Genomic DNA, 140,949 nt, shown 5'->3' with positions numbered 1-140,949 from the left:
GATATTGTTTCTTTCATCAGCAGCATTCTGGTCCTTATTGTACCCTTTACTTTCATCTTGTTGACCTATTTCCGAATCGGCCTGGCTATTTGGCGAATCCATTCCAACCAGGGCTGGAGCAAGGCTCTCTCTACTTGTGGTTCCCATCTAGCTGTTGTCGGCATCTTCTTTGGTTCAGCCATGGCTATGTACCTTCAACCAAAATCCAAATATACTTCTGATGGAGATAAGATGGTCTCTCTTCTCTATGGAGCTGTGACTCCCATGCTCAACCCTCTGATATATAGTCTGAGGAACAAGGATGTGAAACAGGCTCTGCAGAGACTTTTTGAGGGAAAGGGATCTAGATATTAAATTGACTTTGTCAGGTGGATTTGGTTTGCTAAACAGAAAGCAAAACTGAAATGGAGATGCAGGGTTAGAATCCTAGAATTGGAAGGGGCCATACAGGCCATCTAGTCCCACCCCCTGCTCAATGCAGGATCAGCCTAAAGCATCCAGGATTTCTGTCCAGCCGCTCCTTGAAGACCACTAGTGAAGGGGGAGCTCACCACCTTCTTAGCCAGCCAATTCTACTGCTGAACTACTCTGACTGTGAAAAAAAATCCTAATATATAGCCGGTACCATTCTATTCATAGTTTAAAGCTATTACTGAAGGTCCTCTCCTCTGGTGCCAACAGGAGCCGCTCCCTGCCCTTTTCCTAGTGACATCCTTTGAAATACTTGAAGAGAGCTGATGGGAAATCATTTTGTCCCTGTTGGTTGAACGTTGAACGTTGAACGTTGAACGTTCATGGCCCTGGTTGAAATTACATGGTTTAAACCAGGGGTAGTCAACCTGTGGTCCTCCAGATGTTCATGGACTACAATTCGCATGAGCCCCTGCCAGCAAATCTGGCAGGGGCTCATGGGAATTTTAGTCCATGAACATCTGGAGGACCACAGGTTGACTGCCCCTGGTTTAAAACACGCTTAATGGGATATGAATGACCAGGTGGCATGTTTTACTTCCATTATCATGAAAGTTTTCAACAACCTGTATTTCTGTTTTAAACCTTGATGATCCCAGAATTGAATAAACACCTGTCTTTGGAAGAATGCAGCTCCAACCATTTGGAAATAGGTGGATGCGAGACCCCTCATGAAGAATATGACCAGGACCCAAATAACTTAAACAACTACCTCCCATTGGCTAATATTCCATTCTTGGCCAAGATGTTAGAAGAGGTTTTGGAGAACACAGATGATCCAGATCCACATTGCACTCTGGTGTATCACAGAACTACAAAGAGTTCATTTATTCATATCCTACTTTTTTCTGGGGACTCAAAGTCCATCTAGTCCCAACCACTGCTCAATGCAGGATCAGCCTCAAGCATCCAGGAGAAGTCTCTGTCCAGCCGCTCCTTAGAATCATAGAATCATAGAGTTGGAAGGGGCCATACAGACCATCTAGTCCTACCCCTCCTTTTTATCCTCACAATACCCCGGTGAGATAGGCAAAGCTGAGTGTGTGTCTACCTCAACACTACCCATAGAACATCAAGGTCAGAATGGGGATTCAAACCTGTGTCTCCCAAATCTTAGTCCAACACTCTAACTAACCAGGGTAGACGGACTCCTGGGGGTCCGTGGGAGGTCCAGAGTGGTCTGCAGCATTTCCTCTTCTGTCTTAATGGATCCAGCCACAAGCTAGAGAACTGGCTGCTTGGTCAGCAAGAATTTGTACAGCTGGGACCCCTCCCCTTCCCACTCCTTCCAGGCCCATCATTGGCCATTTGAGGGGGGGATTGATACAACCATACATGGTCATATCCTGATATTTCATTTAAATTGTGTGTGTGTGTATACGCATCATACATACACATACACATACACATACACGCATACATACATACATACATACATACATACATACATACATACATACATATATATGTATATGGGGATTGGAGTAGATGACCCATGAGGTCCCTTCCAACTCTCTCTCTCTCTCTCTCTCTCTCTCTCTCTCTCTCTCTCTCTGTGTGTGTGTGTGTGTGTGCTGACATGCTGTCTGAAGCTGTGACCATGAGGCTGGGAGTTCAATCCCAGCAGCTGGCTCAAAGTTGACTCAGCCTTCCGTCCTTCCGAGGTCGGTAAAATGAGTACCCAGCTTGCTGGGTGGTAGTAAAATGGTAATGACTGGGGAAAGCACTGGCAAACCACCCTATATTGAGTCTGCCATGAAAATGCTGGAAGGCGTCACCCCAAGGGTCAGACATGACTTGGTGCTTGCACAGGGGATATCTTTACCATATGTATATATGGTAAAATTAATTAACTCCCACCCATTCAGGAAACCCATCCAGGGCCATCAAGAGTTTGTGAGAATCAGACCCAAAACAGTTTAAATTAAACTTGGATGTTTTTAATTTTTATCTATACCCCCAAAGAGTTCTACAGTCTGCCACTTACAACTGGTTGGTGATCCCTGGCCCCTAAGAAGCATGTGTGACCTCAACTGGGCCAGATCTGAGCCACAGGGGAGGGTGGTCCGAATGGATGGGTGGGTGGGTGGGTGGATGGATGGATGGATGGATGGATGGGTGGATGGGTGGATGGGTGGGTGGGTGGATGGGTGGGTGGGTGGATGGGTGGATGGGTGGGTGGGTGGGTGGGTGGATGGGTGGGTGGGTGGGTGGGTGAATGGATGGATGGATTTTCCTTATCCTTCTATTCCCCCTTTGCATCCCTCTGGAGAGAAAAGTGGCCGGAGAACTCTTCGATATGTCAGTCATGCTCTCTTGTGCGATGCAGCCTTTGTCTCTCTTGCCACCATTTTCCTATTAGGTTCCTCTCCTCCCTGGAGTTTTAGGACAGTCTGATGGGAAGCAGCCAGCCAATTCCCTGAATGACAGAGTTTCTTTCAACAGAAAGCTAAATCAGAAGCAACTAAGAGGTTTTCATTACCACAAACAGAGACAGCTTATTCTGAAATGGCCTGAAGATGAGTTCTTCTCTTTAAAATCACCCGGCTTAACTCAGTTCTGTCGAGGGACCCCCTTTTCTTCACCTTTAGGACACTCCTCTTTTCAAATGCTGTTCTGAAGTAGAAATGAAGGACAGCATCTGAGAGAAAAATCCATTCGAGTTTCTGTGCCTGCTGCCAAGTTTCAAGTGGTTGAAACCATTCTACTTCCTCCAGGTGAGTGTTTCTAATGAGGATCTCTTTTAGGGTTAGGGTTAGGGTCACTACTGCCTCATCAGCCCTTAGAATGTTAGATTAGGATCTGGGAAACCTGTTTTAAAATCGCCACTCTTCCATGAAACTCATTAGGTGAACGTCATTTTGTCCGTCTAAATAACCTCACAGGATTCTTGGGCAGAAGTAATGAAGAACAATATATGTCTCTCTGAAATCTTTGGTCGGAAGGGAGATATAAACACGTAATTGATAAACATGTAATTGATTCACAGATTCAGATCATAATCCAAAACCGACACCCTTCTAAGCCATTTGAATATCTTTCTTTCTTTCTTTCAAGGGATGCAACGCCTTTGAGTGAGGAAAAAGGAACATTTGTTTCTTTAAGGAAAATATGGTAAAGGGATATTTGGCACTTTGAAGGTGTATAAATTAACTATTTTGTGCGGAATGGGCTGGCCAGATAATTTCTTGTCAATTACTTGCATCCATCAGGAATGCAACTGGTCTATTGATTTCCATGGTGCAATTCTGCTTAGAATGCCATCCTAAACAGAGTTGCCCACATCCTCAGACAATGGAACAAGAATGATAAGAGTACAGATATAAGGAGAGAGTAAATTAGTAGCAATTTAGTAAACAGCATCACAACATCCACAAATATGTAGTAGGATAGTTCCTTGCAAGAGTAACAAATCAGTCCTTTGGTTTCATTCACATTCATTTGGTTGTCATTCACAAAAACATAGGGGGAATAAAAATGTTAAGGTTAGTGATGATGGGATTATACAACAAGTGCTATAAACCGTGACTGATCACCATTCCAAGTTCTGATGTCCGTTTAAAGCCAAAATTGTAAAGATTATCTTTTAAAGAGAACATATTCTATTTCTTTAGACATGTGCTAGCTCTATGGGCCAATCTGACAACTATCTTTCACCCATATCTGGTTGTGCTGGGGGAATCATCTCTTTTGGAGAAATTGCATAGGGGTGAAGTACAAACCCCTCTCTACCTAGAACACAGATAGCCTTCCAGCCTTGAGATAAAATCTGATGGAATCGAGGAAGATACAGAATAAAACAGTGCAAACAGAAATCATTGGCATCTGTTAAAGGGCCGCTTGTGATAGCACCTGCCCTTCCAGATGTGAACAGCTTGTCATGTTTTACACTGTGCCTTTCACACACGTGTTCTGTTACTGAGCGATCATAGAATCATAGAATCATAGAATCATAGAGTTGGAAGGGGCCATACAGGCCATCTAGTCCAACCCCCTGCTCAACGCATGATCAGCCCAAAGCATCCTAAAGCATCCAAGAAAAGTGTGTATCCAACCTTTGCTTGAAGACTGCCAATGATAGAGCATCAGACTGCAACTAAGCATGTAAGCAAGAGGGAACCCGTTTATGTATGCAAATTTTATTAGGGTCAAGGTCAAGTTTATTTTAGACCTTGACATGCAAGAATATGGTCAATATATGATACAGAGGTTAGGGTCAGGGGTATGATTACAGTTTGCAGCACAAGGAACTCAATATGCATTAATATATATATCCCTGATAATTGGAGTGGTTTCTAAGGGAACAGGCTTCCTTGGGAGGCGGTGGGTTCTCCATCTTTGGAGATTTTTAAACAGAGTCTGGATAGCCATCCGACGGAGAGGCTGATTCTGTGATGCTTTAAGAGGGTGGCAGGTGATAGTGGATGAGTGACAGGATTGTGAGTGTACTGCGAAGTGCAGGGGGTTGGACTGGATGACCCAGGAGGTCCCTTCCAACTCTATGATTCTATATTCAGGCATGCCTACAAGTAAGAGAAGATGGCATCTGAATTATAATAAATTGAAAACCTGAATGAGAAAATAAACCAAAAGACAAACAAACACTCAAGTCTTGCTTTTAACAGAATTATTCATCTTGAAATTCGGCCTGACACAAGTAGGTTTAGGAGTGTTAATCTTTTTGTTCCCCAACTACATCTTTTCTCCAATTTGCAGCCAAGATATTAAAGGGGTCTCTTCACACAACTCCTTGCCCAGGGGAGAAGATGCCAAACAGAAGATGAACAACGACACTGAGACGATGGTGACTGAGTTCATATTGCTGGGTCTTTCTGACCATCCTGTGGCTCAGGCTATCTTCTTCTGGATTATTCTGATATTCTACCTCATCAACTTGCTGGGGAACGGCCTGATGGTTCTCCTGATCATCACTGACTCTCACCTGCATACGCCCATGTACTTTTTCCTCAGCAACCTCTCCTTCCTCGACATCTGCTACACCAGCAGCAGCCTTCCCCAGGCCCTCCTGACCTGTAGCACAGAGAGAACGACCATTTCCTTTATGGGCTGCATGGCCCAAATATACATATGCCTGTACCTAGGCACGACAGAGTGTCTCCTCTTGGCTGTCATGGCCTATGACCGCTTCGTGGCCATATGCAGTCCCCTCCACTACACGGTGATCATGAGCTGGAGGGTTTGCATCCAAATGGCCCTTGGAACATGGGGCACTGGCTTCATCCTGACCCTCATCCCTGTCGTCACAGGCCCTAAACAGTTCTGTGGCTCTAATGTCGTCAACCATTTCACTTGTGAGGCCCAAACACTTGGCAAGCTGGTCTGTGGCGACACTCACTTCAGTGATATTATGTCTTTTATGAACGGTGTCCTGACCCTTATCGTACCCTTTACTTTTATCTTGGTGACGTATTTGCGAATCGGCCTGGCTGTTTGGAGGATCCGTTCTGACCAGGGCTGGAGCAAGGCTCTGTCTACCTGTAGCTCTCACCTCGCAGTGGTCGGCATCTTCTATGGTTCAGCTATATCCATATACCTTCAACCAAAATCCAAATATACCACAGACAAGGACAAAATGGTCTCTGTTTTCTACGGAGCTGTGACTCCCATGCTCAACCCTCTGATCTATAGTCTGAGGAACAAGGATGTGAAACAGGCACTGCAGAAACTCTTTGGGGGAAAGGGATCCAGATATTAAATGGACTTCATCGTCTGCCACCATCTCTCTACCAGTCTCCATTTGTTTAACACTGAACTGAATTTTTAATACTGGACATGGCTAATATACTGAGTGAGGCAATTGTCTTTTTTAGAAATCTTTTTGCATGAGTTGATCTTCCATTGGGGGGGGGAGAGAAGCAGAATATTGGTCATTGGTATTATTCTTCTTGACAACCGTGTAGTCTAGAGACTAACACGTCAGCTAAACCTTTGAGAACATGTCTTGATGTCTTGAAAATAAGCTCACAATAAACTATAATAAAACTAAGATTTTAGTTTTTGCTAAAACCCGCTATAGGTACCGCTGGCACATGAGGGGGGAACAAATACAACAGGTAAACCACTTCACATATTTAGGGACTATTTTCAGCTATAATAGTAAATGGGTAAACCATAGAGAAAAAATCATGAAAGCCGTTAAGGGACAGATAGCACTGCTAGTAAAGTTCTTCCACCAGAAGGGGGGAAAAATATCCTAGCTGCTCTAAGATTTTATAAAGCCAAAATAGTTTCACAAATTTTATATGGAGTTCCAATACGGATTGGTGCATTCAACAGCAAGTTAGAAAGCCAACAATTGTTGTTCTTTAGAAAACTGTTGAATGTACCAAATTGTGTTGCAAATGTCACGCTTGCAGGAGAGCTTGGCCAACAAACTCTTGAAATTAGAGCCTGACTAAATATATTTAGATATTGGGTCAAAATACACTTTCATGCAGCACCAAATAACGCAGAGAATGGAGGATATAGATGCACAGACACCAAGCTCAACATCTAACACCTGTTCCCCTCAACACTGGGGAATCTTCCCCGTATATTTTTCTTCCTTTGCATATTTAGGAATACTGGATGATAGTTCTCTTAAAAGGTAAAGGTATCCCCTGTGCAAGCATTGGGTCATGTCTGACCCTTGGGGTGACGTCCTCTTGCGTTTTCATGGCAGACTCAATACGGGGTGGTTTGCCAGTGCCTTCTCCAGTCATTACCGTTTACCCACCAGCAAGCTGGGTACTCATTTTACCAACCTCGGAAGGATGGAAGGCTGAGTCAACCTTGAGCCGGCTGCTGGGATTGAACTCCCAGCCTCATGGGCAGAGCTTTCAGACTGCATGTCTGCTGCCTTACCACTCTGTGCCACAAGAGGCTCTTAAAAGAGCATTTATTTTGGCACAGCTAAATATCTTTCCCTCCAGAGTTTCTAGAGGCTGCCTTTTGGACATTCCCTTTGCAGAAAGGTTGTGTCTTCATGGCTGTGGTGTATCTGACACTTTATATCACCTATTGATGGAGTGACCTAAATTTCTCCATTTGCCAAAATCACAAGTTAAATATTGGAGAAAATTGAAATCTACTAGTGTAGGCGAGAAGGACACAATACATAAAATCCTTAGTGAAAGTGATCCAGAGATTATCCGAGAAGTAGCCAAGGTATCGTTAACAATACAAAGGGTAAATTGCTCATATCTGAACTGTACTGGCTAAGAGTGGACCTCTGTGAGCCCACTGTGGACCACGAATCGCAGTATGGCCATCTTGTAACATATGTGTATTGTTGGAGGATTGTGCGTGTCGCTTGGTTGTGCTGTTTTGGCTGTACCCTTTTATCTTTTTAAAACCATTGTTATGCTAATAAAGGCATTCTGTATCTGTATCTTGAAAATGGAGGCTCAAATAAACTGTCATGAGATTTCTGAGTTCCTTTAGAGTCAGTCAGTCCCTCTTTCCTAAAACCATTGTGGGGATGAATTGAAAGGGGAACAAATTACATTGACCAGTCTGAGGAGCATGGAATCAGAGGGGTATAGTGGTTCAGAATGGCAGTTAAAGATGTAACCTGGTCAACCTTGTTAAATTATTCCTCCTCCAACATGAAATTAATCCCAACAACGGTTTTAGGAAAGAGGGACTGACTGACTCTAAAGGAACTCAGAAATCTCATGACAGGATGCTTTGGGCTGGTCCTGCCTTAAGCAGGGGGTTGGACTAGATGGTCTGTATGGCCCCTTCCAACTCTATGATTCTATGATTCTATGATTCTGCATTTATATCTGGATTCAAACTGATTACTGTAAGGGGGCGGGACCCAAGTTATTTACCTACAAATTCTCCTCCCCCACACAACGAGCCTTGTAAAGATATACAGATGCTTGTTGGGTGTGGTTAATACACCGGTGCTTTTTTCCAGCTTGCCCTTTTAAACATCTAATATGTGTCATGTGCCATGCCTGGCCCATCTCAACTTGGACATTCCTCCCATCCTGGAGTTGGACTGGCCCATCTGAGACCTTTTGAAGCAGCCCTCCCTCTTTGCTTTACACTTCAGAGAGACTCTGTAGGCTCTTCTCTCTGTTCCCCTTTGGTATGCAGGACAGTCCTGCTGTGGACCTTGCATCCAGGTGTGAGATAGGCTGAATGTCTCTTATATTGTCTCCTTGTTAGATCAACATGGTTACCGTGGGAAAGCGGGATTCCTGCCTGCATCTGGGTTGAGGGGGGTGGTGGGACTGAGGGTATAACTAGCCAGGTTTCACTTTTGTCCCAAAAGATAATGCCTATCTTTTGACACTGATTTCCTGTAGTTGCTGCTTCCCCCAAATAAAGGCTCACTTCAGTTTCCCCAATGCCTGGGACTCCTTTGTGTTCATATGGGGGGGGGGGGGGAGTGAAAATATTCCCCAAGGTCATGACAATGTGGACACTGATGTAAAAAATGGGAAGACATCAGGACAAACAAAGAAAAACAATAATTTGGGAGGAATATCAGCCAAATTCTCAGTAGTGTTAATATAAATAACAAAAGGCAGCACCCAAAATGACCCAATAATTCTTGAAGATATCTCTCTTCTGGCCATAGCTATGGGTGGTACTTTATGGGAAAAGCAACATGCTGCCCTGGAGGGACGGACCAGAACCAGTGGGGTGAAATTAATGCAAAAGAAGTTCTATCTAAACACCCGGAAGAAGTTCCTGACAGTTAGAGCAGTTTCTCAGTGGAACAGGCTTCCTCGGGAGGTGGGGGTTCTCCATATTTGGAAATTTTTTAACAGAGGCTGGATGGACATCTAACGGAGAGGCTGATTCTGTGAAGGTTCAAGGGGGTGGCAGGTTACAGTGGAGGAGCGATAGGGCTGTGAGTGTCCTGCATAGCGCAGGGGGTTGGACTAGATGACCCAGGATGTCCCTTCCAACTATGATTCTATGCAAATCTCTGCACTCTGATAAATACAAAATCCTTTGAAGCTCTATTGAGAACACCAAGAGTTGCAACATGGCTAACAAACCTGCTCCCTTTTCCTGGCCACAGCTTTTCCTTAAATCTGAGCTTCTTCAATGAGTGATGTTGGGGACTGGACTGAGGGCCTGCTTTGGTGCAGGGATGTCTTTCTGCACTGAGACGTTTCTAAGTGCCCCAGTGTGCCCAGGAGAGGTGAGGGTTGCCTTGGCTCAGATTGCCAACGCCATCTTGGGAAAAGCCTTGAGATTTGTGAGCTGTACCTGGGCAGGTGAGATTCGGAGAGGGGTGGCAGCTCAGCAGACCATAGAGTCCACCCTTCGAAATGGCCGCTTCCTCGAGGGAATGTAATCTTGGGAGTCTAAAGATCAGTTGTAATTATGTGAGGAATCCAGGACTCCTCTCCTCCTAGCAGCAACCCTAGGCCTGGCTGAGAGGAGAAAGGCAGTTTCCTCAACTCTGCCTTTCTCAACCTCAAGGGATTGCTGGTTATGCAAGTGTGAGGACAGGGAGATTCTTACATTTCAGATAACATTCTTTCCCAACCTGTTAATATCGAAGTCTATATTTGTTCCCCTGATCTCTGAGGAAGAGAGTCTTTTTGCACTGTGGGTTTTGTCTCTGCTACCATTTTCCTATTAGGTTCCTCTCCTCCCTGGAGTTTGAGGATGACCTGCTGGGATGCAGCCTGGCACTCACAATTCCCTGATCAGCAGCTTTTCTTGCAACGCAAAGCAGAATCACTGGGAAGCAACTCAGAGGCTTTCTTCGCCACAAACGGAGGTGGCTTATTCTGATATAACCTGAAGATGAGTTCTTCTCTTAAAACCTGCCAGCCAAACACAGTTCTGTGAAGGGGACTGGAATTCCTCACTCCATTTTTTTTCACCCTGAGGACAGTCTCCTTTTCAGATCCGGTTCTGCAGTGGAAATGGGACACAACCTCTGAAAAATTTTATATTCCAATTCTTCTTCCTGCTGACCAGCTTCAAGTGACTCAAATCAATATTTTTCTCCTCCAGCCCAAGTGAGCGTATATAGAAGATTTCTTGCTTACTCCTAGATTGAATCAGCCCATTGATTCATCAAGGTCAGTATTTTATACTTTGAGTGGTAAAAGATTTCTAAAGTCTTTAGTAGGGTTACATGGCCGTTCAGATGGTTTCTGAAATCACTAGTGCTATGCTTGTTTTTACTTCTCAAGGATGCCAAAAACGACAACAACAACAAGCCTTTAATAGCCTATAAAAGTACAATATAAGGAGGGAATGCAAAAGGATCCACTGCTATACAGAATAAACAAAGGCAGAAATCATGCTTTAGAGTAGGACAAAATACATTCACGATCTCTCATGGCAAGATATCAAAACTTTGCAACTGGTTCAATTATATCAGGCTTCTGGGATGTCAATAGGAACTGAATCTTACGTTCATCCAAATGCAGTTCTCTTTTACCTAGCAGCGAGTTAAGAAATTTCGCTCGGATCGAGAAATAAAATGGACAATGGAAAAAAAAACGTGTGTAATTGATTCTATACAGCATTGTCCACAGAGGCACAACCTGGCTGAATGCGGGATCTGTTGACATCTCCCATATAGCACAGCAGAAGGTAGAGCATTAGTTCTAGCTAACACGAATGTTCTACGCCAGGGGTTGTCAAACTGCGGCCCTCCAGATGTCCATGGACTACAATTCCCACGAGCCCCCTGCCAGCATTCGCATGGGAATTGTAGTTCATGGACATCTGGAGGGCCGTAGTTTGACTACCCCTGTTCTACGCTGTTGCGGGATGATTAGATGGTAGAAGTACGCAGCTAGGGGCTGAGAGCTTGGTGAGATTCCCAAGCTCAGTGGAGAGCAAGCATTTCTAGCTTTACTGCAGTTCTATGTCTAACAGTCTGCCTTTAATTGAATCAAATGCAGTCTTTTCAGATACCAGGTACAAGGAGTCTAAAGAGATTCCTATAGATTTAATTTTTCTCTCAATGTTCAGATAGCATAAGGGAAATTAGACGCCAAAAATAATATTGGTTAGAAAGAGGGACTGAAAAAATATTTCTGTGAAATATATCCTGAACTTCCCATAGACCAGGGATTCCCAACCAGGGTTCTGGGGAACGCTGGGGTTACGCAAGAGATGCCCAGGTGTTCCATGGCCTTTCCCAAAAGTTCAGATGGCTGCTGAAATCACTAGACCTCACTGGGGCCCCGTCTTCTGCTGCTCTACAGGCCTAGGTTCTTTCTTCACAATGTACGTGGGAAATGATTGATTGATTGATTGATTGATTGATTGATTGATTGATTGATTGATTGATTGATTGATTGATTGATTGATTGATTGATTGATTGATTGACTGGCTTCCATGCCCACTTCTCTGAAGGAGGATGGCACCTTGATGTCAGAAAAATATTCCAGGAGTTCCCTTATGATGAAAAGGTTGAAAAAAGCTGCCCTATTAGTGCCCAATATTAGTGCAAAACTTAATCACATGAGCTCTACCATCTTGGACTCAAGAATGTCCTCATCTCCTTTACAGGCTATAAGGTGTCAACTGTGTCCTTTGGCGCCCTAAAAACAGGACAGTCGCAATGCAAAAATAATATATGCATGTAGATCTGACCAAGAATTACCATAGCATACAAAATAATATATGCATGTAGATCTGACCAAAAATTACTATACCATACATACCAAGGAATACCATAATAATAATAACCACAACAATAACAACAGCAACAACAATAACAATAATATCTGCCGTATCCTTTCTAGATTTGTGATTATGTATCTCTGTGTTTTATGTCTGGGGTTTTAAAGGGAGTTTTATTGGGGATTTTATTCAAACTATTGTAACCCGCCACGAGCCATTTGAGAGTTTTTCAGTGGAACAGGCTTCCTCGGGAGGGGGTGGGTTCTCCATCTTCGGAGATTTTTAAACAGAGGCTGGAGAGCCATCTAACGGAGAGGCTGATTCTGTGAAGGTTCAAGGGGATAGCAGGTTACAGTGGATGAGCAATAGGGTTGTGAGTGTCTTGCAAAGTACAGGGGGTTGGACTGGATGACCAACTAAGAGAAGATGGCATCTGAATTTTAATAATTAGATGAGAAAATAAACCAAAAAACAAACACCCAAGTCTTGCTTTTAACAGAATTATTCATCTTGAAATTTGGCCTGACACAAGCTAGGTTTAGGAGTGTTAATCTTTTTGTTCCCCAACTACATGTTTTCTCCAATTCGCAGCCAAGATATTAAAGGGGTCTCTTCACACAACTCCTTGCCCAGGGGAGAAGATGCCAAACAGAAGATGAACAACGACACTGAGATGATAATGACTGAGTTCATATTGCTGGGTCTTTCTGACCATCCTGTGGCTCAGGCTATCTTCTTCTGGATTATTCTGATATTCTACCTCATCAACTTGCTGGGGAACGGCCTGATGGTTCTCCTGATCATCACTGACTCTCACCTGCATACGCCCATGTACTTTTTCCTCAGCAACCTCTCCTTCCTAGACATCTGCTACACCAGCAGCAGCCTCCCCCAGGCCCTCCTGACCTGTAGCACAGAGAGAACGACCATTTCCTTTATGGGCTGCATGGCCCAAATATACATATGCCTGTACCTAGGCACGACAGAGTGTCTCCTCTTGGCTGTCATGGCCTATGACCGCTTCGTGGCCATATGCAGTCCCCTCCACTACACGGTGATCATGAGCTGGAGGGTTTGCATCCAAATGGCCCTTGGAACATGGGGCACTGGCTTCATCCTGACCCTCATCCCTGTCGTCACAGGCCCTAAACAGTTCTGTGGCTCTAATGTCGTCAACCATTTCACTTGTGAGGCCCAAACACTTGGCAAGCTGGTCTGTGGCGACACTCACTTCAGTGATATTATGTCTTTTATGAACGGTGTCCTGACCCTTATCGTACCCTTTACTTTTATCTTGGTGACGTATTTGCGAATCGGCCTGGCTGTTTGGAGGATCCGTTCTGACCAGGGCTGGAGCAAGGCTCTGTCTACCTGTAGCTCTCACCTCGCAGTGGTCGGCATCTTCTATGGTTCAGCTATATCCATATACCTTCAACCAAAATCCAAATATACCACAGACAAGGACAAAATGGTCTCTGTTTTCTACGGAGCTGTGACTCCCATGCTCAACCCTCTGATCTATAGTCTGAGGAACAAGGATGTGAAACAGGCACTGCAGAAACTCTTTGGGGGAAAGGGATCCAGATATTAAATGGACTTCATCGTCTGCCACCATCTCTCTACCAGTCTCCATTTGTTTAACACTGAACTGAATTTTTAATACTGGACATGGCTAATATACTGAGTGAGGCAATTGTCTTTTTTAGAAATCTTTTTGCATGAGTTGATCTTCCATTGGGGGGGGGAGAGAAGCAGAATATTGGTCATTGGTATTATTCTTCTTGACAACCGTGTAGTCTAGAGACTAACACGTCAGCTAAACCTTTGAGAACATGTCTTGATGTCTTGAAAATAAGCTCACAATAAACTATAATAAAACTAAGATTTTAGTTTTTGCTAAAACCCGCTATAGGTACCGCTGGCACATGAGGGGGGAACAAATACAACAGGTAAACCACTTCACATATTTAGGGACTATTTTCAGCTATAATAGTAAATGGGTAAACCATAGAGAAAAAATCATGAAAGCCGTTAAGGGACAGATAGCACTGCTAGTAAAGTTCTTCCACCAGAAGGGGGGAAAAATATCCTAGCTGCTCTAAGATTTTATAAAGCCAAAATAGTTTCACAAATTTTATATGGAGTTCCAATACGGATTGGTGCATTCAACAGCAAGTTAGAAAGCCAACAATTGTTGTTCTTTAGAAAACTGTTGAATGTACCAAATTGTGTTGCAAATGTCACGCTTGCAGGAGAGCTTGGCCAACAAACTCTTGAAATTAGAGCCTGACTAAATATATTTAGATATTGGGTCAAAATACACTTTCATGCAGCACCAAATAACGCAGAGAATGGAGGATATAGATGCACAGACACCAAGCTCAACATCTAACACCTGTTCCCCTCAACACTGGGGAATCTTCCCCGTATATTTTTCTTCCTTTGCATATTTAGGAATACTGGATGATAGTTCTCTTAAAAGGTAAAGGTATCCCCTGTGCAAGCATTGGGTCATGTCTGACCCTTGGGGTGACGTCCTCTTGCGTTTTCATGGCAGACTCAATACGGGGTGGTTTGCCAGTGCCTTCTCCAGTCATTACCGTTTACCCACCAGCAAGCTGGGTACTCATTTTACCAACCTCGGAAGGATGGAAGGCTGAGTCAACCTTGAGCCGGCTGCTGGGATTGAACTCCCAGCCTCATGGGCAGAGCTTTCAGACTGCATGTCTGCTGCCTTACCACTCTGTGCCACAAGAGGCTCTTAAAAGAGCATTTATTTTGGCACAGCTAAATATCTTTCCCTCCAGAGTTTCTAGAGGCTGCCTTTTGGACATTCCCTTTGCAGAAAGGTTGTGTCTTCATGGCTGTGGTGTATCTGACACTTTATATCACCTATTGATGGAGTGACCTAAATTTCTCCATTTGCCAAAATCACAAGTTAAATATTGGAGAAAATTGAAATCTACTAGTGTAGGCGAGAAGGACACAATACATAAAATCCTTAGTGAAAGTGATCCAGAGATTATCCGAGAAGTAGCCAAGGTATCGTTAACAATACAAAGGGTAAATTGCTCATATCTGAACTCTGTACTGGCTAAGAGTGGACCTCTGTGAGCCCACTGTGGACCACGAATCGCAGTATGGCCATCTTGTAACATATGTGTATTGTTGGAGGATTGTGCGTGTCGCTTGGTTGTGCTGTTTTGGCTGTACCCTTTTATCTTTTTAAAACCATTGTTATGCTAATAAAGGCATTCTGTATCTGTATCTTGAAAATGGAGGCTCAAATAAACTGTCATGAGATTTCTGAGTTCCTTTAGAGTCAGTCAGTCCCTCTTTCCTAAAACCATTGTGGGGATGAATTGAAAGGGGAACAAATTACATTGACCAGTCTGAGGAGCATGGAATCAGAGGGGTATAGTGGTTCAGAATGGCAGTTAAAGATGTAACCTGGTCAACCTTGTTAAATTATTCCTCCTCCAACATGAAATTAATCCCAACAACGGTTTTAGGAAAGAGGGACTGACTGACTCTAAAGGAACTCAGAAATCTCATGACAGGATGCTTTGGGCTGGTCCTGCCTTAAGCAGGGGGTTGGACTAGATGGTCTGTATGGCCCCTTCCAACTCTATGATTCTATGATTCTATGATTCTGCATTTATATCTGGATTCAAACTGATTACTGTAAGGGGGCGGGACCCAAGTTATTTACCTACAAATTCTCCTCCCCCACACAACGAGCCTTGTAAAGATATACAGATGCTTGTTGGGTGTGGTTAATACACCGGTGCTTTTTTCCAGCTTGCCCTTTTAAACATCTAATATGTGTCATGTGCCATGCCTGGCCCATCTCAACTTGGACATTCCTCCCATCCTGGAGTTGGACTGGCCCATCTGAGACCTTTTGAAGCAGCCCTCCCTCTTTGCTTTACACTTCAGAGAGACTCTGTAGGCTCTTCTCTCTGTTCCCCTTTGGTATGCAGGACAGTCCTGCTGTGGACCTTGCATCCAGGTGTGAGATAGGCTGAATGTCTCTTATATTGTCTCCTTGTTAGATCAACATGGTTACCGTGGGAAAGCGGGATTCCTGCCTGCATCTGGGTTGAGGGGGGTGGTGGGACTGAGGGTATAACTAGCCAGGTTTCACTTTTGTCCCAAAAGATAATGCCTATCTTTTGACACTGATTTCCTGTAGTTGCTGCTTCCCCCAAATAAAGGCTCACTTCAGTTTCCCCAATGCCTGGGACTCCTTTGTGTTCATATGGGGGGGGGGAGTGAAAATATTCCCCAAGGTCATGACAATGTGGACACTGATGTAAAAAATGGGAAGACATCAGGACAAACAAAGAAAAACAATAATTTGGGAGGAATATCAGCCAAATTCTCAGTAGTGTTAATATAAATAACAAAAGGCAGCACCCAAAATGACCCAATAATTCTTGAAGATATCTCTCTTCTGGCCATAGCTATGGGTGGTACTTTATGGGAAAAACAACATGCTGCCCTGGAGGGACGGACCAGAACCAGTGGGGTGAAATTAATGCAAAAGAAGTTCTATCTAAACACCCGGAAGAAGTTCCTGACAGTTAGAGCAGTTTCTCAGTGGAACAGGCTTCCTCGGGAGGTGGGGGTTCTCCATATTTGGAAATTTTTTAACAGAGGCTGGATGGACATCTAACGGAGAGGCTGATTCTGTGAAGGTTCAAGGGGGTGGCAGGTTACAGTGGAGGAGCGATAGGGCTGTGAGTGTCCTGCATAGCGCAGGGGGTTGGACTAGATGACCCAGGATGTCCCTTCCAACTATGATTCTATGCAAATCTCTGCACTCTGATAAATACAAAATCCTTTGAAGCTCTATTGAGAACACCAAGAGTTGCAACATGGCTAACAAACCTGCTCCCTTTTCCTGGCCACAGCTTTTCCTTAAATCTGAGCTTCTTCAATGAGTGATGTTGGGGACTGGACTGAGGGCCTGCTTTGGTGCAGGGATGTCTTTCTGCACTGAGACGTTTCTAAGTGCCCCAGTGTGCCCAGGAGAGGTGAGGGTTGCCTTGGCTCAGATTGCCAACGCCATCTTGGGAAAAGCCTTGAGATTTGTGAGCTGTACCTGGGCAGGTGAGATTCGGAGAGGGGTGGCAGCTCAGCAGACCATAGAGTCCACCCTTCGAAATGGCCGCTTCCTCGAGGGAATGTAATCTTGGGAGTCTAAAGATCAGTTGTAATTATGTGAGGAATCCAGGACTCCTCTCCTCCTAGCAGCAACCCTAGGCCTGGCTGAGAGGAGAAAGGCAGTTTCCTCAACTCTGCCTTTCTCAACCTCAAGGGATTGCTGGTTATGCAAGTGTGAGGACAGGGAGATTCTTACATTTCAGATAACATTCTTTCCCAACCTGTTAATATCGAAGTCTATATTTGTTCCCCTGATCTCTGAGGAAGAGAGTCTTTTTGCACTGTGGGTTTTGTCTCTGCTACCATTTTCCTATTAGGTTCCTCTCCTCCCTGGAGTTTGAGGATGACCTGCTGGGATGCAGCCTGGCACTCACAATTCCCTGATCAGCAGCTTTTCTTGCAACGCAAAGCAGAATCACTGGGAAGCAACTCAGAGGCTTTCTTCGCCACAAACGGAGGTGGCTTATTCTGATATAACCTGAAGATGAGTTCTTCTCTTAAAACCTGCCAGCCAAACACAGTTCTGTGAAGGGGACTGGAATTCCTCACTCCATTTTTTTTCACCCTGAGGACAGTCTCCTTTTCAGATCCGGTTCTGCAGTGGAAATGGGACACAACCTCTGAAAAATTTTATATTCCAATTCTTCTTCCTGCTGACCAGCTTCAAGTGACTCAAATCAATATTTTTCTCCTCCAGCCCAAGTGAGCGTATATAGAAGATTTCTTGCTTACTCCTAGATTGAATCAGCCCATTGATTCATCAAGGTCAGTATTTTATACTTTGAGTGGTAAAAGATTTCTAAAGTCTTTAGTAGGGTTACATGGCCGTTCAGATGGTTTCTGAAATCACTAGTGCTATGCTTGTTTTTACTTCTCAAGGATGCCAAAAACGACAACAACAACAAGCCTTTAATAGCCTATAAAAGTACAATATAAGGAGGGAATGCAAAAGGATCCACTGCTATACAGAATAAACAAAGGCAGAAATCATGCTTTAGAGTAGGACAAAATACATTCACGATCTCTCATGGCAAGATATCAAAACTTTGCAACTGGTTCAATTATATCAGGCTTCTGGGATGTCAATAGGAACTGAATCTTACGTTCATCCAAATGCAGTTCTCTTTTACCTAGCAGCGAGTTAAGAAATTTCGCTCGGATCGAGAAATAAAATGGACAATGGAAAAAAAAACGTGTGTAATTGATTCTATACAGCATTGTCCACAGAGGCACAACCTGGCTGAATGCGGGATCTGTTGACATCTCCCATATAGCACAGCAGAAGGTAGAGCATTAGTTCTAGCTAACACGAATGTTCTACGCCAGGGGTTGTCAAACTGCGGCCCTCCAGATGTCCATGGACTACAATTCCCACGAGCCCCCTGCCAGCATTCGCATGGGAATTGTAGTTCATGGACATCTGGAGGGCCGTAGTTTGACTACCCCTGTTCTACGCTGTTGCGGGATGATTAGATGGTAGAAGTACGCAGCTAGGGGCTGAGAGCTTGGTGAGATTCCCAAGCTCAGTGGAGAGCAAGCATTTCTAGCTTTACTGCAGTTCTATGTCTAACAGTCTGCCTTTAATTGAATCAAATGCAGTCTTTTCAGATACCAGGTACAAGGAGTCTAAAGAGATTCCTATAGATTTAATTTTTCTCTCAATGTTCAGATAGCATAAGGGAAATTAGACGCCAAAAATAATATTGGTTAGAAAGAGGGACTGAAAAAATATTTCTGTGAAATATATCCTGAACTTCCCATAGACCAGGGATTCCCAACCAGGGTTCTGGGGAACGCTGGGGTTACGCAAGAGATGCCCAGGTGTTCCATGGCCTTTCCCAAAAGTTCAGATGGCTGCTGAAATCACTAGACCTCACTGGGGCCCCGTCTTCTGCTGCTCTACAGGCCTAGGTTCTTTCTTCACAATGTACGTGGGAAATGATTGATTGATTGATTGATTGATTGATTGATTGATTGATTGATTGATTGATTGATTGATTGACTGGCTTCCATGCCCACTTCTCTGAAGGAGGATGGCACCTTGATGTCAGAAAAATATTCCAGGAGTTCCCTTATGATGAAAAGGTTGAAAAAAGCTGCCCTATTAGTGCCCAATATTAGTGCAAAACTTAATCACATGAGCTCTACCATCTTGGACTCAAGAATGTCCTCATCTCCTTTACAGGCTATAAGGTGTCAACTGTGTCCTTTGGCGCCCTAAAAACAGGACAGTCGCAATGCAAAAATAATATATGCATGTAGATCTGACCAAGAATTACCATAGCATACAAAATAATATATGCATGTAGATCTGACCAAAAATTACTATACCATACATACCAAGGAATACCATAATAATAATAACCACAACAATAACAACAGCAACAACAATAACAATAATATCTGCCGTATCCTTTCTAGATTTGTGATTATGTATCTCTGTGTTTTATGTCTGGGGTTTTAAAGGGAGTTTTATTGGGGATTTTATTCAAACTATTGTAACCCGCCACGAGCCATTTGAGAGTTTTTCAGTGGAACAGGCTTCCTCGGGAGGGGGTGGGTTCTCCATCTTCGGAGATTTTTAAACAGAGGCTGGAGAGCCATCTAACGGAGAGGCTGATTCTGTGAAGGTTCAAGGGGATAGCAGGTTACAGTGGATGAGCAATAGGGTTGTGAGTGTCTTGCAAAGTACAGGGGGTTGGACTGGATGACCAACTAAGAGAAGATGGCATCTGAATTTTAATAATTAGATGAGAAAATAAACCAAAAAACAAACACCCAAGTCTTGCTTTTAACAGAATTATTCATCTTGAAATTTGGCCTGACACAAGCTAGGTTTAGGAGTGTTAATCTTTTTGTTCCCCAACTACATGTTTTCTCCAATTCGCAGCCAAGATATTAAAGGGGTCTCTTCACACAACTCCTTGCCCAGGGGAGAAGATGCCAAACAGAAGATGAACAACGACACTGAGATGATAATGACTGAGTTCATATTGCTGGGTCTTTCTGACCATCCTGTGGCTCAGGCTATCTTCTTCTGGATTATTCTGATATTCTACCTCATCAACTTGCTGGGGAACGGCCTGATGGTTCTCCTGATCATCACTGACTCTCACCTGCATACGCCCATGTACTTTTTCCTCAGCAACCTCTCCTTCCTAGACATCTGCTACACCAGCAGCAGCCTCCCCCAGGCCCTCCTGACCTGTAGCACAGAGAGAACGACCATTTCCTTTATGGGCTGCATGGCCCAAATATACATATGCCTGTACCTAGGCACGACAGAGTGTCTCCTCTTGGCTGTCATGGCCTATGACCGCTTCGTGGCCATATGCAGTCCCCTCCACTACACGGTGATCATGAGCTGGAGGGTTTGCATCCAAATGGCCCTTGGAACTTGGGGCACTGGCTTCATCCTGACCCTCATCCCTGTCGTCGCGCTCCCTAAACAGTTCTGTGGCTCTAATGTCATCAACCATTTCACTTGTGAGGCCCAAACACTTGGCCACCTCGTCTGTGGCGACACTCACTTCAGTGATATTATATCTTTTATGAACGGTGTCCTGACCCTTATTGTACCCTTTACTTTTATCTTGGTGACGTATTTGCGAATCGGCCTGGCTGTTTGGAGGATCCGTTCTGACCAGGGCTGGAGCAAGGCTCTGTCTACCTGTAGCTCTCACCTCGCAGTTGTCGGCATCTTCTACGGTTCAGCTATGTCCATATACCTTCGACCAAAATCCAAATATACCACAGACAAGGACAAGATGGTCTCTGTTTTCTACGGAGCTGTGACTCCCATGCTCAACCCTCTGATCTATAGCCTGAGGAACAAGGATGTGAAACAGGCACTGCAGAAACTCTTTGGGGGAAAGGGATCCAGATATTAAATGGAATTCATCATTTGTCACCATCCCTCAACCAGTCTCTATTTGTTTACCACTGAACACGGCTAATATACTAACATAGCGGGACACGGCTAATATCCTTACTGATGCAATCGTCTTTTTTAATAATCTTCCGTTTAGAAATGGAAGTTGATCTTCCATTTGGGGGAGAGAGGAGGAAAATATTTGTCATCGGTATTATTCTTTTTGACACCCGTGTAATCTGGAGACTAACACGTCAGCTAAACGTTTGAAAATGGAGGCTCAAATAAACTGTCATGAGATTTATGGATTCCTTTAGAGTCGGTCAGTCTCTCTTTCCCAAAACGGTTGTGGGGATGAATTGAAAGTGGAGCCAGTGACATTGGCCAATCTGATCTCTTAGGAGCGTGAAACCAGAGGGGTTGAGTAGTTCAGAATGGCAGTTAAGGATGTTAACCTGGTGAACCTTGTTAAATTACTCCTCCTCCAACATGACGTTCTGCCTCCGAATTGATTATTGTAAGGGGGGGGACCCAAATTACTGACTTACAAATTCTCCTCCCCCACACAATAAGCCTTGTAAAGATATACAGATGCTTGTCGGATGAGGTAAATACACCGGTGCTTTTTCCAGCTTGCCCTTTTAAACATCTAATATGTGTCATGGGCCATGCCTGGGCCATCTCAACTTGGACATTCCTCACATCCTGGAGTTTGATTGGCCCATCTGAGGCCTTTTGAAGTAGCCCTCCCTCTTTGCTTTATACTTCAGAGAGACTCTGTAGGCTTTTCTCTCTGTCCCCCTTAGGTATGCAGGATAGTCCTGCTGTGGACCTTGCACCCAGGTGTGAGATAGCCCAAATGTCTCCTTTTCTACCACTCTATTAGATCAACCTGGTTACTGTGGGAAAGTGGGCTTCCTGCCTGGATCTGGGTTGAGGGGGGTGGTGGGTCTGAGGGTATAACCAGCCAGGTTTCACTTTTGTCCCTTGTGTCCCATAATGCCTATCTTTTGGCACTGATTTTCGGTCGTTGCTACCTCCCCCAAATAAAGACTCACTTCACTGTTCCCAATGCCTGGGACACCTTTGTGTTCATCTCGGAGGTGTGGGGGGGGGCGAGGGGTTGAAACTGCTCCCTCGGGTCATGGCAATCTGGACACTGATTTTAAAAATGGGAAGACATCAGGGAATGATTTGAGAGGAATGTCATCCAAATCCTCAGTAGTGTTAATGTATATAACAAAAAGCACTAACCAAAATGACCCAATAATTCTTCAAGAGAGTGAAGACATCTGTGTTTTGGCCATAGGTTGGTCCCTTCCAACTCGATGATTCTATCAATCTATGATTCTATGATTCTAAATTCCGTCTAAATGTCTGGAAGAAGTTCATGACAGTCAGAGTGGTTTCCCTGTGGAAAAGGCTTCCTCAGAAGGTGGTGGGTTTTCCATCTTTGGAAATTTTTAAACAGAGGCTGGAGAGCCATCTGATGGAGAGGCTGATTCTGTGAAAGTTCAAGGGGGTGGCAGGTGACAGTGGATGAGCGAGACGGTTGGGAGTGTCCTGTAGGGTGCAGGGGGTTGGACTAGATGACCCAGGACGTCCCTTCCAACTCTATGATTCTATGCAAATCTCTGCATTCTGATAAATACAAAATCCTTTGAAACTCTATTGAGAACACCAAGAGATGCAACATGGCCTGCAAACCTGCTCACTTTTCCTGGCCACAGCTTTTCCTTACAGCTGAGATCCTTCAATGAGTGATATTGGGGACTGAACTGAGGGCCTACTTTGAGACAAGGATCTCTTTCTACACTGAGATTTATCTAAGTGCCCCAACGTGCCCAGGAGACGTGAGGGGTGGCTTGACTCAAGTTGCCAACGCCATCTTGGGAAAAGCCTTGAGATTTGTGAGCTGTACCTGGGCGGGTGAGGTTTGGAGAGGGACAGCAGTTCAGCAGACCATCGAGTCCACCTTTTGAAATGGCCGCTTCCTTGAGGGACTGCGATCTTGGGAGTCTAAAGATCAGTTGCATTTCCGTGAGGACCCCAGGAACCTTCTCCTAGTAGCAGCAACCCTAGGCCTGGCTGAGTGGAGAAAGGCAGTTTCTCGGCTGATTGAAAAACCTCAAAAGATTGCAGGTTGTGGAAGTGTGTGACTCTTACATTTGAAATAACATTCTTTCCTAAGCTGTGAATATCAAAGTGTTCCTTGTATCTCCGGGGAAGAGAGACTTTTTGCACTGTGGGCTTTGTCTCTCTTGCCACCGTTTTCCCATTAGGTTCCTCTCCTCCCTGGAGTTGGAGGATGACCTGCTGGGATGCAGCCAGGCACTTACAATTCCCTGAACGGCAGCTTTTCGTGCAACGCAAAGCAGGATCACTGGGAAGCAACCAAGAGGCTTTCTTCACCACAAACGGAGGTGGCTTATTCTGATATAACCTGAAGATGAATTCTTCTCTTAAAACCTGCCAGCCGAACACAGTTCTGTGAAGGGGACTGGAATTCCTCACTCCATTTTTTTTCACCCTGAGGACAGTCTCCTTTTCAGATCCGGTTCTGCAGTGGAAATGGGACACAGCCTCTGAAAAATTTTATATTCCAATTCTTCTTCCTGCTGACCAGCTTCAAGTGGCTCAAATCAATATTTTTTTCCTCCAACCCTGGTGAGTGTTTATAGAAGGGTTCTTGCTTACTCCTAACATAAGAAGGGTGAGGGACGTCTTTGTGGAATCCACATGGTTGTCCTGACTCAGGTAGCCCAATCGCTCCTGATTTCATGAAATTTCAGAAGATAAGCAGGGTCAGCCTGCTTAGTTAGACTTCAGATAGACCCACCAAGCCCTGGGACATTATGCAGAGTCAGGCAATGGGAAACAACCTTTGTTTTGAGGGTGAAACAATTTTTATGTTTGATGTAAGTCACCTGTGACTTGGTGGCACTTTGTATACCATGAAAATGATTGTCACTCCATGAATGCTGCAATTACTTGCATCTATGTTCCCGAGAGTTAAACAAAGCATCACACTGCAACGAGGCTTGTGCATCAGGGGCCCGATCCGGAACAATTCGGCTTTGGCACCCATTAAAATCAATAGTGCCATTGACTTTAATGGGAGGTCCAGCGTTCCTGCCTTTCCTGGGGCCTGGGGTGGGTGGAGGCTCCAGTTACAGCCTCCAAATCTTTAAAGATAGCTCCAGGAGGCTCTTCCTTGGCCCACCTCTGAATTTCACAATGATCGGGCCACGGGGTCAATGTCCAGGGGTTCTGAAAGAGGGTGCCCCCATCTCTCCAGTCTATCCAAGGTAGAGTCCATCCCATTGGATAGAATGGAGCGCATGTGGGCACCCTCTTTTTATACATTCTATAATATCATTCAAAAACACCCAACAGTGCATACACAATAGGGTATCAAAAGATTTGTGACACCTTTCCCTGTCCTACTATAATTTATATTGGTTTCTTTGTCCATCACAGTTGAAACTGAACTTTCTTTTTTACCTTCTGGATCATATGTTCCAGGTATTCGGGTGTGCCTTCAACTAAGAGAATAATAAAATATTAATTTATTTTGCTCTGCTCTGGTTCGGCCTCACTTGGAGTCCTGTGTTCAGTTTTGGGCACTCCAGTTGAAAAGGGATGTAGACAAACTGGAGTGTGTCCAGAGGAGGGCAACAGAGATGGTTAGGGGTTTGGAGACCAAGACGTAGGAGGAAAGGTTGGGGGAGCTTGGTCTGTTTAGCCTGGAGAGGAGACGACTGAGAGGGAATCTGATCAAGTATCTAAAAGGCTGCCATATTGAGGATGGAGCAGAGTCATTCTCTCTTGCCCCGGAGGGACGTACCAGAAGCAATGGGATGAAATTAATTCAAAAGAAATTCTGTCTAAACATCCAGAATAAGTTCTGACAGAATAAGTTCTCAGTGGAACAGGCTTCCTCGGGAGATGGTGGGTTCTCCATCTTTGGAAATTTTTAAACAGAGGCTGGATAGGCATCTGACAGAGAGGCTGATTTTGTGAAGGTTCAAAGGGGTGGCAGGTTAGAATGGATGAGCTATAGGTTTGTGATTGTCCTGCATAGTGGACTAGATGACCCAGGAGGTCCCTTCCAACTCTATGATTCTACAATTCTATGAAAAGAATAACTGAGAATAACCCGCCCCTAGATATCCCAGGGCTTGGTTCATCTCCCATCTGAATTCAAAGGCTGACGCTGCTTAGCTTTTGAATACTGATGAAATCAGGCATGAAAGCTATCCAGGTCAGCACAATCATTTTCATAAACCACTGATGAGAATTAAAACCCTGTATGATACTTTCAGCTGAGAAATTAATCAGTTACACTCTTTTACTTTAATGAAATATGAAGACCTAAATGGGAAAAGCAATCAGCAAACTCAGGTATCTGCTTTTTATAGATTGATTCTTCTGGGAACTTGGTCTGGCACAAGTGTTTTGGTTTTTCTTCAACGACCCAATTTTTTTTCCCCAGTTGGCGGCCTAAACCTTAAAGAACTCTCCTCACACAACGTCTTGTCCTGGGGAGAAGATGCACAGCAGAACATGAACAACAACAGTGAGACGATGGTGACCGAGTTCATTTTGCTTGGTTTCTCCAACCATCCTGTGGCTCAGGTCATCTTCTTCTGGATTGTTCTGGTATTCTACCTCATCAACTTGCTGGGAAATGGCCTGATGGTTCTCCTGATCATCACTGACTCTCACCTGCATACGCCCATGTACTTCTTCCTCAGCAACCTCTCCTTCCTAGACATCTGCTACACCAGCAGCAGCCTCCCCCAGGCCTTGGTTACCAGTACCACAGAGAGAACGACCATTTCCTTCATCGGCTGCATGGCCCAGGTTCACATCAGTCTGTACCTAGGCACCACAGAGTGTGTCCTCCTGGCTGTCATGGCCTATGACCGCTTTGTGGCCATATGCAGCCCCCTCCACTACACGGTGATCATGAGCTGGAACGTTTGTGTCCGAATGGCCCTTGGAACTTGGGGCACTGGCTTAATCCTGACCCTCATCCCTACCGTCACGGGCCCTAAACGGTTCTGTGGCTCCAATGTCATCAACCATTTCAGGTGTGAGGCCCAAACAGTGGGCAAGCTCATCTGTGGTGACACCCACTTAAGCAACATAGTTTCTTTTATCAACAGTGTACTCGTCCTTATTGTACCCTTTACGTTTATCTTGGTGACCTATTTCCGAATCGGCCTGGCTGTTTGGCGGATCCGTTCTGACCAGGGATGGAGGAAGGCTCTCGCAACCTGTAGCTCTCACCTAGGGGTTGTCGGCATCTTCTACGGTTCAGCCATGGCCATGTACCTGCAACCCAAGTCCAAATACACCTCCGACAGAGACAAAATATTCTCCGTTTTCTACGGAGCTGTGACTCCCATGCTCAACCCTCTGATCTATAGTCTGAGGAACAAGGATGTGAAACGGGCACTGCAAAAATTATTTAGGGGAAAGGGATCTGGAATTTAAATGCATCTTTTCCCTTCCTGCCGCTCTCTACGGTTTTCATCTGTTTAGCATTTTACTTCATTTTCCATACTGGGCACTGCTGAAATGCTGATTGACACAATTCTCACTTTTTATATTTTGTTTTTATAAGTTGGTTTCTCACTGAGGAGGGAAGCAGGATGTTTGGTGGTGCTGATATTATGCATGTTGATATCTATGTTCTCTGGAGACTGGCATGGCAGCTAAATCTTTAGACATTCAGGTTCAAACAAGCTGCTGTGATATCGCTGATTTACTTTAGCATGTGTATATTTATTGATTTACTTATTTACTTACTTATTAAGGAAAAGAAAGCAAACAGAAATAAGAAAGAAATCAGATCATTAGTCTTACATTAATAAATTATCGATCAACACATTTGAAGAAGAACAAGAACAAGAAGATTTGTTTCTTATATGCCGCTTTTCTCTACCCGAAGGAGTCTCAAAGAGACTTACATTCTCCTCCCCTTTCCTCTCTCCACAACAGACACCCTATGAGGGAGGTGAGGCTGAGAGAGCCCTGATATTACTGCTCGGTTGGAACAGCTCTATGAGTGCTGTGGCGAGTCCAAGGTCATCCAGCTGGCTTCACGTGGGGGAGCAGGGAATTAAACCCGGATCGCCAGAGATTATCTACTGTGCATAAATACAGAGAGAGGATTGGGTAATATATTAGAAAGGTTAGGGACCTTTCCCCTATTTCAAATTGTTCTCTTTTTTTAATAATAAAAAAATTAAGTGAATTACACACAATCAACAGACAATCCCCAACAAAATCAAAACAAAATCCCAACCCAACTCTGTAGCTTCATCACTCTTTTGATTCCTGTATACAATATCCATTTCATCTATTACATTTTATCCATTAATCATAGTTCAAGCCTCAAGTTACAACATTAGTTCACATACTTTATAGTCTGAAAATTTCCTTAGATAATTTGCCAAATCAATCCAAATTGTATTGAAATCTTCATCTGTTTTCTCCCCTTGAATTACTTTAATGTTATTTGTTAATTTTTCCAAAATCATAATCTGATTTATTTTCTTTCGGCAATTATCTAATGAAATATTGACTGTTTTTTTCCGGTGAGTGACAATTATCATTCTGGCTGCTCCAATCAAAATGTTTTGTGCTTATAATGAGCATTTTCATTCTGAAATAAATTGAGAACCAATTGGACTGAAGATTCTGTCTTCACTTTTATAATTTTACTTATATCTGTAAAAAATTTCTCACAGAATTTCTTAATTGCTGGACAATCTCACCACATATGAATAAAAGATCCCTCCTTTCCACACCCTGTCCAACATTTTTTATCCCCAGATTTCTTCATCTAATATACCCAAATTGGGGTATAATACCATTTTTGTATTACCTTTATAGTATGTTCTTGGACTTTCCTTGATATTGACTTGAATGGAACTTGTCTAAAGATCTTATCCCACTCCATCTCATTAATAATGATATTTAAATCTAATTCCCACATTTTTGATTGTTTGTGACACTGATTGTTCCTGATCTAATAATATCTTATATAATTTCAATATTAGTTTCCCTTCTATTTTAGCTATGTTATCAATTAATTTTTCGAACTCTGTTAGAGGCCTATTCAATTGGTGTTGGATTTCTTTCTTTTGCAGAAATAATGAGATTTGAAGTTTCAACATCCAGTCACATCCCTCTGGAAAATGACTTTCATGACTTATTATCTCGCAAACCTCTGATAATTTTGTACATATATTTTTAAGAAAAAGGCAATTACCATGGTCTCCTATAACGTCTAATCCATAATTTTTAAATGCTAAAAACTCTGGTTGGCTTACTAAGGTCTTCATGATTCTTCTGAGAACATTTGCTCTCTTCCTCTCTCACAGCTAGAAGAAGAGTTGATTTTTAGACCCTGTTTTGCACTGCCCTCAGGAGTCCCAAAGCGGTTTACAATCACCTTCCTTTTCCCACAGCAGACATTCTGTGAGGTAGGTGAGGCTGAGAGAGCTCTGAGAGAGACAGCTTTGTGAGAACATCACTATCAGGGCTGTGATGAGCCCAAAGTCACCCAGCTGGCTACATGTGGAGCAAACTTTTCTATAAAATTTGTTTTTTTCTTCAATAAATCCTGTGCTCAGATTTTTTGCATATTTAGACTCTACCAACATTTTCTTCTCCCATTTCTTCAAAAAAGTGGCATCAGACTCAGGGACTGGTAACTCTGTTGGGAAATTCTAGCAGTTTGAGGGTTGGAAGAGGGGACAGCAAGGTTTAATGCCATAACATCCATCCTGCAAAGTAACATTCTTCTCTAGAGGAGCTGATCTCTGTCACCTGAAGACCAGCTTTCATTCCAGGAGATCTCCAGTCTCCATCTGGAGGTTGGAAAGCCTATCCATGGGCAAGATCATTTCCTTTATGGGTTGCATGACCCAAATATACATCTGCCGGTATCTATGCACCACAGAGTGTCTCCTCCTGGCTATCATGGTTTATGGCCGCTTTGCAGCTTCTTTGCAGCCATATGCAGTCCCCTCCAGTATGGTGATCATGAGCTGGAGAGTTTGTGTCCAAATGGCCCTTGGAACTTGGGGCTTCATCCTGACCCTCATCCCAGTAGTCACAGTCCCTAAATAGTTCTGTGGCTCCAATGTCATCAAACATTTTACCTGTGAGGCCCAAACAGTGGCCAAGCTGGTCTGTGGCAACATCCACTTCAGTGATATTGTTTCTCTCATCAGCAGCATTCTGGTCCTTATTGTACCCTTTACTTTTATCTTAGTGATGTATTTCCGAATCGGCCTGGCTGTTTGGCAGTGCTGGAGCAAGGCTCTCTCTACCTGTAGACCGGGGCTGGAGCCTCTGTTTACCTGTAGCTCTCACCTCGCACTGGTCGGCATCTTCTACGGTTCAGCTATGTCCATATACCTTCAACCAAAATTCAGATATACCACAGACAAGATGGTCTCTGGTAGACACAGCCAAGCCATGTGTATTTCTTCTTCGCAACTCTCTGCAGATTTGAGGCCTACTGCACAGCGTTATTCTGCAGATGAAACTGGATGCTGTTGCGGAGGTTCTTTTGTCTCCTGTTTCATCTGCACAACAACCCTGTGCAGTAGGCCTCAAGTCTTTCAATTCAACAACAAACTGATTGGGAGGCCCTAAATGTTTCTTCTCCACCACAACCCTGTCCAAAGTAGCCCTTTCTGCCTGGGGAGTTGATCTTTATACTCTGCAGATGAGCTGTAATTCCAGGAGCTCTCCTGGCCCCACCTGAAGGTTGGCTACCCCTGGGTTGCAAATATTCCTGGAGGTTTGGAGGTGGGACTTCAAAATCGTACAATGCCTCAGCACCCAGCCTTCAAAGGAGCCATTTTTGATTGCAGAGCTGATCATTATAATCTAGATACTTGCAGAGTAGAGGCTTGCAAGCTGCAGTTGGGAGGGAGTGATGCAGGTATGTTCCTCCTGGGCTATATGCGATGGCCAACCCTTGTTTGTATTCTGTTTGCATTCTGGGGCGCAAACAGATGGACCAGCATCTGTCCTGTGAGTCTGGAAAGTGCAGGAAGACAGAAAAATGGAGACAGAAGGAATAGGGTAGACACCTGTGTACTGTGAACACTCCATGTATATTAGGGCAGGGGGACATTTCGGTGTCTGTGGCCTAATTCACACAAGAAGGGGAAAGACACAGAACTGGGAGGAATTGGTTGCCATGTAATCTACCCCTAAGAAGAGCCTCCAGTCTGATTTTCCCTTCACATATATGAAGACATGGCTCTGGAAAGCTCATCTGTAACCACTATGCCACAATTCCCAAAGGTCAGTCCTCTTTCATACTCAACAAACATTCCAAACCACGGGTTCTTGTCACCCGTATCTCCACACCCATGGCCTCATTTGTCACCACGTCACCACAACGTCTCAAACAACACACACATTCAATTCCATGCCCTTACAGACTGGACAACCTCTCCCCTTCCTCTTCCCACCACCAAACTCTAGCGCCTGTTGTATTCTTGGATACAACGGGCTTTGCCCCTAGTTTGAAATAACATTCTTTCCTAACCTGTTAATATTAAAGTCTATATTCATTCCCCTGATCTCCGGGGAAGAGAGTCTTTTTGCACTGTGGGTTTTGTCTCTACTGCTACCATTTTCCTATTAGGTTCCTCTCCTCCCTGGAGTTTTAGGATGACCTGCTGGGATGCAGCCAGGCGTTCACAATTCCCTGAACGGCAGAGTTTCTTTCAACAGAAAGCCAAATCATTGGGAAGCAACTAACAGGCTTTCTTCACCACAGAGGTGGCTTATTCTGATATAACCTGAAGATGAGTTCTTCTCTTAAAACCTGCCAGCCGAACACAGTTCTGTGAAGGGGACTGGAATTCCTCACTCCATTTTTTTTCACCCTGAGGACAGTCTCCTTTTCAGATCCTGTTCTGCAGTGGAAATGGAACAAGGTGATGATGTTATCCATTCAGTCGTGTCCAACCCTCGAAAATTCTATAGGAAAGTTTCCACCGCGCATCTCTGTCAATGACAGCTTCTTTTAGTTGGTTCATGGTCGTCCCTGTATCGGCTTTGATCGTGTCGAGCCAGCAGATCCTTCGGCAACCAAGTTTCCTTTTGCCACTGACCATGCCGAGCATTAATGATTTTTCTAGTTCATTTGATCCCATGCTGTGTCCAAAGTAAGTAAGCTTCAGTTGTAATATCTTGCCTTCTAATGACATAGTTGGTTTGCTCCTCTCTAAAACTGTCTTGTTGGTAATTTTGGCTGTCCATGGGATTCGCAGGATTCTCTTCCAACACCATAATTTAAAAGCATCTATTTTCCTCCTGTCTTCTTTCTTTAGGGTCCAGCTTTCTCATCCATAGGTTGTTATGGGGAAGACAATGGTGTTGACTAGCTGGCATTTTGTATTAAGGCTGATATTTTTGCTTTCGGTGCATGCTTAACATTGCTTTCCGGCCCAGTGTTATTCGCCATCTGATTTCATGGCTGCATCCAGCACTTTGAGTGATCATAGAGCCAAGAAAGATGAAATCATCAATACATTCCATGTTCTCGTTGTCAATCGTGACTTTGGTGCTACTGCCAGTCGTTGTCATGATCTTGGTCTTTGTGATATTTAGGGTTTTCTCTTTTCACTTTCTTCTTTCAGTCTCTTTATCGGGGTTTTGAGATTATGCTCTGATTCCACAAGGAGTGTTTTATCATCAGCATAGCGGAGATTATTGTTGTTACGACCACCAATGTTGACTCCGATCGTAGATTCTTCCAGAAATGGAACATAGCATCTGAAAAAAATTATATTTCAATTCTTCTGCCTGCTGACAAGGTTCAACTGGTTCGAATCATTTCTTTTCTCCTCCAACACAGGTGAGTGTTACAGTAGGGTTCTTGCTTACTCCTAACACTCCTTACAAGGAGGACGAGGGACATCTTTGTGGAATCTTTATGGAATCCACTTTAAGAAATTCAGTCCCCGTTGTCTTCTCACGATTCTGCCTTATATTGGACAATTCTGCCTTATATTGGACCATTAATTGGACAAGGTCAGTATTTGAGTGGTAAACGATCTCTAGTCTCAAGTATGGGTTTTTGACATCACGACTATCCCATCCTTCTAAAGTGGAGACACTAGGGATTGAACCTAAAACCTTGAGAGTTCGCTTGGTGTAGTGGTTAGGAGTGCAGACTTCTAATCTGGCAAGCTGCGTTTGATTCCCAACTCCTCCTCCACATGCAGCCAGCTGGGTGACGTTGGGCTCACCACAGCACTGATAAAGCTGTTCTGACCGAGCAAGAATATCAGGGCTCTCTCAGCCTCACCTCCCTCACGGAGTGTCTGTTATGGGGAGAGGAAAGGGAAGGAGATTGTAAGCCGCTTTGAGACTTTTTCGGGTAGAGAAAAGCGGCATATAAGAACCAACTCTTATTCTTCAGTAATATCATGGCTCATCAAGCCCATATTACAGGGATTTATGAACCTGACTGTCCTGACTCAGATAGCCCAATTGCTCCTGAATTCATGAAATTTCGGAAGCTAAGCAGGGGCAGCCCCGGTTAGACTTCAGATAGGAGGCCACCCATCAAGCCCTGGGACAATATGCAGAGGCAAGCGGTGGGAAACAACCTGTTTTGTGAGTGGAAAACATTGTACACTTGGGGTAAGTCACCTGTTAATTGGTGGCACTTCGTACACCATGAAAATGATTGTCACTCCATAAAGGTAAAGGTACAGGTATCCCCTGTGCAAGCACCGAGTCATGTCTGGCCCTTGGGGTGATGCCCTCCAGCGTTTTCATGGCAGACTCAAAGCAGTGTGGCCTTGCCAGTGCCTTCCCCAGTCATTACCGTGTCACTCCATACATGCTGCAATTACTTGTGTCTATGTTCTCAAGAAGAGCTTCTTGTGGCACAGAGTTATAAGGCATCAGACATGCAGTCTGAAAGCTCTGCCCATGAGGCTGGGAGTTCGATCCCAGCAGCCGGCTCAAGGTTGACTCAGCCTTCCATCCCTCCGAGGTCGGTAAAATGACTGGGGAGGGCACTGGCAAGGCCACCCCGTATTGAGTCTGCCATGACAACGCTAGAGGGCATCGCCCAAAGAGTCAGACATGACTCGGTGCTTGCACAGGGGATACCTTTACCCTTATCTTTTTATGTTCTCGAGAGTTAGACAGAGCATCAGATTGCAACTAGGCTTGTGCACCAGGGGCCCGATCCAGACCAATTCAGCTTTGGCACCCATTGATTTTAAAGGTCATCAAAGCCAAATTGGTCTGGATCGGGCCCCTGGTGCACAAGCCTAATTGCAACTGAGCATGTAAGCCATAAGGAACTGTTTAGGTTTGCAAAGTCAAGTTTGTTTTAGTGGCTGGCATGCAAGAACACAGAGAATTTCTGATACCGAGGTGAAGAAAGAAAATGTAATTTAAAATGTGCAGCACAAACAACCGAATGTACATTTATAGCATCATTCAGAAACACCCGACAGTGCATACACGATAAGGTATCAAAAGATTTGTAAAACCTTTCCCTGTCCTACTATGATTTATATTGGTTTCTTTGTCCATCACGGTTGAAACTGAACTTTCTTTCTCACCCTCTAGATCAGGGGTAGTCAAACTGCGGCCCTCCAGATGTCCATGGACTACAATTCCCAGGAGCCCCTGCCAGCATTCGCTGGCAGGGGGGCTCCTGGGAATTGTAGTCCATGGACATCTGGAGGGCCGCAGTTTGACTACCCCTGCTCTAGATCATCTATCCCAGGCATTCGGGTGTGCCTTCAACTAAGAGAATAATAAAGGAATAACTAAAAATAGCCTGCCTTTGCATGACACCCCAGGGCTTGGTTCATCTCCCATCTGAACTCTAACAAGGGCTGACGCTGCTTAGGTTCTGAATTCTGATGTAATCAAGCATTAAAGCCATCCAGGTCAGGATAATCATTTTCATAAACGACTGTACTATGGGCTTGATGATCATTCAAATCCTGTGTGAAATTTTCAGCTGAGAATTATTATTACTACTAGGGACCAAGCCCGTTGTCCTTGTAAATACAACGGACACTAGGTGTGCTTTGACAGTCCGGGGAATTCTTGTCAGTCCGGGGCCAAGGGGCCAATAGTTGGGCCCTGTTTCCTATCCAGGACTCAGCTCACCCCCCCCCCTTGGGCTTACTGTTTTATTTATACCGCCCCCCAAGCGGTTTACAAATTATTGTTATTATTATTATTGTTATTAGTATTGTTATTAGTATTATTATTATTATTACTATTAAATTTCTTACCCGCCACTCCCAAGAGGCTCTTGGCGAGTTACAAAATGTGCATAGAAGCCCCAGTAAAATTTCCCCCTTAAAACACAAGCAAAAATTACAATCAAAACATAAAATGCATAAATGATAAATTACTCAGTTACACTCTTTGACTATAATAACATTTGAAAACCTAAATGAGAAAAGCAACCAGCAAACTCAGGCTCTCTGCTTTTTATAGATTGATTCTTCTGGGGACTTGGTCTGGCACAAGTGTTTTGGTTTTTCTTCAACGACCCAATTTTTTCCCCCCCAATTGGCGGCCTAAACCTTAAAGAACTCTCCTCACACAATGTCTTGTCCTGGGGAGAAGATGCACAGCAGAACATGAACAACAACAGTGAGACGATGGTGACCGAGTTCATTTTACTTGGTCTCTCTGACCATCCTGTGGCTCAGGTCATCTTCTTCTGGATTGTTCTGGTATTCTACCTCATCAACTTGCTGGGGAACGGCCTGATGGTTCTCCTGATCATCACTGACTCTCACCTGCATACGCCCATGTACTTTTTCCTCAGCAACCTCTCCTTCCTAGACATCTGCTACACCAGCAGCAGCCTCCCCCAGGCCTTGGTTACCAGTACCACAGAGAGAACGACCATTTCCTTCATCGGCTGCATGGCCCAGGTTCACATCAGTCTGTACCTAGGCACCACGGAGTGTGTCCTCCTGGCTGTCATGGCCTATGACCGCTTTGTGGCCATATGCAGCCCCCTCCACTACACGGTGATCATGAGCTGGAACGTTTGTGTCCGAATGGCCCTTGGAACTTGGGGCACTGGCTTAATCCTGACCCTCATCCCTACCGTCACGGGCCCTAAAAGGTTCTGTGGCTCCAATGTCATCAACCATTTCACTTGTGAGGCCCAAACGCTTGGCAAGCTGATCTGTGGCAACACCCATTTAAGTAATATAGTTTCTTTTATCAACAGTGTACTGGTACTTATTGTACCCTTTACGTTTATCTTGGTGACGTATTTCCGAATCGGCTTGGCTGTTTGGCGGATCCGTTCTGACCAGGGCTGGAGGAAGGCTCTGTCTACCTGTAGCTCTCACCTCACAGTGGTCGGCATCTTCTACGGTTCAGCCATGGCCATGTACCTGCAACCCAAGTCCAAATACACCTCCGACAGAGACAAAATATTCTCCGTTTTCTACGGGGCTGTGACTCCCATGCTCAACCCTCTGATCTATAGTCTGAGGAACAAGGATGTGAAACGGGCACTGCAAAAATTATTTCGGGGAAAGGGATCCGGAATTTAAATGCATCTTTTCCCTTCCTGCCGCCCTATACGGTCTTCATTTAGCATTTTACTTCATTTTCCATACTGGGCACTGCTGAAATGCTGAGTGACACAATTCTCACTTTTTACAATTTGTTTGTATAAATTGGTTTCTCACTGAGGAGGGAAGCAGGATGTTTGGTGGTGCTGCTATTGTGCATGCTGATATCTATGTACTCTGGAGACTGGCATGTCAGCTCAATCTTTAGACATCAAATAAGCTGCTGTGATATCGCTGTTTTACTTTAGTGTGTATATTTATTGACTTATTTATTGACTTATTAAGGAAAAGAAAGCAAACAGAAGTAAGAAAGTAATCAGCTCATTAGTCTCACGTTCATACATTATTGATAACACATTTTAAGAAAAAGTCTCAGCATTCATGAGAGTCTTCTGGTGGGAAGAAGAAGAAGAAGAAGAAGAAGAAGAAGAAGAAGAAGAAGAAGAAGAAGAATTGGTTCTTATATGCTGCTCATCTTCCCTTTCCTCTCCCCACAACAGACACCCTGTGAAGGAGGTGAGGCTGAGAGAGCCCTGATATTACTGAAGAAGAAGAAAAGTTGGTTCTTATATGCCACTTTTCCCTACCCGAAGGAGGCTCAAAACGGCTTACAGTCGCCTTCCCTTTCCTCTCCCCACAACAGACACCCTGTGAGGTAGGTGAGGCTGAGAGAGCCCTGATATCACTGCTCAGTCAGAACAGCTTTATCAGTGCTGTGTTGAGCCCAAGGTCACCCTGCTGGCTGCATATGGGGGAGCGGGGAATCAAACCCAGCTCGCCAGATTAGAAGTCTGCACTCCTAACCACTACACCAAGCTGGCTCTCCTGTTCATCAGGTTGGTGAGTCTCACCATCAAAGCATATGAAGAAAGATGGTGCTTTTATCTCGAGGCAACTGGAAGTATGGCTGCAGACATCACATAGAAGAGAAATTATCTAGCGAAAATAGGCAAACTCACAGGAAAAATGCATACCAACATTCCTTTTCCGTCTAGTGGAAACTTAAACTCCAGCGTTCTCTGCAATTTCTCATGTATTTTTAACCCAGAGCAAGCTTAAATCTTTGGAAACCCAGGTTCAAATAAGCAGCTATGATACTGCTGTTAATGTCAATCACCCTTTCACAACCTAAGCTAGTTCACAGAGCTGTTGTGGGGGTAAAGGGACGGTGGAGCCAAATTATGCTGGCTACCAGGTGCACCTAGCAGCCGGAAGCCGGTCTGGCATCATTGTCAAGAACAGCCAGTTCTAAACTGGAGAACGGGATTTGATTCCCCATGCCTCCTCCACGTGAAGCCAGCTGGGTGACCGTGGGCCAGTCACAGCTCTCTCAGAGCTCTCTCAGCTCCACATACCTCACAACAGGTGCCTGTTGTGGAGAGAGGAAAGAAACACAATAGGATGCTGCTTTTGAGACTCCTCATCATGACTAACACGTCAGTTAAATCTTTGGTAACCCCGGTTCAAATTTGCTGCCTTGATAATTGCTGTTTTACCTCAGTCAGTCACCCTCTCCCTGCCTAACCTGCCCCACAGAGCTGCTGTGGGGATAATATGGCGGTGGAACATATTATGTAGGCCCCTGTGGCAAAATGTGGCTGGGAAAATATCAAAGAGACCGTTTTTTCTCTGTTTTCTGGAAGAGAGCTAGCCTGACTGCTTGCCTTCCTTCGAACACTGGTAGACCTGGCTGACAGTCAATAGATGGTCAAGTATTCTCCACTTCCTCCTAGTGCAACCTATTAGATTTAAACAACAATATCAAAAATGATTTATTTTCATTTCAAAAAGGAGAGAGTTCACATCTATGACAGTGTGATCCCACCTTGTGACACTTGCATTTATGGAAATAACTATAACCCAACTTCAACAGGTATCATATTTGGAACAATATTCAACACATCTACAAACAACCATCTTTGGAACAATATTCAACACATCTAACAGCAACCAAGAGTTAACCATTCAGGCCTGTTGTCTTTGGGCAGACCAGGGCCTCAGTCTTTCTGGCTTCTGTCCAGGCAGTCCCTTGAAGAAGCACCAACTTGCAGCTGTGCTCTCTTGGAAGATCTTCTGTTCCTCGCAGAAGTCTCTGGTATCTTTGCATTCAGATGGAAGGCATCAGGATACAAATAACAGCAGAATTCCTAAAATGTTAATAGTTTTCAAACAAAGGAGTGCTTCTAAGGGGAAAGAGCTTCTCCTTTCAGCTTCAGGTATCCAAACCTTCTGGAGAAATTGTGCCTTTTCTTCCTTATAAAAAATATCCCAACTCTCTATTTGCCTCTAGTGGACTCAGGGTAACACTAGAAGGTATCAGAGAAGTGGAAGTTTGAGATACTAGAGAGTCTATAGCAGCCTTTCTCAAATTTTTTACCATTAAGAAAGCCTGAAACATTCTTCAGGCTCTGAGAAACTCTGGAAGTGGCACCATCGTGCAGAATATGGTTGGTCAGAACACTGCTCCTGGGCCCGGCTGCTCCTGGGACTGGCAGAAGCCCCAGGGGGGCGGCCGGGCGGGTGCCCATGCGGGCGGAGGCCTTCTGCCTGCCCCAGGAGCAGACGCGTCGCAGACACAGCGAGGCTGCTCCTGGGCCCGGCAGAAGCCCCAGGATGGCGTCTGGGCGGATGTCCGGCCGAGTGGGGAACTTCTGCTGGCCCCAGGAACAGCCCCGCTGCGTCTGCAACGCAGCGAGGCTCTTCCTGGGCCCAGCAGATGCCCCGGGGTCGCAGCCAGGCAGATGGGGCCCAGGAAAAGCTGCGTTGCAGATGCGGCGGGGCTGCCCCTGCACCTGGCACAAGCCCCGAGGTGGCCAGGGAGCCGCCCAGGGGGGGGCTGTCGGGCCCACACCTCTCTGCCCCGCGGTGATCCCCTGCACCCCCCCCACTCTCCCTCATGCTCCGCCACTGCTTCTCAGCCCCAACACCCAGCCACCCACCACTCTCTTCCCCTGCGACCCCCCTTACTCCCCTCTCTCTCTGCCTCTTTCTCTCCCTCTCGCTTGCTCTGTTTCTCTCTTTCTCCTTTCCTTTCTTTCTCCCTTTCCTCCTTTATTCCTTCGTTCTCTCCATCCATCCACCCACCCCTTAATCTCCTTTCTCACACTTATGTATCCATTTCTCTTCTGCCTTCCTTTCTACCATTCTTGCTCCCATCATTTACTCTCCTTTCTCCCTACACCCCCTCTCTCATTTTCTCTCTCCCTCTCTCTCTCTTTCTCCCTTTCTCTATGCCTGCCTGCCTGCCTTCTCTCCCTCCCTCCCTCCCTGGCTTCCCCCAACCATCCCCTGCCCGCTAGCACCCGCTATATTTTCTCTACAGCGGGCTTAAATTCTAGTTTTAACATAACTGCAGGGAGGGGGGATGGAGCTGCATGGACCTGCCCCAGCCCTGTTTCCCCAGGCTGCGTTTGGTGAAAAAGAACAAACCAGTAGCCAGCCCAGAGTGCTGGTGTGGCTCTGTTCACAAAGCAACTGAAAATATTTCTGTGCTGTCACTTCCTGTGCTGTGGGAGTGGCCTGGAGATGCCTCACCCAATGGAAGTGGTGGAATGATGTCACTTCTGGTAACATGTGACTTCTGGGGGCATGGCAGGAAGTATGGCCTGATGACATCACTTCCATACTTTCTCGAAGCATGGAGAATGTTTCAGGGGTTTCTCGATGGTTCAAAAGGCTGAACTAATGGGAAAATTCCAAAAACTTCTAAAGTTGGCATACACACCCCATCACCTCCTCTGTGAGTTTGCACTACCGGATGGGCCCTGCTATGGAGAAAGATGCCAAGTGGCTACTGGAAAGATAACTAGGAGTTTGGTTTGAGCCTCTAAGGATGGGGAAGGTACGTGTCACCACCCCCAAGGAAGCCAGACCCCAGGTGGGACCTAGGGATCCCCTGGAATTGTAGCTCATCTCCAGACCGCAGAGATCCATTCGCCTGGAGGAAATGGCTGCTTTGGAGGGGGACTCCATAGCATTATACCCCACTGAGGTCCCTCCCTGCCCCACTCCTGCCTCCACCCCCAAAGTGTCCAGATATTTCCCAGCTTAGACCTGTCAACCCTACCACCATCAATAAACAAGGTTTTTATCATTACTATCTGTGGGAGACCAACCTGATTGGACACACCAGGTAGCTTCCAGGCCAAAGTTTATCAGCATTGTATTCCTTTTGTTAAAATGTGTCATTTTCAGCGTTTCTGTCACTGTACTAAAATTTCATGTTTGACTCTTATTCTCCCACAATAATTCTCCACAGAAGGCAGTGAGATACACTTCCCCTTAAATCAGTGGTTCTCAAATGGGGGGTCAGGACCCCTTTGGGGGTCGAACAACCCTTTCATAGGGGTCGTGGCAGGGCAAGCAGCTTGGCCGGGGGGGGCGCCATCCACACAACAGCCTTGTGGGGTAGATATAGCGTTCATCTGTCTGGAGCAGTGGGAAATAGCGAGATCGGCATGGTAGGACAAGAGGCAGAACTGAACTGAGAGACACTGGAAAAAAACCAATTTATGTACAATCATGAACAATGGATCTTCACACCATTGGTCAGTTTCAGTTTAATTTCTGAGAAAGTACACATGCACAGTTTTATGGTTGGGGGTCACCACACCATGAGGAACTGCATTAAAGGGTCGCGACATTAGGAAGGTTGAGGACCACTGGCTTAAATCAACCACAGATGTCCACCCTTCTGGTCAGAAACTCACTATTTTTTTCTGAAAGGAGACTTTGCTCCCTATTGCCTTCCTCAAAGCTCCCTTCACCTCCTTGTTCCTGAGACTGTAGATCATGGGATACAGCATAGGGGTGACGTTGGTGTAGATCAGAGAGACCACTTTGTCTTGCTCCAGGGAGTAGCTGGCCTTGGGCCGGATGTAGATGAAAATGGCGCAGCCGTAGTGGAGGACGGCCACCACCAGATGGGCCGCGCAGGTGGAGAAGGCCTTTCTCCTGCCTTGAGAGCATTTGATCTTCAGAACGGAGTGGGTGATAAACACATACGAAACAAGGATCAGGAGGAAGGGGACCAGAAGAGCCATCAGGCAGGCGACGAAGACCAAAATCTCATCAGTGTGGGTGTCGCTACAGGCCAGGAAGAGCACCGGTGGAATGTCACAGAAGAAGTGGTTGATCACGTGAGAACCGCAAAAAGGCAGCCGGAAAATCAATGCCGTGAGGCCCAAGGATAAGACAAAGCCGGTAGCACACACGGTCACTAGTAACTGGAGACAGAGTGCCCGGTTCATTATAGAAGTATAGCGCAAAGGATTGCAGATGGCCACATACCTGTCGTAGGCCATCACTGCCAGCAGGAAACACTCCGACGTGCCCAGGGCTATGAAGAAATACATCTGCGTGGCACAGGCGGATAAGGAGACCTTCCGGCTGCTGGCTACAAAATTCGCCAACATCTTGGGCACAATGACCAGGGTGTAGAAGATCTCGATGGTGGAGAGGTTGCGGAGGAAGAAATACATGGGGGTGTGAAGGCTGGGCTCAACCAAAGTCACGACCACAATGGACAAGTGCCCGGACAGAGTGACCAAATGCATGGCCAGAAATACCCAAAAGAGAAAGACCGCATATTCCGGTTGGTTCGAAAAGCCGAGCATGACGAAGTCCTTGGAAGCATTCCTGTGATTCCAAAGATGGGGCTCCATCGAGAAAGAGAATCCTGCAAGGATGGGAAAGATGGAGGTGATATGAGCAACCTGACTGCCAAACTCTGGCTCGGAGGCTTTTGAAAAACTCTGGTATTGGAAGGGATTTCCTTCACTATAGCAGGTTATCCCACCCCACCCCCCAAGGATATTTCGGGTAAAAGTCTTAAGAACATGAAATTTAGCAGAATGTTTGCTTGGGCCAGTAAACACAGCATGCAGCTGAGTATATGTGGTCAGAAAACAACAAACAAAGTAAAATACATGCTCTGATCATTCTGATTCACGAATAGAAGCATTTATTAGTAAACTGAAGATTACACGTTAAGAGGTAAACAGAAGATCCCTGTTCTAATCTAAATAGTTGGATGGAGAGAGCTGCTGCAGGCATCTCTGAATCCACCATGTTGCCGTCTGGAAAGATGGAGGAGAAGAGGAAAGGGGGAAGTAGGAAATGGGAAATTAACCCTAGGGACATCTCTGATGGAGCTATCAGAGTTCAGCAGGACCTGCAAAACGGAGCTCTTCCGCCAGGTTTTTGGTTGAGGTCAGGGCCAGGAACAAGAGGGCACCCTCCTCAGGTTGCTCTTGTTGTTGTTGTTGTTATTGTTATTATTATTATTATTCGATTTATTTCCTGCTACTCCCTACAGGCTCGTGGCGGGTAACAATAGTCTCAAAATCCCCCGTAAAAAAACCCATTAAAAGACTATAAAAATACCCAACACGGCGGAAAATACCACTCTCCCCTACCCAAACAAGGGCATTGGGGGATGGAGGGTAATGATGACTACTTCAAACCCCCACACAATAACATTCAGTGTATCCCACCCTGGGGGGTGGATGGCTGCAGGGATGGGGGGAGGAATTATACCACCAATTTTGTTTTATCCTCTTTTAGCTATGTTTTTTTGTTTTGTTTTGTTATGGGATGGAGTTTTATCATGTTTTATGGGGGGGCTAAATTGTGTCCCGCCACAAGAGTGGCGGGCTAAAAATGGAAGGAAGGAAGGAAGGAAGGAAGGAAGGAAGGAAGGAAGGAAGGAAGGAAGGAAGGAAGGAAGGAAGGAAGGAAGGAAGGAAGGAAGGAAGGAAGGAAGGAATTAGATCAAAAAGATGAGTCCTCAGTGTTCCTGTCTATCTCGCTAACTCTATGGTAGAGAGAGTTCCAGCTTTGAAGGTAGATGGTTTGGAGAGAGTTATATCTAACACTCCCACCCACTCCAGCCCTAAATGCCCACCCAGGGACAAGAACAACAAGTGGAGAGATCCAAGTCTTCCTTGGGAGAGGGGGAATCAATGAAAATGCTTCCCTCCTTCAATCAGCTGAGTTCGTCACTAGATCTAACCCACAAGCGAACACATTTTGCTACGCTGTTCCCTTTATAATGCTATAATCCAGCCAATTTTAGACAGATATTCAAATCTCCCATCAAAAGATAAAATTAAGAAACTTCTTTAATGACGAAAACTGACAAGCAGCTATATGAACTGCTAAATTTTGTGCAGCTGCCATTAAATTGTGTGGCATAGACATAGGGCAGAAAGTTTCCTCTTTGACTTAATCGAATAATACAAGGACTTGATATTTAGCCAGTGTTTTTTTTAAAGATGGCATGTTTTATGCCTGTGATTTTAAACACCCCTTTTGTACACAGTCAGAGTAGTTCAGCAGTGGAATAGGCTGCCTAAGGAGGTGATGAGCTCCCCCTCACTGGCAGTCTTCAAGCAAAGGTTGGATGCACACTTTTCTTGGATGCTTTAGGAAGCTTTGGGCTGATCCTGCGTTGAGCAGGGGGTGGGACTAGATGGCCGGTATGGCCCCTTCCAACTCTATGATTCTATGATCCTACTCAGATATTTTCCTTCCGTATTCATTCGATATTTTGTGTATTTAAACTTGAATGAGCCTGAATGAGCATAAAAAAAATTTGACATGACTTTGACACTGGATCCAACTCTCTTTTTGTTGGAATATACATGATGATCTATTGTGCATGAATACAGAGAGAGGATTGGGTAATAACACTGTGTGTGTCTGCACACACAGGATAATGCACTTTCAATGTGCTTTGGCAGCTGGATTTTCCTGTGCGGAACATCACTGGCAGTCTTCAAGCAAAGGTTGGATACACACTTTTCTTGGATGCTTTAGGATGCTTAGGGCTGATCCTGCGTTGAGCAGGGGGTTGGACTAGATGGCCTGTATGGCCCCTTCCAACTCTATGACTCTATGATTCTATGAAAATCTACTTCAAAAGTGCATTGAAAGTGCATTATCTATTGTGTGCAGACTAGGCCCAGGACATCTGCAATAAAAGGAAGTTCAGGCATATGAGTGCTTAAAGAGATATTCACCCAGAAAGGTTGTTTCCAGTTACCCTTGGATTAGAAAAGTCATTGGCAATACAGAGCAGATATCTACATCTTATTTCCATGGATAAACCATTGTTCTTGTCATCACATGGGAGTTTTTTCAAGATCCAGTCAATCTTGGGGAGAGGCTCAGACCTGATCTGGAAAGCTGTATCTGAAGAGGTGAGCCATGACTCACAAATGTGCCCCTGCCACAGATTTTGTTCATTTTTAGTGTCCTGTTAAATAAAGTCTTGAGGCCAACAAAGTTTTATTCGAGGTATATTAAATTTTACTAATGTGCATATGCAAATACATATGCTAGGGGACTTTGTAAAGTTTTACTTAGTTTAGAACCTCAGCACATCTTCCCCTGTCCCTGGTGAAAGGGTTTGACCCCAAAATTCCCCCCAAATTCTGCTGCTCTTTTTCATTTCGTTTTGATCAGCAACTTACCGCTGCTTGTCCCTTATATTACTTGAAGAGCCAGGCCAGACTTGTCATTTATTAATCTGACAGAAATGGTATCCTGCTTTTCTGTGGCTAACAATTGAAGATGTGCATGTTCAAATTATATTTTAAAACCATTCAAATTAACCCCCTCTTAACCGTGCAACCTCTCCAAATTCATCTGCCTTTCTTCTTCATTTGAAGCATTTCCCCCCTCATAAAAATACTTCAAGCAATGGAGCAAATTTGGGAACAGCCACTTAAGGACTGTACTTCATCTCCCTATGTTGGGGTATCAGCCCACGATCAACTGTATCGAATGCTATATAAATATCAAAAACGTAGCATTGTTTTTATAAATGATGGAACAATTTTTCCAGATCTTTAACATAAATCGCAAAGTCAAATAGTGTGTTCATGTTTTTAAGAAAGAAGACCAATACATTGCACGAGACCACGTGGCTTAGTTCTTAGACTGCTGGGCATGAGTTCCGATCCTGCTTCATCTTTGCAGCTAAGTGGATGCCAGTGGGCTAATCTGTTTCTCAGAGTGACATACCTCACGGAATTGTTGTGACAATTGCGGGGGTTACAGAGAGCCCTGTCTACTGCCCTGAGTGTCTTCGATGAACAGCAAGTGATACGGTAGAACAATAAGACCAAATTCCCAGAAACTATGGTAATTTCCTCCCTATCTGGAATGACCAGGACAAATGTTTGACCCAAGCAAAGGGACTCTTCTTATCATAGAATCATAGAATCATAGAATCATAGAGTTGGAAGGGGCCATACAGGCCATCTAGTCCAACCCCCTGCTCAACGCAGGATTAGCCCTAAGCATCCTAAAGCATTCTTAGACATATTTCTTTTCTGTAGAGTTTCACAGCTGCTAGAATGCCCTCCTAAACAGACAGAATGAAGCTTCTCTTACCTCTGAGCTCAGTCAATCTCCGTTCCTGTACAAAATTCAGATGGAAAACGACACCATGGTGAAACGAATGCCACACCGATAACATGGCAGGTGGCGAACGAATGATACCCTGAGATACAGCGGATACCCTGAGATCACCACATCTTCCCCCAGGCAAGCAAAAAGGGCTGAGCTGAACTGGGATCCTTTACCACGACTTTTCACTGACTGATAATCATACTTCACAAGCCCGACATTGTCATCGTTCTCCTTTGCCTCTCAGACGATTCTATCAGAAGTCAGCTCATAGATTTAAGCAGCAGAGTCCTCATCTGATGGGCAAATGCTTCAGGCTTCGAGAGGCACTTGAAACATCTCCCAGGCCTCGAGGGGGCAGAGTTGGTGGAAATTTCAGAAGACATCCCCGGGGCAAAAAAAAAAATTCCTCGCAAAAACTTTCCCAAACAGCAGACTCTGCTTCTGCTTGGCTGTCGGAGCTTAGATTGGCCGAGCGGATTTTATTTATATTGCTTCAACAGCTGCTGCCGCCTCAACAAACTGACATTGGTGGTAAAATGTAGACCTCTGGGAGGGCATTTCCGCACCCTTCAAATGTAGTGAAATGTTTCCTTAAGTAGTCATTATATTCTGGCCCCTCCATATGGCGTCGCCAACGTCTAGCGTCTGGGCAGTAACTGGCCGGCTACATCCTCCGTCTTAAAGCACTAGTTGGGGAATCACATAAAGTGGATTCCCCAGCCTATTTAGCTCAAGCTACAGGAGGTATCCAGAAGAGGGAAGGTATGGATTCTCAAATGCATTAAAGGCACCTGCCTTGTCCTGCCCTCACACCCGCCTCCCTCTCCCTTGTCCCTGGGGATTTCTTTTTTTTTAAGTCTAACATCCTGGAGCAACGAACAGGCGGACAAGCATGCAGGTGATGCCAAAAATAAAAGAATTTTTTTCCCAAAGTTGTAATACAAAGCATGCCTCTAAATTTCCCTCCTCCCCAAAATCAGGAACGAGATTAATTCTTTTAAGTATGAAGTCTCGTGATTCCATAAGGGGGGGGCATTCAAAAAGCTCTATGCATCTAAGGTTAGATGCATAGGTGTTTAAACGGAGAACTATGAATTTTTTTTAAAAAAATAGCAGGCATTGCAGGCCCTTTAAGGAGAACCTCTAACTCCCACAGACCAATAGTCCCATCCCCCAACAGACGACTCAATAGCCCTTTTAACTCAGTGCCTCAGGGAGGGTGTTTGGAGGAAGGACCTAGCAGCTCTTCCTTTTCCCCAACCTCAACCATATGCCTGGTGGAAGAGCGCCATCTTGCAGGCCGAGTGGAAACGTGATCGCTCTAACAGGGCCCTCAGCTCTTCCGAGAGCTCATTCCACCAGGTAGGGGCCAGAACTGAAAAGGCCCTGGCCCTGTACGAGGCAAGGAGCATTTCCCACGGGCTAGGGGTCACCAACCTGTTTAGATTTACAGAGTGAAGAGCTCTGCATGAGGCATGCCAGACAGCGCCTCAGATATGCCAGGCCCAGACCGCAAATGGACTTGGAAATGGAAAGTAAATTTGCAGAGCATCTGTTGGTGACAGCTCATGAGTCTGTGGACTTGTGGCAAGAGAAGACCCCCCCCCCCGCCTGTGGGAGCCCTCCCCACAACCTGACCCCCCCTTGGTTCCCTATTGTGAAGTGTAGACAGACCCACCAAGGAAAAGCCTGGGCAATTATTATTTGCCTCTCTGCTGCTGAGCAAGCATGGTTCATTTTTAATCAGTCAAGATACATTTCCTTCCCAAAAATGGCCAGGCCATTGTTTTGTTAGGCCATTCTACCCATAGCTAAACCACCACCACCACTACCACCACCACCGAACCCTAGGCCTCAGTTGTGCTAGTACTACGTTTCCGTGGAAACAAATTTCCTTTCCCATATTCTCTTGAGCGCTCCCTTGACTTCCTTGTTCCTGAGACTGTAAATCATGGGGTACAGCATGGGTGTGACATTGGTGTAGATTAAAGAGACCACCTTGTCCTGATCCAGGGAGTAGCTGGATTTGGGACGGATATATATGAAGATGGCACAACCGTAATGGAGCATGGCTACAGTCAAGTGAGCAGCGCACGTGGAGAAGGCCTTCTTCCTGTCCTCAGCATACCTGATCCTGAAGATGGAATTGGCAATGAACACGTAGGAAACCAAAATGAGGAGGAACGGGATGAGCAAGATCATCATGCAGACAAGGAACACGGCCACCTCGTTGACACGGGTGTCACTGCAGGCCAGGAACAGCATAGGTGGGATGTCACAGAAGAAGTGGTTGACCTCGTGTGAGCCACAGAAGGGCATCCTGAAAATCAGGGTGGTGAGCCCTAGTGAGATTGTGAAGCCACTGACACAAGCCATCACGAGGAGCTGCATGCACAAGTTCCGGCTCATGACGACAGCATAGCGCAGAGGGTTACATATGGCCACGTAGCGGTCATAGGACATCACAGCCAGGAGGAAGCACTCAGCACCCCCAAGAGCAATGAAAAAATACATCTGTGTGGCACAGTCTATCAAGGAGACTTTTCTGTTCTTGGCCAAGAAGTTGGTCAACATCTTGGGCACTATGGCCAGAGTGTAGCAGACTTCGATGGAGGACAGGTTGCGAAGGAAGAAGTACATAGGGGTTTGGAGGGCAGGGTCAATTAACGTCACAGCCACAATGGTCAAGTGGCCTGAGAGGGTGATGAGGTGCATGAGAAGGAAGAGAGCAAACAGCATGATCTGAAACTGTTCACCGGCGTTGAATCCCAGGATCAGAAAATCAGCTTCATGGCTGCTATTCTGGTTAAGCGTCTCCATTCTACTTTCCGCAATCATCCCATCTTGCTAGTGCATAAGAGGAAAGGAAAGATATAAGAGGGCAATAATGCTAATATTAATACTACTAAGAATCATAATATTAAAAGGTAAACAAGGATGATGAGGAGGCCTCACTTCAAGAAGGACATCGATAAAATTGAAAGGGTACAGAGGAGAGCGACGAGGATGATCTGGGGCCAAGGGACCAAGCCCTATGAAGATAGGTTGAGGGACTTGGGAATGTTCAGCCTGGAGAAAAGGAGGTTGAGAGGGGACATGATAGCCCTCTTTAAGTATTTGAAAGGTTGTCACTTGGAGGAGGGCAGGATGCTGTTCCCATTGGCTGCAGGGGAGAGGACACTCAGTAATGGGTTTAAACTACAAGTACAACGATATAGGCTAGATATCAGGGAAATAATTTTCATAGTCAGAGTAGTTCAGCAGTGAAATAGGCAGCCTAAGGAGGTGGTGAGCTCCCCTTCACTGGCAGTCTTCAAGCAAAGGTTGGATACACACTTTTCTTGGATGCTTTAGGATGCTTAGGGCTGATCCTGCATTGAGCAGGGGATTGGACTAGATGGCCTGTATGGCCCCTTCCAACTCTATAATTCTATGATTCTAAGTTCAAAACTAGGGCCACAATTCCACAGGAATGCAGGGAAAGTGTGTATTGTGGTATTAATGTAGAACAGCTTCCTGAGCATTATGACCCTTGTTCATATTGTTACATGATGCTAGAATTCAGGTAGCACCTGGAGATCTCCTGCACTTACAATTGACATCCAGTAGGCCAAGATCAGTTCCCCTGGAGAAAATAGGAGCCTCGGAGGGGGAATTCTTTGGTATTGTACCTTGTCAAGGTCCCATCCCTCCGCAAACCCTGCCCTCCCTAGGTTCCACCCCAAAAATCTCCAGATATTTTTCAACTGAGCTGGCAACCCTAGATAACACTGACAAAGCATGGTGGAGAAGGAGTGCACAAATCCTCCAGATCTACCATCAGTTAGATCAGCACCCATTTGAACAGCATGAAGGGGCATGGTGGACATGTCAGAAGGCAAAAAAATTGGACACAGATACATGCATTGATCCCAGGCAAGCCGGATCATGTCAGATCTTGGAAGCTAAGCAGGACTGGCCCTGGCTAGTATTTGGATGAGAAACCTCCAAATATTTGGGTGGTGTTTCCCTCAGGGTACACTAGGGGTTGTGATATGATGACAGACAGTGTCTTCCGCAAGCCAGTGATTATTTTTTTGCTTTCATTTGGCATACCCCTAGTAATGGCTATTTGTCCTCCTCCCTAGTTCTGCTTCTGTGTGTTTAGCTGTTCTTGTTGAGTGGTTTTATAATTTAAAATGTAGAGTTTTTAAAATTATTTGGATACTTTCAGGCTCGCCACTTGGGGGACCTCTATTGGGTAAGGTAAAGGTAAAGGTATCCCCTGTGCAAGCAGCGAGTCATGTCTGACCCTTGGGGTGACGCCCTCTAGCGTTTTCATGGCAGACTCAATACGGGGTGGTTTGCCAGTGCCTTCCCCAGGAATTACCGTTTACCCCCCAGCAAGCTGGGTACTCATTTTACCGACCTCGGAAGGATGGAAGGCTGAGTTGACCTTGAGCCGGCTGCTGGGATCGAACTCCCAGCCTCATGGGCAAAGCTTTCAGACAGCTGCCTTACCACTCTGCGCCACAAGAGGCTCTTGGGTAGAAAAGCAGAATAAAAGTGTTCAAAAGAAGTCAATCCATGAACAGGGTTTTTTTTTACATTTTGTAATCCACTGTGAGAGTTAGTGAGAAAGGTGAGTTAGAAATGGGCAAGTTGAGTGAATTTCGGCATTCTGAGTCTTCAACATTCAGATAGACAGCATATCCAGAATTTTGGAACAGTCTGTGTAAAACAATGGCTTATTTAATTGGTTAATATTAGAAATATATAGTCTGCCTCTCCATAGACCTACAAAGAGATGTATATTCTTTAAACAAAGCCCTAAACAGACTGCCAGAATGTTATGGCATGGAGATGGGAGAAAGGAACAGATATGGAGAAATGGCTAGGGGAAACATAATATACAATGTTAATGGGGAACATATCTCCATATAATAATAATATAATATTATATAATATTTTATAGGACAACCTTCCTGGTTGGCTCAGGGTGAGTAACAACAGGATTCATACATTTAACATTACATTGATAAACAGTTAGTAATCAGTTTTTAACAGTCTAATGGAATTAAATTATGCTAATTAAATTATACTCTAGTATACCTGTAAGTTACCCACTGGCTCAACTATATAGAGCAGGCTTTCTCAACTTTCTTATTGTCGAGGAACCCCTAAAATATTCTTCAGGCTTTGAGAAACCCCAGAAGGGGTGCAATTGTGCAGAATAAGGTTGGGAAGCAGAGCTGTGGACACGCCCTCCCGGGGCCCCTCCCCTTCCCACCCCCTCCAGGTCCCTCATTGGCCATTTTGGGAGGGGGACTGTGGGTCAACGTGACCAGATATAATCATATCACCCAATAAATGTTTAACAAATGTAAACAATATATTAAAATGTAATTAGCTCCCACCCATTCAGGAAAGCCTTCCAGGGCTGCCAAGAAACTCCAGGGTTTCATGAAACCCTGGTTGAGGGTTTCATGAAAGCCTGGTTGAGGGTTTCATGAAAGCCTGGTTGAGGGTTTCATGAAAGCCTGTTATAGAGGGAAACCAATCTTGTTGGGTTGTTGGTGGGGTGTTTTGATGGTATATTTTCTGTTCTGTAGGAAGGGAGGCCAGTGCTTCTTTGCTGTTCTTTGCTGAGCCTCCGGGGAGGGCGGTATAGACGTATGATAAATAAATAAATAAATAAAATTAATTTTCTGGCTCAACCTTAGGCCTGGCGGAACAGGGGGAGTTGTCAAGTCACAGCCCGTGGGGTTTTCCATGCAAGACATCCAGAGTTGGTCTGCCTTTTGCCTGGCCTCCTTCTGTGACACTAAGACCTGCCTACCTATAACTAAGAGAGCCAGTTTGGTGAGAGAGCCAGTTTGGTGTAGTGGTTAGGAGTGAGGACTTCTAATCTGGCATGCCGGGTTCGATTCTGCGCTCCCCAACATGCAACCAGCTGGGTGACCTTGGGCTTGCCACAGCACTGATAAAAAACTGTTCTGACCGGGCAGTAATGTCAGGGCTCTCTCAGCCTCACCCACCCCACAGGGTGTCTGTTGTGGGGAGAGGAATGGGAAGGCGACTGTAAGCCGCTTTGAGCCTCCTTCGGGTAGGGAAAAGTGGCATATAAGAACCAACTCTTCTTCTTCCTCTACAACCTTCCTTCCCATTTTCTGCTGAAAATCTGCTCCTAGCCACTACCCCCATCCCTTTGCAACGGTTACCTTCCCAAATCCTTGTCTGGAATCCTGTAAGTGGGAAAAGAGCTTGAGGACAGAACTGCAGGAGAAAAGCGGCAGATGGCAGAAAACCGCTGCTAATTCCTCCCCTGGAAAGTAGATGTTTCTCCTATAGACACAGCCTTGGAAATTCTGCTAACATGTGTTTTGTGTGTTGCACATAGTGTTAAAACTCCACGGGCCGTCACTGTTGTGACATTCCATACAAGTAAACAGAAGTGAGGGTCTCTCTGCCACCTACCTATGAAGGGGGAAAATATAGATCCTGCTGCTCTTGTGAAACTGAAAAGCATGGAAGGTACATAGTCCAGGGCTGAATCTGCACGGAGCTTTTATTCCAACCCCAGGTTGATTCAGTCTTTGCCGTCTACACTGAATGCAATTTCCATTTTGATTTGGGGCGATTGACATTTTTTCATCTACAGCAAGCAGGATTGATCTGGAGCGACCCTACCTTTCCCCCGCGATATGCTGGAGAGGATATAACCCTCGATATTTGAAAAATCAGCATGAGTAAATGTGGGGCGTAAAAAACATATTCTTCATATATAGAGTCTCCATTCAAAATGGAAGTGAATCTCTCCGTGAGCCTGGGTCATCGTTCCAGCTCTGCCAGCTGGTAGCAGGCAGCCCCTTCTACTGTTTCTTGGCAATATAAATGTCCCTGTCTCATTTCTATCCTACCTTTGCTTTTCCCTTTTCAATCTGAACTTCACAACAACCCAGTGAGGAAGGGTAGATGAGAGAGAGAGAGAGAGAGAGAGAGAGAGAGAGAGAGAGAGAGAGGATGACATAAAGTATAACTAACCCAGAAGTCACCCAGGGGCCTTCATGTCAGTGTGGGAGGCCATAAAATCAGGTCATTCTGGTCTGACGCTCTAACCCAAGCTTTCTTGACAGCCCTGGGTAGGTTTCCCGAATGGATAGGAGTTAGTTAATTTTTTTTTCCAGATTTGTTAAACGTTTAACGGATGATATGGCCACATATGGTCATGTTGACCCACTCACCCCCTCCCAAAATGGCCAGTGATGGGCCTGGAGGGGGTGGGAAGAGGAGGAGTCCCAGGTGGGCATGTCCACAGCTCTGCTTCCCAACCATATTCTGCACGATGGCGCCACTTCTGGGGTTTCTCAACAGTAAAAAAGTTGAGAATGGCTGTTCTAACAATTATACTGGTACAGGCTCTTAGACAACTTTCACAGCCTTTTGACCCTGGAAGCTAGAAACGGCTCTTGTTTTCATTGGCTTTACAACATGAATAGCAAGCCTATCCTCCCCAGAATGTTCCATTTCATTTTCACCTTCCATGTGATCAGAAATGAAGGGAAAGGATCTAAAGCATCTAAAGGATCTAAAGCATCTGAAGGATCTAAAGCAACATAAGACCTAAGATGAGAGCCAGTGTAATGTAGTGGCTAAAGGTTCCGGTGGGTAGCTGGGTTGGTCTGAAGTAACAGAATAAAATTCGAATCCTGTGGCACCTTGAAGACCCACAAAGTTTAATTCTCTGCAGGCACACGAAGGTTTCTACCCAGAATTAAACTTTGTGGGTCTTAAAGGTGACACTGGACTCAAAACTTTGTTCTAGTGGTTATAGGGTTTGATCAGGATCTTAACATGGCCTCAGTCAATAGAGCTGAGTAATATATACCTATCTCAGTTTCTCCAGTTAGAAAGAAATGTTTTCCTCTCCGCCCTGCTAGTTAAGAAGAATTGGTTTTTATACCCTGCTTTTGACTACCAGCTGGGTGTAGTGGTTAGGAGTGCAGACTTCTAATCTGGTGAGCCAGGTTTGATTCCCCGCTCCCCCACATGCAGCCAGCTGGGTGACCTTGGGCTCGCCACGGCACTGATAAAACTGTCCTGACTGAGCAGTAATGTCAGGGCTCTCTCAGCCTCACCATCCTCATAGGGTGTCTGTGGAAGAGGAAGGGGAAGGTGACTTTAAGTCGCTTTGAGACTCCTTCAGGTAGAGAAAAGCAGCATCTAAGAACCAACTCTTCTTCTTCAGTAATCTCAGGGCTCTCTCAGCCTCTCCTCCCTCACAGGGTGTCTGTTGTGGGGAGAGGAAAGGAAAGGCGATTATAAGCCGCTTTGAGACTCCTTCGGGTAGGGAAAAGCAGCATATAAGAACCAGTTCTTCTTCCTCTTCAGTAATATCAGGGCTCTCTCAGCTTCACCTCCCTCACAGGGTGTCTGTTTTGGGGAGAGGAAAGGGTAAGTCGCTCTGAGACTCCTTCAGGTAGAGAAAAGCGGCATATAGAAACCAACTCTTCTTCTTCTACCGGATAGAGTCTCAAAGCTGCTTACAGTCGCCTTCCCTTCCTCTGCAAACAACTGACATCCTGTGAGATCAGTGGACCTGCATGAGTTCTGTTACTGTGACTAGCCCCAGGTCATCCAGCTGGCTGCAAGTGGAAGAATGGGGAATCAAACCCAGTTCTCCGGGTTAGCGCCTGCTGTTCTTAACCACTATACCACATTGACTCTCAAAATGAAACATCAAAATGGAAAACGCCGTCATCTCTTACCTGCTAGGAGTCTGGTTCATTTTGCTCCGTTGGTCCTCTCAGAAAAGCTGGGTCACTTTGTTGACCAAAATGTTCTTCTCCTCCAACATAGATACGTACGGGGTAAAGATGTAAGACTCTAATAGGATGCTATCATTCTCCTTCGTGTGTTCTTGACATCCACCTGTACAAAGGTGTGCTGCAAATCCCACTATGGTGACATTAGTCCCATCAGGGAGGTATTTTAAATGGTGTTTTAGTCCACATGGGAAGAATCTCTAAGTGTATTATCAGAAGGGACATGGGAACATGCGGCAAACTGAGTCAGATTGAGAGAAAATGAACCGACACTGTAAAGGGTTAGGGGAGTGTGGTAAAAACAAAATTAAGCATAATTCTGATCTTTGCAAACCAGCGAGAAATCATAAACATAATGGCAAAATGTCAATGCGGCATATTTAGGCCGGGTTTCCCCTTCCCCCCCCTGTGGGGGGAAAAAGGCTAAACTTTTCTTTCTGGGGATTAATAGTCTCAAATCTTTTGAGAAGTCAGGTATAACAAATAAGATGGACACTGGTCCTAACTCTGATGCACTGAAAATAAAGGTGAATTCTTTAGAAATGGATATTTATGCACACATCTTGGACCCAGTGGCTGATGGGAAATTTATTTTGTTTATTTAATTTTAATTCGCTCCTCCCCAAGGGAAATCTGCTCGGGCTGTCCTTTGCACACAAACAGAATTTTCTCTCTGGACAAAAATTAATTTTCTGTCACGGAGCATGGCTCGCTTTTCTTTTCCCAACAGTGCTCAAATTCCCCACCCTGAATCTTTACGTCTTGGATTAGAATTGTCCTGAACTGAATTTCACAGGCTCAGCCAGAATTTGCATTTTCTCAGAGATGTTGACCCCCCCCCCCAATGCCTGAATGTTCCAAATCAAAAAGCTGGCGGTTCTAGACTGAGACTTAAATGGGCGCCTTTGATCATTGCTGCTAGGGTTGCCACCCTCCAGGTGACAGCTGGAGATTTCCAGCTATTATGATTGATCTCCAGGTGACCAAAATCAGTTCCTCTGGAGAAAATAGCTGCTTTCAAGGCATCATACCTTGCCGATAGTTGCCAGATCCGGGCTGAGAAATTCCTGGAGACTTTGGGGGTGGGGCCAGGAGTGGACGGGATTTGGGGCAGAGAAGGGCCTCAGTGGAGCGTAATGTTATGGAGTCCCCCCTCCCAAGCAGCCATTTTCTTTCTGGGTAATTGATCTCTGTCACCTGGAGATGATCTATATTTACAGGGGATCCCCAAGTCTTATCTGGGGACTGGCACCCCCAAACCCGCTCCACCCCAGGCTCCATCCCAAATATCTCCAGGGATTTCCAACCCTAGCTGCTGCAGGACAAGACCGAGCAGGCATATCCCTTCCCATCTCTACATTGTTCCCAAGACTATTCTGTTCCATTACACTCCATCTGCAACTAAAGTGACATAATCCACAACACTACTCCTTCATCCACCTTAAGGATTGCCAATGCCGAAATGGGAAAGTGGATGAGTGGTTGCAGGAGCAGGACTGAGGTGGTTGAAAGATGCTGAGCATCATGTTAAAAGCAAGAGAGTGGCTCTTCAACACTGAGCAGGGGTTGGTCTTAGGGGAACTATAATTCTTCTAACTGGGCTCATGCAGTTTCCTTGGCTCATTCCACACACGTTCGGCAATGCACTTTCAATGCACTCGAGAAACAGATTTTCCTGTTTCATGCAGGAAAACCCACTGCAAAAGGACACCAAAAGTACATTATCCAATGCGTGCAGGGTGAGCGCTGCTGTTTGGCATGGGACAATCTGTCCCACTTAATATTTCTGGTCAGGCCTAGGCGGAGGAGCTGGATGCATGGCTTTAGTGCCACTCAGCGCTTAACACCCACAAAGGGCAGCTGTCCCGCCCCTGAGTGCCTCCTCCTCCAACCAGCTTGCCTGTCTGTCCAGCAGCCAGCCAGTCATCTTCCGTCCCCTACCCATGATCACCTTCTCCTGCTTCCACTTCCCTCCGAGGCTCGGAGGCTGCAGATCCCTGCCACGTGAGAGCTGCCCTTGCCGGTGAGTTCCCTAACAGCTGCATGCAGCTTTTTCAGGTTCTGGGGGGAGGGAGAGGCCATCTGCAGAGCTCTTCCACCCACCCACCCCAATCTAGCACCCGTTGTATTCCTGAATGCAGCAGGCTATGTCCCTAGTCGCCTTCTAAATTGCATTGAAAGTGCATTGCCCACCATGTGCACTTAGATTTGTGTTCAGTGTTGATTGATGTTGTTAATGAAACCACAGCTATATGAAAGCAAGGACACTTCCACCCAACCCAAATTATATGTTGGCTAGATTATATGTTGCTAGGTAGGCCCTGTGGGGAATGTTGCTCAAAACATTTCGTTTCCAAGCCTTTGGACAAACACAAGAATTAAAATTGTCACAGATCATGGAAGAAAAATGCACACTATCTTCTTTGACATCAAAGGAAGAAGTTTCAAAATGCAGTTAGGTAAGTTCTCAATGAACCATCTGTGTGTCACGATCCTGGAGTGCAATCCCAAAAAGAACCTCATGATGAACACACAGGAGTTCTGACCACTGTGGAAATAGGAGTCAGTCTTTATTAGAGCAAGGCAACATGCACAGGAAAATCGGCATCAACAGATAAGCAGCATCGAAGACAAAGGACTAAGGAGAACATCCTCAGACCCTGCACCCCCCTGACCCTAAATTTAGGCGGGAAGTCCACTTTCCCACAGTAACCATGTTTGATCTGATTCAAGTGGGTAGCCATGTTGGTCTGAGGTAGCACAACAAATTCAGAGTCCACTAGCACCTTTAAGACCAGCAAAGATTTATTCAAGGTGTGAGCTTGCGAATGCAGGCACTCTTCCTTAGACTATGAAGAGTCTGAGGAAGAGGAACAGGAATTTGTCATGTTTGATCTAGAAGAGTGCCAGGGCAGAGTCTACACTTACTTTGTTTATTCCATTGTCAATCCTGTTGAATTCAGATCGCTTTGAACTCGGGTCTTCCTCTCCCCCCCCCATTAAAACAGGAAAGTCTTCTGCACGTGGTTAGGGAGGCTCAGAAGAGGGGGGGGGAGAAGGCAAATGGAGACTCTTTCTCTGTTTTCTTGAAGGGGGGAGAGGATCTAAGAAGTCAGAGGAGGGAGGAAAAAATCCTTTCTTTTCTTGAAGGGGGGGTTGTAAGAGGATCGAAGAAGGCAGGAAAAAAAATCCAAGACCAACAGAAATTGAGAGAAATTAGGGGCTTCTCCTTTAAGGCAGGCTTATCACATGGCCACCTGTGGCCAATCATGGGTTCCCTACCACGGAGGAGAGCCCAGATTCAAAACAATGCGATCTTATAATATATTCAGGATTAAAAGCACTCTAAGATATCGCACGATAAAGGTAGGGTCACTCCGGATCAATCCTTCTTGCTGCAGAAGGGAAATTTAAATCGCCCCAAATCAAAACGGAAATCGCATTCCGTGTAGGGGGCAGGAACTGAATCGACCTGGGGCTGGAATAAAAGCTCCGTGCAGTTTACACCCAGGAGACAGCTCAGCTAGTTTACACACAGGTGCTAGCTACACTAGAAGATTTCTAGGTGTACCTCAAAGGAACATAGATAAGAAAACAGAGTCTCTGTAATATTAAGTGAGGAAATCGGGGGTTGCTAGAAGAGGTTTCAGCTGGGCCAGTTCAACTCCAGTCTGGTCCAGGGCAGGAGAAACGGTGGTGTGAGCCAGACATGGAATGTAACAACACGAAGAAAAGGAGGAAAGCTCTTGAGTTACAAGGCTTCTGGATTCGGAGCAGCTGTGTCATCGTTCCCAGTTTCCAGGTTACTCTCCACAATTGTTTTGATTAGTCCTGCGCCAGGAAAATCCATGATCACCACCCCCCACTGCCTCCCTTTCCCAGCCTGCGTCCTCAGATGTTCATAACAGCGCTGGTTGATGTTTTGGGCCAGTTCCTCAGGGTTAGTGAAGAGCCCATTGCCAGAGCAAAAGGTAAGGTGCAGAGTAGCATGGCTAGTGGTGTCTGCCACATCCAGGTGCTCCCAAACCCGGTCCCACTTGGAGTCCGCGGAGAGAACGTGCCAGGAATCGCCAACGCTCAGCTCCTCGTAGGACACCCCTAGGATCTCGTTCTCCAGCTCCTCCAAGATGACGATCATCCCCCTGGCCTCGCCCAAGGTGGGAATGGTTTCTTTATCCCAAATCCGTCCTTGGCCTTCTTCGTCCTTGTAGCGTCGTAAACGGCTCCCAAAATCGGAATGGGGGAAAAGGGGGAGTTCCTCTTTGATTCTCATGAGCACCGTCTCCCGTGAGTGCTGCCGCAGGAAGCTCAAGGTAACTTTGAGGACAGTGGAAAAGTCAGCCTCCTGGTAGGTGTTGAGATGATAAATGAGGAAATGGCCATCTTCTAGTTTACAGCGGATATCCAGGAACCGGATGCCGGCCTCTAACTGGGCCTCGAGGGGCCAGCTCTGGCAGCGCAAGTTTGAGCCGCCGAAAAGGCTCATGGTGTCGTGGGTGCCAGGGATTGAAATTCTGGAAATGGTAAGGTGGTCGGGCAAGTCTGCCATCCAGTCCGGGAGGGAAGCGGCCGGCTGAGGAGAGTTATCAAAGGACTCCGTCTGATCCATGGTTGGTAGAGGCGCCTGAAAAGGACAGGAAGCAACATAAGCAGAGGAAAGGATGCTCTTGGCTGATCCTGCGTTGAGCAGGGGGTTGGACTAGATGGCCAGTGTGGCCCCTTCCAACTCTATGATTCTATACCATTGAACAAAGCACCCATACCTATTAACAAAGGATCTATAAACTTCCTGCTTCCAGAGGCTAGTATTCTAACATGCACATAAGAGAATTACAAAATGCTTTCTATTGGTAGTACATATCAGAATATCACAAAATGTTTCCTATCAGCATTACAAATATCTGTTGTTTTCAAAAGCATTTGTTTGATTCAATTATTTCATCTTCAGACCCTTCAAGGGGAAGGCCTTGGCCTCTCTACCCTCTCCTCTCCAGAGGAGCTGGTAGGCCACTGTGTGAGACAGGATACTGGACTGGATGGACCCCCGGCCTGATCCAGCAGGGCTCTTTTGTGTTCTTATTGGGGTGTAAAGGAATTCATTGCAATAGATGACCCCACTTGGTAAATGCAAGAGAGAGAACACTCGGTTCCAATTTGGATAGGAACTATTTATATCAGATGGCTAAAAGAACAATATGTACAATTGGACTTTTGGAACAAACTTCACCAAACATTTTTTTAAACCTTGAACTCCATTTCCTTGAACTCCATTTGTCACAAGAACATCAGAAGAGCCCTGCTGGATCAGACCAGTGGTCCATCTAGTCCAGCATCCTGTCCAACATAGTGGCCAACCAGTTCCTCCAGAGGGCCAACAGCAAGCCATAGAAGCTTTTCCCTGGTGTTGGATCCTGGTATTCAGGAACTTGCTGCTTCTGAATGTGGAGGTTGTCTTGGGTCCCCACAGCTAATAGCAGTTCTTAGACCTGTCCCCCTTGAATCTGCCTACTGAGGTTTTCCATTAAGCCACTGTTGCCAATCGTTTACCCCTGAGCAGTTAGGATGTTAGTGAATGTTCCTGGGCTTCTCCACAGCTCCATAAAGAGATGGCTCTTTAGTCAAGTTGTAGAGTGATACCTTTAAAAGATTATTAAGTATAAAGTTCTGCATCTGGGTCAGAAAAATGAAAAGCTTGTCTACTGGATGGGGGATACGCTTCTAGGTAACACTGCGTCTGAACGAGACCTTGGGGTACTTGTGGATTGCAAGCTAAACATGAGCAGGCAGTGTGATGCAGTGGTAAAAAAGGCAAATGCCATTTTGGGCTGAATCAACAGAGGCATCACATCAAAATCACAAGATGTCATAGTCCCATTGTATACAGCACTGGTCAGACCACACCTGGAGTACTGTGTGCAGTTCTGGAGGCCTCACTTCAAGAAGGACGTGGATAAAATTGAGAGGGTACAGAGGAGAGCATCGAGGATGATCTGGGGCCAAGGGGCCAAGCCCTATGAAGATAGGTTGAGGGACTTGGGAATGTTCAGCCTGGAGAAAAGGAGGTTGAGAGGGGACATGATAGCAGTTGTCACTTTGAGGAAGGCAGGATGCTGTTTCCGTTGGCTGCAGAGGAAAGGATGCGCAGTAATAGGTTTAAACTACAAGTACAACGATATAGGCTTTAAAAAGGTAAAGGTATTCCCTGTGCAAGCACCGGGTCATGTCTGACCCTTGGGGTGACACCCTCTAGCATTTTCATGGCAGACTCAATACGGGGTGGTTTGCCAGTGCCTTCCCCAGTCATTTCCGTTTACCCCCCAGCAAGCTGGGTACTCATTTTACCGACCTCGGAAGGATAAATAGAAAACGAGATAGGGATGCCAGCCTCCAGGCAGCACCTGGGGATCCCCTGGAATTATAGCACAGCTCCAGACTAAAGAGATTCGCTCCCCTGGAGAAAATGGCTGATTTGGAGGGTGGGCTCCATAGCCCACAGAGAATCCTCCCCACCATGAGGCCTCTCCCAACCCAGAGTTGGCAACTCTAGAGTGAGACCAGGGTTCAAATCCTGACCTGGCAATGAAATTTGCTGGATTAACATGGTCATCTCTCTGTCTGTCTCTCTCTCTCTCCCCACACACACACACACAGAGACACATAATGCTTAGGTACAACACTTATAGGGTCACTCCATTAGGGGAGAAAGGAGGAGTAGATGGCATGTTTTGTTGTTCTAGGGCAGCCTCCCTCAACTGTTTCACCATTGAGAAACCCCTGAAAGATCCTTCAGGCTTCAAGAAAGCCCAGAATTGGCACAATTATACAGAATACAAGAAAACAAAGATCATGGCATCCGGCCCTCTCAATTCCTGGCAAATAGATGGGGAAGAAATGGAGATAGTGACAGATTTTATTTTCCTGGGCTCCAAGATCACTGCAGATGGGGACTGCAGCAAAGAAATTAAAAGACGCTTGCTCCTGGGGAGGAAAGCTATGGCAAATCTAGACAGCATCCTAAAAAGCAGAGACATCACCTTGCCAACAAAAGTGCGTTTAGGCAAGGCTATGGTATTCCCAGTTGCAATGTATGGCTGCGAAAGTTGGACCATAAGGAAGGCCGAGCGTCAAAGAATTGAGGCTTTTGAACTCTGGTGCTGGAGAAGACTCTTGCGAGTCCCTTGGATTGCAAGGCGAACAAACCGGTCAGTCCTAGAGGAGATCAGCCCTGACTGCTCTTTAGAAGGCCAGATCCTGAAGATGAAACTCAAATACTTTGGCCACCTCATGAGAAGGAAGGACTCCCTGGAGAAGAGCCTAATGCTGGGAGCGATTGAGGGCAAAAGAAGAAGGGGACGACAGAGAATGAGGTGGCTGGATGGAGTCACTGAAGCAGTAGGTGCAAGCTTAAATGGACTCCGGGGAATGGTAGAGGACAGGAAGGCCTGGAGGATCATTGTCCATGGGGTCGCGATGGGTCGGACACGACTTCGCACATAACAACAACAACAAATACAGAATATGGTTGGGAACCACCCGGGGACCCTCCTTTTCCCACTCCCTCCAGGCCCGTCATTGGCCATCAAGGGGGTGGGTTGATATGACCATATATGGGTACATCACCTGATAAATGTTGAACAAATTGGAAAAGTATATCAGGTTGTGAGTGTCCTGCATAGTGCAAGGGGTTGGACTAGATGACCCAGGAGGTCCCTTCCAACTCTATGATTCTACGATTCTAAATTAATTAACTCCCACCCATTTGGGAAATCCTTCCAATGCCATCAAAAAAACACCAGGGCTTCACAAAACCCTGGTTGAGAAAGTCTGTTCTAGGGAAAAGGTAGGATAAAAATAATAGAAGCACCACCTTCTCATTCATTCATTCAGGAAAAAATTTATCAGGAAAACATTTTTCACCGTCAGAGTAGTTCAGCAGTGGAATAGGCTGCCTAAGGAGGTGGTGAGCTCCCCCTCACTGGCAGTCTTCAAGCAAAGGTTGGATACATACTTTCCTTGGATGCTTTAGGATGCTTTGGGCTAATCCTGCGTTGAGCAGGGGATTGGACTAGATGGCCTGGATGGCCCCTTCCAACTCTATCATTCATTCATTCATTCATTCATTCATTCATTCATTCATTCATTCATTCATTCATATACCGCCCTCCCCAAAGGCTCAGAGCGGTTTACATAAGAACAAAGAACAATACATAAAACAGTAGAAAGTTCATCTGTAGAAGGTTCAAGATTGCCCTTCCTATGACCCTGCATTCTGCCGGGGGTTGGATTAGATGACCCTGGAGGTGCCTTCCAACTCTAAAATTCTAACTTCATTCTAAAACACATGGCACCAGATACACGCCTCATTCCCGCAGCCCTTCACCATTTAGCCTTCTTCCCCAGTCCTACTTACCAACCTGGAAACCTCGGTGCTGGCTTGCCTTCTGCCTTGCTCCAGCCAAGCTTCACAGTTTGGATTTAATTGCCAGGGTTTGAGATATTAATTTGGGGGTTTGTTAGCATGTGGGTGTCAACTTTGCGCCACACTCAGGAATAACTGGTTCCACTGCCTGGCTACGCCGAAGGATGCGCCAGTTGTATTATATTTGCCAGATATATGTGTTTTTTATCACCTCTGAACATCAGTTCCACCTGCTCATCTTTCCTCCAGCTCTGGCCTCGGCCCCACCCAACGCACAACAACAATTTGTGCAAGGGTGCCAAATTCTGGCTTTACAGAAGCTAAATCATGGGTCCTACTTTAGGCCAATGTAATACAGGCCACAGTTAAAGCACTTTGGAAGCTCTCCCCCTACCCCCAACCACCAAGCTGCTTAAAAGAATAGAGCAGTCTTATTTGGAAGAGAAAGAACTTTGTGAATAAAGCGTGGAGAGGGGGAGGGAGGCCTGCCTTACTGTTGTTTTGCATTCATTCCAACTGGTGAGGAGGCAAGCAGGGAGGAAGTGTGCTCAAAAGGAACAGGAAGTCTCCAATGGTGCCAATCAGGACATAGGAAGAGACTATTTGAAAAATATCAGAAGAAAAAGAGTGGGTTTTTTGCTTTTTACTTACCCAGAGGACTCACAACGCAGCTTACAATCGGCTACCCTTCCTCTCCCAAAAAAACAGACGTTTTATTAATTCATTTCTTTATTTATCATATTCAGATACCACCCTCCCCAAAGGCTCAGGGTGGTTTACATAGAACATAAAAACTATACAGGAAACAATCCATACATATAAATAACCATAACATTAATACTACTAACTGATCATTGTAACAGTGGTAACAGTACAACAGTATAAACAGTATAACAGTACAAAAAAGTCAGGAGCAGGGGTGTGTATCTGATGCCATGTGTTTTGCACAGCCGTGGAAAACTATTGAGAAAGGAAAGAAACAGTTCTTGAGTGGAAGAAGTTCCCTGCGATGAAGTTAGAATTTTAGAGTTGGAAGGGACCTCCAGGGTCATCTAGTCCTGCAGACTGCACAGCAAACGGGGATTGCATTCGGGTCTGCTCTCACCATTGAGAAACCCCTGAAAGATCCTTCAGGCTTCAAGAAAGCCCAGAAATGGCACAATTATACAAAATATGGTTGGGAACCACCCAGGGACCCTCCCTTTTCCACTTCCTCCAGGCCCATCACTGGCCATCAAGGTTGACATGACCATATTGTGTATATCACACCATCTCATCTGTAGAAGGTTCAAGATTGCCCTCTCTCTAAATTTTTTTTTTAATTTTGAACCTGATCGCGTTACAGTGCAAATTTGCCCACTTTCTGGAAATGCTCCATAAAGTTAGCCTTGTCAAATATGAGGACTTTACATTCCCCACCCCTCTACCTCCCCATCTCCCCCTCCAGCATCTAAACCCACTTTACTTTCATCTTAAGGTGCAATGGGGCACTTTGTAACTTTCATGCAGTTAAACAGTTGTGTAAGAGAGGTCGGTGTGCTTTGTCATCATGCCTGTGTGGTGACTGAGCGCACATAAACACAAGTCATCCCCCTCTTTCTTGGGTGACTCAAGTGCAACAGGAATCGAAGGATGGGAGGGTGCGATTTTTAATTTTTTTTTCTTGCATTATGGCGTAAGTGTGTTATTGCTCAAACCCAAAATCCAGGGGAGGCATGACGGGAGGTGGGACTAGCCACTCTCCCAACACATGCCGCAGTATTTACTCATGGCAGTTTTTTAAATATAGAGGCTTATATCCACTCCAGTATATCACAGGGGAAAGGTATCCAGTATATCACAGGGGAAAGGAATCAATCATGTGTGTTGCAGAGGGAAAATTTAAAGCACCCAAAATCAAAACAGAAATCGAATTCAGTGTAGGCTGCAGGGATTGGGTCGATCTGGGAGTGGGTAAAAAGCCCCGTGCAGACTCCCTGGGCAGTGAAGGGAGAAAACCACAGATGCACAATGCCAGGTGCAAATTGAGAGCCTACATTTAGAATCCAATGAGGTGAAAACATGCCACCAAATCATAACTGCGGGATCAGTTCTAGAGTAACCATGCCAACTTTGATGGAGCAATGGTCTGATTCAGTATAATGCAACTTCAATTACGAAAGACAATGTAGATCTGATAAAAGTCTCCAGTTTCTTAAGAAGTGGTACATAGTAAATGGAAAGGATTTCACTGCCTGTATACTTAAGGTCTGTTTATCATATATGTACACAGAGCTGCCAACTCTGGGTTGAAAAATTCCTGAAGATTGCGGGGGTTGGGACCTGGGAAAGGCAAAGTTGGAAGAGAGGAAGGAACTTAGCAGTGTGTAATGGTTAAAAGAAACAGCCTCTAATCTGGAGAACTGGGTTTGATTCACTGCTCTTCCACATGCAGCCAGCTGGGTGATCTTGGGCTCGTCACAGTCCTATTTGAGCTGTTCTCACAGAGCAGTTCAATCAGAGCTGTCACCGCCCTGCCCACCTCACAAGGTGGGGAGAGGAAGGGAAGATGATTCTAGGCCAGGGGTATAACAACCAATTCTTCTTCTTGTTCTTGGGTTACAATGCCACAAAGTCCACCCTCCAAAGAAGCCAATTTCTCTTGGGGAAATAGCCTCTGTAATCTGAATGTTCTTTGAAAATCCTCAGTAGATCCCAATTGAAAACTTTTTTTACTACACAAGTGCCTGGAGGCCTCTAGAAAACATCCATGTCCTGATAGTAATCTTTGTGGTTTTATGCTGGAATTGCAATCAGCACATGCTCTGGGGATTCCTTTGTTTAAAGTGGCTCCTACCCACTTCCTCTTTCTTCAGGAGATAGAAAAGCTTTCCTGAAGCAAGGGGCAGTCACCATAAGTCTCTCCGCTCTCCCCACCTGCTTATTTGTGAGATGTAGTCTGCCTGCAGCCTAGGCACAAGAGGCTTGCAATGTGCTGCTTTTGTAACTACTCCTTAAGCTTTTGTATTCTGAACATTATATATATTTGTAAATCTTTCCAGTCAAGATTACTCTCTTAAACCTCTGAGTGCTTTGAGCCTGGATCTACGCCTTATCCACAAAGGTAACTAATAACTGCATACTCTCTAAATGCTCTGTTACCCTGCAGCTCTATTCCTCTGGAGGGACTTGGGCCCAAGTCCAAAAGCTCCAACATTTTATTGCAGACTAACATCTCCTAAAACATGTAAATGAAGCAGTTGCAGGCGGAGGAGGGGGAATAAATACAAGAAGCAAATCTCTGCTGAGAGAAGTTAAGGCTTCCCCTTTAAGAGAAACCTTGCAGCCTGGGAATGAGGAAGCATTTGAACTGATGCCCTGGCCAATCAGGGCTTTTCTACAGTGTTGGAGGCTTGAGGCAGCCAGTTAGTTCGGGACAAGCAGAAGGCTGCACCTTTACTCATGCCAATTTTTCAATTATTGAGGGTTATATCCACTCCAGGATATCATGAAGGTAGGGTCACTCCGGATCAATCTTGCTTGTTGCAGAGGGGAAATTTAAATCACCCAAAATCAAAATGGAATTTCTATTCAGTGTAGACAGCAGGGACTGAATCAATCTGAGATTGGAATAAAAGCTCCATGCAGATTCAGCCCTTGTTTATTTTCCCCAAGGCACAGGTTTCAAGGGGGTTCTAGGAGGATTTGGGGATGTGATTGATGCCACTGTTTTGTATGTTCTGTATTTTAATGGTTGTGTCTTTTATGTTTTTATTGTGGGGATATCCTATTGCATCCCACCACGAGCCAGCTGTCCAGGAGTGGCAAGTAAGTAATATATATATATATATATTAATGGTTAAATATTTATCAGTGATATGCCCATATACAGTCATGGCCCTGGAGGGGGTGGGAAGGGGAGGGGTCCCAGGTGGGCATGTCCACAGCTCTGCTTCCCAACCTTATTCTGCACGATTGAGCTACTTCTGGGGTTCTTGAAGCCTGAAGAATGTTTCAGGGGTTTCACAACAGTAAATAAAAGTTGAGAAAGGCTGCCCTAGTTGGAATAAATCAAATCAGAATAGATTATTGGATGGACTGATAAACATTCTGTGAAAGTTGCCACATTCCGCCCACGTGGAACAGTAGCAGTCCTACCTGCTCCCATATGACCATTTATGCACTGGGAACTTCACCGTCCCAGGTCCCATGCAGAAGCCCAAATCGGGGGTGGATGAGGTGCCCCAGGCCAAATGCTCCCCTATTTGGGTGCAGGAAGAGGTGGGGCAACCTCCCACAACTAAACAGCCTGCAGCGTGGCATGAAACCTCCAGTGCGTAAATGGTCTATATCTTATTTGCGCCTGCTAGCTTGCCCAAATGGATTGGTAAACCGGTGTGGGGAATTGGGATGACAAAGAAGGAAAAACAATACTTGATAACAGCAATTGACTTTTTACCTTTGGAGGGAGGTGAGTGAAAACTAAGAAATGGAAACAGCAGACAAATGTGTTTTTTTCGGAAGAAGGAGAGGAGGTGGCAAGATGTGATAAGGGTATCTGGGATTTTTTGGAAATCTTGAATTTTGGGGGGTCCAATAGGAAGGTATTTTTCGGGTATTTTTTTCAGTTCGGTTTATGCCGAAGGCACACCCCTAGTCCCTGTCTGACACATTTTTAATGTTCTTAAAAAACTTTTAAAAACTTTAAAAAAAAATCACATCAGGGGGGAAATTTTTAGCCAGTTCCAGGTTGGGAAATATCTGAAGATATTTGGGTGTCACCTGGAAGCAGCACATGGATGTTGCTGACATTGGGGGATGACACTTTAATTTTGGGGCAAAACTCTATGGCAGTGGTTCGCAACCTTCGTAATGCCGCAACCCTTTAATACAGTTCCTCATGTGGTGGTGACCCCCCAACCATAAAATTTGCCTGAGACCGACCAGAGGTCCCCCTCAGACATCCCTTCCGTGTCCTGAACCAGTCTGACCTCTCTAAGGGTCTTAGCTAAGTTCCTGTTCCTGTTAAATTGTTGTTTAAGATTACTGAAATTGTGTTACTTAGATTATTGTTGTGGTTGTATTTGTTTATGTTAATATATTGATTTCTTCCATGTATCCCCACATGATGTTGTATCTAAACTGCCCTGAGCCATATGGAAGGGCGGTATAGAAATACAAATAAATGAATAAATAATATTTTAAAGAGTAAAGATACTTTACTCTGCTCTGGTTCAATATGCATTGTAAAATCAGCGTTCAGTAGCACCTTTAAGACCAACAGAGATTTATTCAAGGTGTGAGGTTTCTGATTTTATTGCGCTACTTCAGACCAATAGGCTACTCATTCGAATCTATCAACATGCATTGTGAAACCGATGCATCCTGGAGATTGTGGGTTTTTTTCCTTCCAAACAGCCGGTTTCTATAACTGCAACGTGGCACGTTTCTCCCTTCCCTGCATCTTTCTAAATTAAAAAAAAAAATTTTTTTTTTAAGAGGTGGGGGGGGGGGAAATGCAACCCCACAGGAGCCGCGCGGGTGCCACGACGCCTTCCCAGCCGCGCCACCCAGCGGGCGCCTCTTGCTCGCGAGTAGCGAGGCGCAAGAGAAAGGCCGAGGTCTGCACATGCGCGCTGCCGGCGGCGGCGGCGGCGGCGGAGCTACGGCAAGGAACGTCGGTGGCCTTGTTTGTTTTGTTCGCCCGGGGCTGCAAGCGGAGCGGCCGCGCTTTTCCCGCTCCTTGCGGCTCTGCAGGGACTGCAGGAATCCGGATCCTGGAAAAAGTGCGGAGATCTTCCCTTTGCACACAAAAAAAAAAAAAAAAAAGGGCGGTGGGTGGGCGCGCCTCGTTGCTTTCTAAGGAGCGTTGGCCGCAACGGGAAGGGAGGGTGGAGACCCAGCAAGCTGGTGCAAGCAGGCTGGGTGCAGCTGATGCTTTTTCCCCGCATCTGCGCTGGGGCCGAAGTTTGCAAAAAGGAATGGGGTTGGGCAGGCAACGCGGAAGGCCGGAGGCGCTTCCAGCAAGGCTTTGCACGCGGGCTGGGTTTTGGAGCCCCGTTCACACGTGCACAAACAAAACAAAAAAAAATTCTGCTTGCCGGGGTTCTTATAGGGGAAGCGACGGGAGGAGTGCAGCGCTTCTTTAACTGGGTTTCCGCTCAGACCGACGGGGCTGCCCGCCTTAATTGATTGGGGTGAAGCTGCCAGGTGCTGAATCGGAATCAGTGTTGCCTGCTCGGCTGGCAGCAGCGGTGCAGAGTCCCCCCGGCGGGGGGGGGGGGGGAGTTCAAAGCTCACCCAACCCAGAGACGCACCCATTGAACCGCACTGGGCGCTGGAGAGCCTTTCCGGTTGGGAAACCCAGAAGGGGGGATGGGAGGGGCGAGAAGTGGAAAACTGCTTCTCATTTTTATATATGTTCTTTTGGGGATGCCAGTTCCCAAGTGAAACCTGGGGATCCCCTGGAATTGTAGCTCATCTACAGAAAACGGAGGTGAGTTCCCTAGAGGGTGGACTCCACTGCATAATACTCCCCTGAGGTCCCTCCCTGCCCCAGATCCTGCCCCCTCCCGGCTCCACCCCCAAAGTCTCCAGGTATTCCCTAACCCAGAGCTGGCAACCCCATCCAGACTACACAGATCAGTTCCCCTAAGACTCCATGACAGATTCTACTGAGGTCCCTCCTTGCCCGAAATCGCGGCCACTCCCAGCTCCACCCCCATATTCTCCAGGTATTCCCCAACCCAGTGCTTGCAAACACCATCTTAACTCCTGACTCACCTTAGCTTCTGAAGTTTGGCAATTCTCCCCTCCCCGCAAATACTTGTATGTAAACAGATTCCAGGGCAGGGATTCACCCCATTATGCAAACAGAGTGGGTGAGTTTTCGGGAAGGCTTTCTAGCCCCCAGTGGGGTTCGATAGGTGTGGCTGTTGTTGCCACTTCAAGGGTTAGGTGAACAGCTTTGAACTGAAAATGGGAACATTGCCTCCTCCCCTGCCACACACCTGGCACCGCTCTGCTTCTCCCCACCCACCCCGAGCATGGCAGGGGTCCCCGGGCCATGGGCAGGATTTCTGGCACCCGGTTGTAAAACATCTGGAGATTTGAGGATGGAGCCTGGGACCCACCTCAGTGGGGTTCAGTGCCATAGATTCTCCCCCCCTCCAAACTATACATTTTTCCCAGGGGTGTCCTGGATGGCCCAGGTAAGCCCTACCCAGTCAGATCTCGGAAACTGAGCAGGGCTGACCCTGCCTAGCATCTGCGTGGGAGATCTCCCAGGATTTGGGGGGGAATTCCTCCAAGGAGGGCTAGGAGCCAAGCTACAGAGACAGGCAATATATTTTACAAAGCCATGAAAATCGACAAATGGCTTTGTATTCATTTGAAAATACCTGGAACGATGGCTATTTATTTATATAAAATCTGTTTTGCTAAACGACTATTTTGGGAAACTGATTCATATTATGCTGTTCTTGTAGTTTTGCCACTGGAGAAAACACTTAATAACGGGTTGTGTCCTGGCGTATATTATTTTTGGAATGAAAAAAATAAAATATGCCAGCACCTCTCTTCAAAAATTAGCCGTGGGATTATCCCAAGAAATTCAGACACTGAGAAACTTCATATCAGGATCTCAGATAGTGGTTTTCTTTCCTAACTAATGTCTTCTTCCGTCCTGTGTCCCGTCCCCCCCAAGGATGGCTGTCCCCAAGCCAGAAGAATTGAAGAATCTCAGGGAATCTTTCCGGGCCAAAAAACAAACGTGTTTCATCTTGGGTGCCTCGGGTGAGACCGGGAAGGAGCTGCTGGCTGAGATCTTGAGGGAGCCAATATTCTCCACGGTGACGCTCATTGGCCGGCGAAAGCTGGATTTGGAAGAGTCGCTCCACACGCCCGTGGTAAGAGAGCTCTGCCAGCCATTAATGTTCGCGAAGAGAGTTAGACAGAGCTCAGTTTAAATATATATATTATAGGAGCTTGGGTAACCGTGCAGCTGGAGATTTTGCCAACTGTGCATTTGGTCTCTTAGCAAAACCAGTTGCACCTGGCTCAGAGGCATAATCTGCACCTGCTGATCCCCAGATCTGGGCAGGGTTTGGCTTTGTGTGTGCCGCCCACAGTGCAATCTGTGCTGTTTTGAAGCTTGATCGGTCATTGGGAGTAGACCGATAAAAGCTACTGTGCAGGCCAGTGTGACTGATTTTGTTGTGACAGTAGCAGGAGATTTCTCCTTTACTGGCTGTCTTTGGTGTTAACAAGAGCTTTTGACCGTACTGTGTTCATATTTTAGGCCTGCTTTGCAATACGGAAATGTGTGCCTCTTTTTGTCAGATCATATGCTTGAACTTGCCAACAAAAGTGCGTCTAGTCAAGGCTATGGTCTTCCCCAGTGGTCCCCAACCTGCGGGCCGCGGCCCAGCACCGGGCCGCAAAGGCCATGGCGCCGGGCCGCGGCTCCCTCTCCCCGCCCCCCCCCCCAGTAAAAAACTTCCCAGGCCGCAAGCTTGCGGCCCGGGAAGCTACTTACCGCGGGAGGGCGGGGAGAGGGAATCAGGGCCGGGCCGCGCCCGCGCGGCCCGCGGGTGCGACCCGATCCGTGGGCGCGGCCCGCGGGTGCGGCCCGATCCGTGGGTGCGGCCCGCGGGCGCGGCTGGGAGCGGCCCGAAGCATGGGCGTGGCCCGCGCGGGCGCGGTCCCTGCGGGCGCGACCCGATACCCTGCCGGTCCCCAGCCTAATAAAGGTTGGGGACCACTGGTCTTCCCACTTGCAATGTATGGCTGTGAAAGTTGGACCATGAGGAAGGCCGAGCGTCAAAGAATTGAGGCTTTTGAACTCTGGTGCTGGAGAAGACTCTTGCGAGTCCCTTGGACTGCAAGGCGAACAAACCAGTCAGTCCCAGAGGAGATCAACCCTGACTGCTCTTTAGAAGGCCAGATCCTGAAGATGAAACTCAAATACTTTGGCCACCTCATGAGAAGGAAGGACTCCCTGGAGAAGAGCCTAATGCTGGGAGCAATCGAGGGCAAAAGAAGAAGGGGACGACAGAGAATGAGGTGGCTGGATGGAGTCACTGAAGCAGTCGGTGCAGACTTAAATGGACTCCGGGGAATGGTAGAGGACAGGAAGGCCTGGAGGATCATTGTCCATGGGGTCACGATGGGTCGGACACGACTTCACAACGAACAACAACAGTGCTTGAACTTAAAATCGGTCTAAGATGAGCTACAGTTTAGCCCGACAGTATACATTGGGCTCCCCAGTGGGGACAAATAGCCGTTCCCTGGGCTCATTTTAGGTGAGGAAACGGTGCCCATCCTGCCCTGTCACCTCTTGGTTATCTAAGCTTATTAATAGTACCTTCTGTTTTGGTCCGATTTGCAGAAACAAGAAGTGGTTGACTTTGAGAAACTGGACGAGTTTTCTGCTGCCTTCCAAGGCCACGATGTCGGATTCTGCTGCCTGGGCACCACCAAAGCCAAAGCTGGAGATGTGAGGAACTTGGCCTGATCGGGAAATAGGACAGTGCATGAAGTGTAGAGGAAGCAAAGGGAGGTGGAGGGAATAGGTGGAGCCAGGAAACGAAGGGAATATGGCCATCCTAGGGGAATGGGCCAGGGTGGACAGAACTGCTTTGCTTCCCGCCAGGTATGAGTATGAAACAGGAGTGCTTTGGCCACTGGGTATGATTCTGTGGCTCTGTTTATGATGCAAGAGGCTGGGGGGGGTGTAGTTTCCCCATTATCATTGGGACTCCACAGGGCTTCCACGTAGCAAAGGTGGCCAAATTGTGGCTCTCCAGATGCCCTTGGACTGCAATTCCCATGAGCCCCTCCCAGCATGTGCTGGCAAGGGCTTGTGGGAATTGTAGTCCATGGACATCTGGCAAGGCTTCGTGGGAATTGTAGTCCATGGACACCTGGCAAGAGTATAAGAAGGACGGTCTAGAAATTAAACCAAACAGAGAGAAACAGACCTATCCACTGGCAATACAATAAATGCCCCTGCCCTATAGCTCCCCTGTGCCATTTTCTGCTTGAAGAGAATGAAATGGTTTTATTTCAAAGAGAAACAGCTTCATAAAGAAAGAGGAGAGAGGAGGAATAGACCCTAACTGTTGTTCTGCATTCATTCTGTTCATTCCGTTCTGGAGGCAAGCAGGGAGGAAGTGTGCTCAAAGGAGCAGGACGTTTCCAGTGGAGCCAATCATGACACAGGAGGACAATATTTGAAACTAAGCTAACTATGCTAAAGACACATACCCTCCAATGCCCCTTTTGAATAGTCTTCATATCCTTTCGAGAGCCAGTTTGGTGTAGTGGTTAGGAGTGCGGACTTCTAATCTGGCGAGCCAGGTTCGATTCTGCACTCCCCCACATGCAGCCAGCTGGGTGACCTTGGGCTTGCCATGGCACTGCTAAAACTGTTCTGACTGAGCAGGAATATCAGGGCTCTCTCAGCCTCACCCACCCCACAGGGTGTCTGTGGTGGGGAGAGGAAAGGGAAGGCGATTATAAGCCACTTTGAGCCTCCTTCAGGTAGGGAACAGCGGCATATAAGAACCAACTCTTCTTCTTCTTTTGAATCATGCATACTACAGAGCTTGAATATTTCAACAGTGTGAACTTCTAGCCAGGTGGATTACTGGGTTATCATGACACTTGGGGATCATAGAAGCCTAGAGTTGGAAGGGGCCTCCAGGGTCATCTAGTCCAACCCCCTGCACAATGCTACCTGCCTACCCACTCACAGCCCCCTGCCTACCCACAGGAACCCCAATTTCGTGCCCAAATGATTCCACACACAACCCCAAAATCCAGCCTGTCCTGGAAGAAATTGTCTCTTCTATTAGTGGAGAATCATCTCTTCTATCAGTGGAGCTGTGCAGACTTCAACAAATGGAGGAGAAAAGAGCTTTCCCATTCTGCTCCTCTTGCTGTAGCTGTTACTTTGCATGGGGCCCTTGATTCTGCGAACCAGCTTTACCAGGCTTGGCAAAGACAGATGCAGGAAGAGAACATTGTGGAAAACCTGTGACTGTTGGCAGTTCGCTGGGCCCAGCCACTGGTTGTCCATCTTTGGGCTGATCCTGCGTTGAACAGGGGGTTGGACTAGATGGCCTGTATGGCCCCTTCCAACTCTATGATTCTGTGATTCATGTGATATAGTTTATGATACGTGTGTCTTGAATATGTCCCAATCTACTACTGTGAGTATTTGTGAGGATTGTCTAAATGAATTAATATTAGATCCAGGGGCACCTTTAAGACCAACAAAGTTTTATTTAAGATATATAAGCGTTCGTGTGCATGGACACTTCTTTGGAAATCTGCACACAAAAGCTTCTCATCTGTTTCTGCTGGCTGCAGAGGAGAGGACACGCAGTAATGGGTTTAAACTTCAAGTACAACGATATAGGCTAGATATCAGGAAAAAAATTTCACAGTCAGAGTAGTTCAGCAGTGGAATAGGCTGCCTAAGGAGGTGGTGAGCTCCCCCTCACTGGCAGTCTCCAAGCAAAGGTTGGAGACACACTTTTCTTGGATGCTTTAGGATGCTTTGGGCTGATCCTGCGTTGAGCAGGGGGTTGGACTAGATGGCCTGTATGGCCCCTTCCAACTCTATGATTCTATGATCATAACCTGGAAAATCATGACCATTCCCCCGACGGCATGCAGGTCGTCTGATGGGCCCTTGGGAGGAGATGGCTCTTCCCCCTCCTCCGCAAGGGCTACGCAGAGGAGCTGGCACATCGTCAGGAGGCACCAGTGGGCCTTTGATTCACCTTGACTGGAAGGGCCCTTCCCTACTGAGAGCCAGTCAGAGGGACATGCTGCCAACTCCCAGCCCCCCACAGCGAGAGCTAGCAGTGCGGAAGGCCTGCCACTGGCTCCCCAGCCCATGAATAAAATTGGGTTGGTCTTCAAGTTGCCACTGGACTCAAAGCTGGTTTCACAGCTTCAGAACAACACAGCTACCCACCTGAATCAATCCAAATGAATAAATGTTACTCTCTCCACCTGTCCAGGACGGATTTGTGCGGGTCGACCACGATTATGTTCTGCACTCGGCGGAATTGGCCAAAGCTGGCGGGTGCCGCCATTTTGTCTTACAGTCAACTAAGGGTGCAGATGCCTCCAGCTCTTTTTTATACCTTCGAGTTAAGGTATGCGTGAGGGTTGAGATTCCAGGCAGGGAGGTTGCAAAGTCCAAGAGACAGGAGGAATGAGTGGTTTCCACCTTCCTCTCCATTCTGTCCTTACGTACTCGAGCTTCTTATGTACTCGAGAGCCAGTGTGGTGTGGTGCTTAAGAACGGCGGCCTCTAATCTGGAGAAAGAGCCTCTTGTGGCGCAGAGTGGTAAGGCAGCGACATGCTGTCTGAATCTGTCTGCCCATGAGGTTGGGAGTTAGATCCCAGCAGCCGGCTCAAGGTTGACTCAGCCTTCCATCCTTCCGAGGTCGGCACAATGAGTACCCAGCTTGCTGGGGGGTAAACGGTAATGACTGGGGAAGGGAATGGCAAACCACCCCGTATTGAGTCTGCCATGAAAACACTAGAGGGCGTCACCCCAAGGGCCAGATATGACTCGGTGCTTGCACAGGGGATACTTTTACCTTTTTAATCTGGACAACTGGGTTTGAATCCTCCACATGCAGCCAGCTGGGTGACCTTGAACCAGTCCCATCTTGTATCCACCATCAACCTCTTGAAGGACTTTCACCCCTGATGAATTTGTAGGCCCACTCGCTACCTGTAGCCTGTCTTTTCTTCAGTGTGGAGCCAAATGCTATTTGTATGAGGGGGGGTGTTGGAGAGCTTGTCCCTAATGTTTGGTTTGCTGTATCCCCCTCCCTTCAAACAGGGTAAAGTAGAGAACAGGATCAAAGCCGTTGGCTTCGACCGCTACTCCATATTTCGACCAGCGTAAGTATTAACAGGTGGACATGTGGAGATGGAGGGGTGATGATCTTTTATGACCCCAGCTCAAGAGTCCATTGTGGAGCATTCGTCCTTCTGGAATGTTCAGCGATTGGCCATCATGCAGGTTATCGGGATCGTTGTGCAAGAATCTATGCTGTACATGAAAGACCTTGTCATGAGGGGATCTGATAACCATCTTGAAGTTTTTAAAAGGCTGCCATGAAATTAATTCAAAAGAAATTCTGTCTAAACATCCGGAAGAAGTTCCTGACAGTCAGAGCAGTTCCTTGGTGGAACAGGCTTCCTCGGGAGGTGGTGGGTTCTCCATTTTTGGAAATTCTTAAACAGAGGCTGGAGAGCCATCTGACGGAGAGGCTGATTCTGTGAAGGTTCAAGGGGGTGGCAGGTGACAGTGGATGGGGGTGATAGGGCTGTGAGTGTCCTGCACAGTGCAGGGGGTTGGACTAGATGACCCAGTAGGTCCCTTCCAGCTCTATGATTCTATGAGTGTTATCAGTTCTAGAGCATCACAGGAAAAAGCCACGAGGCTAGTGGAGGCTAGGGATGCCAGCATCCAGGTGGGGCCTGGGGATCCCCCAGAATTACAGCTCATCTCCAGGCGACAAAAATCAGTTCCTCTGGAGAACATGGTTGCCTAGAAGGTGGACTGTACAGCATTAGGCCAGCTCAAGGTTGACTCAGCCTTCCATCCTTCCGAGGTCGTTAAAATGAGTACCCAGCTTGCCGGGGGGTAAACGGTAATGACTGGGGAAGGCACTGGCAAACCACCCCGTATTGACTCTGCCATGAAAACACTGGAGGGCGTCACCCCAAGGGTCAGACATGACCCGGTGCTTGCACAGGGGATACCTTTACCTTTTTACCGACCTTGTCCATTTCTACTCTCTGTTTCTCCGTGGGCCGTAGCCCGTTATGTAGTTTCCTGTAGTCCTCATTGTTTGGGGCAGAGCTGAGAGGTAGCCCGCGTGAACGTGGGAGGGAGCTGGTCCTTGATCCGCATCTCTTCTCTCTCGCAGAGTGCTGCTGTGTGATCGTCGGGAATCTCGTCCTGGCGAGTGGGTCGCCAGAAAAGTCCTCGGAGCCATAGCCTATGTCTGCCCCACGTTCTACTCCGTCCCCACAGTGACTGTGGCTCGGGCTATGGCGAACGATGTAGTGATGCCTGGACGTGATAACCAGAAGGTGGAAATTCTGGAGAACGCAGACATACATGCCCTGGGGAACGTTAAATAGCTGGCGGGCTCATCCCTGCCTGATATATCTTGTATAAGGCCCCCCCTATCTATCCCAATAACCCACTTTGGCCTATCTTTCCCCTTCCCCGGGGGCTACCCCTCAGATGGTGAGGCATTCCACATTTCCTTGAAACCATTCCTCTGTGTTTCCATGGTAACCTACCAAGCCACCGTATAATGGCCGCCATTTTGAATAAGATTGGGGATTTTCCTAAAGGACTAATGTTACTTTGGGCGGTATTTAGGGATCATAAAAAGTTACCATGCATGTCCTGGGCGTGGGAGATCCCCCATTTGCGTGGCTACGGTACTTTGGCTTGACCCGCTGCTGAGCTGTAGTTTAGTATGGATTTCCTGTTCCCATCATGCACTGGGTAGAATAATACACCAAAATGCCCTTTGCTTGAAGGTCAGCTATGAGCTCTCCTGCTATTCCAAGACGAAGCCTAGCTCTCCTCACAGCTAGTAAGTGTGTATTGGAGAAGTGAGTAGACACGTAGTTGGTGTTGAAGATCCTTTCCCCTGTTGGGACTTAAATACTGGAAATGGACACTCCAGAAAAAGTGGCTATTAAAATGGTGAGAAATACTGACCCTTTGTGCTTTAAAACATACTTCTCTTTGAATGATATGGAAAAACCACATTTAAAGTCACACCTCTGTGGCAGTCCCCTAAAGCCAGCATCTAAGACAGGAGTGGCCAAACTGTGGCTCTCCAGATGCCAGTGGACTTCAATTCCCAGCAGGCTGGCAGGGGCTTGTGGGGATTGTAGTCCCTGATCTAAGGCTAAACGTAGCTCGGAGAATTCCGTGGACGGAGCTGTCCGCATTTCTCCTTCACTACAATTTGAACGCCTGAATCCGATCAAGGCCTCAAGGGGAGGTACTGTGTTCTCACTCTGAAAATGGGGAGCCCCTCTTCAGCCTACTGGGGAAACAGGTGCTGATGGGTACCCAAGTGGAACAAGGAGGAGAAGTACTGGGAGTTCTGTCCACCGGCTTCTGAGCACCACACCTGGGACACTGTCCTGATAGGTGTTTTTCTAGGATGCGGAAAACGTTATCTTGAAAGCATTGGATTGAGCGTTTCATTTGTGAGCTTGTGGGAGCTCTCCCTGTCTCCCCTTATGCCAAAGTCACAGCTTTAAGACTCACAATCTGCAGCTGCAAAAAGGGACACATTGTCCCCAAAAGGGACAATGATGCCTTTTCAAAATCCCTCATTTGTATTTAGGATTTCGAGTTTCGATATGAAATTTCTACATGTTCTTAGATAACTTGGATGTAAGTTTGTTTCCTGATTGCTTGTTATACGACTGCTTACAAATAGGCTAACCAGAGAAGAACTTGTTACATTGCTGAATGTAATTATTATTTGCTTCAAAATATCCCACTAGGCATGGACGCTTTATAGAAGGCCACCTCATACCTGACCTCATCGCTACGCATGTACACTGGTGGCAGGTAGGGGGAAAGCCCGTACACAGCAGGGCTAGGATGAGAAATCAGAATCCCAGGGTGCCTACTGAGGCCCGTGCTCCAATAGGAGAGCGACCGGTCACCTGTTGTCCCTCCTTTTCCCTTCTGCTGTCACCGCTGATTGGTCTGCTCACTTTGAGGGAGGGATCATTGAGTAGAGAAAGGACAAGATGAAGGTTTTACCCTTCACCTCCCTCCGGGTCATACTGCAGACTGAAACCAGAGGGACAGAAGAGATGAGCAGGCAGCAGGGTCACATTTAGGGAACCTTGTGGCCCTGAAAATCTTGAGTCAGCACTTGACACATTGTCTTTGTGATGATCGCACAAGCAACACAATACCCTCAGGGAAGCTCCAGTGGGCTAAAGCAGGGGTAGTCAGCCTGTGGTCCTCCAGATGTTCGTGGACTACAATTCCCACGAGCCCCTGCCAGCAAATGCTGGCAGGGGCTCATGGGAATTGTAGTCCATGAACATCTGGAGGACCACAGGCTGACTACCCCTGGGGTAAAGGTTCCTGCCTGATTGTCATTTGGAGTGACACACATTCTTGAGGGAAGTTGGTGTGTGAAATTGCCTACAAATCAGGGAATCATGTGGCTACAGGGTATCCTTGGCCCACATGGGTATCCCAGCCCTGCCTTCATTTTGATAGTTGGGCAAAAGATTTTTCAAGGGAATTCTTGTCAAACGAGAAGCATTTAATGGTTCAGGGGTAAAGAGAATGGTTGAAAATGAAACCAATGCAGCTAGCCTAGTATTTTTCAAGTTTTTAAAACACGTTAAGTTTGATTACGATATATATGCGTGTATATCTGCACAGTACCAATCCCATTTCTATGAACGGTCATTTTATTTTAAAATCAAAATCCTAACTGCCTTTCGTGAGTGACCGGATTCTGAAGTTCAGGTTACAGATATTGATAACTAAAATAATCTGCATGTTGAAGATACTGATGAAGTGAAAACAGCAAATAACCGTTAAATGAACTTTACTGGTTAGCATTGGGCTCTGATTGACAGTTCTGCTAAGATTGTGAAAGAGACTTTTGAATGCCTTAATATATTGAAAGCTGCTGAAATGTCTTAAATATTGCCATTTGTGTGCACTCATCAATTAAATAAAGAGTTATTTTAAATGCTGACTTGTTTCTATGCTATTAATAATACACAGAATCCTAGAGTAGCAGGGGCCAGTCAGGCCATCTAGTCCCACCCCCTGCTCAATGCAGGATCATCCTCAAGCATTCAGGAGAAGTCTCTGTCCAGCCACTGCTTAGAATCATAGAACCATAGAGTTGGAAGGGGCCATACAGGCCATTTAGTCCCACCCCCTACTCAATGCAGGATCAGCCCTAAGCATCCAGGAGAAGTCTCTGTCCAGCCACTGCTTAGAATCAGAGAACCATAGAGTTGGAAGGGGCCAGACAGGCCATTTAGTCCCACCCCCTTCTCAATGCAGGATCAGCCTCAAGCATCCAGGAGAAGTCTCTGTCCAGCCACTGCTTAGAATCAGAGAACCATAGAGTTGGAAGGGGCCAGACAGGCCATTTAGTCCCACCCCCTGCTCAATGCAGGATCAGCTTCAAACATCCAACCTCAAGTATCTATCCAGCTGCTGCTTAGAATCATAGGATCATAGAGTTTCTTGTTTGACACACACTGCTTGTGCTGCCTGAGTAGGGAGAGACTCTGGAACAAGAACAGCATTCATTTGTGGATGGCTAATAAGGCTCTGCCATGATTTCGGAAGCTTAGCACAGCCAGCCCTGGTTCCTATTTGGGGGGGGGGGGGGAGGCGCTAAAACAAGAAGAGCTGAGTTTCTGTGCCTTGCTTTTCAGTACCCGACGGAGTCTCAAAGCAGCTTACCGTTGCCTTCCCTTCCTCCCTACAGTACACAACCTGCGAGGGAGGAGAGGCTGAGAGAGCCCTGATATTACTGAAGAAGGAGAAGAGTTGGTTCTTATATGCCGCTTTTCTCTACCTGAAGGAGTCCGGGTTTGATTCGGCACTCCCCCATCCTCACTTACCAGACAGGGTGTCTGTTATGAGGAGAGGAAAGGGAAAGCAACTGTAAGCCACTTTGAGCCTCCTTCGGGTAGAGAAAAGCGGCATATAAGAACCAAGTCGATTTTCCTGTTCCGCACAGGAAAATCCAGCTGCCAAAGCACGTTGAAAGTGCATTATCCTGTGTGTGCAGAATGGGCCTCGGTGAACTGGAATTCCCTGGCTTAGAAGATCCCAGCACATCAGAATTAGCGGTTCCTTCATTGTTCTGCTCTGATCACCTGTTCACTGAAATGGAAAACGGGTCCCCTGAATATTACTCAACAGCGAGACCTCTTATCTTCCTGCCCATCAGGTGCTTCATGGCTTCCTTCACATCCTTGTTCCTCAAGCTGTAGATCAATGGGTTAAGCATCGGGATCACCAACGTATAGAACATGGAAACCACCTTGTCCCGGTCTTGTGACCCTTTGGTCCTTGGCTGGGCGTACATAAAGATGGCGGTGCCATAGAAGAGACTCAGAGCAGTGAGGTGGGAAGTGCAGGTGGAGAGGGCTTTCCGCCGCCCTTGAGCGGCGTGACCTCTGAGGACGCTCCACAGGACCCGCGTATATGAGATGAGGATGGTTGCCGTGGTGACGACAGCAATGACGCTGGTGGAGGCGAACAAGATGGCTTCGGAGAGACGGGTGTCTGAGCAGGAGAGCTTCAGGACCGCGGGGATGTCGCAGAAGAAGTGGTTGATCCGGTTGGGGCCGCAGTAGGACAAGCGGAAAGCACCGCTCGTCTGAATGATGGAACCCAGGAGGCCACAGCTGTAAGCCCCGAGCACGAGCTGAAGGCAGTGGCCTTGGGTCATGAGCAAGGTGTAGGTCAACGGGTGGCAGATGGCCAAGAAGCGATCGTACGCCATGGCCGCCAGGAGGAAACACTCGGCGGTCACCAGGGTCGTGAAGCAGAACATCTGGGTGGCGCAAGCTGGCAGGGAAATGGTGGCCCTGCCCCGCTGAAGCTGGGCCTCCAGCGCCTTAGGCGCTATGACGGAAGAGTAGCAGAGGTCCAAAAGGGAAAGGTTGCTGAGGAAGAAATACATGGGGGTGTGGAGACGCTGTTCGGCTCGGATCAAGGCGACCATCCAGCCGTTGCCCAGCATGGTGGACACGTAGAGGAGAAGGAAGATTCCGGAAAAGACGGGGCCCAGTTCCGGCTTCTCTGTGAAGCCCAAGAGGATGAACGTTGTCACTGTGGTCGTGTTCTGGCCCTCTGCGGAGCTGAGGCTGGGCCGAAAGGTTCTGGGGGGTGAAGCCGTGACATAGTGATGAGATACAAGTTTAGGAATACACTCTAGGACAGGGGTAGTCAAACTGCGGCCCTCCAGATGTCCATGGACTACAATTCCCAGGAGCCCCTGCCAGCGAATGCTGGCAGGGGCTCCTGGGAATTGTAGTCCATGGACATTTGGAGGGCCGCAGTTTGACTACCCCTGCTCTAGGAGAGCAAATCACACGAAGCTGGTTTCTTTATTGCAATGCCGAATAAGACTCCTGTGGCGAAGGGGAAGAAAAAGAAGAAGAGCTGGGGTTTTGTACCCTGCTTTTCACTACTCGAAGGAGTCTCAGTGGGGCTTGCAATCACCTGTCCTTCCTCTCCCCACAACAGGTGCCCTGTGAGGGAGGTGAGGCTCAGAGAGTCCTGAGAGGACTGTGACTGGCTCACCCAGATGGTAGCATGTGGAGGAGTGGGGAATCGAACCCGGTTCTCCAGATTACAGGCTGCTGCTCTTAACCACTATACCAAGCAGGGTGAGGGAAGTGGGTCCTTCTTTTAAATTATTTGAATACAGCTGTCTGAACCACTAAACCCAACCAGCCTTCAATTTATTTTGTTGAATGGGGAAATGGATCAGTGCTATGTGAGTTTTACGTTTCACCACTGGATTTTAAAAGCAAGGGAAAAACAAAAACCCAAACAAAACAAAACCCCCAAACCTCTCGTATCACATCAAAAAACCGTTTCAACAGCTTTTCCATCTGCACTCTAACAGCAAGCAGTAGGAAGCTTGTAACTCACCTCGCCATGATTTGGAAGACAACTGCCACGAGATCTGACAGAAGGAGGGTAATCAAACCCGGCTCGGCAGATTGGAATTCCGCAGTCCTAACCACTGCACCAAGCTGGGTCTCTATTTCAAATGAAAGAAAAGAAACAGATTGAATCCAAGGCACGTCGAAGGTCTTGGCTGTTAAGAAGAAGAAGAAGAAGAAGAAGAAGAAGAAGAAGAAGAAGAAGAAGAAGAAGAAGAAGAAGAAGAAGAAGAAGAAGAAGAAGAAGAAGAAGAAGAAGAAGAAGAAGAAGAAGAAGAAGAAGAAGAAGAAGAAGAAGAAGAAGAAGAAGAAGAAGATATGCCGCTTTTCTCTACCCGAAGGAGGCTCAAAGCGGCTTACAGTCACCTTCCCTTTCCTCTCCCTACAACAGACACCTTGTGAGGTGGGTGAGGCTGAGAGAGCCCTGCTCAGTCAGAACAGCTTTACCAGTGCTGTGGAGAGCCCAAGCTCACCCAGCTGGCTGCATGTGGGGCATGCCAGATTAGAAGTCCGCACTCCTAACCTCTACACCAAATTTAGCACCAAAGACTCAATCTCACCCCCTTCCCGGAACTCTCCAGAAGAGCTCCATGGGTGGGTCAGTGGGTTCCAACAGGAATGGGGATAAGGCAGGGAAAGTCCACTTATAGTTCTTTGAATCTGCCAACTATCTGGGTAGATTTATCACATCATTTATAATTTTCCACTGCTCAACTTCACAATACCTATAGAATTTCTGTTTTCAGAAGTGTAAAGGCCAGCTGTTGAAATCAGCATTCTGGCTGGGCAGAATTTTTTTTCATAATGCACTTCTCTTTCGTTGACTTTTCTTATTTGGCATTCTGTCCCTCCCTTCCTTCTCGTCTATATTATATTTTAAAATCTTGAATAAAAATATTATTTAAAAGATTAAAATTGCAGAGTCACGAAAGCCATAGAGATGCATGAATATTAACATCTGTCTTGTTGTCTTAAACAGAGAAGTTGGTGTGCGTTAGTTGTGTTTATTTGCCTCCTGTTCAAAAACCCCAAACTAATTGCATTTCTTTGTTCTAATAGGAAACTCAGCTGTGAGATTCAAATGTTATCATACCTTGTTACCCATTTCTTGATTGACTGAAGGTTTGTTTTTGTTTTTTTGAACAATCGTGCTTGCGATCTGCTTTGAGTCCCAGAGAGAAAGGCAAACTATAGATCATAATGACTGATAATAGTAATTAATAATTATGTAAAGGTATCACTCTACAACTTGACTAAAGAGCCATCTCTATATGGAGCCGTGGAGAAGCCCAGGAACGTTCACTAACATCCTAACTGCTCAGGGGTAAACGATTGGCAACAGTAGCTTAATGGAAAACCTCAGTAGGCAGATTCAAGGGGGACAGGTCTAAGAACTGCTATTAGCTGTGGGGACCCAAGAGAACCTCCACATTCAGAAGCAGCACATTCCTGAATACCAGGAGCCAACACCAGGGAAAAGCTTCTGTGGCTTGCTGTTGGCCCTCTGGAGGAACTGGTTGGCCACTGTGTTGGACAGGATGCTGGACTAGATGGACCACTGGTCTGATCCAGCAGGGCTCTTCTGATGTTCTTATGACAAATGGAGTTCAAGGTTTAAAAAAATGTTTGGTGGAGTTTGTTCCAAAAGTCCAGTTGTACATACTGTTCTTTTAGCCATCTGATACAAATAGTTCCTATCCAAATTAGAACTGAGTGTTCTCTCTCTTGTATTTACAAAGTGGGGTCATCTATTGCAATGAATTCCTTTACACCCTAATAAGAACATCACAAGAGCCCTGCTGGATCAAACCAATGGTACATCTAGTTCAGCCCGTATCACCAGTGGCCAACCAGTTCTCTGGAGGGCCAACAACAGGGCCTAGAGTCCAAGGCCTTCATAAGAACACAAAAGAGCCCTGCTGGATCAGGCCAGGGGTCCATCCAGTCCAGCATCCTGTCTCACACAGTGGCCTACCAGCTCCTCTGGAGAGGAGAGGGTAGAGAGGCCAAGGTAGAGAGGGTAGAAAGGCCAAGGCCTTCCCCTTGAAGGGTCTGAAGATGAAATAATCAAATCAAACAAATGCTTTTAAAAACAACAGATATTTGTAATGCTGATAGGAAACATTTTGTGATATTATGATATGTACTACCAATAGAAAGCATTTTGTTAGAATGTTAGAATACTAGCCTCTGAAAGCAGGAAATTTATAGATGCTTTGTTAATAGGTATAGGTGCTTTGTTAAATGGTATAGAATCATAGAGTTGGAAGGGGCCACACTGGCCATCTAGTCCAACACCCTGCTCAACGCAGGATCAGCCAAGAGCATCCTAAAGCATCCAAGAAAAGTGTGGATCCAGCCTTTGCTTGAAGACTGCCAGTGAGGGGGAGCTCACCACCTCCTTAGGCAGCCTATTCCACTGCTGAACTACTCTGACTGTGAAAATTTTTTTCCTGATATCTAGTCTATATCGTTGTACTTGTAGTTTAAACCCATTATTGCGTGTCCTCTCCTCTGCAGCCAACGGAAACAGCATCCTGCCCTCCTCCAAATGACAACCTTTCAAATACTTAAAGAGGGCTATCATGCCCCCTCTCAACCTCCTTTTCTCCAGGCTGAACATTCCCAAGTCCCTCAACCTATCTTCATAGGGCTTGGTCCCTTGGCCCCAGATCATCTTCGTCGCTCTCCTCTGTACCCTTTCAATTTTATCTATGTCCTTCTTGAAGTGAAGGACATAGAAAGTACCAATAGACAACATGTTAGAATACTAGCCTCTGAAACCAGGAAGTTTATAGATGCTTTGTTAGTGGATTTTGCTTTGTTAGAATATTGTTCAGCTCGTAGCTCAGGGGGTCTCTTCTCTATCTAAGAGAGAAGGCCACAGGTAAACATAGGGTCGCTATCTCAGTGAGCCGGCTTAATGCAAACATGAGCCTCGGGTCTGGAAGTTTTCACGGATAAGCTAATGAACCGATCAGCTAACGGTTCACCAGCTCGCCAGAGATAAATAGACCTTTTACTAAAAGCAGAAGATGTCAGATTTAGAAGAAGCAGAAGACCCCCTGAATGTCAGAACAGAACGCAAATAGATTGGTGATGCTATAGGGCATACTGTTGTTATAAGAAGACGAATGATGCCAGATGATATATTAAAAGGGTATCTAAGATAAGGTCATTGCCTGTGTCCGTAGAAGATAGATGATGAAAACCCATCACTGGGAAAGTAGTAGGAGACCTGGTATAGGTTGTGGCTTATGTTTAATCCTGTTGTAATTATGTTTAAGGTAAAGGTAAAGGTCTCCCCTGTGCAAGCACCAGGTCATGTCTGACCCTTGGGGTGACGCCCTCTAGCGTTTTCATGGCGGACTCAATACGGGGTGGTTTGCCAGTGCCTTCCCCAGTCATTACCGTTTACCCCCCAGCAAGCTGGGTACTCATTTTACCGACCTCGGAAGGATGGAAGGCTGAGTCGACCTTGAGCCAGCTGCTGGGATCGAACTCCCAGCCTCATGGGCAGAGCTAACAATGGGTGGACTTTCTGTATAAATACAACTCACTGTGAATGGTCTGCACGGTATTCCCTCTGAGCCCCTTGGCAAAGAAGAAACCTGTCCACATGGCCAATAAACTCTGGTGTTTTTCTGAGACCATGCCTGCTTTCCTGATTGGGCCTGGGGAAGATAACGGGGCACAACACCCTGACATTGCCTCCTGACTCTGAGATTCAGAGGATTTGTGTGTTTGGATGTGGAGGGTTCCCTCAGTCACTGTGGGTAGAAGCCACTGACAGACCTCTCCATGAATCTATCTAATCCTCTTTAAAAGTTTATTTCCTGTAGTCATCACTAAATCCTCTGGCAATAAATTGCACATTTTAACAACTGTCAGGAAGAAGTTCCTGACAGTCAGAGCGGTTTCTATCAGTGGAACAGGCTTCCTCGGGAGGTGGTGGGTTCTCCATCTTCGGAGATTTTTAAACAGAGGCTGGAGAGCCATCTGATGGGGAGGCTGATTCTGTGAAGGTTCAAGGGGGTGGCAGGTGACGGGATGAGCGATAGGATTGTGAGTGTCCGGCATAGTGCAGGGGGTTGGACTAGATGACCCAGGAGGTCCCTTCCAACTCTATTATTCTATGGTTCTAGGACCCTGGCTTTAGTTTTCAAGCATCTGAATTTCAGTCATAACTCTTACTTTGGCTACAATGCATATTCCATTAAAAACAGCGAGCTTCCCCCTTATCAGTATTTGCACATGTGCACAAAGTAGCTTTATGAGAAATCCAAAGGCTTTCTAATGCTTTGTCTGAGAACTCAGCAATCTGAAATGACATTGCTTTGGAGTTACTATGCTGAGTTTCTACAAAACATAATGAACTTATCTCTGATGGGGAAAAGGCTGGAGGAACAGGAGGAGTGTCCAGACTACACCCTCTTGCCTCACAGCATGAAAAATAATGGAAGAGGAAGCCCTAAATTATCCATCCTTCCAGTCTCCTCTTTGTTTAGATGAGGATCAATTCTTCTTGGGCCGGCCAAAGGTATTAAGAACATAGGAAGAGCCATGTTGGACCAGATCTATAGCCCATCTAGTCCAGGATCCTGCCTCACACGGTGGACAACCAGTTCCTCTGAAGGACCAGTAAGAAGAAGAAGAAGAAGAAGAAGAAGAAGAAGAAGAAGAAGAAGAAGAAGAAGAGTTGGTTCTTATATGCCGCTTTTCCCTACCCGAAGGAGGCTCAAAGCGGCTTACAGTCGCCTTCCCATTCCTCTCCCCACAACAGACACCCTGTGAGGTGGGTGAGGCTGAGAGAGCGCTGATATCACTGCCCGGTCAGAACACTTTTATCAGTGCCGTGGCAAGCCCAAGGTCACCCAGCTGGATGCATGTGGGGGAGCGCAGAATCGAACCCGGCATGCCAGATTAGAAGTCCACACTCCTAACCACTACACCAAACTGGCTCTCAGGACACAGAAGCTGAGGACTTCATGAGAACATCAGAAGAGCCCTGCTGGATCAGGCCAGTGGTCCATCTGGTCCAGCGGTCCATCTAGGGCCAACAACACTGCATAGAGATGTTCCCCAGATGTTGTTTCCTGGCTCCGGTACTTGGACAATTAGTGTCTCTAAACATGGAAGGTTCCCTTTAGTCACCATGGCTAGTACCCACAGATAGACCCATCCTCTTTGAATCTGTTTTATCCCCTTTCACGGCTATCTATAAGAACTTTTTTAAAAAGCATCCTTCATTTTTAGGGAAAGCTAACAGATTGGGGCTGGGGAATACTTAGAGGATTCCTGAGTACATATTTAAGATAGGTTTGGTTTGCCAAAAGGGTATTTCATAGTCCCCAAGCCACCCCAGCTGACCCTACAAAATAATGCCCTGTTTATGAGACATACCTTTTCATCTCTGGGCTAGACAGACCGCATCAGAAGATGAACCATGCTGTAGGTGGCTAGGAGAATTCGCTCCAATTCCTCTCGCATGAGAATCCTGGTGGTGTCTGTGTGAGATCTGCCGAAATGCACAAACCTTCCACAATCTCTCTTGCCTAGGGGCCCAGTGAATTAAGATGTAAGTGTGTACTTTTTTTATCTCCTGAGAACCTGGGAAGGGTTACTCCTCTAACATAGCAACTCTTGACCAATCCCAAGGGACAAGTTAATGTCAATTTGAAACTCGAGCGTCTTGGAGCAAAAGGTGGTCTGGGGTTATCCACTGATTGCCTCCAGGTGCAGCCCTGGGGAAATTTTATCTAGTCCTTAGTAGTCCAAAGCAGTTTTAATCCAGCTCTGTGTAATATTCCTGAGGTTGATGCTGCATTTTTCTGTTGGATGTTATGCATCTGAATGCATGTGTTTTGTAACTGGGGGCCCTAGCTGCTATAGAGAATCAACCTTAGAGCCTAATTACTTGAGTCGGGAGAATCAATTCCAGAGAATCGATAGCCCAGAGAATGAAGTAACTTCATGAACCTCAATGGTTGGCCACTGTGTGAGTTGAGGAGAAAGAGGAGGAGGAGAAGAAGAAGAAGAAGAAGAAGAAGAAGAAGAAGAAGAAGAAGAAGAAGAAGAAGAAGAAGAAGAAGAAGAAGAAGAAGAAGAAGAAGAAGAAGAAGAGTTGGTTCTTATATACCCGAAGCGGCGTGCAGTCGCCTTCCCTTTCCTCTCCCCACAACAGACACCCTGTGAGGGAGGTGAGGCTGAGAGAGCCCTGAGATTACTGCTGGGTCAGAACAGCTTTATCAGTGCTCTGACGAGCCCAAGATCATCCAGCTGGCTGCATGTGGGGGAGGAGCAGGGAATCAAACCCGGCTCATCAGATTAGAAGTCCGCACTCCTAACCACTACACTAAGATGAGTAGATGGGCCACAGATCTGATCCAGCAGGGCTTTTTTTTTTCTATTGCTCCCCTGATCATCAAGGGTGGAGGCAGGGGATTAGTGAGCAAACAGCAAACCTAGGACAGGGGAAATAGCACAGAGTTAGCACTCTGGATAAAGTACATGCCCTGACCTGGATTGCCCAGGCTAGCCTGATCTCATCAGAAATCAGAAGCTAAGCAGGGTTACCCCTGTCTAGTATTTAGAAGAGAGACACACACACCCCAAGAAATGCAAGGGCCACAGAACCAAGCAATGAGAAACCACATCTGACCGTCTCTCACCTGGAAAACCCCACAGCGTCGCCTTATGTCATAGAATCATAGAGTTGGAAGGGTCCACACAGGCCATCTAGTCCAACCCCCTGATCATAGAATCATAGAATCATAGAACCTAGAATCATAGAGTTAGAAGGGGTCACACAGGCCATCTAGTCCAACCCCCGAATCATAGAATCATAGAATCATAGAATCATAGAATCATAGAATCATAGAATCATAGAATCATAGAGTTGGAAGGGGCCATACAGGCCATCTAGTCCAACCCCCTGATCATAGAATCATAGAATCATAGAATCATAGAATCATAGAATCATAGAATCATAGAGTTGGAAGGGGCCATACAGGCCATCTAGTCCAACCCCCTGCTCAACGCAGGATCAGCCCAGAGCATCCTAAAGCATGTCAGCTGTGACTTGACAGCACCTTCCACTACCACCTGAACAGTACAGCATGTTTGGTGATGTTTTATGCAGCATTCTGGAAGGGGCTCATGGGAACTGTAGTCCATGATAAATATAAATATAAATATAAATATAAATGAATGAATGAATGAATGAATGAATGAATAAACAAATAAACAAATAAACAAACAAACAAATAAACAAACAAACAAACAAATAAATAAATAAATAAAATAACCTCCCAAAATGTTTTGTTAGAATTCCCGAAACATACAATGCAAAGCCAAAACCAATTTTAGAACAGAATAAAAACTACATCAAAACTGCATCAAAACTATACAGAACTAACTGCACATAAGACCAAAGGCGTTTCGACCCTACTGGGTCTTCTTCAGTGGTCAGAATTATAACAATGCACTCTATATACAAAGTCTGAACTAATTATAAAGTGTAGCTGAGTGGGATCTGTAGATTATGGCTCCAACCAATACGTACATTTTTTGACTTTTTGGAGACCACCTCCTATGGCATATGCCTAGGCTCACCACTCTTCGCTATCATATAATTCTGTGCTGAGATTGTATCTCATGTGCGTTAGAAGAAGAAGAGTTGGTTCTTATATGACATTTCCCTCTACCCGAAAGAGTCTCAAAGTGGCTTACAATTACCTTCCCTTCCTCTCCCCACAACAGACAGCCTGTGAGGTGAGTGAGGCTGAGAGAGCCCTGATATTCCTGCTCGGTCCGAACAGTTTTATCAGTGCGGTGGTGAGCCCAAGGTCACCCAGCTGGTTGCATGTGGGGGAGCGGGGAATCGAACCTGGATCTGCACTCCTAACCACTACATTAAGCTGGCTTCACAGTGATAAAGTGACTTAATACAAAGGTCCAAAGGTGTTTTGCACTGATGTATTTTGACCCCTCATTCGGGGTCTTCCTCAGTGGTTTGTTATTAAAATGCACAATACAATGTTGCAATAAGGACTATAAGGTGGTAAAAAGGAATCAGAGGCTCCTGCTAGTGTAAAATGGCTACATTATATGAGACTCATTTTTAAAATTTATTTAGTACTAGCTTCAAAGCCCGTTCCTAAGAATGGGCCTTGAAAGGGCCCCCTCCCCTGGCCCCTGGCCAGGCAGTTTAAGGTGGCTTTGGGCCACAGCTTGCAGCCAGATCAAGTGGGGTGGGCAGGGGCTGGGCAGCTCCTTAGCAGGCAGTCAGCAGGCCAGAAGGCCCTCATCAGCAGGCCCAGCCTAGCAGGCCAAGAGGCCGTTGTTAGGAGGCCAGTGCGGTATACAATGGGACTATGACATCTTGTGATTTTGATGTGACTCCCCTGTTGATACAGCCCAAAATGGCATTCGCCTTTTTTATTGCTGCATCACCCTGCCTGCTCATGTTTAGCTTACAATCCACAAGTACCCCAAGGTCACGTTCACACACAGTGTTACCTAGAAGCATATCCCCCATCCAGTAGGCATGCTTTTCATTTTTCTGACCCAGATGTAGAATTTTACACTTATCTTTATTAAATTGCATCTTGTTCTCATTTGCCCATTTTTCCATTGTGTTCAGATCTCGTTGAACTCTGTCTCTATCTTCTGGAGTATTTGCCGGTACTCCCAGTTTGGTGTCATCTGCAAACTTGATGAGTAGTCCCTCCACCCCCTCATCTAGATCATTAATAAATATGTTAAAAAGTACCGGACTGAGCACCGAGCCCTGAGGTACCCCGCTACTCACCTCCCTCCAGTCTGATGAAACACCATTGACAACAACTCTTTGAGTGTGGTTCTCTAACCAATTCCCTATCCACCTAACTATCTGAAAATCCAGATTGCAGTCCTTCAATTTATCCATCAGAACATCATGGGGAACCTTATCAAAAGCTTTACTAAAATCTAAGTAAACAATATCAACCGAATTTCCACGATCCAGCAAACCTGTTACTTGGTCAAAAAAGGAAACCAGATTGGTCTGACAGGACCTGTTGGAGACAAATCCATGCTGACTTCCTTGGATCACCAAATTGTCCTCCAAATGTTTGCAGATCGCTCCCTTTAATATCTGCTCCATTATCTTCCCCACAACAGAGGTCAGACTCACTGGTCTGTAGTTTCCCGGGTCATCCTTCCTCCCTTTTTTGAAGATCGGAATAACATTCGCTCTCTTCCAGTCCTCCGGGACATATCCAGTCCTTAAAGAGGTTCCGAAGATGATGGACAAGGGTTGTGCAAGTTCTCCGGAAAGTTCTTTGAGTACTCTTGGGTGCATTTCATCTGACCCAGGGGATTTGAACTCATCCAGTGCAGCTAAATGCCTCTCGACAGCCTCTCTGTCCATGTCAACCTGCCACCCAGACACTATCTCTTCGCTACTGCCATCTCTAGCTGTGCCTAAACCCTGTGACCTGTGGGAAAAAACAGATGTAAAATAGGTGCTGAGCCTTTATGCTTTCTCTGCATCCTCCGTTAGAGTTTGTCCATCTGCACCCAACAGTGGGCCTATTGCCTCCTATACTTTACGTTTGCTCTTCACATAACTGAAAAATCTTTTCTTGTTACAGTGGGCTTCCCTGGCCAATCTTAGCTCACTCTCAGCTTTGGCCTTTCTGATAATTGATCTACAGTGCCTAGTAACCTGTAGGGACTCTTCTTTAGAGCTCTGTCCTTCCCTCCATTTCCTGAACATTTCCCTTTTCTTTCTTAGTTGAATAATTATTCATCCAATTAGGCTTCTTAGAGCTCCTGCAGTGTTTTCGTCTTTCTGGGATAGTCATTGATTGAGCATGCAATAGCTCTTCTTTGAGTAGGGCCCACCCTTCACATGCTCCCTTCCCTTCCAGCATTCTCGTCCATGGTATGACAGTCATCATGTCTCTGAGTTTATTAAAGTTTGCCCTACGAAAATCCAACATCCGCGTCTGGCTACAAGCTTCCTTGCCCCCCCATCTCAAAAGGAATTCTATGAGGACATGGTCACTTCCTCCTAGGGTCCCCACCTCCTTCACCTCATCCACCAACTCCATCACGACCCTTTGCCCAGGGCCCTCTCTCCTTCCCTGCTGCTGGCTCCAGGCACTGAGGCATCTGAGAGCAAAGAGGCTAGAGTCCAGGGACAGAGGGCAGTAGCTGCAGGGGCAGGGCCAATCAGGGCAAAGCTGGCTGCACCCTGATTGGCCCTATTCTAACTTGGACAGCCAGATACATCCCACCCCTTAGGCTGTTTCATAAATAAATAGAAGAACAACAATGGATAAGGATTTCCATTTAATAAACACCGCTCTCGGGCCACCTGGCTCACAGCAGTTTACAACAGAGAAAAATGCCATAGAATGCAACAGTACTATAAAATAAAATGAAACTTCTAACAGAAAAAAAGCCCATCAACCTCAAAAATTCCTAACTTAACAGACCCATCTCGACTCAGTGCCTCAAGTCTGCTGCTTGGAGGAAGGTTCCAAAAAAGATCGTTCTGGCCCTGTGGCCTCAACCCAACACCTGGTGGAAGAGCTCCATCTTGCAGGCCCCGCAGAACCAAGATAGTTCCTACAGGGCCCTTAGCTCTTCTGAGAGCTCATTCCACCAGGTAGGGGCCAGAACCGAAAAGGCCCTGGCCCTGGTCGAGGTCAGGCATACCTTGTACGATCCAGGGATCACCCCCAATTAGGGTTCACAGAGCTAAGAATGCATTCCGGGTAAGAGAGAGAGCAGTAATAAGGGTAGAATTTTGGAAAATAAATATTTTGCACAGGGGGCTCCCTAGAGAGACAGATCTGGAGACATTTTACACTACTAAGAGCCTCTTCTTCGAATTCTTTTTACCACATTACAGTCCCTATTGCAGACTTTCTGAACCAGGGTTTCGTGAAACTCTGGAGTTTCTTGACAGCCCAGAAAGGGTTTCCTGAATGGGTGGGAGTTAATTATTCTTAATTATATTTTTTAAATTTGTTAAGCGCTTATTGTGATATGACCATATATGGTTATGTCAACCCAACCACCCCTCCTCAAATGACCAATGATGGGCCTGGAGGGGGTGGGAAGGGGAAGGGACCGGGTGGCTGTGTACACCTCTATGCTTCCCAACCATATTCTGCACAGTGGTGCCACTTCTGGGGTTTCTTGAAGCCTGAAGGGTGTTTCAGGGGTTTCTCAAGAGTAAAATAGTTGAGGAAGGCTGCCCTATTACAACATCACATCAGTGCATTGGAATCAGACCACTGAGGAAGACCCCCAGAGGGGTCAAAGCACGTCCGGTCCTGTATTGGGTCACTTTAGCCATGTGTCAACATGGACTGGATCTGTGCAATCGTGTATAATTAACACTGATGTATTTAAAATCTTAAATGTGCGCATGAATCGGAATAAATATGTGCATTTTAACGTTTAGTATATTGTGCTGCTCAATCTCTAAGGCAGGGTAGTCAACCTGTGGTCCTCCAGAGGTCCATGGACTACAATTCCCATGAGCCACTGCCAGCAAAGGCTGGCAGGGGCTCATGGGAATTGTAGTCCATGGACCTCTGGAGGACCACAGGTTGACTACCCCTGCTCTAAGGTTCCTAGTGGACAGACTGGGCAGCGATATGCTCAGGCCGACTCAGATGTGACAGCAAGCTCACTATGCAACAATTCTTTTGCCCAACAGCTCCCCCTTCGTTCTACCTCTCTGTAGCGTCTGGATGAATTGTCTCTTAGTAAAAATTATTCAGGAGGGTTATCTTGAGAACAGACCGCTGTAACTATCCAGCCCTCCCCCCCCCCTTCCCTGGCATAAAAGAGAAATCAGAGTGTCTAAGTTTTGTCGTCTTGTTGCTTAAACAAATAATGATCTATCTGGGGCATTGCTCTGAACGGCAACTTTTGTTAATTAAGCTTGCCGTTAAAAAGTTCTGTTCGTACGGCAGCTCCGAGGGGCCTTATTAAAAGTTCCAAAGTTTCTGACATGGGGGGGGGGGGACTTGTTTGCAGACTCGTGGTGAGAGCTCACAGGAGAGATTGTGTTTTGGAAGCAGAAAAGACAGCCCCACAGGATGGTTTTTATTTAACGAGCAGGGACAAAAATCAAATGCAGGATTTTTTCTTTTTTTCGCTTTTAATAACAAGGAGCTGCCTATTTTGCATAGCTGATTCGGGAAGCCCTAGTAAATAAAGCAAGTTCCAAATTACCATCGCAGCTGGGAGCACCAGGAGAACTTTGGGACCCTTAATTAATTAGCTGGTTAAGAGTTTTCACAGTGCAGTCCTAAGCAGAGTTACACCCTTGAAGTTCATAGACTTAGAAGGATGTAACTCTGCATAAGTCTGCACTCCAAGGGTTAGAAGTACGCTGGTAGCAAACTCGAAATCATTTCCAGTTATCGCTGTCCCTAAATCAATAAATTGCATTGGCCAAAAATAAACTTTTCCAAAAGAAATCAAGTGCTAATTGTCTGAAAATAGTCAATATTCCATGGGAAGCTGGACTCAGTGGTTAATCTCCTTCACAGTTAAAGATGGATCTTGTTTCCAGTGGGAATGGGTTCCGTTTTTGGGATCCAAATGCTACATCATCTCCCCTTGCTTGATTAAATAATCTCTACTGCTGTCATAGATCCAGTACCCAGATTCCTGGGATTGTAGAATTAAATGTATTTACATGTAAACACAGTACCCAGCATGTTTATTTTGTCACTATTGCTTTGGATCAATATCTAAGGCACAATCCATCCTCTTGAACATGCTTTCATGTGGCCCATATGGCTTGATGGAGGCCTTTAGCTTTTCTTTCCCTTCGGAGTCTGCCAGGGGCACAGCAAAGGACCGCAACATGAAAACACATATGATAAGCGTACATGGACCGATTATGCACAGCAGAGGCTGTGTCAGGCTGCTGCCGGTGCCTTGCAGCATGCCTTGCCACTTCCTGAGAAGGAATCCCTGGTGCACATGGACTGCCCCGATGTTGTGTGTGGGGCACGCATAATGCCAGGGCTGGAAGAGCCCATCACATTGTGCGGTAGCAGCAGCAGCAGCAGCAGCAAGAGGGAGTATAGGGGCCCCTCCGCACAATGGCAGGAGAACAGCATGCCACAACCCACAAATGGCAGGAGAGCTGCATACCACAACCCCCAGTGGTCAGGCTCTTCCATTACACACGGGACTGGTGCAGCAGGGCTGCATATGGTGACCACAGGGAGCGTGGAAGTATCTGCATTCCCTTACCACGGGCCATCTGAGGCCCTGATTTGGGCACGGGCTGGGGGGCGGCCGGGATGGCGGCAATGTTGAGCATAATCAGGGATCATCGATTTCCAGTGATGAGTGTGCAAAAAAAATTCATGTTCGGTATATGGGATTCTGATTCGGCAGGGTTTGGGATTCCTGAATCGATTTGGCTCCATTAAACTCTATGGAGCCATGAAATTCAATGGGAAATCTAGCCTGTCTATTTAGTGGCCTGGTGAAGGCGGGGTTTGAGGTAGAGGCTGCATAGTTGCTGGAGCTTCTCCTCCAAAGAACCTTCAAGCTTACAAAACGATTGGACCAGGGAGCCCAATTCTATGGGCACCCAAAGAAGGTGCTCCTATCCTCCATAGTTTCCAGTGGAGAAAAAATACCCGGCAGCCGTGCAAACCCAGGAGAATGTCCCAGAAAATTTCTACACTGAGAGGGAGGGGCCAGTCCAGCTGTAGGATTATTTCAATACTGCCCAGTAAAGCCAGTGCCACTGTGGCAAAGCCAACCCAAAAGGATTACACTTACAGCCAAGATTCTCTGAAGCGGAAACTGAGTTCTGCTGCTAGTTACTGCTAGGGCAGAGGGACATATAGGAGAGAACCACAGCCCGGTGGTTGAGCCTGTACTTGCCTGCAGAAAATCTCAGGTTCAGTCCTTAAAAGGTAAAAGTATCCCCTGTGCAAGCACCGGGTCATGTCTGACCCTTGGGGTGACGCCCTCTAGCGTAGCGATCCCCAACCTGTGGGCCGCGGACCACATGTGGTCCGTCGACTAATAGGAGGTGGGCCCCAGCCCTTTACTTCATCCCCCCCAGCCCTTTACAACACACTTTGGGTGTCATTGTCTCCCATCACTCCCAGATGGGACTATCTTGTTGCAGAGAAACAAGCTCAGGGTTCCCATTGATTTGTCATTGTCATGAGTTAAAATTTCCATGAAAATAAAATGTTCTGTATCTCATTTTGAAGGGATGTTTAAACATTACCATAGCGATCAGAGAGCGTTAGGGCAGTGGTTGAGAGTAGAGGAGTAAACTACCCCCCCCCAATGGGCCTCAGTAAAATTGTCAAGCGTTGAGTGGTCCCCAGTGATAAAAAGGTTGGGGACCACTGCTCTAGCGTTTTCATGGAAGGCTCAATACAGGGTGATTTGCCATTCCCTTCCCCAGTCATTACCATTTACCCCCCAGCAAGCTGGGTACTCATTTTACCGACCTCGGAAGGATGGAAGGCTGAGTCAACCTTGAGCCAGCTGCTGGGATCGAACTCCCAGCCTCATGGGAAGAGCTTCAGACCGCATGTCTGCTGCCTTACCACTCTGCGCCACAAGAGGTTCAGTCCTTAGTGCCTCTCTAAAAAGGTCTCAAGAAACACGTGTTCTTGCTCTGCCTGTGATCCTGGATGGCCAAAGGTCCGTGTGTGGCCAGTATCTATGTAAACAATAAAGAATAAATAAGCAAAAAAGTTGCTTTTATTTCCTGTTTAAATCTTGATATGCAGTAAAGGTAATCCAGAGGAAAATATTTGCAAACGTATCCATCACCAAATTTTTTTTTCAACAGCAAAGCTTTTAGGAAAAAAATAAAGAATTTCCAGTTCTGAAATGGGACCAAGTTCAATTTGTCTGCATTTTAAGTCTTTCTTACTAAAGGGACCAAACCAAGGTACTTTTGCCACTCAGTACTTGACGGTAATATTTGAAAATATCTTCCTCTGGATTACCTTAATTGAATATCAAGATTTAAGCAGGAAATAAAACATGCCTTTTGCTTATCTATCCTTTATTCTTAAATAGTCATGCACAGATGGATTCTTTTTTTTTTTACGTGTTTTCGTGTGCTCCTATGTTGTCCTTATTGTGATCCTGGAGAACCAGTTGGTAGGTAATTCTGCAATAAATAGACTATTGGCTCTGACAAAGTATAGAATCATAGTGTCATAGAATCATAGCGTTGGAAGGGACCTCCTGGGTCATCTAGTCCAACCCCCTGCACTACGCAAGATGCTCACAACCCTATCGCTCATCCACCTCCTTGAACCTTCACAGAATCAGCCTCTGGCTCTCCAGCCTCTGTTTAAGAATTCCCAAAGATGGAGAACCCACCACCTCCCGAGGAAGCCTGTTCCACTGAGAAACCACTCTCACTGTCCGGAACTTCTTCCGGATGTTGAGATAGAATTTCTTTTGAATAATGAAGAAGTTGGCTATTCAGTCGAGTCTGACTCTTGGCGATCCTATTGCCCAACTGTGGCCATGATTTTTGATCTTGCACCACTTCTTTTAGCTTTGTGACGCTTTGGCCAGTGTCTATTTTAATCACTTCTAACCACCTCATTCTTTGTCAGCCTGGTTCCCTTTTACCACTGCCCAATCGTAGCATAATTGCTTTCTCCACTGAGTTGGATTGCATGATATGGACCAAGTAAGTGAGCCGGAGATTCATGATTTTGCCTATCAGTGATATATCAGGCTTTATGCACTGTAGTATTACCTTGTTTGTGACTTTTGCTGTCAATTTTGCAGACATGGTATAAGGCAGCTTTATAGGCACTAACAGGGAACTCTGCACTCTAAGGCAGTGGTCCCCAACCTTTATTAGGCCGGGGACTGGCAGGGCATCGGGCCGCGCCCGCGCGGGCCACACCCATGCATCGGGCCGCGCCCGCGGATCGGGCCGCACCCGCGGGCCGCGCCCGCGGATCGGGCCACACCCGCGGGCTGTGCCCGCAGACCGGGCCGCGCAGGCGCGGCCTGCACGGGCGCGGCCCGGCCCTGATTCCCTCTCCCCGCCCTCCCGCAGTAAGAAGCTTCCCGGGCCGCAAGCTTGCGGCCTGGGAAGTTTTTTACTGCGGTGGGGGGGCGGGGAGAGGGAGCCGCGGCCCAGCGCCATGGCCTTTGCGGCCCGGCACCGGGCCGCGGGCCGCAGGTTGGGGACCACTGCTCTAAGGGTTAGCAATATGCTGGTAGCAAGCTCAAAATCTCTAAATCAATAAGCTGCATTTGCCAAAAATAATCTTTTTCCAAAAGAAATCAAGTGCTAACTGTCTCAAGTTAGTCAAAATTCCACGGGAAGCAGGACTGAGTAGTTAATCCCCTTCACAGTTAAGCATCGTTCTCATTTCCAGTGGGAATGGATTTAGTTTTGGGGATTCAAATGCTACATCATCTTCCCTTGCTTGATTAAATAGTCCCTAAAGTCCTCAGCCTCTTGTGGCGCACAGTGGTAAGGCAGCAGACATGCAGTCTGAAAGCTCTGCCCATGAGGCTGAGAGTTCGATCCCAGAAGCCGGCTCAGGGTTGACTCAGCCTTCCATCCTTCCGAGGTCGGTCAAATGAGGACCCAGCTTGCTGGGGGGTAAACAGTCATGACTGGGGAAGGCACTGGCAAACCACCCCGTATTGAGTCTGCCATGAAAACGCTAGAGGGCGTCACCCCAAGGGTCAGATATGACCCGGTGCTTGCACAGGGGATACCTTTACCTTTACCATAAACATAATTACAACAGGATTAAACATAAGCCACAACCTATACCAGGCCTCCTACTACTTTCCCAGTAATGGGTTTTCATCATCTATCTTCTACAGACACATGCAGTGACCTTATCTTAGATATCCTTTTAAAATAACATCTGGCATCATTCGTCTTCTTATAACAACACTATGCCCTATAGCATCATCAATGTATTTGCGTTCTGTTCTGACATTCAGGGGGTCTTCTGCTTCTTCTAAATCTGACATCTTCTGCTTTTAGTAAAAGGTCTCTTTATCTCTGGCGAGCTGGTGAACCATTAGCTGATCGGTTCATTAGCTTATCCGTGAAAACGTCCAGACCCGAGGCCCATGTTTGCATTAAGCCAGCTCACTGAGACAGCGACCCTATGTTTACCTGTGGCCTTCTCTCTTAGATAGAGAAGAGGCCCCCTGAGCTACGAGCTGAATAATATTCTAACAAAGCAAAATCCACTAACAAATCATCTATACCTATCCACAAAGCATCTATAAACTTCCTGCTTTCAAGACAGGGGAAGGCACTGGCAAACCACCTCGTATTGAGTCTGCCATGAAAACGCTAGAGGGTGTCATCCCAAGGGTCAGACATGACCCGGTGCTTGCAGTCCTCATCATTTGTTGCTATGATCGATTCAGTAGCCAAGCTCCTGGAATTTTGTGACTTTTGCTGACAAGGTATAAGGCAGCTTTATATGCATAAGAGGGAATGCTCAAAATGATACAGTGGAATATGCATCTTATTATCATATAATACTTTTACGCTATATTTTTTTACTATAAACTAAGACAGATCCAGGTACACCTGGCACAGCTACCTTGCAGAAGGTAAGTAGATCCAGTCAGTACCTCGATGGCACCCCACACCTATATATTCTGCATTAAGTTCTGTGATTGAATAAAGGGGGGGGGATATACCTGCAATAAATTGCTGTATCGTTGGAAGGTATGAATATACGGACAAAAAAGGATTCTTGAAATATAACCTCTCATACTTCCAAAGCATTAAACAGTATAAAACACACAAAATAACTACAGGATACTGGTTGCCACCTTTTCTATATAGGCTGAAAAGGCATTCAATACACTAGAGTGGCAATTTCTTATAAATAGGCTTATGTGTTTCAAAATTGGAAATGCATGATTGGATCTGCATGATGTAAAATGACTCCAAAGTAAAACAAACAAGTGACAGGCATGAATCTCCAAGTCACGCAGGTGTGCCCTAAAGAGGTGTTCCTAATGGAGCCTTTTGAAAACTGTATGCTATCAAGATACCAAGCTTCATACGCAGTGAGGGATGTGTGTTTATTAACTTGAGGAGCTACATGCTACATGCAGCTCATGTCCTACTTGAGGAGCTACATGCAACTCATTGAGGAGCTGCATGCAGCTCATGTCCTCCAAGTACATTTTCAGCCGTAATTTGCTCTTTTTCTAAGGAAACAAGGCCATTTTGGCCTCTTTCCCCTTTGTGAGGACCAGTAGTGTTACACCACATTCATCACAGCAAGGGAAGATGAGACGGGCCCAGGTGCGTACAACAGCATGTTAACAACTATCTTCTTATATTATTATCCTGTCTTTCCTCTAATAAGCTCAAGATGTATACACTCCCCCATCTTCACAACCCTATAAAGTAAGCTTGGCTGAAATTAGACTACCCCAAAATCACTCCACTTCATGGTTGAATGTTTAATCTAGATTGTAGTCCATCACTCTAGCCATGATTGACTTGTCACAACTCTGCCAAGTTGAGCTCCAGTGGTCTCCACCCTCCTGAGTCACGTCCTCCTCCCGAAACAGCATTCAATACTTCGTATTTGGAAGGAAGTATTCATCATCTTTGTGGTCAAGCTTGTAGACCAGAACCTCATCATCGTGATCAAGCTTCTAGACTAGAACATGCTCTGGCACACACTGTTCATGCGGACCATTGGCCAAGCATGAAGTGAGAACATATCCTCGAGCACATCCAATGGGTTAGGCAATAGTTGTCAATTCTCATTGTTAACTCCTCCTCATTGTTAACCTTTTCCCTCAAAGCACGCAAGGGTTCTCTAGAACATCATAGGAAGGCAAGAGTTTGGAAGGAATGTGATGGGACAATACAAAGTGTCTTTCAAACTAAATTAAAATGTCATTAATGCTGTTGTTTCTTTCAGGTATGTCCACCAATGTTCCATATTGGACGGTCTGGTTCTCTTTAAATATGCAGTTGTACCAGATATTCCCAGGTAATCAATGCACAACACTGACTAGGAAAATCTGAGGCGTTCATCAGATACACACACCCCATGTGAAAAAAGGAGATGAATTTGGCTCCTACCTGGTGGAATGAGCTCCCAGAAAATATCAATGTGCTGTCAGGACTCAGAGAATTCTGCAGGGCCTGGAAAACAGAGCTCTTCCAACCAGCCTAGAGTTGAGGCCAGTAAAACAGTCAACATGAACCTCCCTCTTGTATCGCACCAGCTCCCTGGGTTCTGGTTCTACAACCCTGGGTGGAATGTTTAATATTTTTAATAGTTTAACTAAGACTTTAATTATATTGTTGAACATACGTTGTTCATCGTCTGAGTCCGCTCCAGCATAGAGGGCAGTCTATAAATCTAAAGAAATGAAATAAAATGTGATAACCAAACAATTTTAATGTATTGCTTGCTTTTGGGGGGGGGGAACCACCCAAAAGTACAAATAATTTTAACTGTATCAATAGAAGCAATGTGTAATTTTCACGGGCATAGGATAAACAAGTGTACCTCTTTTATCATCCTTCATAGATGCACGTCAACCTGTGGTGAGAAGGGAGGAGTCGTGCCCCAGGGCCCAACTCCAGCTCCCAATTGTCCCTGGGTGCTAGAGCCGCCATGCTGGTGGTCTCTCCTGTCACAGACAGGACTGCAGCAAGAAGCATCCTGCATTCACAGTGTCACACCTCCTCCTACCCAGAGTTGTGGCTTACAGTCCTTCCCCAGCGTTTCTGCGCCTACTCCTTCCGTCCAGGACAACTGCGGGTACTGCAACAAATAAGTGGCCCTCCCCCTTCTACTTTCCCGTCGTGCATGTCCCGCACTGATGGCAGCTATGGCAAAATTCTCACGGAAGCAACCAAGGGCTAGACTGCCCAAAAGTTAACCCTCACCACCCACCACTACGGTGATCATAGATCATGTGGGAAAGGCACTTGTATGCTTAATGCATAAGGACTTATGTCGGAGTAAAGTCTGAGATTCTGACACTGAGACATTTAAATGGATTGGTCCCTTTAAATGCCTAAGAGGAACATTTAAATGGCGATCCTGGAAAATCCCGCATATTTTCAGAATTTTCTGGGTCTGGCCATTTTGGTAGCTGCAAAAAAAAAAAAAGGGGGGGGGGAGGGAATCCGGCTGCATTGATACCCAAAAAATATTGGTAAGGTCTTTGCCAGAATTTATTCAGCTCGCATTTGCCAAATGCGCACCCCAACGGAAGACTACAATAAGTGTGGCAATATGAAAGTGATTTAATTTCCGTCTCCAAGCGCATGATAATTGTCAAGTCTCTTTGATTTTCTCTCCTGTCTTTTAGTTGTAAGACATTTGAAGCTTTTGTTAAATAAAGATTTATTGATCAACACAAAAAGAGAAAGCATCGGAGTGGATTTTAATACCCTGCTTTTCTCCACCCTAAGGAATCTCAAAGCGGCTTACAATCAACTTCCCTTTTCCCTGCAAGAGGCACCTTGTGAGGTAGGTGGGGCTGAGAAAGTTCTGAGAGAACCGTGACTGGCCCAAGGTCACCAAGCAGCCTTCGTGTGGAGGAGTGAGGAATCAAACCCGATTCTCCGGATTACAGGCTGCCGTTTTTAGCCACTGCACCACACTGGCTTGTACTCCCAAAATCTTGATGGTCTCCTTGGTGGCCTTGGACTTGAATCTAGCCCAGGGGTAGTCAAACTGCGGCCCTCCAGATGTCCATGGACTACAATTCCCAGAAGCCCCTGCCAGCGAATGCTGGCAGGGGCTTCTGGGAATTGTAGTCCATGGACATCTGGAGGGCCGCAGTTTGACTACCCCTGATCTAGCCATTCTACTGCAGGCCAATATAACTCCCCACTGAAAACTATACACTAGCTTGCCGCATGGCATGCTGGGAAATGTAGTTCTGGCTACGCCTTCCTTGGTGTCCCAGGATGTCCCGTTTTATCCTCGTACATACAGGGCATGAGATATGTTAAAAAAGGAGCTTAGAGAAATATGGAACTTTCCTATCCAAAAGGCACAATCTCAAATATTGCCAAGGCCTCAAAGGTTTGGGGAAGGGGGGGGGGAATCAGTATGCTACAAAGGAGATACAAAATTGTCACGGCCAAAGACTTCTATAAAAATAATCACAACGGTTTGAAACTTACACCAAGAGATATTTTCGCCTGACCGAGGGTGCCGAAAACCTGCTGGTCTGGACTACGTTTCAGCCCTTCTCTCTCCCCCAGCAGGTGTGGCGCCCCCTGGAGGGTCCTGATATATTCAGAGAATAAAACTCCTCTTGCACAAATGGGTAGGTCAAGATTGTACCCGCACCGCTTTCCAGACAAAGAAAGAGAGCAGGTGTCTGTGGGAGGGGTTGCGGTAAGGGCGGAGCAAACCGCACTGGGATCCGCCCCCCCACGCCCTCAAACCAGAGGTCTTGGCATGGGTCACGTGACGCCCCAAGATACGATGGCAAATGTCGGAGCTCTGCAACAGCTGATATCCAAGAGGATCTATCCCATAAACCCTCGGGGAGCGAAACGCCCCTTTCCTCACCACACGCCCCTCCCTCAGTCCCTTCAGCGGTGCCCCCACGGGGTCATAGTTCATCGCGCGCCGTGCTGTCGAGAGGGGACTGCAGCACGTCGGTGTTCTTGGCCTTGTTGCTCAGTTCCTGCTGCTCCTTCATCTTCTGGGACTTGGCTCGGTCCCAGTCCGTCTTGACGCTCTCGTTGTTCCACACCACGGAGGTCTCCGTGTCGCTGACGTAGCCCTCGTCCCCCGTGTAATGAGTCGGGTAGACCAGCAGGGGTTCCACCGAGAAGGCCAGCAAGTTCCGGTTCTCAAAATGCTCCATGTACTCAGTGCTGCGGGGAGGGAAACAAGACATCGGGTTGAAAATGACTTGAATGCTTGGGGCTTTGGAAGGCGACAGATCTGTCAGCTGAAATTTCATCGACTGAAACGATGGTTCACAGAGCTCTTTGGGAAGAGCCGCAGCCCCAGTGAAAACGAGAAGGATAAACCAGATTCCGGTTATTTCCAGACAAACCAGGAAGGTTATGTGTGGTAGGCCAAACCTACCAGCTCCCAGATTTGGAAGTGACCCCTAAGGCAGGGGTTGTCAACCCCCGGTCCGCGGCCTGGTACTGGGCCGCTGGCAGCCGCGCCTGCCTCTCCCCCCCCCCCCAGCGAGAAGCTTGGCAGGCCCCAAGCGAAGCCGCCCGGGTAGCTTCTTGCTATGAGAGGGGGAGGGAAGAGGCAGGCACGGCCTCTGGCACTTCAGCGGACACAAATGCGCATGTGCAGAGTTGCCGCGCATGCGCGTTAGCGTCCCATGCTGGCAAAAACGCACATGTGCGGCTACTGTGCATGCATGTTTGCGCCACCTGCTGGCGAAAACGTGCATGCGCGGCGCCCGGGCCGGCAGCTCTCCCCCACCTGCCATAAGGTGCACCAATTAGAATATCTGAGTAGGATATGAGAAACCGGGATTTGGAAAGTTCACTCAATGGCCTTAGATCACCTTCTCTCTACTTAACCTCCCTCACAGGGCTCCTGTAAATTTAAAATGAGGAAGGAAGGAGCTGAGAGTGGTCGACATACTTCTTGGGAGGAAGAAAAAAATCCTAGATGTAAATTAATTTGTTCCTTTTAAGAGTTTCTGGCTCCGTGAAGTTCTTTTCTTATTTGCAGCATCCCTAATGGGAAAGGTTTCCAGCCAGTAAGTTCTTGGGATAAGCAACCCAGACGTTCTTCAAAAGACACAGCCAGCACTAAAATATTAATCTCTACATGAGATTCCTTGCAGGACTAATTCTGAACTACTGCAACAGGAAGGCAATCTAACTTCACCATGGGAAATTCATCTGCAGGCTACCAACAGCTGATCTGGGTTGAGAAAGCAGAAGACTCAGCTGGATTAAAAAAAAAACATGTGAGTGCGTTTGGCGGTGGGTATTGCAAAAGCACACCGGAAACAAAGTAGGGAAAGGAAAGAAATAGGTACAGAAATGCAAACCAGACATACGTAAGGGGGTTAACACCAACTGTAAGAAAGCACAAACACATGTGTACATATGCAATGTCAAAAGGCTGGAAGCACACAGAGGAAAATAACTCTGAGGTTACTAGCCCCTTCTGGGCAAATTACGTCATCTGGTGACAAGTCCCACTCATAGACGCAGCCAACCCCTCTGCAACCTGCACAACTGGCCCTGGCCCGGCTTGCCCCCCTAGGTGCCACAAACTCCGGCCTTACACTGGATGTTTGTCGAACATGACAGGCAGGAACTCATCCACGGGTAACATCTTAGAGAGAGGCTTGGCATCCAGCAGCTTCTGAGCACCCTGCAGGGAGATGACATAGGCCAGCGTCCAGTAGGAGTAATCCGCCTCCACTAGGTTCCGAATATGGGGCACGGCTTTCTCCGGGTGCTCCACCTGCATGCGCTTCCGGCCAATGTAGCTAGAGGGCGCCAAGAGAACACGGAGTGTCAGTTTCCAACCAAATTGCGTTCAAACACATTTATGATTTTATAATTCAGCCATGCTGTGGAGTTCCATATTAAAAGGTAGTTTGGCACACTTATGATTTTCAGGTGTATAATGCAGATTTTTGCAACCTTTTGACTATGCAAGAGCCCCTGAAATAATTTCAGAGGACTCAAGGAACCCTGGAAGTGATGTCAGCTGGCCATGCCTCCCGGCCGCACCCCCAGAAATTACATGTCATCGGAAATGACATCGCCACCAACAGGCAGGCTCAAAGAGGACTGAGGAAGGGAGATGCAGGATGAAGTTTAAGAGGAACCTCCACAATCAGGGGCAGTATACCTCCGAATGCTGGGGCCCAAGGAAGGTTACTGAATTATTCTGCTTTTCTTTCATTTTTTAATGGCATTGCATTGTTGTGTTGTTAGCTGTAAAGACCATCCGGATTTTTACTGCATCGTTTTCAGAATTAGAGTCTCAACAAGAAATGCAGATGAACAAAGTAGATCACAACCAAGCAAACAAATGGGGAGAGCTTCTCCTTTCATATCAAGTTTATATCGATCAAGATATATATCAATATCAATATTGATGTGGAACATCTATTGGCGCAGTCACCCAAATGGAAGTCTACGGACGTGACATCCGTAGTCCCGCTCCCAGGGACACCAGTGGATGGACAGCGGTAGCGGCACCAAAGCACTTAGGTGCACTCAATACTCTGGTGCCGTTGCCACCTGTCTTTCGAGACTGCGCCCACTCTCCGGAGGACGGGGGCAGCCCCAGGAGACTGGCAGGGTGGGGCCAGCACAGCCAGCAGATAAGGAGAGGGGGTGGGGGGGAGGAGGGAGGGAGCAGGGAACAAGAATTCTTGCCCCTTATGTGGATATTCCAGAAGAGCCTCTTGTGGTGCAGAGTGGTAAGGCAGTAGACATACAGTCTGAAGCTCTGCCCATGAGGCTGGGAGTTCAATCCCAGCAGCCGGCTCACGGTTGACTCATCCTTCCATCCTTCCGAGGTCGGTAAAATGAGTACCCAGCTTGCTGGGGGGTAAACGGTAATGACTGGGGAAGGCACTGGCAAACCACCCCGTATAGAGTCTGCCAAGAAAACGCTAGAGGGCGTCACCCCAAGGGTCAGACATGACTCGGTGCTTGCACAGGGGATACCTTTACCTTTACCTTATGTGGATGTTCCACATAAGAGGCGAGAATCTTTGTCGGTAGATTTTTCAGTTATTAGAAACAAGGCTGGCTTAGACAGAGCCAGATTCTCCTTAGATTCTTAAAGCCCCAATCAAAGTGTTTCTCCTCCCGGGGGAGGCTTCTCACAAAGAGATTCCCCTTGGCTTTTGCTGACCCTTACATCAAATCCCAGTCCAGGCCTTCCTCCTCCAGGTCATACATGAGATTCATCAGTCGCCTTTTGAAGAAGATCTCAAAACGCAGGTCATCCTCAAACACCAGCGACTTCTCCAGACCCCTCTCCACAATCTGCCAAGACAGAAAAAACAGGTGCGGATTCCTTTTGTTTTTGACTCCACTCTTCGCTACTGGGGTCCCCCCCCCCCGATTCCTCCTCTCCAGCGGGGTGTAGTGGTTAAGAGTGGCAGCTTCTAATCTGCCAAGCCGGGTTTGATTCCCTGCTCCTCCACATGGAGCCAGCTGGGTGACCTTGGGCTAGTCACAGCCTGGATAGTGCTGTTCCCACTGAGCAGTTTCTCCAAGCGCTCTCCCAGCCTCCCCTCCCTCACAGGGTGTCTGTTGTGGGGAGAGGAAGGGAAGGCGACTGTAAGCTGCTTTGAGACTATTCTGGTAGAGAAAAGCAGCATATAAACAACAAGAGTTCTTCAGGAGTTACCCCACAAACATACTTCTGTTTCAGCTCAAATTGTCAGGAAATGACGACACATTAATGCATTCAGTCATAAGAATAATAGAATCATAGAATCATAGAGTTGGAAGGGGCCACACAGGCCCTCTAGTCCAACCCCCTGCTCTACGCAGGATCAGCCCTAAGCATTGAGTCATTGTTCTGCACCCACCTGTCTCCCCAATGGGGACCCAAAGTGGCTCCTCTCTTCTGCTGTACCCTCACAACAATCCTGTGAGGTGGGTTAGGCCGAGAAGAGTGCGACTGGCCCAGGGTCACCCAGCAAACTTACGTGCCAGAGCAGAGTCTGCCCATCAGCTGTCAGGTTAGAGTGGCTGTAGGCCACTGACCATATTTGTTATGCTCCTGCCCACTTCCTGTGCAACCCCCCATCCATCCTTCTCTTCTCCGGGCAAGGGGAAAATGGAGATCCAAACTAGGCATTTCGGGGAAATTTCAGCTTGGTTCGAGGGCCAGCCCGAACCAAATATTTTAGATTCGTGCCCATCTCTATTGATGAGGGCCTACCCAAACTTAGCTCGTATTCTTAAGAAGCCGAATTCTGCATTCAGAGTGATATTCTGTGCCCATTCAGAATCGTCACATTTGCGCATCACACCGCTCTACCATCTTTTAAAACCAGGGTTCAGAAAAGCCACGGTAAGTACATGTAGCTCTGCCTCCACAGAAGGGTCACGGAAGGCAGATGCAAATCCCAACAATGCACTAAATGTCCTTTTTCTTCACGCGTGATTACAGAATTCTGGCTTGCACTCAGGGTAATAACCCGGCACCCCTATTAACTGTGTCTCCGGCACAGTTTTAGCAGACCACACATCAAAAGGAGGACTGCACGGTGGGACGCATGCCAGATTCCCATGCCGCATCTGGAGCTCTCTGCACCAGGTTGGGGCCAGGACCGAAAAGGCCCTGGCCCTGGTTGAGGCCAGGCGGGCTTCTTTGGGGTCAGGAGTGTTACACGGTAAACAATCCTGGGATTTACCTCTTTCCAAACCTTATAGTGGCTCAGGAAGCAGCCCAACTCCCCCTTGGTGAGGGGACGCCCATGGTACGGGTCCTTGTAGCCTGGCAGCATGCTGATGCCCATGGCCTCCACCTGGCTGCTGTTCATGGCTCTGAGGGGCAAAGGTGATGAGACGCATCGTCAGACACAACCCAGTTCATTTCTCACAGTGTACAAACGTAACGCACGGAAGAGGCAGAGCAGTGATCTTCCCCTGGATCTGTTTCAATACAAGCTTGCAATGGTTACGGGGTTTGGACAGAACGGCTCAATCCTGAGTGGGCATTAAGGCCTCCCACTGTTAGCCCTGGTGCCCAGCCACTATACCAAGAAGCAGCAGGAGTGGGGAAGTCAATTGCATCACTTCTGGGGGAAAACTGGAAGTGAGCCAGGATAGTTCTAGGAAATCGCCCCAAACTCTGTGGTTTTGCCATAGAATTTCTGGAATTACCTAGAGCTACCCTAAGAAACTTCTGGTTTATCCTTAGATGGGATGTCACAGCATAACTGACTTCAATTTCACATCCCTGCTCTCAGCCTTCCTGTCAGTTACAAGGCATAACCTGATGACCCAGCATGCACACAGAGAAAAAAAAGGACCGTGTAATTCAAAAGCTTGCCTATTTCTACACAAGCTTGGTTCAACAAAAAAATAGTGCTTATTACTTCTTTGTGCCTTGGTTTTGCAACCTTCTAGAATGGCCTAGGATGAGTTATTCTACTTTTGCACATCCAATTCCTGTTTTGTGTGAGAGAGGCAGTGAACAAGAACACTACAGACAGGCCCAGTTTAGCATCAGAGAATCCTAGATTTGGAAGGGATCTCCAGGGTCATCTAGTCCAACCCCCTGCACAATGCAGGAGCTCACAGCTACCTGCCCACCCACCCACAATCTGCCTAAGCTCATAAAATCATTCATTTATCTGCATTATTTCTCTTTCCCTTCCTAAGCCATGGCCATTAACAGGGAGAACTGATGAAAACACATCCTTTGCTCCCAGGTCCTTCTCCTTTTTCCCCAGATCCACAAAGTCTCTTTTAATATGCTCCGTGCTGCATCTTTAGATACATGCTGCGTGTTTAGATACAACTGGGCCCGGAATTACAGCTGACATTTCTTCTAGTAGGGAAGAAGAATCATATGCCCTTTTGCATTTGGCGGGAGAAGGCAATGGAAAATTACCTGGACCGCCCGTAAAAAGACAGTGGCCCCAGGGATGGAGACTCACCTGCCGTCCACAGCCTCGATGATTTTGCAGTCTATCTGCTGCTCATACAAGGCCCACAGCATCCGTTCCCGGCGATCCGCCCGACGCTTAAGGTTAATCATGAAGACCTGGGGGGAAAAAGAAACACAGTGGCTAGAACTGCAGAGAGAAGTCCATCAATGCGAGAAAGGCAAGGGGGGGGGGTGACTAAAGCTAGCCTACAATGCCGGTATAAAGGCCGGTTTACACACGCTAATAGTACACGGTCGAATACACTGTACCAATTCAGACTGCAGGTGATGGAGACCTCCCCTGCTTTCCGGCGCTCCCCTGCATAAAAGAACACCCCTGAGCATCATGAAAAGTGAATGGAAAAAACGTTTCAAGCAAAAAGGAGCGAAGTTCCAGCTTTGATTATCTTGTCTCTTCTCCCTCCTCCCTCTAGGGGTAGGGGTAGGGGGTTCTCCGCCATCTTGTGGACGGTTGGTACTGTATGGGGGATTTTTTGTACCGGGATTTTTTTCTGTCCATTTATATGGGGTTTGAAGGGGGGGGGTTGCTGTACATCTGTAACCCGCCATAAGCCTGCTTGGGAGCAGCGGATAATAATAATAATAATAATAATAATAATAATAATAATAATAATAATAATAATAATAATAATAATAATAATAATAATAATAATAATGTGGAGCTTGAAATGTTTCACTGAATCCTTAAAAAGAAAAACTATATTAATCCACAAAATAATTGTTTCCCTAATGAGCAGTGGGCAGGCTCCTTTGTGAGCTACTTTGTCTGAGGTTTTGTTTAACGGGAGGGAGCGCTTGAAAAATACAGATTCCCACCTGTAACCTGAGGTAATTTTGTCGTGATTATTTCATCTATTATGACATCTGCTTTTATAGCGCCCTTCCAAAAAGTTCAGGATGGTTTACACGCTAATAAAAACATAAACTGATAAATCTGGGAATGTTCAGCCTGGAGAAAAGGAGGTTGAGAGGGGACATGATAGCCCTCTTTAAATATTTGAAAGGTTGTCACTTGGAGGAGGGCAGGATGCTGTTTCCGTTGGCTGCAGAGGAGAGGACACGTAGTAATGGGTTTAAACTACAAGTACAACGATATAGGCTAGATATCAGGAAAAAAATTTTTCACAGTTAGAGTAATTCAGCAGTGGAATAGGCTGCCCAAGGAGGTGGTGAGCTCCCCCTCACTGGCAGTCTTCAAGCAAAGGTTGGATACACACTTTTCTTGGATGCTTTAGGATGCTTAGGGCTAATGTTGCGTTGAGCAGGGGGTTGGACTAGATGGCCTGCATGGCCCCTTCCAACTCTATGATTCTATACCATTTAAGCACCCATACCTATTAACAAAGCATCTATAAACTTCCTGCTTCCAGAGGCTAGTATTCTAACATGCACATAAGGAATTACCAAATGCTTTCTATTGGTAGTACATATCAGAATATCACAAAATGTTTCCTATCAGCATTACAAATATATTGTTTTCAAAAGCATTTGTTTGATTTGATTATTTCATCTTCAGACCCTTCAAGGGGAAGGCCTTGGCCTCTCTACCCTCTCCTCTCCAGAGGAACTGGTTGGCCACAGGTGATATGGGCTGAATTAGATGGACCATTGGTTTGAAGAGCAGGGCTCTTGTGATGTTCTTATTAGGGTGTAAAGGAATTCATTGCAAATGACCCCACTTGGTAAATACAAGAGAGAGAACACTCAGTTCTAATTTGGATAGGAAATATTTGTATCAGATGGCTAAAAGAACAGTATGTACAACTGGACTTTTGGAACAAACTCCACCAAACATTTTTTTAAACCTTGAACTCCATTTCCTTGAACTCTATTTGTCATAAGAACATCAGAAGAGCCCTGCTGGATCAGACCAGTGGTCCATCTAGTCCAGCATCCTGTCCAACACGGTGGCCAACCAGTTCCTCCAGAGGGCCAACAGCAAGCCACAGAAGCTTTTCCCTGGTGTTGGCTCCTGGTATTCAGAAACTTGCTGCTTCCGAATGTGGAGGTTGTCTTGGGTCCCCACAGCTAATAGCAGTTCTTAGACCTGTCCTCCATGAATCTGCCTACTGAGGTTTTCCATTAAGCCACTGTTGCCAATCATTTACCCCTGAGCAGTTAGGATGTTAGTGAATGTTCCTGGGCTTCTCCACAGCTCCATAAAAAGATGGCTCTTTAGTCAAGTTGTAGAGTGATACCTTTAAAAGATTATTAACTAACTGTTATCAGTCATTATGATCTATACTTTGCCTTTCTCTCTGGGACTCAAAGCAAACGCTCCGTCAGGAACTTCTTCCGGATGTTGAGATGGAATTTAGAATCATGTTTTTACATTTTTTCGTGTGCTCCTGTGTTGTTCTTATTGTGAACCTGGATAACCAGTTTGTAGGTAATTCTGTAATAAATAGACTATTGGCTCTGAGAAAGTATATCATAGTGTCATAGAATCATAGAGTTGGAAGGGACCTCCTGGGTCATCTAGTCCAACCCCCTGCACTATGCAGGATGCTCACAACCCTCTCGCTCACCCACTCTAACCTGCCACCCCCTTGAGCCTTCACAGAATCAGCCGCTCCATCAGATGGCTCTCCAGCCTCTATTTAAAAATCTCCAAAGAAGGAGAACCCACCACCTCCCGAGGAAGCCTGTTCCCTTGAGAAACCACTCTAACTGTCAGAAACTTTTTCGGAATGTTTAAACGGAATATCTTTGGAATTAATTTCATGCCACTGGTCAAATTTCATTCTCAGTGGTCAAAAGGTCGAAGCAGTCTGGTCTCATAAACCATGCTATTCCATATGAAGAGACCTCTCTGTATGGGTCGTGGGCCCCCGAGGCAAGCGAAACCGGGGATCCCAAAGCTACCGACCCCTTTTCAGAATGACTGAATTAGGTCATCCTCATGGTGCATCTAAAGAAACATTCCTAAAGGGCTAATCCAAACTGACCTGCTTGCACCACAGAGCCAATATCCAGGAATTTGTCTGAGCTTTCAAGAAAACATTAAGGTACTTTTTTAAAATAAAGGGAATAGGGTTGGTATAGTTTTGTGTCGTGGTTAGGAGTGTGGACTTCTAATCTGGCATGCCAGGTTCGATTCTGCGCTCCCCCACATGCAGCCAGCTGGGTGACCTTGGGCTCGCAACGGCACTGATAAAACTGTTCTGACCGGGCAGTGATATCAGCGCTCTCTCAGCCTCACCCCCCCCCCACAGGGTGTCTGTTATAGGGAGAGGAATGGGAAGGCGACTGTAAGCCGCTCTGAGCCTCTTTCGGGTAGGGAAAAGCGGCATATAAGAACCAACTCTTCTTCTTCTTCTAATGGTGGGGGGGGGGGAGCAGGCAGGATTTTGTATGGCTTGTCTTTCTCCCCATTCATACTGCGTTGTTTACTTATTATATGGTTTTTATTTCACTGGCTCTCTGCATGCGCCCTCCAATTTCACTGCACTATTCACTGCCATCTGCAATCCTGACGTCTCCTGCATTGTTTCACGGTTCTGCAATCCACCATGAGTCCCTGTAAGGTCCTGGGGCCTCTCAGCTCACCTCGTCGAAACCCATCTTGTCTGGGATTTTGGGAGGCACGGAAACGTACCGGGATGGTTCCACGGGGGGGTTCTTGACTGGAAAGAAAGACAAGGCAGAGTCAGAGGATGGAGAAGCACAGACAGACAGACTCACGGAGAGCCAAAAGATATATCAATCTTTTCCCATTTCGGAGAGCAGAGGCTGTGTTCACCACTAGGTGTCGCTATTTGCCCGCTGCACTAATAACAAAAGAGACTTAAAATTACCTGCCTTTCCAACTAGAGAGGATGAAACAGGTGGGTAATATTTTGACAATAAGAATGCAGGTTAAAAAGGACCTTAACAAAACAAATAAATACATGTAGTCTCCCTAAAAATATTTAAAAGCCAGCTTGGTGTACTGTTCAGGAGTGCGGACTTCTAATCTGGCAAGCCGGGTTCAATGCCCTCCTTCCCCACATGCAGTTAGCTGGGTAACTTTGGGTTCGTCACAGCCCTGATAGTGAGGTTCTCATACAGCAGTCCTTCTCAGAGCTCTCTCAACCTCACCTACCTCACAGGGTGTCTGCTGTGGGGAGAGGAAAGGGAAGGTGACTGTAAGCTGCTTTGAGACTCCTTCGGGTAGAGAAAAGCTGCATATAAGAACCAACTTTTCTTCTTCAGTAATCTCAAGGCTCTCTCAGCCTCACCCACCTCACAGGGTGTCTGTTGTGGGGAGAGGAAAGGGAAGGCGAATGTAAGCCGCTTTGAGACTCTTTTGGGTAGAGAAAAGCGGCATCTAAGAACCAACTCTTCTTCTTCAGTAATCTCAGGGCTCTCTCAGCCTCACCTCCCTCACAGGGTGTCTGTTGTGGGGAGAGGAAAGGGAAGGCGACTGTAAGCCGCTTTGAGACTCCTTCAGGTAGAGAAAAGCGGCATATAAGAACCAACTTTTCTTCTTCTTCAGTAATCTCAGGGCTCTCTCAGCCTCCCCTCCCTCACAGGGTGTCTGTTGTGGGGAGAGGGAAGGGAAGGCGACTGTAAGCCGCTTTGAGACTCCTTCAGGTAGAGAAAAGCGGCATATAAGAACCAACTCTTTTTCCATTCACGAAACCCAAGGCTGTCAGGAAAGTTCAGGGTTTCGTAAAACCCCAGTTGAGAAAGCTGAAACGGATGGCCTTAGAAACAGACATTCCAGGGTATATATAAGCTTTTGAGATCGAAACCTCCATCCGTTACCCTGTACTGTTCTCTGGAACTATCCCTCGTTGCTCTTTCTGCTTCCTGAGACACATTCATTTCCTCTCTGCCGATAAGTTATTATTATTATAAATTTTCTTCCTGGACAACTAGCTTTCCACATGCAGGGACCTTCCGGCATGAGGAAACTCTCAAACAACACGCCCTCCCCAGGCATCCCAAAATAGTCCAACCCAGTGAGAAGATTGTACCAACCCAGAACCGGCCTACGTGAATATGTTCCTTGTTAGCCGTTGGGTCTGCTGAGCCAAGAAACGAACCGCAGCATACGCATCTTTTTTTAATCCAAAAAAGGGGAGGACAGCCAGTTTAAAATATATATAGCCATCGTCTTTCTCCCAGGCGAGCCGCTGTTAATTAAAGAGGGCTGTTTGCTCGGCTCCCTCGCCTCGGCCTCCTTGGGAGAGCCGTGACTATCCCCGCTTTAAGGGGCTGCCGGCGTTCACAAAGGGATCTTTGTCCAGCTGCCGACGGCACAAAGACCAACTGTAAAGCGTCCCCAAGGGAGGGAGCCCAGCAACCTCCTCCAGAACCCGAAAGCTGCCGGATGGACACACAGGCCTCTTTGATGCAAGACGCGGTCGTGGGAGGGCAGGTTCGGCACGGTAGACTGAGCCAGGTGCCCTGAACTGGAACGAAGGAGCCGGCAAAGAAAAGCCCTGGAACAAGAACCATTGTTTCAGCTGTACTTCTACGGCGCTATTAATTACACCCTTCTAAGTCTGCGGAAAGTCAACGGGGTCCTACGGGTGCAAAGTGGCGTCAGGTTGCAAGGAAAGAGACAGAAAGGGTCGGTTTGGATTTGCCGTCTTCTGTGTAGCAAGACCTCTGAATTTTCTTCGTCTCCCGTCCAACGATTAGCGTCCAACATGCTATCTGTCCAGGTCAGAGCAGAATTAAAGGCTATTGATCTCTCTTTCCGGAGAACTCTGCTGCTGAACGTCTTTGCAAAGCCTTAAGAATATTTAGTTCAGGTCCTCCAAAGGGATGCGAGGGGGAATTTCTCATTATCCTGGCTCCAGAACGCAAGGACAGGAGTCCTTGGTTAACCCCCACTGTCTACGGACAGAGCTTGCTTGTTCTTAAGCCAAGCTCTGACTTAAAATGGCCCAGCATTCACACTTTTCTTGGATGCTTTAAGATGCTTTGGGCTGATCCTGCCTTGAGCAGGGGGTTGGACTAGATGGCCTGTGTGGCCCCTTCCAACTCTATGGTTCTATGATTCCCATTTTGACACGAATAGCACCAACGGACCTTCCCATTATGTGCATTCAGCTGTTAATATTTTCATGCACTTTCGGGGAGGGGCTGATCGCAACCGGCACATGAAAAGAACAGAAGAAGATTCCCTGCTGGATCGGAACAGGAGTCCGTCTAGCCCGCCATCCTTTCTCACACGCTGGCCGATCTTTTGAAATTATCACCTGCTATATTAGGATTGAACAATGTCAGAACCCAGGCTGCAACGCTGTACACGTGTGTAGAGTTCAATTCTGTGCTCCCCCACATGCAGCCAATTGGGTGACCTTGAGCTCGCCACAGCCCTGAGACAGCCCTGAGCTCGCCACAGCCCTGTTCTGACCGAGCAGGAATATCAGGGCTCTCTCAGCCCCACCTCCCTCACAGGGTGTCTGTTGTGGGGAGAGGAAAGGGAAGGCGACTGTAAGCTGCTTTGAGACACCTTTGGGTAGAGAAAAGCGGCATGTAAGAACCAGCTCTTCTTCTTCTTCAGTCATATCAGGGCTCTCTCAGCCTCGCCTTCCTCACAGGGTGTCTGTTGTGGGGAGAGGAAAGGGAAGGCGATTGCTTTGAGACTCCTGGTAGAGAAAAGCAGCGTATGAGAACCAACTCTTTTTCTTCTCCCATTCAGGAAACCCTTCCAAGGCCGCCAAAAAACCCCAGGGTTTCATAAAACCCCAGTTGAGAAGCTGAAACCAATGATAGAGAAGAACACGCACGCCGCCTTTTACCTCTGGTTTTGTGGGACACTCACCCATGATTTCCAACTGCACGTGCATGAAGCTCTCTACTTCGTCGCGCAGGGTGCTGTGGGACCTCAAGGGCACGGGCAGGGAGCCATACTCTTCTCGGTTGCACACATACATCTGGACCTCTGCGACCAACGGGGAAAGAACATGGGAGTGAGCATACAGGAGCATGAGGGACTCTCCATACATGACTCTCCATCCTTTTGGCCTCCATGGGAATCATGTTATAAGTCAGGGGTAGTCAAACTGCGGCCCTCCTGATGTCCATGGACTACAATTCCCAGAAGCCCCTGGGGGCTTCTGGGAATTGTAGTCCATGGACATCTGGAGGGCCGCAGTTTGACTACCCCTGTTATAAGTAGTATAAGGTGGTATATTCCATCAGGGTGACAGCTCCCCCTCCTCCGCTCCCCCTCCCACACCAACCACCCCTCCCCTTTTCCCCTCCCCTCCCCCCTCCAGAGGTAAGCATTTGACCCCTCTCTGAACTCTGAAGTTCAAATGCGCCCATGGGCCAGGGACCTGCTCTTGAAATGGGGACTCCATGCAGGCTTATGGCATACTTTCTGTTGCTGCTTTTGGGAAATGGAGAACACCTCTTTAAACTCTTCCAAAATGTAGGGACCCCAAGGGGTGCTCTTTATGCCCCATAAACTGGAGATGGGAGACGAAGCTGTGTACGAAGAAACAGGGCCTGAATCTCAGCCTCTGAGTCACTAATGTACAGTAAGGTTCCCTGTCAACTTCTTTTGCTGAATCCTACATTCTTTAGAGCCTCTTGTGGCGCAGAGTGGTAAGGCAGCGACATGCTGTCTGAAGCTCTGACCATGAGGCTGGGAGTTCGATCCCAGCAGCCGGCTCAAGATTGACTCAGCCTTCCATCCTTCCGAGGTCGGTAAAATGAGTACCCAGCTTGCTGGGGGGTAAACGGTCATGACTGGGGAAGGCACTGGCAAACCACCCCGTATTGAGTCTGCCATGAAAACGCTGGAGGGCGTCACCCCAAGGGTCAGACATGACTCGGTGCTTGCACAGGGGAGACCTTTACCTTTACCTTCTTTAAACACGCAAAATATTAACGCTTCACATTTGGTTATTCAAACTCACAAGGGGCCTCCTTTTGTCCTGCTTAACTCTGGGCCTATGATCAAAGAGATTGCAGGAGAGCTGTAGTCCTGCCCTCTTCTTCTTCCCAAGCCTCCCAAACTCCAGCTGTTAAAGGTTTTTTGGGACCGGATGGGGTTTTGCTAACTGTATTCTTGGGCTGTGAAAGTCGGACGATGAAAAAAACGGACAAGGGAAGAATCGATTCACTCTGGTGCCGGAGAAGGTTTCTGCAGGCTCCATAGACAGCAAAAGTTACAAACAAGGAAACACTACAGCGCATAAATTCTGATATATCTCCGGCAGGCAAAACCCTGGCTCGCTTATTATGGTTGTTATCATGCGATCCGACTCAATGGAGAAAGAGATTATGCTAGGACTGGTCAGGGGAAAAAGGAAACCCAGCTGACAAAGAGCATGGTAGTTAGACACAATGGACACTGGCCAGAACGTTGCACAGCTAAGGGAGGCTGCACGGGATTCAGAGATCGTAGCGACAGCTGAGCTATGGGATCGCCAAGAGTCGGACTCGACCGAATGGATGACAACAGCAATGTTCTTGGACCATCAAGCCAAGAATCATAGAGTCATAGAGTTGGAAGGGACCTCCTGGGTCATCTAGTCCAACCCCCTGCACTTTGCAGGACGCTCAAAACCCTCTCACTCCTCCACTGTCACCTGCCACCCCCTTGGGCCTTCACAGAATCAGCCTCTCCATCAGATGGCTATCTAGCCTCTGTTTAGAAATCTCCAAATATGGAGGACCCACCACCTCCCAAGGAAGCCTGTTCCACTGAGAAACCGCTCTGACTGTCAGGAACTTCTTCTGGGTGTTAAGATGGAATTTCGTTTGAATTAATTCCATCCCATTGGAACTTTATATAAACACTTATCGGGTGATATGACTACATATGATCATGTCAACCTGTCCCCCCCAATGGCCAATGGTGGGCCTGGAGGGGCCAGAAGGGGAGGGGTTCCGTGTGTGTGTACACAGCTCTGCTTCCCAACCATATTCTACAGCAGGGGTAGTCAAACTGCGGCCCTCCAGATGTCCATGGACTACAATTCCCAAATGCTGGCAGGGGCTCATGGGAATTATAGTCCATGAACATCTGGAGGGCCACAGGTTGACTACCCGTGTTCTACAGGACCGTGCCACTTCTGGGGAATCTCGAAGCCTGAAGTTTATTTCAGGGGGCTCTCAATGGTAAAAAAGTTAAGATTCTTTAACCTCTGAGTTCTTAATTCAGGGGTTTGCGTTACATTCTTTCTCCCTTCTTCTCGGTTGGCTCCAGACCGGCTGATATCATTCTTGATATGCAAAGGCCAATGCCCCGACTTACCTGCCTGCCTGCAGGCGAAGGCAAACACGATGATGTCATCGAACGCCCAAGTGTAGTCCGGGTGAGGTGGGTAGAAGACGAGGTTTTGGGAGGCCTCCTTCCGCAGGTCGATGAGAAAGGTAGAGTGCACCATGGGAACGGCGAAGCAGCCCCGGCGGTCCCGTTTCCTGATGGGGATGTACGCCGGGGTGCGCTTGTAATAGCCCTGTAGGAAGACCAAAGGGGAGAGGCCACATGAGCTATCCTATAAAAGACGGGTGACCAAACTGTGGTTCTCTAGATCGTTGGTCCCCAACCTTTTTATCACTGGGGACCACTCAACACTTGACAATTTTACTGAGGCCCGGTTTGGGGGGGGGGGGGTAGTTTACTCCTCTACTCTCAACCACTGCCCTAAGGCTCTCTGAGCGCTATGGTGATGTTTAAACATCCCTTCAAAATAAGATACAGACACGCCACAACAATGAACATAAGGAACATTTTATTTTCATGGAAATTTTAACTCATGACAATGACAAATCAATGGGAACCCTGAGCTTGTTTCTCTGCAACGAGAGAGTCCCACCTGGGAGGGATGGGAGACAATGACACCCGAAGTGTGTTGTAAAGGACCGGTGGGGGGGATGAAGTAAAGGGCCAGGGGGGGGGGGAGAAGGCATCCTTCGCGGCCCACCTCCAATTAGTCGACGGACCACATGTGGTCCGCAGCCCACAGGTTGGAGATCGCTACTCTAGATGTCCATGGACTACAACTCCCATGAGCCCCTGCCAGTGACGTGCATGGGCATCTGGAGAGCCCCATTTGGGGCTGACCTAAATGCAGCCCATAAAATCAGAAGGTTCACGGTAGTCAAGCAATACCTAGAAAGAATTCTGCCCACAGGTTAGGGATGGGGAAAGGAGGTCGTTTCCATGAGTTTTGCTCCCTCTGGCACTCAATTCAATATGACACCGGCTTATATCCAGCCCATCTCCCCGCTGATTTAAACTGCAGGGTTTTAGGCCAAACACCAACGGGTATAATATCGAGTTGAGCACTGGAGTGGCCTTTCTCTACTTTTTAACAGCTGAGAAGCCCCTGAAACATTCCTCAGATTTTGAAAAACCCCAGAAGTGGTGTGAATATGCAAAATATTATTATTGTTGTTGTTGTTGTTGTTGTTATTGTTATAATTATTACCCGCCACTCCCAAGCAGGCTCGTGGCAGGTTACAGATGTCCAGTTAAAACCCCCATTAAAAGGGACAAAAAATACAGATATAGTTGACCAACAACCCAACAACATGGCGGAAAACTCCCCCCGCCCCACTCCTACCCCTACCTCTAGAGCAGGGGTAGTCAAACTGCGGCCCTCCAGATGTCCATGGACTACAATTCCCAGGAGCCCCCTGCCAGCATTCGCTGGCAGGGGGCTCCTGGGAATTGTAGTCCATGGACATCTGGAGGGCCGCAGTTTGACTACCCCTGCTCTAGAGGGAGGAGGCAGGAGAGACAAAGTAATCAAGTTGCAGCTTAACATGAGAACTACAGTTGTGCACACGCCCACCCATCCCACCCTCTCCAGGCCCATCATTGGCTATTTTGAGACGGAGGGCAGGTCGACGTGACCATATAAGGTCATATCACCTGACAAAAGGTTTAACAATTTAAAAAATATATTTAAAATTAATTAACTCCCACCCATTCGGGAATCCCTTGGAGGGCCATCAAGAAACCCCAGGGTTTGACGGAACCCTGGTTGAGAAAGCCTGCCGAAGAGGGTGGAGAATGCAGGCAGCACAAAAAAAAAGAGATCTGAAGGAACAGGAACAAAATGAGGAAAGGGAGAATGTGGGAACGCCTCTACTGATGGGACACGGGAAGGTTTCCCTGATGGGGCAAGCAGGACTCTTCCGGGACCATGTCGGGTTAGGAAACAATACAGGCAAGAGAACACCAGCAGAATCTTGATCGTGCCATTCCTAGCACAGAATTCGAAGGGCATATCTTATCACATGCACCTGGGGAAACCAAAATGCATGTTTAGGCCCCGCCTTCAGCAATCTATAGAGCCAGTTTGGTGTCGTGGTTAGGAGTGCGGACTTCTAATCTGGCATGCCAGGTTCGATTCTGCGCTCCCCCACATGCAACCAGCTGGGTGACCTTGGGCTCGCCATGGCACTGATACAACTGTTCTGACCGGGCAGTGATATCAGGGCTCTCTCAGCCTCACCCACCCCACAGGGTGTCTGTTGTGGGGAGAGGAATGGGAAGGCGACTCTAAGCCACTTTGAGCCTCCTTCGAGTAGGGAAAAGCAGCATATAAGAACCAACTCTTCTTCTTCTTCTTCTTCTTCAGTAATATCAGGGCTCTCTCAGCCTCACCCACCCCACAGGGTGTCTGTTGTGGGGAGAGGAAAGGGAAGGCGACTGGAAGCCGCTTTGAGCCTCCTTCGGTTAGAGAAAAGCGGCATATAAGAACCAACTCTTCTTCTTCTTCTACCAAAAACGGAACTGAGTCTGACAATGCATTAGGTGTAAAAATCTCCATGTATCTTTAAAGTGCGCTCATCTTACAATCACAATGTAGCCAACAGCAGCTATATTACAGGGCAAGAAAACAGGAACCAAAGCAACATGCAGAATAAACATTTTTACTGGTTGCGACAGCGTCCCACAAATACACCTCTCTCCCCTCCTCAGCCGGAGCATCGTGAGGCGTTTCGACGACGGCTGCGTTTGCCCTTGACCGCCAGGCCCCTGTAGATGATGAGGAACCTGATCAAGCCAGACTGCCGCTCACTCACCTGCGAGCTCATCCCGCACCAGAAGTTGGAATAGGCCGCCCGGGAATCCAGCATCGGAGCTACCACCGTCTTGTTTTCAGCTATCAAGAGGCTCAGGGTGTCGGGGTTGGTCAGGAGGTTGTCGGCGTCCACAAACTGCCAAGTAACGCGGCGGAAAAGAAGGGTCAGTTTTGGAGCCGAGCCTCCATTTTCAGTTTTTAGCAGCGGTTCTCAACCTGGGAGTCGGGACCCCTTTGGAGGTCGAACGACCCTTTCACAGGGATTGCGGCAGAGCAAGAGGGGGTGGCCACCCCCGGGGGGGGTGTGCCATCTATACAACAGCCTTGCGGGGTAGATCGAGAGAGAGCGTTCGTCTGTCTGCAGCAGTGGAAAAGAGCGAGATCGGCATGGTGGGACAAGAGGCAGAACTGAACTGAGACCCCCCCCCCAGAAAACCCAATTTATAGACAATCATGAGCAATGGATCTTCACGCCATTGGTCAGTTTTGGTTTAATTTCTGCGAAAGAACACTGGCCTAATTTTATGGTTGGGGGTCATGGCATTAGGAAGGTTGAGAACCACTGGTTTTGAGGATCCCCTCATGCCCCCTGGGGAACAACTCCTGCCTGGTGGCTTCTAATTATTATTATACTAATATATTAGTATTTAGATTTTTATTCCCCGCCACTCCCGGAGCCGGCTTGTGGCAGGTTACAAAAGTCCATTAAAACCCTGTTAAAATTAAGGACATAAAAATTACAACATAAGGAGAAACATGGCGGGGCAATCAACTATCCACCACCCCCTGCACATCCCCAAAAGAGGGAAGTGGAGAGGGAGCCATGACCCAATGCTAATAGATCATAGAATCATAGAGTTGGAAGGGGCCATACAGGCCATCTAGTCCAACCCCCTGCTCAACGCAGGATCAGCCCTAAGCATCCCAAAGCAAAGATGCCCCTAGCATACTGCAAAACCGGGTTTGAATCCCCACTCCTCCACATGCAGCCAGCTGCGTGACCTTGAGCCAGTCCCAGCTCTCTCAGAGCACCCTCTGACAGACCTACTTCTTCACAGGGTGTCCGTTGTGGGGAGAGGACTGGCTAACCAACTAATTCATTCTAATCAGCTTGACTGCCACTTCTCGCCTGGCTAACTCTAATCTGCATGTGATAATGGGGAACCTCCTGAAACATTCTTCAGGATTCGAGATGCCCCAGAGGTGGCACGATCGTGCACAATGTGGTTGGGGGAGCATAGCTGTGGACATGCTCACCCGGGCACCCCCCCTTCCCCTTCCCCTTCCCCTTCCCCTTCCCCTTCCCCTTCCCCTTCCCCTTCCCCTTCCCCTTCCCCTTCCCCTTCCCCTTCCCATTCCCACCCACCCCCAAGCCCAGGGTCAACCCAGCTTAGCTTCCGAGATTCAACAACGTCAGGCTAGCCTGAGACATCCAGGTCAGGGCTATTTCCCTCCCACAAAAACAGTGTGTGTGTGACTCTATTTCCACCTATGAATTACTGGAAGGCACTTTGGTTGCAGGAGACAGCTGTTCAGTCTGCCCTCACATAAGGATCACAGCCAGAGCTCAGATACGTGCCTGTTGCTACTCTATTCCCACCAGGACGAGAGGAAACGTAACATATTAGAAACAGGCTCCGCTGGTTTCCACGACTGGGGCGGAAAAGCCCTCTCCGCCATCTAGCCCTAGAAATGGGTATAGATACACCGATCATTTCCGGCCAGGCATTCCTGGGCTGCAGGCCAGCACCTAATTTCGGAGAGGAAGTAGGAGGCAGGGGAAGTCAAGGGGCTGGCTCTCTTGGAGAACAGCTGTTCGGCTGGCTCCAGATTCACCCTGAAATCCCATCCCAGCTGGGAGGGAGGGGTCTGCCTGGGAGAAACAAGGGCAAGGATGAGCAGGCCGGACGCGGTTCGGAAGCTGCACGCGCAGCCACACTAGGACTCCAACTTTGGAGTTGAATGGAAGCTGCTTTGAGATTCCTACAGGTAGAGAAAAGCGGCATATAAGAACCAACTCTTCTTCTTCTTCTTCTTCTTCTTCTTCTTCTTCTCCTCCTTCTCCTTCTCCTCCTCCTCCTCCTCCTCCTCCTCCTCCTTCTTCTTCTTCTCCTTCTTCTCTGTTCTGCTACTTCAGGCAAACCCAGCAACCCACCTGGATCTAGACTGGGTCGCAAAACTCTACAGCTTGTACAGGTATCAAATCCACCTGCCCCAGCCATGCAGCTGGCCAGCCGGATGTGAACTCTCAGGACGTGAAGACCTGCAGGAGAGCGCTCACTGTGATGGGTCAAAAAGGAACCTGATCCCCCTCTGTAGAATGCGTTTCCAGAGGGGAACGGCCATGGCTTACTGGTACAGCTTGGCACGCAGAAGGTCCCAGGTGCGATCCTCAGCGTCTCTATTTGAAATGACCAGGCAGTAGGTGCCATGGAAGACTTTCATTTATTTATTTAGATTTATATACCGCCCTCCCCGAAGGCTCAAGACTTACACCTAAGACCCTGGAGAGCCGGGGACAGTCTGGGTAGACAATCCTGACTTTGACGGGTCAACGGGATGACTCAGTAGAAGGGAGCTTTGTGCGTCCAGGTCGGCCCCATCCGCTCGGCGATACAACCTGATACCGCCCAGCTCCTCCCAAGACACTCCCACGCCAACTCCCCTTCCTTACCAGTATGTAATCAGCCCAAATGTCCCGGGCAGACTGCAGAGCTGCTTGGCGAAGCTTCATGATGTGTTCGTAACGGGAGTCAGACCAGTGCTTGGGCCCTTCTTCGTCTGGGTAAGACCTGTTGGGGAGAACGAGGCCCACGTTTCAGCTCTCTGAAAGCAGTAAGACTCCCTGCGTTCCAAGCACCGGCATCACCCTGTGCTTGGGTGTCATGAACCCCTAGGTATTCGTCCCCTATAAGGTTCACTTCATTCCTTTATGCTCCCGGATCTCCCACTAAGATGTGGCACCTTCTCCAAGCAGAACAGAGAGCCCTGCCTAATCCATTCTGACAGATTCATGGAGGATAGGTCAATCGTTGGCTGCTAGCCATGGTGAATAAAGGGAACCTCCACACTCACAAGCAGTCAACCTCTGAATTCCAGTGCCAGGAGGCAACACCAGGGGACCCAGCCCCTATGTCATATTGCTGGAATGCCAGAGGAACTGGTTGGCCATTGTGCAAGATAGAAGCTAGACAAGAAGAAGAGTTGGTTCTTATATGCCGTTTTTCTATACCCGAAGGAGTCTCAAAGTGGCTTCCAATCGCCTTCCCTTTCCTCTCCCCACAACAGCCACCCTGTGAGGGAGGGGAGGCTGAGAGAGCCCTGAGATTACTGCTCGGTCAGAACAGCTTTATCAGTGCTGTGGGGAGCCCCAGGTCACCCAGCTGGCTGCATGTAGAGGAGGACCAGGGAATCAAACCCGGCTCGCCAGATCAGAAGTCGGTGCTCCTAACCAGTACACCAAGCTGGCTCTCTAGATGGACCATCTGACTAGATGGACCATTGGTCTGATCCAGCAGGACTTTTCTTAAATTCTTACATAGCTTTAGCCTCAGAGAGCCCTGCCTAATCCATTCTATGCCAGAGCTTCAAGGTGGAGAATTCAAAGTAGAACCTGGGTGGGCAATCCCTTGAATGGCCATGCTGTTACATGACGTCAGTGTTCATACTGCATAGCCAAACAAGAACTGTGCCAACACTAATTGTAATCATTGTGATTCAACATCCTGAGACTCTTTTATTAAAAAAAAACCAAAATCAATTAACAAGCGGCTGAATACATTATACAAAAGAATAGCAATTGTACAACTACGCATTAGAGCAGCATGATTTACATGGGCAGTAGAGTCCGGAGTACCTGAAGTCAGAATCTTACTTTGTTCAGGGTACAGCACATGCCTCACTGGCTACAAATCTATAGAAGCCTTTCTTAGAAGGTATCAGCCTGGTTCCATTCCCTGCAGGGCCCCAGTGTGTTGCTTTTAGACTCCGCAGGCTCCAGGTGAACTTCAGCTCATGCAACCTCCATCTCACCCAATACCAAAATTCTTAACTGAGCCAAGATATCTGTGAACAGATTGGCTCATGCAGACCTGCAAACCCAACTATGGTGTCTATAAAATGTAAGATGGGAAACAGGTGCTGAAGTTAGAATGCAACTGTTCCGGAATCAGCTCCGGCTCAAAGTCCAGTCTCCAGGGTTTTTGTGTCGTTTTGCCCCAGGTCTCTCTCCTCGTCTCTAAAGTGTGGCCAGGTAGATCACATGCCTTCCTTGCTGCGCACGCTCGCTCACTCACCTGGGCTGCTCCATGGGCCGCCATTCCACCGAGTGGTACATGCTCTGAACGTTGACCAGCCATTCCCGAAGCACAGCTGTTGTGTTGTCTACGTTGTGGTCAGTCGCCACCCTGCAAAGATGGGAGAGAATGAGACACAAGCTGGCACCACTCCCACCACTCCAAAGTCACTTCAGGTCACGTGACCCACCGACCCCCACTTCCCTCTTACCTACCAAGAGCCCCAATGGGACAGACTCTCCTTTGGACAGAATGGAGGAGCTGGGGGCACCCTCTTTGGGAACCCCTGGACATGGACCCCATGGTCCAATCATTGTGATATTCGGATGTGGGTTAGGGAAGAGCCTTCCGGAGCTACCCTGAAAGTTTGGAGGGTGGAAGTGGAACCTCCACCGCCCCAGGCCCCGGGAAAGGCAGGAACACCAGAATTCCCATTAAAGTCAATGGCACCATTGACTTAAATGGGCATCGAAGCGGAATCGGTCCAGATAGGGCCCCTGGTGCACAAGCCTACCCACCACCTCTAAAATCTCCAGATACTCCCCATCCCAAAGCTGGCAAACTCAAGATCCTGACTAGAATTAAAGATAACTGCAGCGTCCGGAACAATTACTTTAATAGCTAGATTGCTGCTGAGATAATAAAGGTCCTTGTATTTTTCGAAAGGCTTAAAACTCTTTAGAAAGGGGACAGAGTTCCTCCAAAGCTCACGAGAGGGTTCAGTTACATTTGGCTTTCACTGAGCTGAAAGTCTGGGAAGAAATCTAAAGGGCTGCTCTCCTCGTAGCGCTCCCAACCACCGTTTAGCAGTTCCCAAATACAGCAACGGGGTCAGAGAGGTCTGGTTCATCAACCAGGGCCAACCCTACTTAGCTTCTGGAATTTAACAAGATCATGCTCGCTTGAGCTGTCCATGTCAGGCTACAGCAGTGGTTCTCAACCTGGGGGTCGCGGACCCCTTTGGGGGGTCAAATGACCCTTTCACAGGGGTTGTGGCAGGGCAAGCAGCTTGGCCAGAGGGCACCATCCCCACAACAGCCTTGCGGGGTAGATCGAGCTACAGCGTTCGTCTCTCTGGAGCAGCAAAAAAGAGAGAGATCGGCATGTTGGGGCAAGAGGCAGAACTGAACTGAGAAACCCCGGGAAAAACCCAATTTATATACAATCAGGAACTATGGATCTTCACACCATGGGTCAGCTTCGGTTTCATCTCTGTGGAAGAACCCTTGCCTAATTTTATGGTTGGGGGGTCACTACAACATGAGGAACTGGATTAAGGGGTCGCGGCATTAGGAAGGTTGAGACCCAGTGGCCTAGAGGAAGTCAGTTCTCTGTGGCCTTGTTCCAGAGTTCCACTTCTTCTTTTCAGATGGGAAACCGTACGGTGCTTCAGGAGCTTCCAAAGTCACTTGGTCACACTTCCCCATTTTTGGGGTGTCCGAACTGTACAGTGGTGTGAAGCCACTACTGCTCAACCCTTGCCCTGGAGACATTAGGGCTGTCCTATTTAATGAACTGGTTGATTTACAGATTGGGGGTCCCCCCCCAAACTTAATTGAGCCTGCAGGCTGCGAGTTCATCCCGAAGGCATTTAAAGGGACTGAGGGCCCTTGAAATGCACTTCAACTGCAGCTATTCAGCAATCGCCCCCCCAAAAAAACCCAACGCTTTTTGTGCTCAGCGATTTCGCATAGTTAAAAAATAGCCCCCTAAAAATCTGGTTGAATTAATAACCTGAAAAATACTAATCAGGTATTTTGCGGGGTATTCTTCCAGCTCGGATGAAACAAATGGAAAGCTCTGGTCCCTGCCCTACATTTTAATTGTTTTATGCTTTTGTATGTGTCGTTTAGCTTCTGTCTGACTGATGTGGTTCTGTTTGGTTTTAATGCTGTTTCATGTTTTTACTTCAAGTCAGTTGCCTCAGCAGCCCTGACAAGGCCTGAAGGACAAGATATATACATTCTGTAAATAAATAATAAATAATAATAATTTTGCACCAGATCCACCTTTAAAAAGGATATTTCCTCAGCTCTAGGTTGAAGACAGCTATACAACTCGGCCAAATCTGGTCTCCCTTCATCCCAATATATCCCAGTCAAACCTGCATGCAGAAACCCCCATGTAAATCCAAGAACAGACATTAACAAGTCCATAACCCAGGACTCCCCAAAATGGTGCCTACCTAGTGTTTATAGCAGGGGTAGTCAAACTGCGGCCCTCCAGATGTCCATGGACTTCAATTCCCAGAAGCCCCTGCCAGCATTCGCTGGCAGGGGCTTCTGGGAATTGTAGTCCATGGACATCTGGAGGGCCGCAGTTTGACTACCCCTGGTTTATAGCATGGCCAGGTAGGACTTTGAGACAGCAAGCCTTCTGATTGGCCACTAAAGATTTGATTGACAGAACAGATTTTTAAAAACGCTCCTTTGCCAGCAGCTACACCCACAACTCAAGGAGCTTCACTATATGTCTGAAGGTAAACTGCTGCAGCCATTTCTGCCAGGCTCCACCTCTCGTGGCAGCCATTTTGGAGCCATGCCAACCATGCTGTATCAGAACCCCAAAGGTACCCACAGGGTCAAAAAGGTTGGAGACGCTTACCATAACAATTCACATTTTGACAGTGCAAACCTAAACAGAGAAACGGTGCAACTCTGTTTAGGACAGCACCTAAACTGGGAGTGGCCAAACTGTAGCTCTCCAGATGTCCAGGGGGCTCATGGGAATTGTAGTCCATGGACATCTGGAAAGCCACAGTTTGGCCACCCTACCCTAAAACATCTGCATTTGCAAACTTAAATAACATTCGTGACTTATGACCCCTTAAGCCTGAGTTTGGAGACAGAATGTTAGCCAAAGCATGCCTTTTTAAAACAGGGTAATATTTTATCTTTTTTTTTTTTGCTTAACCCTGACAAATTGCCACGTAGGGATCTTCCCCACCCCGCAGTCTTCACACAGCACAACCCCTTTTGCCACTCAGGCTGCCCACGCTTACAGAATTTCAGTGGCCCGTCTTAAATTTCATGCATTTGGCTAGCTGCCAGGACAGGAGCGCAGGCAGGCCGGATTACGTGTTTTCTTTACTTCCCAACTCTGGGGAAGATGCCGGATGTTCAAAAGAAAAGCACCCTTCAAGAAGAGGCCACTCTGTACGCGCTCAGGGGTACCACGTACTTGCGTTGGTTGTCCCTTTTGCAAAAGCTGACCCCTGGCAAAGGGGACAAGCTGCCTGTCTCTGAGCATGTGCAGAAGCAGAATGGTTTTAAGGAGTGTCGGAACACTGCTGGACTGATTTTGCAGTGACCGATGATAGAAATGTGTTGAACATGTTAACTAGAACAAAAGCACATTTTAAAAAGGTAGCAGAATATTTGTACCCTGCAACTTTACACCACGTGTGTTGGCTTACAGTGCAGGGAAAAAAAATCTGGATGTTTGTGAGTCCCTCGTTTTGTATAAGCTGTGGGGTTTCTCAAAGAAAAGTACCATAAATCAAATGTAGTTAGGTAGTTTTAATTTCCATAAAAGTTTGGTAAAACTGTGTAATTTCATGCTATAAATTGTATGATATGTCTTATATCTTACTGTGCTTGCTTGACCTGTTGAAATTGTTAAATTGCAGGTAACTTCCCATAGGGTCTCTCAGGGGCAAAACCCTCTCCTTCCCCTTCCTCTCCCCATAAAAGACACCCTGCGAGGTAGGCAAGGCTGAGAGAGCTCTGAGAGAACTGTGACTGGCCAAGGTTCCCCAGGAGGCTGCATGTGGAAGAGGAGCGGGGAATCAAACGTGGTTCTCCAGATTAGAAGCCACTGCTCTTAGGTGCTACGCCAAGTTTGCTCTCCAAAAATAGAAGTACTCTTCAGTAGGGCACCCCTCTGTACATGCTCAGAGACACTACAACAAGCAGTTTTTTATTACCTGAAAGAACTTTTATTGCGTCCACCTTGAAGGCCAACGAAGTTTTATTCCGCATAGAAGCAACACAGGGTTAAACCGTGTTTATCTTCAATGTGCCTCTGACCTCAAACCTTGTTCTGTTGCTTCAGACCAACACTGTGACCGAAACCTGTATCTATTTTATTGCTATTATTGAGAGCCACATTGCAGTAGTTGTTGAACAGCAGCAGGCTCTAATCTGGAGAACTGGGTTGGATTCCCCCAATCATTCACATTCAGCCAGTTGGGTGACCTTGCACCACAGTTCACTTAGAGCCATTCTGGCAGAACAGTTCTCTTAGAGCTCTCTCAGCCCAAATACCAAACAAAGTGTCTGTTGAAGGGAGAGGAAGGGAAAACTGTTTGTAAGCACTTTGGGGACTCCTTGGTGTAATGAAATGCTCTTTTTCTCCTATTGCTTTAGGATGCTTTGGGCTGATCCTGCGTTGAGCAGGGGGTTGGACTAGATGGCCTGGGTGACCCCTTTCAACTCTATGATTCTATGATTCTATTCCCTGCCCCGCCAGCCTCTCTGCAAACCATTAATTCCTAATCCTATACTGTCGTGGATCTGTATTGCCATTGTTACGACCCCCACCACCCCGCAAGCCAGCCTCCCTGCAACTCACAAATCCCCCATGCTTTTTGTGTATGTGCATTTTTGCAAAGACTTTTTCTTGCTCTCGTTCCCCACCCCCCCACCCCCCCGCAGAAACCTCTGCAAACCACAAACACCGAACTCTTTTTTTCCCCTGTGCATTTCTGCAAACACTTTCCTCGCTGCTCTTCTCTCCCCCCTAGCAGCCCCTCTGCAAATCCCAAATTCCCGATCCTCTCTGTGCGTGTGCGCACGCATGCAAAGACTTTTTTGCAAAGCCCTCCAATTTTTTTTGGGGGGGGGATCCCCCATCCTCGCCCTCCTCCTCCTCCTCCCCCCCCCCCCACTCACCAGAGGGCCAGGCGGTCCTTGGGGTGGCGCAGGCGCTCGAGGCAGCCCAGCGCGGCCGGCAGGGAGTGCGCGGCGTTGCGGGCCAGCAGCGCCAGGAGGACGCGCGGGGGGCGCAGGGGGGACTCGGGCACCCAACGCTCCTCCGGGAAGTAGCCCCCCGCCGGCCGCGGCGCCCACCCGGCCAGCAGCGCCAGCAGCAGCAGCAGCGGCAGCCCCCAGCCCCGGCGAGGCACAGGCATGGCCCCGGCGCCCCCGCCGCCGCCGCCACTCGCGAGCCCGCCGACGGGAAAGGCCGCCTGCAAGGGGCGCGGCCGGGCGGGGAGAGGAGAGGAGAGGAGGGGGCGGCCGGGGCCTCCCCTTTAAGAGGAGGGGCTTCTGCGCCCGCCGGCCCCAGCGAGCCTGGGATGCAAAAGCGCGCGTGGCCGGAGCTGCGGAGCGACTGATCAGGGGGAGTCAAACTACGGCCTTCCAGATGTCCATGGACTACAATTCCCAGGAGCCCCTGCCAGCGAATGCTGGCAGGGGCTTCTGGGAATTGTAGTCCATGGACATCTGGAGGGCCGACCCCTGGTCTAACCTTCCTAGCCAAGGTGGCTAACCCGTGGAATTCCCGCTGTCCTTGGACTACGATTCCCATGAGCCCTTGCCGCTAAGGCAGGGGCTCATGGGGATTGTAGTCCATGGACGGCTGGAGAGCCTCAGTTTGGCTACCCTGGGGTGGCCAAGCGATGACTCTCTGGATGACCAGGGACTATGATTACCATGAGCGCCTGCCAGTATGGCCAATTAGCAGGGACTCATGGGAATCGTAGTCCATGGCCAACTGGAGAGCCACAGTTTGGCTACCCTTGCATGTCAGGGGTGGCCAAACTGATTTTACAGGGGAGCCTGAACTACCAATCCCTGCTAGTATGGCCAGTGGGCAGGGGCTCCTGGGAATTGTAGTCCATAGACATCTGGAGGGCCGCAGTTGGACTACCCCTGGCTAACCTTCCTAGCCAAGGTGGCCAAGCCGTGGAATTCCCGCTGCCGGTGGACTACGATTCCCATGAGCCCTTGCCGCTAAGGCAGGGGCTCATGGGGATCGTAGTCCATGGACGGCTGGAGAGCCGCAGTTTGGCTACCCTGGGGTGACCAAGCGGTGACTCTCAGGATGACCAGGGACTATGGTTACCATGAGCGCCTGCCAGCATGGCCAACTAGCAGGGGCTCATGGACTACGATCACCGGAGAGCCACAGTTGGGCTACCCTGAGGTGGCCAAGCGGTGACTCCCCAGATGTCTAGGGACTATAATTACCATGAGCGCCTGCCAGTATGGCCAATTAGCAGGGACTCCTGGGAATTGTAGTCCATGGACAACTGGGGAGGCACAGTTTGGCTATGCTTAGTGGCCAAGCTGTGACTCCAGATGTCCAGGGACTATGATTACCATGAGTGCCTGCCAGTATGGCCAATTAGCAGGGGCTCATGGGAATTGTAGTCCATGGACAACTGGAGAGCCACAGTTTGGCTACCTTTGCATGTCAGGGGTGGCTAAACTGATTTTACGGGGGACCCTGAACGACCAATCCCTGCTAGTATGGCCAGTGGGCAGGGGCTCATGGGAATTGTAGTCCATGGGCAACTGGAAAGCCCCCATTTGGCCAGCCTTGCTCCAGGATGGCCAAAGTGTGTCTCTTCAGGAGACCGTGGACTACAGTTACCATGAGCCCCTGCCGGCACCATGATTGCAGGAACTCATGGTATTTGTAGTCCATGGGCATCTGGAAAGCCACAGTTCGGCCACCCTTGCTCTCTAACTAGATGTGTCAAGCTCCAGGTGAGGCCTGGAGAAACCACAGCCTCATAACTGATCTTCAGGTGACAGCAGTTGGTTCTCCTGAAGGAAGTGGCCAGTGGACTCTGGCATTACAGCCCCCCTGGGGTCTCTCCCCTTGCAAGCCCTACCCTCAGTAGGCTCCACCCTCAAGCCTCCAGGAAGCCCACGCCCAATCAGGTAGGTGGCAAAACTGCCTGGAATTAAAATCCTGCGATAAACAGGACATCAGCCAGCTTCTTCAGTAACGTCCGGGATTGCATCAGAACAGGCGATGGTCCAAGAACACTCTCTCCCAAATCACAGGACATCCGTAGATCTTTCCCCGGCTAGGACACCCAAGAGCTCCCTTGCTTGACTGCCCTGAAGGCCCATCTAACTTTAAAAGCCAACCAGTGGGCATCTAGGGGGCTCTGAACACGGTTGCCATTTTCCAGGTAGGGCCTGGAGATCTGCTGAAATCACAGCCAATCTCCAGTCAACAGGAGGGCAGCCAGCAATAGGCCTTGGCCACACCCCATTTTATGAAAAGCATTGGCAGGAGCCACGGTGCCCACAGGGGCCATGTCAGGGAACCCTGCAGTGGGTGCTAGATTCCAGCGCCTGTATTTTGGGAAGGAAGCACAGTGTCTCTCCACGCTGCTTTCAGTGCAAAGGAAAGCAAATTTGGATAATTCAGATTTGGATATTCAATTGCCCACCCACATTCTGACTCAACTCATCGTGGGTTACCTCGGCAACTAGAGGAGAGTCGGAGCAACAAATATGGCAGAGGAAATTCTTGCTTGTTTTCCTGGCTTGGAGATACCAAGAGGGGGAAAGCTAAATTTCTGTGTCACAAAAGCACTCATGACACACCCCCCCCCCCCAAATCCAAGCATACCCACCAAGGCTTTTTGTCATTTCTCATGTCTCAAGCCAGCTTGGTGTAGTGGTTAAGAGCAGCGGTGTCTAACCTGGTGAGCCAGCTTTGATTCCCCACTCCTCTACATGCAGCTAGCTGGGTGACGTTGGGCTAGTCACAGTCCTGACTGAGCTGTTCTGACCGAGCAGTGATATCGGGGCTCTCTCAGCCTCCCCTCCCTCACAGGGTGTCTGTTGTGTCTGAAAGGGAAGGCGAATATAAGCCGCTTTGAGACTCCTTTGGGTAGAGAAAAGCGGCATATAAGAAAAAACTCTTCTTCTTCAGTAATTTCAGGGCTCTCTCAGCCTCCCCTCCCTCACAGGGTGTTGTAAGTCACTGTGAGCCTCCAGGTAGAAAAAACTGGCATGCAAAAACCAACTCTTCTTCGACAAAACTTTTAAAATTATTTTAAGTCTGAACAAGTTAAGTCTGAACAAGGGCCAGGGATGCTTTCAAAAGTTCCAGAACGTAATGCCAATGAAATGTATGAAGCTACGATGCCCAAGGAAGAACTGCAACTCAGTTTGCATCAAATATATTTTCAGTCTGCACTTCCTCTGAGGAGCTCAGAGCGGAGAACGTGGTTTTCTTCTGCTCCTGTCTCGATCCCCAGGGCCTAGGATGTAGGTGAAGCCGAGAAAGCAAGTGACTGGCCCAAGGATCCTAGGATGTGATTTTTGCATGTTAACTCTTAAAAGAGGGGTTGTACTTTTTTCTACTCAAAGGAGTCTCAATCGCCTACCCTTCCTCTCCTTACCTACCTGCGAGGTAGGTGAGACTGAGCGAGTTCTGAGAGAACTTTGACTTGTCCACGGTCCCCCAGCACCCCTTGCAACTCAAAGCAGGTTACAATCACCTTCCCTTCCTCTCCGTAGAACAGACACCCTGTGAGGGAGGTGTGAGAGCTGAGCTGAGCTGAGAGCTGAGAGAGCTCTGAGAGAACTTTGACTTGTCCACGGTCCCCCAGCACCCCTTGCGACTCAAAGCAGGTTACAGTCACCTTCCCTTCCTCTCCGTAGAACAGACACCCAGGGAGGGAGGTGTGAGAGCTGAGCTGAGCTCAGAGCTGAGAGAGCTCTGAGAGAACTTTGACTAGTCCATGGTCCCCCAGCAGCCCTTGTGACACAAAGAAGGTTACTGTCACCTTCCCTTCCTCTCCATACAACAGACACCCTGTGAGGTAGGTGGGGCAGAGAGAGCCCCGAGAGAGCTGTGACTGCTCCATGGTCCCTCAACAGCCCTTGTGACTCAAAGCAGGTTACATTCGCCTTCCCTTCCTCAACCCCACAACAGACACACTGAGAGGTAGGTGGGGCTGAGAGAGCTCTGAGAGAACTGTGACTAGTTTGCAGTTCCCCCAGCAGCCCTCGTGACTCAAAGCAGGTTACATTCGCCTTCCCTTCCTCAACCCCGCCACAGACACCCTGAGAGGTAGGTGGGGCTGAGAGAGCTCTGAGAGAACTGTGACTGGCCCACAGTCCCTCAGCGAGCCATAGGAGTCAGATCATCTTTGTGATTTGTTTGACCAGCCTTTTCCCCTTAACGGGGAAAATGCAGAGGATGGGGGACCCTGGGCAAGGCCTTGTGAAGCTTTCCCTACATGTAAACAAGGATCTCTGGAGAACGGCTGATTTGCCCTGAGTACACCCTGCAGGGCCAAGCCTGGGAGTTTCGGTGACGCAGCTGGGCGAGGCTTCTTTGGAACGGGAGCTATCATATTATGGGACAGCCTGTATTTTCTAGGCTGTCTTTAACCGAAAACACAGAGACCCTGTCCTTTGGCAGGATGGCTCATTAAAAGAGTACCGCGGAGAGAGGTTTTGTGGACAGGGAGGGGGCAGGGGAGGCCTGCTCAGGGAGCTTTCTGCGGCAGGAGATTAAAAGAAAGGAGGCCGAGTTAGTGGCTATTTTTGTCTGTGGAAGGTTGGCATGCATGACCTCACACACCCGACACAAGGAAACACAGATCCCGCTTCGAAGGAATTGCTTCCCCTTTTGTCTTCCCCTTTCTGCCAGTTAACCAAAAGTCATATTCAGGCTGGGCTTGCTTTCAAGATCTCAGCTAACGCTCGAAAGCAGTCTTTTGAGGCCAGTCCCCACAAAGGAGACGGAGAGTTGGGGGTTTTGTACACGGCTTTTCACTACCCGAAAGGTGCTCCGAGCAGCTGACGATCCCCTACCCTTCCTCTCCCCACAAGAGGTGCCCTGTGAGGTAGCTGGAGCTGAGAGAGTTCTGAGAGAACTGCAACTTGCCCAGGATCAGCCAGCTGGCTGCATGTGGAGGAGGAATGGGGAATCAAACCCGGATCTCCAGATTAGAGAAGATTAAAAAGTCAGTTCTCCAGATCAAGAAGAAGAGTTGGTTCTTATATGGCACTTTTCTCTACCCGAAGGAGGCTCAAAGCGGCTTACAGTCGCCTTCCCTTCCCCTCCCTGCAACAGACCCCCTGTGAGGTAGGTGGGGCTGAGAGAGCTCTGAGAGAACTGTTCTCTGGGAGATAAAGCTCTAATGGGGCTCTGACTAGGCCAAAGCCACCCAGATGGCTGCTCATGGAGGAGTAGGGTTGGGCACAAACCTGGCTCTCCAGATTAGAGACCTCCCCTCCTATGACGGGGGGAGCCTGGGGGGTGGGTTTTGGGGACGGGAGGGACGTCATCCAGGTATAATGCCAACCAGCCCACCCTCCATGGCAGCCATTTTCCCCCACGGGAGCTGATCTTGGTCATCAAAAGGTCAAAGGTAATAGCGGGAGAATCTCCATGTGCCCCCTGGTGGTTGGCAACCCGAAGGAGTGGGTAGATACAGGATGATTTGTTCCTGTAGGTTTCTTTAAAAAAAATAACTTCCTGTTGGCAATGGAAATATTTTTCCTTTGTGGTTAAGCCACCGTGGGAAGCTGTGATGATGTGTTTCCAACTGGTCTGCGTTTCGGCTTCAGGGATCAATATGGATTAAAGACATCTCTCCTTTACATTGCCACGTAGCCAGTCTGTCAGTTCTCCCGCTTTTCTGCTTGCCACAATGGCTGGTGTTGGGTCGTGCAGATGCAACTGGTGGGAGTGGCCGAGGGGGAGGGGCCTAGAGGCACAATGTCATACATACTGTGACATCACTTCCAGGGACTACCTGGAAGTGATGTCAAGCAGGTCTTGGGATCTCGGGAGACTCTGTAGTAAAGCTCTGTGGGGCCAGGAGTCATAGAATCATAGAGTTGGAAGGGACCTCGTGGGTCATCTAGTCCAACCCCCTGCACTGTGCAGGACTCTCCCAACCCTATTGCTCATCCACTGTCACCTGCCACCCCCTTGAGCCTTCACAGAATCAGCCTCTCCGTCAAAGTCCTTCTTGAATCCTCCCGATGACGGCGGCCAGTTCTCTTTGGAGGAACTCTCAGCTTTTAAGACTCTGTGACTTTGTTTATTTACTAGGCTCCTCCCCCCCCACTTTCTAAGCTCTGCCAAACGTCCAGGGATTCTCCAAGCTGGAGCTGGCCACACTAAGAACTGTGAACGCCTTGGGTTAAAAACTGAAATAAAAATATCCTAGATATGTGTCAGTTTTCTGTGTTCACTGAATATGCATGAACAAACAAGGGACGTCACAATTGGCTACGTACAGGAATTCTGTTTTTCCCCTCCCAAAGGAACGTGTGGTTATGTCATCCTTCACCTGCAGTATGAACAAAGCTTGACCTTCACTGAACTCAGTTTCTCCAGAGAAGAAGAAGAAGAAGAAGAAGAAGAAGAAAAGGAGGAGGAGGAGGAGGAGAAGAAGAAAAGGAGGAGGAGGAGAAGAAGAAGAAGGAGTTGGTTCTTATATGCCGCTTTTCTCTTTATACCCCACTGCTCACAGCCCAAAGAATTCTCAAAGCAGCATCCAGTCGCCTTCCCTTCCTCCCTTTTCTTCCCAAGAAAAAGACAATTTCCCAACATCTGCATGCCTCAAACAAGTGAGCGCCTGGTAGTCAGCCGAGGAACGCCTTGGCGTTGGGAAGCACGGACTAGAAGCACCAGGGCTGGATCTAGTGCCAAAACAGCGTATCTAACACCCTTTGTACTCCAGCCTGTTCAAAGGGTGAGCATTCCACAGTTTGCAAAGAAGCAAATCCCGAGCTAATGGCCGTGTAATTTTTTTTCATCTTTTCCAAACCGTCCTGATCTACTGGCTGCAGATGAACCCCCCTATGGCACCCACTATAATTCCACCCAATCCACTGGGCTATCAGGATGAGTTAATTTAACGTTCCCCGCATTTTTCTACTGTTCCATGTTGCTTGTTGTTTCACTTCATTCATTATTGTTAATCTAATTTATCTGTATTGTTTTTGTTTTATGTGAACTGCCCTGAGCCTTCAGGGGTGTTGGTGGATGGATGGATGGAGGGATGGATGGAGGGATGGATGGATGGAGGGATGGATGGAGGGATGGATGGATGGAGGGATGGATGGAGGGATGGATGGATGGATGGAGGGATGGATGGATGGATGGAGGGATGGACGGAGGGATGGATGGATGGAGGGATGGATGGATGGATGGAGGGATGGATGGATGGAGGGATGGAGGGATAGATGGAGGGAGGGACAGATGGACGGAGGGACGGATGGAGGGACGGATGGAGGGACGGAGGGAGGGAGGGATGGATGGAGGGAGGGAGGGAGGGATGGATGGATAGATGGATAGATGGGGCCAGGAGTCATAGAATCCATAGGAGTCATAGAATCCATAGATAGATGGATAGATGGATAGATGGATAGATGGATAGATAGATGGATAGATAGATGGATAGATAGATGGATGGATAGATAGATGGATAGATAGATGGATGGATAGATAGATGGATAGATGGATAGATAGATGGATAGATAGATAGATAGATAGATAGATAGATAGATAGATAGATAGATAGATAGATAGATAGATAGATAGATAGATAGATAGATAGATAGATAGATAGATAGATAGATAGATAGATAGATAGATAGATAGATAGATAGATAGATGAGCCAGGCCAGCACATCTCAGGCTGCATTCCTGTTTCTTCCATTACAGTTTTCTACACATCAGGTGATTTGGGCACATTGGCTTCTCGTAGCACTGAGATGCAGAGATTTGCTATGATTTAAGCAATTATCTCCCTAATAGGAGATAAGGTTGGCCAAATCCAGTTTTCAGAATTCCTCAAGACTTCGGAGTAAAGACTAGGAAGGCTGGGGCAGGGGGAAAGGAAGTCCCTTAGATTGGGTTGCCAGCTCCAGGTTGGGAAATACCTGGAGATTTGGGAGATGAGGTCTGAAGAGGACAGGGTTTGGGGAAAGGAGTAGTTCAGCAGTGGAATAGGCTGTCTAAGGAGGTGGTGAGCTCCCCCTCACTGGCAGTCTTCAAGCAAAGGTTGGATACACACTTTTCTTGGATGCTTTGGGCTGATCCTGCGTTGATCAGGGGGTTGGACTAGATGGCCTGTATGGCCCCTTCCAACTCTATGATTCTATGGTCCTCAGTGGGGTCCAAGGCCACAGAGTCCCCCCTCCCGAGCAGCCCTTTTCTCCAGGGGAACTGATCTCTGCAGTCTGGAGAGGACCTGGAATTCCAGGGGATCCCCAGGCCCCACCTGGAGGCTGGCATCCCTGACCCTCAGTGGGGTCCAAGGCCACAGAGTCCCCCCTCCCAAGCAGCCGTTTTCTCCAGGGGAACTGATCTCTGCAGTCTGGAGAGGAGCTGGAATTCTGGGGGATCCCCAGGTCCCACCTGGAAGCTGGCATCCCTAGCTAATGTGGGTGCATTTTCTATTCTCTGTTTTCTATTCATATTGAACTGAGAGTCAAAAGAGGCTCAGCAGTGAAGGCTGGAAGAATCCTTCCATTGTCTGAAGGACTTATTTCATCCAATTTCCCAGTCATTTGCCGCCCTGCTTCCATGGAAAATTACAGTTCTCAGGAAGACCAACAAAATTGCAACACGGAAATGTCTCTTTTGACTTGGAGATTAACAATCAACTCCTTTGGGAGCTCACCTGAGAACGGAGAAGGTCGGCCAAGACCCTAAAACAATATTACCTTTATTCCGCTCATTCAAAATCTTTCTCTCCATTCGTCTCTCTTATCCTGAGGAATGGAAGCTGATTTGAGCCGCCTGTGAGCGTCCACGGTTAGAAAAATGGTCTCTAATTGATCTCAGCAAATAGGAATGTTAATACCGAGAGGGGGAGAGGAGAAAACGAAAGGATGGAGTTTGACAAGAAGAAGCTGTGTCCACATCTGGAAGTGCCTTCCATGTGGTCGGCACAGGGGATGCAGTATTTTAAAAAATTTAACTTGCATAACAGCTGCAAAATAGCAATTTGGCGCGAACACCCATTAACAGGGAAATCAACAGAGTGGAAGAAGGAGAGAGGGAGAGGGAGAGAGGGGGAGAAAGGGTGGCTGCTGAACTCAGAGGGAGACAATTCCACGGCAAACCAAACTGCATTGTGTGTCAAGGAAGCCGTAAGAGTCTCACATTCTGGTATAAGTAAATATCAGCTAAACTAACAGGGCGGGGGCATGGCTCAGCGGTTTAAAATCTGTCTACCATTGAGATGGTCATAAGTTCTATTCCCAGTATCTCCAATTAAAAGGATCAGGCAGGGGGTTATGGGGAAAGACCTCCATCCAAAACCAGGGCTGATTCTGCACTTACTTTATTCCATTGTGGATCCTGCTGAATTCAGATAAATTTGAACTCAGGTCTTCCTCTATCCCGCCCGCCCCCCCAATCGAAACAGAAAGTGTTCTGCACTCAATTGGGGAGGATCAGAACGATGGGGAGGAGCCAAGAGCAGCAGGAGTCTCTTTATTTTCTTGAACGCAGCTGGGGGGGGGGATTGGAGCCAGCAGAGGAGGGGGTGAAAAAACAAAGAGGCAAAATCTCTGCTGAGAGAAGTTAGAGCTTCTGGAGCGCAGTCACTTTAAGACAAGCCTTGCAACCAGGAACCAGGAAGACTTTGAACTGACACCCCAGCCAATCAGGGAAGAGTGCTTTGCTACAGCGTTGGAGGCACGAGGCAGCAAGTTAATTCACAAAAACCAGAAAGCTGCACATTTACACATGGTGGTTTTTCAAATATCAAGGCTTAGATACACTTCAGGACATTGCGGGGTGGGAAAGGTAGTGTCATCACAAATCAATCATGAATGTTGCAGAGGGAAAATTTAAAGTGCCCAAAATCAAAATATAAATCAAATCCAGTGCAGGTGGCAGGGATTCATTC

The 140,949-nt window shown here is 47.2% G+C and overlaps 12 protein-coding genes across 14 annotated transcripts in view; 7 read left to right on the top strand and 5 right to left on the bottom strand.

Annotated features, from left to right (window-relative positions):
• LOC143831395 (olfactory receptor 13H1-like) overlaps positions 1-354 on the top strand; it is a 936-nt gene extending 582 nt beyond the window's left edge. The window contains exon 1 of the mRNA XM_077324387.1: positions 1-354. This exon is cut by the window's left edge and continues 582 nt beyond it. Coding sequence (XP_077180502.1) covers positions 1-354 — 354 coding nt within the window.
• A 4,897-nt stretch (positions 355-5,251) lies between these two features.
• LOC143831394 (olfactory receptor 13H1-like) lies at positions 5,252-6,187 on the top strand. The gene has a single exon (XM_077324386.1). The coding sequence runs from the start codon at positions 5,252-5,254 to the stop codon at positions 6,185-6,187; it is 936 nt and encodes a 311-aa protein (XP_077180501.1).
• A 6,562-nt stretch (positions 6,188-12,749) lies between these two features.
• On the top strand, positions 12,750-13,685 carry LOC143831393 (olfactory receptor 13H1-like). Its single transcript, XM_077324385.1, has one exon. The coding sequence runs from the start codon at positions 12,750-12,752 to the stop codon at positions 13,683-13,685; it is 936 nt and encodes a 311-aa protein (XP_077180500.1).
• Positions 13,686-20,217: 6,532 nt separating this feature from the next.
• LOC143831392 (olfactory receptor 13H1-like) lies at positions 20,218-21,153 on the top strand. The gene has a single exon (XM_077324384.1). It carries the CDS (start codon positions 20,218-20,220, stop codon positions 21,151-21,153), a length of 936 nt encoding a protein of 311 aa, XP_077180499.1.
• A 4,547-nt stretch (positions 21,154-25,700) lies between these two features.
• Positions 25,701-26,636, top strand: LOC143831218 (olfactory receptor 13H1-like). The gene has a single exon (XM_077324281.1). The coding sequence runs from the start codon at positions 25,701-25,703 to the stop codon at positions 26,634-26,636; it is 936 nt and encodes a 311-aa protein (XP_077180396.1).
• An 8,168-nt stretch (positions 26,637-34,804) lies between these two features.
• LOC143831217 (olfactory receptor 13H1-like) lies at positions 34,805-35,743 on the top strand. Its single transcript, XM_077324280.1, has one exon. It carries the CDS (start codon positions 34,808-34,810, stop codon positions 35,741-35,743), a length of 936 nt encoding a protein of 311 aa, XP_077180395.1. The 5' UTR covers positions 34,805-34,807.
• Positions 35,744-40,461: 4,718 nt separating this feature from the next.
• Positions 40,462-45,577, bottom strand: LOC143831216 (olfactory receptor 10Q1-like). The gene is made up of 2 exons (XM_077324279.1): positions 45,164-45,577; positions 40,462-41,441 (listed from the first exon to the last, which is right to left on the bottom strand). The coding sequence occupies exons 1-2, from the start codon at positions 45,246-45,248 to the stop codon at positions 40,462-40,464; spliced, it is 1,065 nt and encodes a 354-aa protein (XP_077180394.1). The 5' UTR covers positions 45,249-45,577.
• A 1,473-nt stretch (positions 45,578-47,050) lies between these two features.
• LOC143831391 (olfactory receptor 10Q1-like) lies at positions 47,051-48,001 on the bottom strand. Its single transcript, XM_077324383.1, has one exon. The coding sequence runs from the start codon at positions 47,999-48,001 to the stop codon at positions 47,051-47,053; it is 951 nt and encodes a 316-aa protein (XP_077180498.1).
• Positions 48,002-57,736: 9,735 nt separating this feature from the next.
• LOC143831215 (1-phosphatidylinositol phosphodiesterase-like) lies at positions 57,737-58,594 on the bottom strand. The gene has a single exon (XM_077324278.1). The coding sequence runs from the start codon at positions 58,592-58,594 to the stop codon at positions 57,737-57,739; it is 858 nt and encodes a 285-aa protein (XP_077180393.1).
• A 7,282-nt stretch (positions 58,595-65,876) lies between these two features.
• On the top strand, positions 65,877-79,192 carry HTATIP2 (HIV-1 Tat interactive protein 2). 3 transcript variants are annotated; one of them, XM_077329352.1, is made up of 8 exons: positions 65,877-65,897; positions 66,195-66,211; positions 70,089-70,290; positions 71,775-71,882; positions 74,419-74,556; positions 75,256-75,317; positions 76,352-78,409; positions 78,539-79,192. In XM_077329352.1, the coding sequence occupies exons 1-7, from the start codon at positions 65,892-65,894 to the stop codon at positions 76,566-76,568; spliced, it is 750 nt and encodes a 249-aa protein (XP_077185467.1). In that variant the 5' UTR covers positions 65,877-65,891; the 3' UTR covers positions 76,569-78,409; positions 78,539-79,192. The 3 variants fall into 3 exon arrangements, with proteins under 3 accessions (XP_077185467.1, XP_077185468.1, XP_077185469.1); XM_077329353.1 differs by lacking the exons at positions 65,877-65,897; positions 66,195-66,211; positions 78,539-79,192 and adding an exon at positions 67,999-68,169 and having other exon boundaries at positions 76,352-78,217; XM_077329354.1 differs by lacking the exons at positions 65,877-65,897; positions 66,195-66,211; positions 78,539-79,192 and adding an exon at positions 68,361-68,879 and having other exon boundaries at positions 76,352-78,217.
• A 1,179-nt stretch (positions 79,193-80,371) lies between these two features.
• On the bottom strand, positions 80,372-87,716 carry LOC143833483 (olfactory receptor 5B21-like). The gene is made up of 3 exons (XM_077329351.1): positions 87,543-87,716; positions 82,126-82,237; positions 80,372-81,347 (listed from the first exon to the last, which is right to left on the bottom strand). The coding sequence occupies exons 2-3, from the start codon at positions 82,131-82,133 to the stop codon at positions 80,372-80,374; spliced, it is 984 nt and encodes a 327-aa protein (XP_077185466.1). The 5' UTR covers positions 82,134-82,237; positions 87,543-87,716.
• Positions 87,717-102,354: 14,638 nt separating this feature from the next.
• On the bottom strand, positions 102,355-131,340 carry COLGALT1 (collagen beta(1-O)galactosyltransferase 1). Its single transcript, XM_077329350.1, has 12 exons — positions 130,982-131,340; positions 126,090-126,200; positions 124,469-124,586; positions 121,796-121,930; positions 119,010-119,214; positions 116,565-116,684; positions 113,351-113,427; positions 109,791-109,897; positions 108,540-108,672; positions 107,030-107,157; positions 105,432-105,638; positions 102,355-104,037 (listed from the first exon to the last, which is right to left on the bottom strand). Exons 1-12 carry the CDS (start codon positions 131,218-131,220, stop codon positions 103,770-103,772), a joined length of 1,848 nt encoding a protein of 615 aa, XP_077185465.1. The 5' UTR covers positions 131,221-131,340; the 3' UTR covers positions 102,355-103,769.
• Between the last annotated feature and the right edge of the window lie 9,609 nt (positions 131,341-140,949).

This window comes from Paroedura picta, chromosome 3 (genome assembly GCF_049243985.1).
Source record: "Paroedura picta isolate Pp20150507F chromosome 3, Ppicta_v3.0, whole genome shotgun sequence".
Lineage (NCBI taxonomy): Eukaryota > Metazoa > Chordata > Lepidosauria > Squamata > Gekkonidae > Paroedura > Paroedura picta.
This window is presented reverse-complemented; position numbering and strand designations above follow the sequence as displayed.

Excerpts from the sequence above, each read along its gene's own strand:
- LOC143831394 (XM_077324386.1), top strand. The coding sequence starts at position 5,252 with ATGAACAACGACACTGAGACGATGGTGACTGAGTTCATATTGCTGGGT.
- LOC143831393 (XM_077324385.1), top strand. The coding sequence starts at position 12,750 with ATGAACAACGACACTGAGATGATAATGACTGAGTTCATATTGCTGGGT.
- LOC143831392 (XM_077324384.1), top strand. The coding sequence starts at position 20,218 with ATGAACAACGACACTGAGATGATAATGACTGAGTTCATATTGCTGGGT.
- LOC143831218 (XM_077324281.1), top strand. The coding sequence starts at position 25,701 with ATGAACAACAACAGTGAGACGATGGTGACCGAGTTCATTTTGCTTGGT.
- LOC143831217 (XM_077324280.1), top strand. The coding sequence starts at position 34,808 with ATGAACAACAACAGTGAGACGATGGTGACCGAGTTCATTTTACTTGGT.
- LOC143831216 (XM_077324279.1), bottom strand. The coding sequence starts at position 45,248 with ATGTTATCGGTGTGGCATTCGTTTCACCATGGTGTCGTTTTCCATCTG. Across the intron at positions 41,442-45,163 it reads GAGATTGACTGAGCTCAGAG|GATTCTCTTTCTCGATGGAG; the intron begins GTAAGAGAAGCT and ends CCATCCTTGCAG.
- LOC143831391 (XM_077324383.1), bottom strand. The coding sequence starts at position 48,001 with ATGGAGACGCTTAACCAGAATAGCAGCCATGAAGCTGATTTTCTGATC.
- LOC143831215 (XM_077324278.1), bottom strand. The coding sequence starts at position 58,594 with ATGGATCAGACGGAGTCCTTTGATAACTCTCCTCAGCCGGCCGCTTCC.
- HTATIP2 (XM_077329352.1), top strand. Across the intron at positions 71,883-74,418 it reads CCAAAGCCAAAGCTGGAGAT|GACGGATTTGTGCGGGTCGA; the intron begins GTGAGGAACTTG and ends CCACCTGTCCAG. Across the intron at positions 75,318-76,351 it reads TACTCCATATTTCGACCAGC|AGTGCTGCTGTGTGATCGTC; the intron begins GTAAGTATTAAC and ends TCTCTCTCGCAG.
- COLGALT1 (XM_077329350.1), bottom strand. The coding sequence starts at position 131,220 with ATGCCTGTGCCTCGCCGGGGCTGGGGGCTGCCGCTGCTGCTGCTGCTG. Across the intron at positions 109,898-113,350 it reads ACAAGATGGGTTTCGACGAG|GTCTTCATGATTAACCTTAA; the intron begins GTGAGCTGAGAG and ends TTTTCCCCCCAG. Across the intron at positions 105,639-107,029 it reads GGCCTGGACTGGGATTTGAT|CTACATTGGCCGGAAGCGCA; the intron begins GTAAGGGTCAGC and ends GGCGCCCTCTAG.